Source organism: Nothobranchius furzeri, chromosome 5 (genome assembly GCF_043380555.1).
Source record: "Nothobranchius furzeri strain GRZ-AD chromosome 5, NfurGRZ-RIMD1, whole genome shotgun sequence".
Classification (NCBI taxonomy): domain Eukaryota; kingdom Metazoa; phylum Chordata; class Actinopteri; order Cyprinodontiformes; family Nothobranchiidae; genus Nothobranchius; species Nothobranchius furzeri.
In genome coordinates this window covers 38,495,887-38,618,127 of record NC_091745.1, presented here as the reverse complement: position 1 = coordinate 38,618,127, position 122,241 = coordinate 38,495,887, and the positions used below count along the sequence as shown (strand labels likewise).

At 43.2% G+C, this 122,241-nt stretch overlaps 8 protein-coding genes and 1 long non-coding RNA gene across 13 annotated transcripts in view; 3 read left to right on the top strand and 6 right to left on the bottom strand.

The window, feature by feature from the left end:
- Positions 1-26,475, top strand: part of zgc:66448 (uncharacterized) — a 53,926-nt gene extending 27,451 nt beyond the window's left edge. The window contains exon 2 of the mRNA XM_015948960.3: positions 22,056-26,475. Within this exon, the coding sequence (XP_015804446.3) occupies positions 22,056-25,600 (3,545 nt within the window). The 3' untranslated portion in view covers positions 25,601-26,475. The remainder of the gene's footprint in view (positions 1-22,055) is intronic.
- A 9,077-nt stretch (positions 26,476-35,552) lies between these two features.
- Positions 35,553-56,756, top strand: si:dkey-34d22.1 (discoidin, CUB and LCCL domain-containing protein 1). The gene is made up of 15 exons (XM_015948962.3): positions 35,553-35,733; positions 39,105-39,326; positions 41,749-41,886; positions 48,496-48,547; positions 48,643-48,715; positions 48,804-48,937; positions 49,024-49,061; positions 49,363-49,554; positions 49,712-49,824; positions 51,252-51,426; positions 51,510-51,590; positions 51,683-51,773; positions 52,018-52,055; positions 52,131-52,238; positions 55,586-56,756. Exons 1-15 carry the CDS (start codon positions 35,631-35,633, stop codon positions 56,026-56,028), a joined length of 2,001 nt encoding a protein of 666 aa, XP_015804448.3. The 5' UTR covers positions 35,553-35,630; the 3' UTR covers positions 56,029-56,756.
- si:ch211-79k12.2 (oocyte zinc finger protein XlCOF22) lies at positions 56,271-59,223 on the bottom strand. The gene is made up of 3 exons (XM_015948963.3): positions 59,022-59,223; positions 58,649-58,874; positions 56,271-58,570 (listed from the first exon to the last, which is right to left on the bottom strand). Exons 2-3 carry the CDS (start codon positions 58,848-58,850, stop codon positions 57,126-57,128), a joined length of 1,647 nt encoding a protein of 548 aa, XP_015804449.3. The 5' UTR covers positions 58,851-58,874; positions 59,022-59,223; the 3' UTR covers positions 56,271-57,125.
- A 3,229-nt stretch (positions 59,224-62,452) lies between these two features.
- wu:fe05a04 (zinc finger imprinted 3) lies at positions 62,453-69,169 on the bottom strand. Of its 2 annotated transcripts, none has more exons than XM_015948964.3 (4): positions 69,021-69,169; positions 68,254-68,735; positions 65,029-65,990; positions 62,453-63,890 (listed from the first exon to the last, which is right to left on the bottom strand). In XM_015948964.3, exons 2-4 carry the CDS (start codon positions 68,579-68,581, stop codon positions 63,099-63,101), a joined length of 2,082 nt encoding a protein of 693 aa, XP_015804450.1. In that variant the 5' UTR covers positions 68,582-68,735; positions 69,021-69,169; the 3' UTR covers positions 62,453-63,098. The 2 variants fall into 2 exon arrangements, with proteins under 2 accessions (XP_015804450.1, XP_015804451.1); XM_015948965.3 differs by having other exon boundaries at positions 68,254-68,702; positions 69,021-69,164.
- A 734-nt stretch (positions 69,170-69,903) lies between these two features.
- On the bottom strand, positions 69,904-78,461 carry znf576.2 (zinc finger protein 576, tandem duplicate 2). 2 transcript variants are annotated; one of them, XM_015948967.3, is made up of 5 exons: positions 78,309-78,461; positions 77,459-77,643; positions 77,265-77,380; positions 71,646-71,789; positions 69,904-71,561 (listed from the first exon to the last, which is right to left on the bottom strand). In XM_015948967.3, the coding sequence occupies exons 2-5, from the start codon at positions 77,601-77,603 to the stop codon at positions 70,737-70,739; spliced, it is 1,230 nt and encodes a 409-aa protein (XP_015804453.1). In that variant the 5' UTR covers positions 77,604-77,643; positions 78,309-78,461; the 3' UTR covers positions 69,904-70,736. The 2 variants fall into 2 exon arrangements, with proteins under 2 accessions (XP_015804453.1, XP_015804454.1); XM_015948968.3 differs by having other exon boundaries at positions 78,240-78,320.
- Positions 78,462-79,041: 580 nt separating this feature from the next.
- znf576.1 (zinc finger protein 576, tandem duplicate 1) lies at positions 79,042-96,173 on the bottom strand. Of its 3 annotated transcripts, none has more exons than XM_070551680.1 (10): positions 96,040-96,173; positions 89,360-89,844; positions 88,116-88,628; positions 84,253-87,674; positions 83,905-84,166; positions 82,381-82,566; positions 82,201-82,296; positions 81,941-82,124; positions 81,540-81,747; positions 79,042-81,436 (listed from the first exon to the last, which is right to left on the bottom strand). In XM_070551680.1, exons 2-10 carry the CDS (start codon positions 89,802-89,804, stop codon positions 80,183-80,185), a joined length of 6,570 nt encoding a protein of 2,189 aa, XP_070407781.1. In that variant the 5' UTR covers positions 89,805-89,844; positions 96,040-96,173; the 3' UTR covers positions 79,042-80,182. The 3 variants fall into 3 exon arrangements, with proteins under 3 accessions (XP_070407781.1, XP_015804455.3, XP_054596328.2); XM_015948969.3 differs by lacking the exon at positions 96,040-96,173 and adding an exon at positions 90,288-90,406; XM_054740353.2 differs by lacking the exon at positions 96,040-96,173 and adding an exon at positions 90,288-90,406 and having other exon boundaries at positions 88,116-88,625.
- Positions 91,062-93,412, bottom strand: LOC139070183 (zinc finger protein 418-like). The gene is made up of 2 exons (XM_070551919.1): positions 93,394-93,412; positions 91,062-92,293 (listed from the first exon to the last, which is right to left on the bottom strand). The coding sequence occupies exons 1-2, from the start codon at positions 93,410-93,412 to the stop codon at positions 91,062-91,064; spliced, it is 1,251 nt and encodes a 416-aa protein (XP_070408020.1).
- On the bottom strand, positions 92,713-100,094 carry si:ch211-261d7.6 (zinc finger protein 99). The gene is made up of 2 exons (XM_015948970.3): positions 99,619-100,094; positions 92,713-97,605 (listed from the first exon to the last, which is right to left on the bottom strand). The coding sequence occupies exons 1-2, from the start codon at positions 99,704-99,706 to the stop codon at positions 93,725-93,727; spliced, it is 3,969 nt and encodes a 1,322-aa protein (XP_015804456.3). The 5' UTR covers positions 99,707-100,094; the 3' UTR covers positions 92,713-93,724.
- On the top strand, positions 100,009-106,647 carry LOC129163308 (uncharacterized). Its single transcript, XR_011520715.1, has 3 exons — positions 100,009-100,124; positions 102,484-102,643; positions 106,380-106,647. It is a non-coding gene; the product is annotated as an uncharacterized lncRNA (long non-coding RNA).
- The last annotated feature ends 15,594 nt before the right edge of the window (positions 106,648-122,241 follow it).

Sequence of the window (122,241 nt, the reverse complement as noted above, 5' to 3'; positions counted from 1 at the left end):
CAGATTTGAGTTTTCTGCTATTTAGAATTAGTTTTCTTGATTCTTCACTTACTTTTTGTGCTTTTTTGCTTCTTTGTGCTTTTTGCTTTCACATCTTTCACTACATTCAGCTCATTTAACAGTTTAGCTTAGTTTCAGCTTACTTCAGCTATTCAACAACTTCAGCAATCAGTTACCAAATTTAGCATATACTGCTAATTTCACAGTTCAGCTGAATGTAAAAATTAAACTGTTAAACTAGTCCTACTGAAATAACAGGTGTTTACACATTTTAGCTGTCCAATTTTTTTAAACAGTGTTCACAGATTTGAGTTTTCTGCTATTTAGGATTAGTTTTCTTGATTCTTCACTTACTTTTTGTGCTTTTTTGCTTCTTTGTGCTTTTTGCTTTCACATCTTTCACTACATTCAGCTCATTTAACAGTTTAGCTTAGTTTCAGCTTACTTCAGCTATTCAACAACTTCAGCAATCAGTTAGCAAATTTAGCATATACTGCTAATTTCACAGTTCAGCTAAATGTAAAGATTAAACTGTTAAACTTGTCCAACTGATATAACAGGTGTTTAGACATTTAAGCTGTCCAGATTTTTATACAATGTTCACAGATTAAAGTTTTTTTTTCTTGCTATTTAGCATTATTTTTCTCTATTCTTCACTTACTTTTTTTGCTTTATTTGCTTGTTGGTGCTTTTTGCTTCTACATCTTTCAAGACATTGAGCTCATTTGGACAGTTTTGCTTTGTTTCAGCTTCAGTTAAGCTGTTCAGCAGCTTCAGCTTACAGTTTCAGCTATCCAGCATTCAAACAGCATTTGTGCAATAAATGCAATTTTTCTAGTTCTTCTGCTTCTTCTTCTTATTCTGCTTCCGTACACTTTTTGAACCTCTTCTTCTCCTTCAAATTTTGAGCTATTTCAACAATTTTATATCAAAATGTTCAGCGCGTTAAGCTCTTTCCGGCTATTACTTTTGGCATTGATATCTTTCAAATTTTTCGAGTTATTAAGCTTTTTCTGCTAAAAAATTTCCCATTGAAATGAATGGGATTGGTCAATTTTCAGCAAATTCCTATCACTTTTTTGACCTCAAACTCTATAGGATTCCTTTTAACTTAGAGACTTCATTCAAAGTTTAACAAACTCACAAGACTTTCCCGTTTAATATATTAAAGAGGCTTTTTGATATCTTTTACGGTTTTTCTAAAATCGCAGGTAGAAGTTGAGGTACGACTTGACATTTTCAGAAAAATTCACAAAAGTTATAATGGGGAAAGATAGGAGCAGTGACCCTCCCTTGCTCCATTTCCGGCGTTGTACCGAGAGAACCTTAGGTCCGATTGAAATGAGACACGCGCTGGCTTACAGCTAACGAATATACCTTCGTTTTGAGCTATAATTCATGACTAAACTCCAAACATTGTGGTCGTACAGTTCATTTGTTTGAGAAAATTCTCATTTAAAAAAATGTCTCTGCTCACTCTAACTTTAGAATTCCTCACTGTAACTTTTCAACTTCACATCTTCTGTGAACAGCTCTTTACTAACCCCAGACCGTTTGGACTACCAAAACAAGTTATAACTCAAAAAGTAGGAATTTTTGTCAGCTTTTCAGAATGGGTTTAATTTTATCTGTAAGTGTTACCGTTCTTTCGCTACAAGCCTCAGAAGGAGGAGAGACCCAGCTTTTCTCTCATTGAAATCCATGTTAAAGGATCAGAGATTTTCTCCTCAAAACGGCTTCAGACAGCTAAAAGTTTATCGTCATAGCTTCTAGACAATTCATGGTAGGCGCAAAAAAATCGGCACAGATGATCATCAAAGTCCTCTGCCACTCACGCTTTTTGAATTTTTCAAATCGGTACAGTACTTTTCGAATGGTGATGAGAAGTTTGACAGGTACAATTTCACTTCTGAAGGACAGATTTCAAGGGTTCTCTCGTTAACAGGAGCATAGGAGGAAATCCCATGGCGAACGGGGGAAAGCGTCCCTCCCTCACACAAAGTTGCCCCCCCCCCCCCCACACACACAAAAGTTATTGTAAATGTATAAATGCTATCAGTAAACCTGTATTGTCTTCTAAAACCACAACGTAAAAGTTAGTCTGCAAATACAAAACAATGTGTTTTTAATTGTTGAGAAATTATAGTCCACCCCCCCCCCCCCCAATTCCTCAAGTGTGTACGGTCGGTCCACACGCGCTGTTTCCAACGGGCGGGGCTGCCGGCTTTGCCTCGCTCACAGCTTCACAGCAGCCCGCAGGCTCACAGGAAGCGGGAATCAAAAAGCCAGCGGTTTCCAGCAGTAAGTCAATTATCTCACGCTTGTTCTACAAACTTAAATATGTATGTCAAATGTGGTCAAAAATGATGCAGGAAGATGAGAGACACAGAACAGGAAAATAGCTCAATAAAAACAAGAAAACAAAACAAAGTGTTGAAAAGTAAAATGTAGGTAGATTTATCTCCACTACACACATGTAATATTTATACTTTTGATACAATTCAGATCACCTTCAAAACTCAATCACACACCCAGGGCCGTTCCAAGACATTTTGGGGGCCAAGGCAAAATGACCCCCCCACCCCCACCCCACTCCACCCACACACACACACAAAATAACATACAAGAGAATTAAAGAGAATTTCAGGTGAAGCGCTTGCACATACTGTGTTATTGTGTGGTTTGTTCTGTGTGTAGAAACATGTTCAATTTGATTGACCGTCAGAAGGTGGGAAAGTGCCCCGCTCCTACCCAGCCCCCTGAATAGTTGAGAGAGGTCAATCATCTTCTGGCTAAATGGAATTACACACCCACACATGTGAGACATCAAATTGATCAGCTAGGCCTAAGGAATCCATCCATCCATCCAACCAACCAACACACCAAACAACCATCCATCCATCCATCCAACCAACCAACACACCAACCAACCAACCAGCTCTATACACTTAAAACTCTATACACTTACAACTAGCAGCATAGCTGACATTTTAACACTAGTCAGAAGGCAGGAACCGCCCCCTCCTCCTTCATTGCTCTCTCATTGGCTGAGAGTTTTCAATCGTCTTCTGCCTAAAAGGAAATGTGCACCCACAGATGGTACATCAATTCAACCTGCTTGGTCCCAGGAGTCTTGTATTAACTTGATATTGTGCTCTGCATTTCCATGGCAACGTGCTTAGCAACAATATTTAACAACATTTTAGACACAACTGTATCAACATACTTTAATATAGAAATGTTATTCAAAGTTTAAATGACTCATGTGTTATTGTACATAGCTTTATTAATGCAGACTTCTGTCATCTGTTACCATGGCAACACATGGAACTACAAATCACTTTAACCAAGTCTCATAGGAATGAATATAAAAGAAGAATATTGAGCCATTAACAGACTCCTGTTTTTGAATTGTTTGTACTTAAAACTAGAAATAAGTTCAATTTCATTGACCGTCAGAAGGTGGGAAAGTGCCCCGCTCCCTCCCAGCTCCCTTATTGGTTGAGAGAGGTCAATCATCTTCTGGCTAGATGGAATTACACACCCACGCATGTGACACATCAAATTGATCGGCTTGGCCAAAGGAATCCATCCATCTACATATAAATCCATACATGCTTCTATCTATCCATCCATCCATCCATCCAATAAACCATCTAACATCCATCCAGCAATCCATCCGTTATTTCATTCATCCAACTCTTCATCCATCCCATATCAAATCTGAACATATGTTCATCTATCAGTTTCACATATCAGCAAATATTTCTAAATTCACAGTCCAGCCAATTGTAAAAATGTACCCGTTAAACTGTTCTCATTCAAAGGCCAGCTGTTTAACATTTCACATTTTGAGTTTTTGATAAATGTTCAAAGATTACAATTGTCTGCTGTTTAGCATTTTGATCCATTCTTCGCCTATATTCTGAACTACATTACGCTTGTTGGTGATTTTTGCTTCTACATCTTTAAATACATTCAGCTCATTTTGACCGTTCTGCTTTGTTTCAGCTTCAGCTCAGCTGTTCGGCAGCTTCAGCTTACAGTTTCAGCTGTCCAGCATTCAAACAGCATTTGTGCAACGAATGCAATTTTTCTAGTTTTATATTATGTTGATTCCAAACAGAGTGACAAAATAATTAAAACATCAATTAATAAGAAAAACAACTCTTTTGTCATTTTTACTATTTATTTATTTATTTTTAGAGATGTTTTTATGAACTCTTTCATTGAAATCTAGTCAGACTCCTTGTTTTCTCTGTCCATGAAGTCTGGCCTCCTGCTTCTGACACCGTCTTTGTGCCAAAGCATTACAGCCTCATTTGGGTCACAGTCCTTGATCTCTGGAGAACACAGCTGCACCATGAGAATATCTGAAAGTGTGTCAGGGCTGGGGTTGTCACGGTAACCGGTGTAGCAGTAAACCCCCGTAAAAAAGTTGACAATAAATAATAACAGTCTTGTTTTAAAAAAAAAATATTATCTCGGTGGATTACCATGGCTGCGGTGTAGGCGCAGTGACCCTTACCATCCACCGTATCATCTGCTGAAGTTGCTGGCGGCACATGCGCACTTTGTTGTTTACTACCAAAACTTTCTTTAAGCTAAAGCTGAAATAACGGCAGGAGGAGACGGCAGCACTCGGGACATTTATTATCCCTCAAAGAAGACAAAGTCGGAAGTATGGGCATTTTTTGGATATTTGAAGAATGCCGAGGGACAGCTGTCTGTGAAAGGCAGCAACGCTACGTGGCCATCATAATGCAGCCTTTGTCTCACGACTCCGCCATCTCCAGTTCACCACTTTTCACAAAATCTTCTGGTTGCCACTGGTCCTGGTGGTTTTTCTTCCAGTTCGATAAGTTTTCTTTTGGAAGGCTGGCTGACTCCAGTTAAAAACCGCCACATTTCACCGCTAGTTTTAACACGAAGCTAACTGCTAACTTCATAAACTGAATGGGATAGGTGGAAATGACTTTGGATGTGGCGTTCACGTTTCGCGTACGTTTGTGTACGTTGCATGCAGGCGGGAGGAGTATCAGAAATCCATGGAAGATGACTGATAAACATAACTAATTTGGTGCAAACATTTACTCGCCAGGTGGCAGGTAGAGATAAAAAATTTACTCGTCAAATGGAGCAATTTGCTCGCATTTGGCGAGTGTTAATTTCGGACCCTGCATGCAAAACTTAAACACACAAAACACACAGAATAATAATGAAAACATATGACAAACACAGTAAACTAAATAAAGATAAATGCTTTTAACCCTGTGGGCGTGCTGGTGGTTGTTGCAGTAGCCGGGCGTCCGACGCCCAACATCTAATTAAAACAAACCAATACGGGCGAAACAGATCAATACAGATGAAACAGCAGTGATGCAGCCCTCTGGGCACACCACCAGCTCTGGAGATGGAATTGGTCGTGGCAGGACAGCGAGATGGAGCAGCAGAGGGGCCGGTGTACCGCCGCCGACGTTCAGCTGATCTCGGTGGAGCGCTGCAGGCAAAGCCTCATGACAAAGTGGCTCTTAAGCTAACCACCCGGTCAGCCACACTGCAAACAAACAAAACTGGCATGGTCCCCCTGGATTAGCACAACCCTCCCCAAGCAGAGGCGAGGACTTAAGGTCGTTGCGCCGCTGGATCAAATCAGCCTCATACGGCTGACACAACCACATGGGCAGTGAGCTGACAAGGAGTACCTGGATGCAGTGTTAACCCCATAACGTTATGCGCAGCTCCATTCTGCGATTGCACGCTACAAACAAATTAAGATGGAGAAATGAGCATGAGCGAACGCCGCACAGGCAACACAGGAGGGTCTGTACTTACGATCGCAGCTTGCAGTTGGAGTCTCTCAGTACCCCAGCACCTGAAGTGCCATACCAAAGCTGTCGTGCTGGAAGAGCATACACCTGCCTTTTATTGGATGGCTCACCCTGCCCTTCAATCAGCCTAATGTGAGCCACCTGGCTCTGTACTGGGATGGGACCAAACAAGATCTGTCTGTCCCATCACATTCAGTTTGCTAAGTTAGCTAGTAGCTACATTGGTTCATGTGTTTCAACTGTAACAGCCCCACCCTCAGCTCCACCTCTTTTCCCATTTTTGGATTGTCGGGGCGTGACAAAAAAACAAATTAAAGCTACATTAATGGGCTCGACACACGGGAGGCGACATCGCCTCTCCTCCATTCATTTTCAATGAGACATGCGCGACAAAGCGATAATTGCGGGTCTCTCTCCTACCAAGCGAAACGCGAAAAACGTGCGTGTGAAAGTTTGCACTCGTGCACGTGTCGTGCACGGACGACCCAGCGACGCGATCCCAGAAAGTTCAAACATTTTCAACTTTTCATCGCTGTCGCTCGGATGAGGACCAATCAACGGAGGTTTCATTCCCTGACCAATGAGCGGACAGGATGCTCCGCACATCTCAGAGCAAACATGAAGGAGAAGTTGATTATTATTATGTTTTATATAGTAAAATCAGAAGTAAGAGTTCACATAACTCTAGCAGCACCTTGTGAAACATCATATCTACCACTTTATTAACTCTGAACCGCTTAAATAACCTTAATTCCCTCCAACCTGACACAGCCAAACAAAACAACGGAAGTTTCGATTTCGCCATGGAACAGAATGCGTAGACGGCTTTGCCGCTGGCCGCTACCGCAGATCGTCTCCCGTGTGACAGGTAATAAAAGCGACAGCGACGAATTTCGCTTATCGCGGTCGTTTGCCGCCTCCCGTGTGTCGAGCCCACAATGCTTACTTTTGATTATGATTGGGGTAGCAGTAGCTCAACAGGTTGAGCGGGTTGTCCAGTAATCAGAAGGTTGCAGTTTCGATCCCGGCTCCGGACAGAGAGTTCTGCTGTTATGTCCTTGGGCAAGATGCTTAACCTCCTTGCCTGCTGGTGGTGGTCGGAGGGACCGGTGGCGCCTGTACTCGGCAGCCTCGCCTCTGTCAGTGCGCCCCGGGGCAGCTGTGGCTACATCGTAGCTCATCACCATCAGTGTGTGAATGTGTGTGTGAATGGATGAATGATACACTGTAGTGTAAAGCGCTTTGGAGTCCTTACTCTGAGAGGCGCTATACAAGTGCGGGTCATTTAACATTGTTTCCTGTAGATTTTTGTGAAGCTCCTATTCAAGTGTTCCCCTTAGTTCTCATGTTGACAGTTACACTAAATACGAGATAGCCTTTCAGTTATACTAAGGCTTCACTTTGTAATGAGTTAATTTACATGTTATTTAATAAGCCATAAGACATAGGATTCCATAGGAAATATGAAATCAACCTTACGGATCTGTGGGTACTGGTTAACCAGAAGATTGGAACTTTTTATTGCAGGGATTAGATAACAGCTTCGTATTCACTCAGAGACAACAGAAGAGAGAGTCAAGTTTAAAAATAGGGCTGTCGCGGTAACCGCAAGAAGAAAATATCGCGATATTAAGAAACCCACCGCGCTGCATGATGTGCCACCGCCATTACCGCACTTGATTAAATCTCGCGACAGCGCATGCTGAGAGGTAAAGTCCGCGCTGATCGAGGAGATAGTACACATGGAAGATGGAGGGAGCGGTGTCAGTGCGTCAGCTGCAGCCCAGCCAGAGACCTTGGAGCAGGCAGTGCTGCCACCAGCGGCAACGAAAAAAACGCTTGGAGACCTGCTGAAGTCACGGACAAGGACGTCTTCTGCAACCGTCCCGAAGAGAGTTAGAGCCAAGTACCTGCAGGAGGAACCCATTGACCCTAATGAAAACCCTCTGACATGGCGGCGCAACAACCATAAGAGATTTCCATTGCTCTCCAAAGTCGCACGTAAGTACATGTGTATTTGCGCAACAAGCGCACCATCCGAGAGGGTTTTTAGTGTCGCTGGAAATGTTGTCACCCCTCTCAGATCCTCTCTCAAACCGCATAAGGTTAACATGCTGGTTTTCCTTGCGCGTAACAAGGACATGACCGAGTTATAAATCACAGTTATTCTTGTGTGTGAAAGTGAAATGACAGTGCCTGGGACATCTCATTTTGTATACTTTATTTTAAACCACAAAACAAAACGGGCACTTTTTTAATTTCTGTTAGATGTTGCAGCCAAATTTGCATTTCAAAGTTAAACCTCCTGAATGTTGTTTTTAAGTTCAGTCAGAAAATGCCGTTACTGCCCTTTGATCTGCATTCAATAAAGTGTTAAATATGGCCATGTATTTTTTCTAACATTTTTTAAATGTGTAAGCACAACGTTTCAAAGGAAATATTGCCATGAGTTTAGTAATTAACAAACAAATTAGCTAAATACATAAATAAAAACGGGGTGCAATAATATCGCATACCGCAATATTGAACTGCCCTGACTCACCGCAGGGGGAATTCCTCAACCGCGACAGCCCTATTTAAAAGTTTAAAGAATTTATTACTAAACAAATTAAACTAGACTAACTTTAACACTAAATGTATGGTGTAACTAAGGTGGATGAGACGGAAAATGGTGTAATGTGGAATGTTACTCAGAACCAGCAAATCCGAAGAAGCGATTAGTTCTGATGGGAAATGAAGGTGATGTCTTCGCGCTAAGCTTTGGTTAGGAGATTCATAAACACATTCGACGACATTTCGCTGGCCTACGTACCCTTTTGGAAGTCCCCGTTAGATCAGGAATGTCGAGGTCCAGCTGGACCCTCTCTGGAACCGAAGCCGGGAGGAAAAGCAGCGGTTGCCGACCAGACCAGTCTTTGAGATACTTCCGGGTCACAACAGTTTTGTTGGCATCTAGCGAGACCCAAACCTGGGTCGTGATGGTTCAGCTTTTATTCTGAAAGGAACCATTGCAGCAGTTGGAACAGCAACACATTTTAATCCAGCTTGTCGTTGGTTCTTTTGGCTGAAGAGGAAAGTTACGGATTGGCCACTCCGACAACTTCTCAAGAACGCTTTGAACTGAGAGAGAGTCCTTTCTTCATTCTTCTCTTGAGCTGGAAAGAAGCAGTTTATAAACAAATGCATGAGACCTTGAGGCCATATCTCATGCAGACTAGTTCTGTGTCAGAGGAGAGGGGGAAAATGACTTTTGGTGGAAAATGGTCATTTCATTCTGTTACAACTTCATGTCAATAACAAGCCTGCTGAACTGCATTTTCTAATGCTAGATACACAAAGTTTAAAAGTTTTTTACGGCCCCCAGCTCGTCTAGGAGATGATGTTAAAGGGGGCGTAAAGAAATATATGTGAAATACCGGACAAACCAAGATTTACTCTCTTAGAGGAGTTTATTAACTAAAAAACACTGCTTTATGCAGGCAAAGACAGAAAGATTACAAAACCAAAAGGACATCCACACTGGGGAATTACTAATACTAAACAGAAGGATCCTCCAATACTGGGTAAATAACAATAATATTAATAAACACAAAACGCCGGTACTAAATCGGGAAAAAGGAAGGAATTTGATGAACACAAAAAGCTCCACCAAAAGGGTGAGCTGGACTCTTTAACGAGTATTCTAACGAAGACAAAAATCGAGCTCTAAACTAGGAAGTGTACCACACAGGTAATCAAAACGAAGACTCTATGGTCTGTGTTACTAGGAGGGAAAAAGAGGAACACTCGTTTTAACACAAGGCCTCTGCTAAGCTTCCCTCCCCGAATGACAAAGGGAGCTGCCTTTTATAGGAAGCTCCCTGATTGAAGGATTAGCAACACCTGGCTCAGCTGGAGCCAGGAGAACAGGAGGAGCGCTGAGGCCATCTTGTGGCCACAAAACAGACAGCGTCTGTAACACCCTCCCCCTCAAAACAACAACTAAAAATTATTTTTGTTGTTGCCACTAAAACAAGAGCGCTCCCACTAACTAACTAGAAAAAACAGCTAACTAACTAACTAAAATCCCTGGATCTCGGAAGGCGGGCTGATTAAACACTTAAAATCACGCTGCGCTGATCCTCAGCGCTGCGGAGTGTTCCCGAGATGGTAGCTTTCGCTACCAACACTAGCCTTAAAGGAGATCCTTACAGCTAAACAAAACAAAATTTCTACTAGAGAGCCTCAATCTGTGTGGCATCGGGATAGCGCGTCAGCTATCATGTTGTCCGCTCCCTTCTTGTGGCGGACTTCGATGTTGAACTCCTGGAGGAGGAGAGCCCATCTCAGACGTTGATTGGCGTGGGGGAAGGTCAGCGGGTTGTGATCTAAGAAAACAACTGTGGTGAAATGGTTGCAGACATACACATGAAAATGTTGCAGGGACCAAATTAAAACCAGGGTTTCCTTTTGCGTTGCGTTGGGACTGAACTTCCTAGAGAAGTAGCAGACGGGGTGATCAGGTCCGTTAGCATCCTCTTGTGGAAGAACAGCTCCTGTTCCGGCGTCAGAGGTGTCAACCTTTATTTTAAATGGCCGGGACAGATCAGGAGCAGCCAGGAACGGTGCACAACACAAGATTTCTAAGAAAGAGTAAAACCTGGTGACAGACTGGGGTTCAAGAAAAAGGAAGGTTAGTGACAGGAGTAGAATTGCCAGCAGCGAGTGTAAAATAAGGCCGGAGAGTTTGTCCGTTTTCTGAGCTTTTACTAAAACATCATGACTTATAGGGAGGTTCACAGAAATCTGAGGCTTCGTAACAGCAGTGGTATCTGTAACGGAGTTGTCGTCTGACAGAAAAGGATGCAACACAGAATCACGGAGGGTTATCTCCGGATCCTTTTTAGTTTGCGCTCTAGTCAGCACACAAGCAGGCAGAGGGCCTGCACTATCATGAACTTCGGGTTCTAAAATGAGTTCAGGCAGAGGTACGACCAAACCTCCAGCAGCATCGTTCCCTAAAATCAAATCAACTCCCTTTGTAGGAAGTTCATCCAACACACCAACCAGAAAATCACCCGCGACTAAGGGGCAGGTCAGTTTAATGTGGTGCATTTCGGCCGAGATAGCTCCCATCTCGATACCTTGTAGCATCACCGAATAGCTGGCTTGGCTATTTTCAGAAAACGGCAACAAGCTTCTTTTTATTAAAGTCAGGGAAGCTCCTGTATCTCTCAAAATAACAACTTTTGAGTCGGATTCAGAACCCGGAAGAGAGACAAAACCCTCTGAAAGGAATGGCTTAAAACAGGGACTGGGCTTTTCAGCGTTAGTTTTGTCACAGCAAGCTATTTCAGTTCGGTCCTTATTTGGGGAACTTCCGGTTCTACGGTTCTTCAGTTTCAAGGAATAACAATCACGGATGACGTGGCCACGTTTATGGCAGTAAAAACACTCTGGTTTTTCAGAATTTGAGGGCGGAGTTACTCTTACATTAGGTCTGAATGCACGGTTCGCGTCAGTACGAATCTCTCTGACCCGGTGAGTGAGGGAGAACTCATCGGCGAGGAGAGCAGCCTCAGAGAAAGAATTCACTTTCTGCTCATTTAAATAGAGAACCAGTTTTTCAGGAAGATGTCGCTTGAACTCTTCTATCAGGATGAGCTCCTTTAGATCAGCCAATGAGGAAATATGCGAAGCAGAACACCATTTCTCAAACAACACAGACTTTAAGTGAGCATACTCAACATACGACTGATTTACCTGTGGTTTCTCGAATCTGAACCGTTGCCTGTAGGCTTCAGGAACAAGTTCATAAACCGTGAGCACTGTTGAATTTACCTTGTCGTAATCTGCACCGTCTGTTGGAGACAGAGCGGATACCACCTAAAGGGCCTTACCTGTTAACTTGCAAGTCAAGAGGAGAGGCCAGACCTCGCGAGGCCACTGCAGCGTCGCAGCGATCCGCTCAAAGGCAAGGAAGTAGCCGTCCACTTCTGTCTCCCGGAACTCCCTGATTGAAGGATTAGCAACACCTGGCTCAGCTGGAGCCAGGAGAACAGGAGGAGCGCTGAGGCCATCTTGTGGCCACAAAACAGACAGCGTCTGTAACAAAGTTAATTTTATGAAGTTGTAGGGTTAATGAACTACACATCTAGGAATTAAAGGCTGTTGCTATCAGCTTATGTTTTAATTCCTAAGAAGATCAAACATATTGATGAATGAAATTTACATGCATACATATATATATATATATATATATATATATATATATATATATATATATATATATATATATAAATTCATACACCAACTTGCTTGGTCAATGTTAATCAAAAGATTATATTTATTTTTAAAGATTTAATTTAATAGCAAAAGTTATTTGTTAATTCAGAATATCTAAAGACCTTAGCTTGTTCAGTGATCAATATACACCGACTCTGTGTTTATTTCAAGAAAGAGTCAAGTTTAAAAAGGTTAAGAAATTTATTACTAAACAATTTGAACATGACAATTTAAAAGACAATTTATAAAAGCTTGGGTATTAAAGAGACTTTGGTATTAAAGAGACTTTGGTATTACAAAGCAACCCTGTGTTTGGATGAATCTAAGGTGAAGTGTGTTTGTTTGCGGGTGAGGGCATGTATCAGAACGTGTATCTTAAAGAGAGGACGCACGCGTTCTGGGTGGAGAAAGAATTTGGTTTTGTCAATAAGCTAAGTTGTTCTTATTAAAGAGCATTCAGACGCAATCTGAGTTCTACCTCACCGTCAGGCAACCCTCGTCGTGGATCCGGAGGTCAGGGGAGGATGTTGAACAGCCTCAGGGTACTGGGTCCGGTAGGGAAGACCGATGGTACAGACTTCTCCGGTCCTAGAGGCACACAGGTGGAATTGGTTTGTGTCTGCAGATTCTTAAGGAATCTCGTAGCATCAGCTTGTTCTGCAGGTGTCGTTTGTTGTGTTGGGAGTAATTCCTGCCAGCGTGACAGAAATTGCTTGTTTGGTTAAAGAGCGTTGGGCGGCCGTCCCAACCTTCTCTAGAACTCACTCACAACTGACGAGAGTTCTGTTTTAAAAGATGGCTATTATCATTTCTAACGAATCAGGTTTTGACATGTAGAAGGAAGATTTAACAAACCCCAGAAACACGCCTCCCTGAAGATAGGAAGTTCTGGTGTTATGGGACAAGATCATGTGAGTGCAGTTACCTTTAACTTAGTTACTGTGACCTGTGTGAGCTGACTAAGTGCACATGATTCTTGTCATAGTTAAACATTACTGATTATCATAAATAATTATTAACCAAAGAATAATTCATTTCAATAATTAAACACAGTTATAATGAACCTTGATGATTAGCAGTAAAAAGAGTTTATTTAAATAATTTTTTTTTCTTGAAATGCCCTCTTGTTGTGGATGGAATAGCAGTCAGATAAGCAGACAGCTGCACAGATTAAAGGAGTGGTAGCAGACTGTAAGTCTCCTGTGAAGGACTCTATTGCAGATTGGAGTCGTAGCCAGGGCAAGGTGACCCAGGCTGTGTATCTGACCTGTGAGTCTTAAAACCATGCCATTACGTGGCGTTACATCTCCCCCCTTACAAGGTCATGGTGGTCAGTAGAAACCACCTGGCATTGTACAATCCTAGAGGCCCGAAGGACTCCATCAAGGAATGGCAGATGTTAAGTCCCAGTTGAAGGCAGAAGGAGTGAGGAAGCATTCCCCACGCCGGTGAAAAGTCACGGATCATATCCTTAGGAAGCGGTTAATTCAACAATCTGTAGATTATTTGTATATCCTTGTGAAGGGAGCAATTCCAACAATAATTGATCATTTGTAATTCCTTGAAGGGATTATGTAAAAAAGGATAAATGAGCTGTGTTCCCACACAGCGTAGACCGCAGGTAGGAAGAAGGCAGATGAAAAGGAGGCCGGATCAGGTCCCAGGCGAACTGTAGACGACTCATCATCACGGCAGGACCACAGGACGTCCAGACCCAACGAACCGGAGCTCCAGGCAGCATCAGGCAGCGAAGCATAGAGGTCCACTCGGGTAGCGAAGACCAATGGCGAAGCTCAGGAGAAGACTAGAGCGGACACAAGCACACGTGAGAGTAGACAAACGAAGAATGCGTCTGATGCAAATCAACAAACAAAAATAAACCTACCCCTACATGTACCTAAATATACTATGTGGAGCAGAGTATGTGAAAAGAGTCCAGGTGAAATGAATGGATGCCATACACTACGAGTACTGGAAAAAGGTGATGCAAAAAGAATAAAATCAACAAAAACCCTAAACTATATGTATGGGGAATCAACGTTTCTGAGCAAAATGTCATCAAAAGAGAAGGGCAAAATGGCTGTAGGCCCTAACTTGTAAAATCATAAAGAAATAAGCTGTAATTTAATAATGTAGAAACATATGAATGAATGTGTCTTAAAATAGGTAGTAATAAAGGATAAAAACACTATAATGTAAATCAGTGTCGTTAGTAATTAAACCTATATGTGACTCTATCACAGTAGGAAACAATGATTAGTAAATAACTGAAGCATAAAAATGAACTTAAATCAGTTATCAAAAAGATTAAACTTCAAAAGTTATCATAATCACTAGGATTTGAAAAATAAAGAAAAATGGAATTTGGATCAACATAACAGGTAGTGGAGTTACACACTTTGAACTGTTATGAACTTAAATAATATAATTATGGAAAACCACAGCATGACCACAACCAAGATCAACCAAGTCTGCATGATATGTTTAGACATGAAATCTATTCACGCACCCACATACACCCAACAGAACTTATGTGACCTGAATCAGAGAACCCAGCGAGAGCAGACGGAAGTTCACCCTTTGGTGTGTTCTTGCTGTGTTGAGTTTCAAATTCCATCTTTCAGTTCTTTTTAAAATACAGAAAGGTTTATTTACCTGCAACGTTTCGTTTGCGGCTGCAAACATCATCAGGCTGACGCCGATGGTGGCGTCACTTCCTTTGTTTATCCGCGGGCAGCAGAGGACATTGTCGCCCTCTGCTGCCCGCTCTCCCCTCTCCGATGACGCAGTCCCATGCGCGATCCAACGAGTAAACTCTATTGTCTCTGTTCATGGTCCCACATCCACGTCTCCTTATCTCTATGGCTTCTTTTATCCATCTTCTGTATTTCTGTTGTTCGGTGTTTATGATCCTTGTGTTGTCCCAGTCCATTATATGGTTTTCTCTTGTGCAGTGATCTGTTACGGCTGACTTCTTTATTGTGCTTTCTGCTTCTTCTTTTGCTGCTCTTGCGTGTTTTCGACTTGCCTCTGGGCAACAAACAAAGGAAAACAACAAACAACAACAGAAAGAAAAAAACAACCAAAGCAAAGAACCAGAAAGACACGAACCAAAACCAGTGATAACCTTACCATACATCAGAGGCATAACAGAAAAAAAAGAGCAACAATGAAAAAACACAACATAAACACACCAACAAAACCATACACAACAGTTAGAAAGAGACTAGTACACCCAAAAGACAAGATACCAGCTGGACTTAAATGTGGAGTCGTTTACGAAATCCCGTGCAAACTCTGCAATAAAACATACGTAGGAGAAACCGGACGCCAACTCAACACACGAACAATAGAACATAGAAAGGAGTGTGAGAAAGAGGCAACATAGGCAAGAGGCATTTTCTCCACGTCTTCGGTATAGAAACAAATAGTAATGCAAATTATTATAAAACTTCACAATACAGTATGTAAAACATATTTTCATTAACTCCTCCCACCTGTAAAATACGATCAAATCGAAACTTGACCTCCCCTTCTTGACTGACAAGAGGGGGAGGGTGGCTGAATAAACCATGTGAACAGTTATTTGATATTTGATTTATTTTAGGAAATGGAAGCTTTTAAATTTAATCTTTTTAAATAGAAAAGTTTTTTTTAGTAAAACATCTAAAGATTTTGACAATTTTCTAAGCTCTTCATATCAATAGTACCTAAGGTCAATTCAAGAATACATATATGTTGATTTGATTTGAGCCAACAATAGGGGGTGCTATAAACAGGAAGAATGTATGCTGTCAAAATGGCTTAATGGATGTGCATGAAAATTTGTGGATGTTTTCATTATACAGCCTTAAGGCAGTATATCAATATGGTAATGATTGATTAGATTGGGCGTGGTTTATGATCATGTAATATTTCAAATTTGAAACATTTCCTAAAAATCCTTATTTGCATGTAGAAGGCTCAAGTTCTTAGGTTGTGTTAACTACAAACTAATGAGATAAAACAATGAAATGTGCAGATCCATGAAGAAGTTTGCTCTTTCTATTTACGAAAGTGTTTTTTTAGGATAGCAATTGTAGCGCAAATTCCATTAAACTTAAACTTAATGGAATATGTTTTTATTTTATTTATGATTTATTTGTTTCGGTCAGTGTAATTTCAAATCTCAATTTATTTTTATTGAAAAAAAAAACATTTAATTTAGACACAATAAAATTACAAAATATGATTGTAGATTACCTCAAGATGATCAAAGAAAATTTTGGAAATTTGTTGATAAAGAATACATTTTCTATTAATTGAATAAACATCATCCGTAATTATTGAAATGGCAGTTCTTGATCAAGGTCACACACATTTTTGCTTAGCTGGATTTTTTTTTACTATATTGCAAATAACACAAAACTTGGTTTTGTCACCACTCCATCATTTTTTGCTGAAACAATTTGAGACTTTGAATATATGACATGTGGACAAATATAACTAAATGTGAAGAAATACCAGAACTATTTAAATTTTTTAGGGGTGGACAATATATCAGCATCAATATTGGTATCGGCCTTTGTTAGTAATTTTTTAACGTATCGGTATTAACAACCAATATTTTTTCCATCTTGTCTCCATTTGTTTATCTGTTTCAGAGGGTGAGGGGAGTGATGTGTAATTATTTAGTCATGTGACAGTAATTGTAATCATCTCAGAAGTGTAAAAGTGTGTGGTGCGTGCACATCGTCGTTGTCTTCCTCCGCTTATCCGGGTCCGGGTCGCGGGGGCAGCATCCCAACTAGGGAGCTCCAGACCATCCTCTCCCCGGCCACCTCCACCAGCTCCTCCGGCAGGATCCCAAGGCGTTCTCGGACCAGATTGGAGATGTAACTTCTCCAAGGTGTCCTGGGTCGACCCGGGGGCCTCCTGCCGGCAGGACATGCCCGAAACACCTCCCCAGGGAGGCGTCCAGGATGCATTCCGTCCAGATGCCCAAACCACCTCAACTGACTCCTTTTGATCCGGAGGAGCAGCAGTTCTACTCAGAGTCCCTCCCGAATGTCCGAGCTCCTCACCCTATCTCTAAGGCTGAGCCCGGCCACCCTACGGAGGAAACTCATTTCGGCCGCTTGTATCCGTGATCTCGTTCTTTCGGTCATTACCCAAAGCTCATGACCATAGGTGAGGATTGGGACGTAGATCGACCGGTAAATTGAGAGCCTGGCTTTCTGGCTCAGCTCCAGAGTCCGAAATGAACACTCGCCACTCTCCAAATGCGAGCAAATTGCTCCATTTGGCGAGTAAATTTTTGAGCTCTATCTGCCACATAGCGAGTAAATGTTAGCACCAAATTAGTTATGTTTATCAGTCATCTTCCATGGATTTCTGATACTCCTCCCACCTGCATGCAACGTACACAAACGTACGCGAAACGTGAACGCCGCATCCAACGTCATTTCCACCTATCCCATTCAATCAGTTAGCTTCGTGTTAAAACTAGCGGTGAAATGTGGCGGTTTTTAACTGGAGTCAGCCAGCCTTCCAAAAGAAAACTCGTCAAACTGGAAGAAAAACCACCAGGACCAGTGGCAACCATAAGATTTTGTGAAAAGTGGCGAACTGGAGATGGTGGAGTCGTGAGACAATGGCTACATTATGATGGCCACGTAGCGTTGCTGCCTTTCACAGACACTTTTTCTGCACGTGCTTTAAACAGGATAGCCGTCTTCTATCAACTGTCCCTCAGCATTCTTCAAATATCCAAAAAATGCCCATACTTCGTTCTTTGTCATCTTTGAGGGATAATAAATGTCCCGAGTGCCGTCTCCTCTGGCCATTATTTCAACTTTAGCTCAAAGAAAATTTTGGTCGTAAACAACAAACTGCACATGTGCCGCCGGCAACTTCAGCAGATGATACGGTGGCTGGTAAGGGTCACCGCGCCTACATCGCAGCCATGGTAATCCACCGAGATAATATTTTTTTTAAAAAAACAAGACAGTTATTATTATTGTCAACTTTTTTACCGGGGTTTACTGCTACACCTGTTACCGTGACAACCCCAGCCCTGACACACTTTCAGATATTCTCATGGTGCAGCTGTGTTCTCCAGAGATCGAGGACTAGGACCCAAATGAGGCTGTAATGCTTTGGCACAAAGACGGTGTCAGAAGCAGGAGGCCAGACTTCATGGACAGAGAAAACAAGGAGTCTGACTAGATTTCAATGAAAGAGTTCATAAAAACATCTCTAAAAATAAATAAATAAATAGTAAAAATGACAAAAGAGTTGTTTTTCTTATTAATTGATGTTTTAATTTTTTTGTCACTCTGTTTGGAATCAACATAATATAGAATAACATGCTTTAGGTAGATCTAAATCATTTAGAATTTTGGCCGGTAAAAAATATGCTTGGCCGGTAGATTTTCATCATCTACCAGCCAACTTGGCCGGTGAGTAAAAAATTTAATTTCGGACCCTGCTCAGCTCCCTCTTCATCACAACAGATCGGCTCAGTGTCCGCAGCACTGCAGATGCTGAACCAATCCGCCTGTCGATCTCCCGATCCCTCCTACCCTCACTCTTGAACAAGACTCCGAGATACTTAAACTCCTCCACTTGAGGTAGGACCTCTCTCCCGACCCGGAGTTGGCAAGCCACCCTTTTCCGGTCGAGAACCATGGTCTCAGATTTGGAGGTGCTGACTGTGTGAACATAATAATGTAAATTCAGCTTTAATAATTTTCATTTTGTACAAAATTTCTGATTTTAGAAGTATTGTCAGTATATCGGTATCGGCAAAAATTGGTTATCGCTATAATCACCTATTCAGACATGTTCACAGTCTTAAGTTATGCACATATTGTATAGCTTTTATTTCTATTTACAGACTCCAGATAGCAGCTCCTGCAGTGGTAGGAACCTCAACGATGCCTCGCATGGCTGTGGACTCGATGAATCAACATAAGTCAATAGCAGAAATGTTCGCGCTAGACATTTTTGTCATTTTGACCTACAGAATTAAAAAAAAGGTTGTTATCATTTCTTCCCGTCATTTTCATTTCTCAATAATGAATCAAATTTTACAATTCCATTTTCATTCATTTGTCATAAATATTTAGTCTAAAAAAGCTGACCAGTGTGTCCAGCAACATATTAATGTTACAATTAAACAATTTCACCTAAAGTAGGAACATTTCTCCTGCTGTGTTCTGGTTCTGCTGCTGGGCTGTGACCCACAGGCGCCCTCCGAGCTGCTCTCACACCTCAGCGCGCTGATGGTGAGCTGCAGTGATCATGGTGTCCACGTCTGAAATAGCCTAATGCTCAGATGTTCTGATGGGAGTCTTTTCTTGATCCTTGATCTGTAGCGCTGCCCCAATTCTTGGTGTCTCACAGGGCTCGTCAGATAAAAGATAAAAAGGTCATCAACACTGATGTAGAATCACATCAATAAACCAAACATAGTGAGATCAGGAGAGGTGACGTTTGGTTATCACTCATACATTTTATAGTTTTCCTAAGGTGCGCCGCCACTACATCGCCCCTACCAGGCGTTGGCTTACATGCGCCGCCCCTACGTTGCCGTGGGTCTTAAATCCGCTCTATGGAAAATACTATTGATAGTGCAGATGTTCACACAGCGACGTCACCTTCAGCTGCGCCTTCTCCAGAGTCTGGTTAGGCTTAGTCGTGGCAGCAATCACTCTATTGGATAGCAAGGACGCCGATTAGAAGCGCTCGTCGTTCCACAGCGCTTTGCAACGCATCGTCGCACTTCCGCGTCTGGTGTGTTCTGGGTGTTAACTCCACAATCTTTCAATATTAAATGATGGAACTGGATTGTAATAAGGATTAAGATGTTAGCCGTGCCTATCTACTTAATGAAATATTTACATATGGGGGTGCAATAGGGTCAAAATATTTTTCCTGAGTGTTTATTTCATTGTGCAGGCTGAAGCGAGCCGACAGGACTCCGGCAGAAGAACGTGTGGGAGGGGCGGGCCACATGGAAAGTGGCGAAGGCAGGAGCGGGGCTGGGTGGGGTTCGTGCGCTTGCTGGGAACCATTTGATAACTGCTTGCAGTTCTAGTTTACTTGTTATTTTTAAATTTGGTCAGTCACTCTTGAGTTAAAGATGCAGACTGAAAGTGAAATAATGTACTCCTATTTCCTGCATTAGCTTCTGATAGAATATAGATGGCAAACAATGCTCTGCTCAGAAAAGCCTGACAGATCTACGCCATGCTGTCGGTTATCATTCATGGATTTACTCATCTTGGTTCGTGATGGGAAAAGCTGTTGGCGTCCAGGAAAGAGCAGAGGATGTCTCAACTAGTGGAAGCTAACTGTTAGCATTATCAACTAGAACTCCTTAAGGCTTGTGTTATTTGTGGAGATAAAACATCAGCGTTGCAAAGCAAAGAGTCGCATTGCTGTTAGCCAATCAGAGGCTAGATGTCCAGATGTCAGGAAATAAGACTCGAAATCCTGCCGTCTGCTGTCACTTTCTCCTTCGGCTGACTTCTGTGTCCTCAAAAAGGAGCACCTGAGTTCTTTTTCACCTTGTAACAACTTACAAGGCCTTCAGTCCTAGCAGAGACCACTGCTGATTTGGCCAGGAGGTCTTCCTGTTAAAAAAGAGTGTACCTTTCCCTGCTGCTACATGCTTGCTTAGTGACACCAGTCAGTGACTCAGTGCAGTCTGCTGGGTACCTTTTATTGGAAACTCATAGGAATTGGAAACAAATTGGCATAATGAACCAAACTCAATTGGAACGTTTGATTTTGCGAAATGATTTGGCACTAAATAAATAAACTGAATCTTCAAACAACAGTTCCTGATATTTGGACATCTCGCCTCAGATTGTATAACAGTAACACAACTGTACCATTAACCCTGTTTGCTATGCAACGTGGATGTTTTATCTCCATAAATAACACAAGCCTGGAGAAGTTCTGCCATGTTGTGGAGTTGCTAATGCTAACGGTTAGCTTCTATTGGTGTAGATGTTTTATGCTCTCTCCTGGACGCTAAACCAATAACAGCCTTCACCGTCACGAGCCAATATGGGTAAGTCAAAGAAACAGTTTGACATAGCACGGTCAGGGTTTTCAAATTCTAGTGTTTCACCGTCTATTTTCTATCAAAAGCTAACGTAGGAAATAGTTGTTTGACACCATTTTCACATTCAGCCTGCATGTTAAACTCATAGTGACCAGTCATTAAAAAAAATTTTGAAAAATTGTTTCTCAGTGAAGGACCTCTTTAACATCTAGGATTTTACAGGTTGCATCTGTCTGCCCAACTTATTTTCTTTGGTTCTCCAGGACAAAAGTTAGGTGCACCAAAGTTTGTGACTCACGTTCTTTACTTGAGATAAAAATAGCATGACTTGATCTGTAAACAGCATGAGGTGAACAATGACGGCGAACTTGAACATTCCGCTCAGTCTCTGGCTTTTTGTCAGACTCTGAACAGGCAGGAAGCTCTGGGACAACTAGTGACTCCACCTTGTAGCCAATCGGTGACCAACAGTCACTGGCATCGTACTTTCTGGCATGGTCCACACCAGGAACCACGAGCGTATACTGAAAAGTTGAGGGAAAATACTGAACTGTGTTGTTGGAAAAGGCTGTCAAACCGAGCCACACCCATCCAAGTCACTCTGTATTGCTGTTGGAAAACCCACATTGCTGTTAAGGTTTTTTATGAAATAACAAATTACATTACAATCAAAAGTAGATTAACTATGTCATCTAAGGGTTTCAAAATGCTAATTATTAGGGCCATGGCTAAATATTGATTGCTGCTTGGGTTTTTCAAAAAGTCTCTTAAGCCACATAATACATAACCTGATAAAGTCACAGCAGTTTTAGATGGGATGGCAGTTTAGGTCAGACTTTCTTTTTGCCGTCCACGGGTTGATATACTTTGCTGAGTTATTACTGTCGTCTGCTTTTCCTCTCTAGATCTCTCTAACGTTTCCGAGACCCCTGAAAAGGTGAAGCCGGACAGGGCTTTCGAGGACGATGCAGAAAAGTCTGTTGACACCAAAAATTCTCACTCTGATGAGAGCTGCAAAGAGAAGTCACAAGTACAGGATCTGGGAGGTGAAGTTGACCTTATGGAGGAGATGATCGAAGATGATGATGAGGATGACGGGGACGAGGAGGAAACTGATCCCACAGCTAAACAAAAAACGTTTTGTCTGGTGTGCAAGGACTGTGGGAAGAGCTTCAAACGCCGTGAGATGTACAACCTTCACCGCCACTTTCATGCACACGAGGATGAGTTCACGCCCCTCACTTGTAAAGAATGTGGCCTTACCTTCCAGCAACGAAGCAGCTTCATTAAACACAGAAATGAACACAGAGAAAAGGAGGAGAGGCTCATGACTCCAAAGATGGAGAGCCACACAACGGAGGAGGGCAGATATCAGTGTGCAGAATGTGAGAAAATTTTTCCCACAGTTGGTAAGCTGAGGGACCACGGATGCTGTAATCTAGCAGAAAAGCCTTATCACTGCACCCTGTGCCGGCAGGATTTCCAGTTTAAAGTGTCTATCAGTAAGCACATGATGACCCATTCCCAGGAGGGCATGTTTAAATGTCAAGAGTGCACTCTAACCTTCCGAACCGCCATGGCTCTGCGCTTCCATCAGAAATCCCACACCGGCCTCAAGCCCTATGAATGCCCCGAGTGTGGCATGGTTTTTAAGCACTACTCCGTGATGGAAGATCACCGGCGAAAACATGTAGACAAAAGCCGTTCTCACCTCTGCACCATCTGTGGCAAGGCTTTCAAGTACAGCAGCCTCCTTCATCAGCATCAATACCTGCACACGGGCCAGAAACCCTTCTGCTGCCCCGAATGTGGCAAAAAGTTTGCTTTTGCCCAGAACATGAAGGCGCACTGCCGTCAGCATAGGCTGCGGGAAACCAACTCACTCAGCGAGCCGCCTAGCAAACCAGCCACTGAGGACGCCAAAGGGCCAGGGAAGGAGAACACGAGCACAGCCGAGGAACCAAAACGCACTTTTACTTGCCCTCTCTGTCCCCAAACATTTCCATCAGCAGCAAACTTGAGAGCTCACATGCTCATCCACGAGGCAGAGTATGAGAAGATGGAGAGAAAACCTCAATCTCCAAAAGAACTAAACAAGACCTGGGACAAAGGACATGCATGTCCACACTGTCCTAGTGTTTACCGAGAGGAATCCAGTTTAAATCTACATCTGTTGAATTTTCACAAGTCACCTAAAAAATATTTGGAAAGGCTGTCGGCAAAACCTAAGAATGATTTTGCACCGTTAAGCAGTGATGATATGCAGGAGAAGTGGAAGAGCGAAGAGACAAGTATTAAGTCATACAAGTGTTCGGAGTGTGGAAAATCGTTCCGCCACCGCTCGGTGTTAGAGCTGCACATGCGCATACATTCCAAGGACAAACCGTACCAGTGTAAAGTGTGTGGCAAGGGATTTAGGTTCGGTAGCTACTTGCAGCAACATTTAATCATCCACACAGGCGAGAAGCCATACAAATGTCCTGATTGTGGGAAGGACTTTGCTTTCCTCCAGAATATGAGGACACACCAGAGGCTGCACCAGGAAAAGCCGTTCCGCTGCACCAGCTGCCGAAAAGGCTACAGCGATGAAACCCAGCTCCAGCAGCACATGTTGTCGCATAATGGTGACAAACCTCACAAGTGTGACCTGTGCGACAAGAGCTTTGGGTTGGCCTATCTGCTTCGTGATCACATGAACACACACACTGGAGAGAGGCCTCATCGCTGCGACCAGTGTAACAAAACCTTTTCCTGGTTCAGCAGCCTGCTGGTTCACCAGAAGATCCACACACGCAAGAAGCAGTTGTACAGCCCACACAATTCCATCCCTGTGAGCACTGGGGTGAGGGGCGGTGAGAAGAGAGAGGGGGGGCTCACATGGAGCTTGTCTAGACCCTTAGGAGGCTCGGGCATGAGTACTCAGCAGCCTCTGTACCCACTCTCTCCACAGAAAGATGCAGACATACACAGAAAGCCACTACACCCACAATCTTCCATGCTCCAGTCTCACATGAATTTACAAAGCAGGCAGCAGGGTGAGCAGTGGCCATCTGAGCCACAACCTCAGCCTGTGCAGTGGAAAGTGGATGGTGGAGAGGTGATGCCCGTCCCAACCCCACAGCAGCAACATGGAGCTCCACAAACTCCGTTTGACTGCCCAACACAGCCTCAGCAGCACCATCAGAGAAGTCCAGGCTGGGCAGAAATCCCTCTGTTAACACAGTCTGGCTCTGTGACAGTTCAGACCTCAGACTCACATATGAATGAGAATAAATCTTCTGCTGGCAGTTCTCAAATGCCAAAAAAATCCAGTCCGTCAGCAGTGAGCGAGATGGTGCAGCAAAGGCCGCAAAAGCCTACCTGGAATAGCACGCCCGCATCTCTAGCGCTCGCCTCAACAAGCGCTGCGCAGCATGATTTCTCTGTTCCTTCCACCTTTATGGACGGGGCGGCACTGTGGAGCGTCCGTCCCGCTCCACTAGTAAACTCGCAGAGCTCTCTGAACAAGCTTGGACAGGAACTGCAGCTGCCAAGGTGGCAAAGTGCTATAGTGCCATCACAAAAGGAGCCGCCCACGCCCACTAACAAAGAAGAGAGACCATGGGATGTGAGCAGTTCTCAAGTAATTTCTTCGACTGTTATGCAGCCAGAGAAGCCATGGAACAGCTGTGAGCCTCAAAAGCTATGGGCTTCAGGCTTAGCTGGTGTATCCTCCTCAGCTCAAATAAACCAAAGCAATGCTATGCCAATTTCTACTCCGGTCTCTCATGGAGTCACTAATACCTTGTGGGATATTCACACACCTCCAAGTATTCCAAAGACTATTAACTCGACTGAGAAACTGGTAAACAGCCAAGATTTCCACCTGCAGCAGAAGCAGGTGTCTCCTGCCTGGGGCAACATGCAGACAGCCACGCAGAAGGTTCCCATCTCCATCCAGTATGAAACTCATCGTTTTGGACAGGCGATGGGAACTCCAGTATGGGGCTTCCAAAATAATCCAGTAAGTTCTCAGACGCTGCTCAGCTCTCAGCTCAAAACAAGCGGTGGACAAGAGCTTCAGCAACAACCAATGGTAACTGGCACTCAAATCATCATAAATCAGCCTTCTCCCTTTTTCTCACCTCCACTTGCTCCGCTCCCCCCTCCTCTCGGCATGCCAGGCCCTCACCCTCTTCATTCTGTTGCGGTAGGTACAGTAGGTGCACTTTCAAGACCCCCACACCCAAATATTTTCTTCACACCGCAGGCGGTCATGAGTGAGAGGCCACGCATGCCGCAGACCCTGCCCCTACCTCAGTTCCCCCCGCAGACTGAACCACACAAACTTGGATCCCGCTTGCCTTTTGCCCCAGAACGGCTTCTCCAGTGCATGATATGTAGGTGCTCTTTTTCTCGGGAGCTGGATCTACAAATGCATTACTTGCAACATGCACAAGGGGAGATGTGATGTTTCCACACTAGTAACAAAAACATAGTTATCTTTTTATTATCGTTCTTGGGTAGAACCTCATTTATCTGTCACTTTGTTGTGCGGTTGTACCATGTGAGTGGAAGGGCATCAACCTGATGGAGTTTGCACATTTGACTTAAACACTTATATGACTGTGCAGTATGTTTGAAACAGACATACGTATGGTTAGACTGGTCCTTTACATACATTTCAGTTGTGTGGATTGTGTTAGGCGTGCCGATTAATGAGGTTCTACTGGCTACATTTCATTTATTGCCAATGTCACTTAGATTTAGAGATTATTAGTTCTTTTTGAAGTCCTGTTCATTTGTCTTGAACCATTTGTACTGTGTTCCTTCATGTACAGTATATACTGTGTGCCTTTCATAAGTACAGTCTGCATGTCTGCTGTTTTGGTATTCTAGGCCCTAGTTTTTGCTTAAGGTAGACTAAACAACGTGACCTCACCCCCACAAATGCAGAGCAGAAATGTTAATAGCATACAACGTTAAACTGTAACTTTTTCCTTTTGGAGGGGCGATGGGATTTATTGTTCTCAGTGTTTTGATTATTCATTGTTTAGTTTTTTTATCAGAACATTCGTCTTAGAGCTGATCACATACAAGTATGTTCCTCTTAAAAGTACTGCCGCTGGCAGGGTCCAGACATCTCACTGGTCAAGTTTGTTTCTGTGTTAATTCAGTCAGGAAAAGAGCATCAACATGTTATAATGCATAAAGCTTTTTTCTTCCTGAGTTTTCTGTAAATTGAATTTCTCGAATCTCAACTGATTGCTGATTTATTCATACTTGGCACCACTACACAGTTTATGACGCTGTTGTTAATTTTGTAATAAACAAAACTTGGATTTATGTTTTGTCAGTAATATTTTGTTACATAAAGGTGGTGATATTGCTGTGGACACATATTCCACCGTGTGTTCCTTAACAGGATGGAGTCTACTGAAGAAGTGAGATACATTTTTTGAGAACTTAAAAATGTTTTTATGCATAATATAGATTTCTACCATTTGAGTTACAAAATAGGGTCTTACCTGCCTGACCCCCTTTTGTAACTGAAAATTGTTTATTACACTCTTGTTAAACTAATATATATATATATATATATATATATATATATATATATATATATATAATCAACAGCTGTTTACTTCCCTCCGTTAAAAACCATGACTGCGCCAATGTTTTTTTTTATTATTAATAGTAATAATGCATTTTATTTAACAACGCCTTTCAGGACACCCAAGGACACATTATTATTAAATAAAACCTGCCTTTGATTATAATACTGTGCAGTGCAATATTTCACAAAGTGCCTTATTCACTACTACTACTACTACTACTACTAGCTACTGTGTGAAGTGCCTTGAGACGACGACTTGTCGTGATTTGGTGCTATATAAATAAACTTGATTTGAATTGACATCGAATGACATCTAAAGTTTTATTAAATGTACAATAATGTACTAGTACACTGTAATATATTTTTTAAATATATTTTGTATAACTTCACAATATTTTATTCTAAATAAAAAGTCTGTGTGTAAAAAGACATTAAAGCGGCTTAAAGTTACACTGGAGATACTTAAGCGAGTACAGATTAACAAAATTAACTGCATCACACATCTCACCACCGGTCTCAGTTCACCTTTTGGACCTCTTGTCACAGGCAGTTGACAAGAGGACACAAGAATGAAATCATGGACCATTCACAGAAACTCCTAAAGTACAAACATGTTTTACAGCTGCACATTTTACTACCGACTATCCAGGAGAAGCCACCCCATGGTCTTCCAAAGATTCACAAGTAACACCACTCAGACCCATAGCAGCATCGTCTCGCTACAAAACATCTGTCCACCATCCTATCCTGGATGGAAAGACCCAACATCTCATACAGAATTTGAGGAAATTCCCCCAGGGGAAACCAAATGAGGTGTATGTGCATGTTCGTTGAGGTGGTGTTCTTAGTTATTGCTTTGTTCAGTGTTGCAAAGGTGGAGTTGTATATTTCATATTTCCAACAGCAGTTAATGAAGGGGAGATGGGGAGTTGATCGCCTTCAGTCGCTGTATCCTGAAACTGCACTTTTGTTCATTTGAGCAATTTAGAAGAAATTATTTAGCCTCCTTATCTTAATGAAGCTTTTAAAACGTGTTAATCTGTTTTTAATCTTTTTGGGAATATAAATTTTATAGAGCAGGAGGATTTGAAGGAGAAGATGGAACTGGATTAATAAAGATAAAATGCTTCCTTGTTTCCTTGAAGTAATGGGAAATCTGCGCCCTCTGCTGGCAATAAACAGCAGCATTATATTTCCAACAGCTGAAAGGAAGATGGGGAATTGATGTCCTTTGGTGGCTAATATGCTGTAACTGCACTCTTTTATTTTTATTTTAGCAATTTAGAAAAGAATATTTTAGCCTCCTTGTCTTAATGAAGCTTTACATTTTTTTTATCTTTTTAGTAAACATTTGGGAATTATATCTGAAGGAGAAAGAGGATTTGAAGGAGAATATGCAATTTGTTTAATAAAGTTAAAAGACTTCCTTAGTAGAAACACTTTCTAAATTCCTCCAAACACTTTTTTTTTCAAAACTTTATTGAACAAGGTAATAAGTATACAAACAAATTGTATACAAAATTGAACAAAGATGAAACATATGCCAGGGGGTGCACTACAGAAATGTTACACACATCCAAATAAATTATAGGTGGTGCAAATAGTTATAGTTTTTAAAGCTTTTTCGTTTAGTGATCCACTAATCAATTTTATGTAAGATAGAGTGTCACTATAATAGTGCTTGAAATTAGGTTTTTGGTTACTATACTTGCATTTGTGGGGATAGAATTTCCTCCAAACTCTTGTTTCATTGAAAGAATGGGAAATTTGTGCCCTCTGCTGGTAATAAACAAAACAGCACTATGTTTTTCAACAGGCGGGAAGGGAAGATGGAGTTTCTGCCCTCTGGTGGCTGCCTGTTGTAACTGCACTTTTTTATTATTTTTATTTTAGCCATTTAGAATAGAATAGTTTAGCCTCCTTGTTTTAACGAAGCTTTAAGAAAAATCTCTTTTTTTGTAAACATTTTGGGAATCATATTATGAAGGAGAAGGAGGAGGTGGTACGCTGGAGCCACAGTGAGGGACAAACACAGACTGCAGCGCATTGTGCGCTCTGCTGAGAAGGTGATTGGCTGCAGCCTTCCATCTCTCCAGGACCTGTACGTCTCCAGAACTCGTGGGCGTGCAGGTCGGATAGCAGCTGACCCTTCTCACCCGGGTCACAGACTTTTTGAGCCGCTTCCCTCGGGCAGGAGGTTACGGTCCATCCGGACCAGAACCTCTCGCCATAAGAACAGCTTCTTTCCACACAACCATGCTCGTCTTCGGTACTTGACATAACGTCACGTTATCGGCCATATTACCTTTACCTGCCATTTTTTATAGCAAAGTTTTATGCTAGTTTATTATATTTTATTCTACTTTATTCTACTCTATTCTATTTTTTAATTATATTATTCATGTTATATGTAGCACGTTAGTACCGAAGCAAGTTCCTAGTTTGTGAATCGTTTGTTCACTAACAATGGCAATAAACCTTTTCTGATTCTGATTCTGAATTGAAGGTGTAATGATTTGTAGGTGGTTCCTTTTAATAAGTTGTCAATAGACTATCCAGGGATTCCCAAAGTGTGGTGCACACTGCCGCTAGGGGGTGCACGAGGTGAAAAGTGTCATGGCTGCGGAGCTCAGAGAAGTCTGTCATATGTCACCATTAGCGTAGCCAGAAACTCATTTGTGGGTGGGCCTAAGGAAAAGTAAGTGGGCACAATAAATGTAATTGAAAACAAGTATATTTTTGCGCGTGTGTCCTCCACATGTACCCTAGCTTCATAATAACAATGCGCCTAGCTTCAGCGCTCTGGCCTGCGCACACCGATATGTTCCGTATTTGATAATTTTTAACGGTGTTGGAGAAATCTGAAGGTGGTGAGTCATTCTGGCAGATTGTAATTAACACCCTGTGTCATGCAGGTGTTCTGACCATAGGAGTCATTTTAGCCGGGGACATGTCCCCGGCAAAATTTGTGATTGGCAGCATTTCAAAAAATGAGTTGCTTTTTTTTACCAGCTCAGATCGTAAACCTCATAGACTGTACATACTGGACAAAACAATTCCATAGGCTCCAATAAAACGTTTTTTGTCTATAATGGGAGGTGGCCACCACCGCCATTTTGACCGTGTCACAGGTTCCGTCCAGCCCAGACAATTCCATAAAAGGGAAGAGAGGAGGAGCTGAGGGTGGGGCTGTAAGGCTGGGCTCGAGTGACGACACCCAGGCGAACTAGCTACGAGCTAACCTGAAGCTAACCCTGGCTAACCCAAAGCTAAAGCAGAGGTGGGAGCCGAGCTAACGGATGTAGCCACCTAGCTTCAACCCAACTGGAACTAACTGGAACACCCATCGACCTGAACCTCACACGGAGTTTAGGTGGAGGTTTTCGGAGCCTGTTCGTGAAAAGTACCTGGATTAAAAAAGTATTAAATCTGTAAGTTTATAATTTATTTCCGTAATGAAAACATTTTGCTTTGAGCAAGTTTTCAGTACCGTGTTTTCCGGGCTATCGCCCCTGAGTCGCACCAGCCATTAAATGTATCATGAAGAAGAGAAAATATATTTAAGTCGTATTTTGGGGGGACATTTTATTATTTTTCTTACAAAATCTGAGACCAAGCGTTTCACATTGCAAGACAAGCACCGGCGGTAACCATAACAGAATGAACAACCGCGCGCCACGGGTCGGAGTCGGCCCGCAGCAGTGCGGTGTAGCCTACATATTTTGTTATATAAGTTGCTCCGGAGTATAAGTAGCAGGACCAGCCAGATTATGTAAAATAGTGCGAGTTATAGTCTGGAAAATACGGCAGTTATTAGTATTCGAGCTAAATTAGCGGCCTAAATACATTTAATATATTTCCAAAACGTAATACTTGTTTGTATCTTGTACAGCCAACTAGCCTTTATTCTGGACTCAGTACAATTCAAAAGTAAAGAGACATTATACAGATGAAGTAAGCACCAGATAACTTACTGGAAGACACGGAATTATCATGAGAACCAGAACAAGAGAGCCTAATAACAGTCATGTGAAAATAACAGTTAAAAAGTATGTATGTGTAATAGAAATAAAAATATATTAGAATTAGTGTAACTCACTGTGTTCCAAACAATAAATCAGCCATAGCTGATTAGTAAATATGACATGAGGTCTGGGAGTTTTTAAGTTTCATTCTTTTATTACATTTTTTTCTTAGATCTGTTTAAAGGTCACCATGGCAGCCTTAAGTTACTAAGCTATCGCGTCATACCCGTGCACGCGCATTGGGTCCACAGCGCGCGTGTGAACGGGACTCGCGAGCGAAAATATACATGGCGAGAGGTCATTTGTGCACTGAGAGGGAGCAAACTGTGTCTGTGAGCGCACAAGGATGTGCACAAGTGACAAACCTGCGTGCGCGCGTTGTCAACGAGCACACGGCAGAGGAAAACGTGTGCGCGCGGCAGCCTCTGTGCGCGCTCGGCAGCCTCTCTGCGCGCTCGGTTTCTGACTCCTGCTCGCTCGGCTGTAAGGGCTTTTGGCACTCTGGAGGCGTGGCCTGTGGCAGATCTTGTCTGTCCTCTGATTGGTTAGTTCACCCCGCACTTTACCCTCTATCTATATAAAAAAGTCTGATGTTCAGTAGTTGCTGGCATAGCTCAGCTGGGAGAGCGGGTGACTCTCGTCCCGGATGATCCAGGTTTGAGTCCGGGCAAGGAAAATGTAATAGATGTCATGTTAATTTTTCTTAATTTCAGGTATTTTACAGTTGTGACCGTTCAACTGTCATTAAACGTCCGAATGTTTGCTGGGCAGTGTTTTAAAAAGTGCACATAAGCTAGATGGTTTTAACCATATAAAATTACATTTTTTGTGATACTGGAAAAATACATACTGAAATAAAATTACTGATTGAAAACTTTATGACTGTGGTTGTACAATATATGACTCACTAATACACTGCAAACTCCCTTAGAGTGGGGCTTCCAGAGAGAGAGAGAGAGAGAGAGAAAAGTTCTTGCCTCATTAATGAATTGTTTATTTTTTTCAGTATTTAATTGACAAATTATCCTTTCAAATAATTAATTGATGAGTTACATAATTGTCCATTTCATAAAGAAACTGCATATCAAGCTTTCATTCAGATGACCTTCAACAGTGCTGCACCCTGCTGAGGGACATCCGAGTAAAACCTTGAGATGGCCATTTTCTGTTCACTAACTTGCTTTAGTAAATCCTTACTTTTGTTAAATAAATCAGTTGTTGAACCCCCACTCCTCTGTTTGGTCTCCTTTCTTATTACAGCCCACCACTTCCAGTCTGGGTTGTAACAATCTGCAGAGATTTCTGAGTATCTCCTCCTTTACACAGATCCTCACTGAGCCATGTACTGTGAACAAATAGTTTCTCCATGATATTATCCAGCAAGGTCCCGTTTTTGTCAAAACAAGGGTGAGGTAATGAAAAAATAGAAATATTTCATTAAATTAACATTTAAATTATTTATATGCATCATTAAAATAAAAAAACATGTTTTGAAATATATAAAGTGCACCAAACTTGACTCAGTCCATTCAACAATTCTAAATGGACAATTATGTAACTCATCAATTAATTATTTGAAAGGATAATTTGTCAATTAAATACTGAAAAAAATAAACAATTCATTAATGAGGCAAGAACCTCTCTCTCTCTCTCTCTCTCTCTCTCTCTCTCTCTCTCTCTCTCTCTCTCTCTCTCTCTCTCTCTCTCTCTCTCTCTCTCTCTCTCTCTCTCTCTCTCTCTCTCTCTCTCTCTCTCTCTCTCTCTCTCTCTCTCTCTCTCTCTCTCTCTCTCTCTCTCTCTCTCTCTCTCTCTCTCTCTCTCTCTCTCTCTCTCTCTCTCTCTCTCTCTCTCTCTCTCTCTCTCTCTCTCTCTCTCTCTCTCTCTCTCTGTGGAAGCCCCACTCTAAGGGAGTTTGCAGTGTATTAGTGAGTCATATATTGTACAACCACAGTCATAAAGTTTTCAATCAGTAGTTTTATTTCAGTATGTATTTTTCCAGTATCACAAAAAATGTAATTTTATATGGTTAAAACCATCTAGCTTATGTGCACTTTTTAAAACACTGCCCAGCAAACATTCGGACGTTTAATGACAGTTGAACGGTCACAACTGTAAAATACCTGAAATTAAGAAAAATTAACATGCCATCTACTATATTTTCCTTGCCCGGACTCGAACCTGGATCATCCAGGGCGAGAGTCACCCGCTCTCCCAGCTGAGCTATGCCAGCAACTACTGAACATCAGACTTTTTTATATAGATAGAGGGTAAAGTGCGGGGTGAACTAACCAATCAGAGGACAGACAAGATCTGCCACAGGCCACGCCTCCAGAGTGCCAAAAGTCCTTACAGCCGAGCGAGCAGGAGTCAGAAACCGAGCGCGCAGAGAGGCTGCCGAGCGCGCACAGAGGCTGCCGCGCGCGCACGTTTTCCTCTGCCGTGTGCTCGTTGACAACGCGCGCACGCAGGTTTGTCACTTGTGCACATCCTTGTGCGCTCACAGACACAGTTTGCTCCCTCTCAGTGCACAAATGACCTCTCGTATATTTTCGCTCGCGAGTCCCGTTCACACGCGCGCGAGTCCCGTTCACACGCGCGCTGCCATGTATATTTGCGCTCGCGAGTCCCGTTCACACGCGCGCTGTGGACCCAATGCGCGTGTGAACGGGTTGTGGCACGCTTTAAACGCCATATATTTTTCAACTAGCTTGGTAGATGCGTGCTGTTTCTGAAGATGTTTCATCAGATTAGAATTGCTGGTCTTTGATGTAGATAGAGTTTTCGAACCTCCACAGAGAGTACAGTTCACCACAATATTCTTGTCTTTTACCGACAGAAAGGAAAAATAATGAGCATACTTCCACGAGAGAAATCCTGCTCCCGGACTATCTTCATCTGCCGCCATAGTTCTAGCCTCCGTGCGTTACATCACAGCGTCACCTGCGCTTTTACGTCCACCACGGAAACGTAACCTTTTTTTTTTCTTTTTCGGAAACGTAACTTTGTTTACTGGCATGTCGGTGGTCGGTGTACAATTCTTTTCAATAAAGTTTGTTTAAAAAAAGTCCAACACGGAAACTGCGGTCCGTAGCTTGGCACGTAAGGTACCGAATAACGAGCCTATTTAAATCCCAGCAACGATAAACGTGTTCCTGATTTCGGCAAACTAACTAGTTACCGTGGACGTTACCACAATAATAACGTAGTTACTGTAACGCGTTATTTAATAACGTGTTAGTCCCAACACTGATTATAACTGCCAAAATGTTTACTAAAAAGATTACAAATTTTTAAAGCTTCATTAAGACAAGGAGGCTGAAATATTCTATTCTAAATGGCTAAAATGAAAAAAAGTGCAGTTAAAGAATACAATCACCGGAGGGCAGCAACTCCCGATTTTCCCTTCATTGGCGGTTGTTGGAATTGCCAGGGGAGTGCGCAAAATTCTTTTAAGGAAAAAAAACACATCATTTATAAAAATTTAGATAAAAGTGTTTCTTCCAAGAAAGTATTTTAACTTTATTAATCCAGATCCATCTTCTCCTTCAAATCCCCTTTTTTCCTCAACAACATTAACATTCCCAAAAGGTTTAAAAGAAAGATAAAGATTTTTTTAAAAGCTTCAATAAGATAAGCAGGCTAAAATATCTTCTTCTAAATGGCAAAAATGAACAAAAGTGTAGTTTCAGGATACAACAACTCCCATTTTCCATTTCCTGCTGCTGGAAATCTAGCTCTGTTCTGTTTATTGCCAGCAGAGAGCGCAGATTTCTCATTCTTTCAATGGAACAAGTCAGTGTTTGGACTAAGGAAGTCTTTTATCTTTATTATTATCTTTATTATTCTAGATTTATCTTCTTTTAAATCCTCCTCTTTCTCTTTCATTCCCAAAATGTTTGCCAGATAGATAAAGATTTTTTTAAACTTCATTAAATCCTCATGCTAGAATCGCTTCTGTGTAAAACGACAAATTGATTTGTGAAAACAGTGCTTTCTTTCTTTTCACATGTGTGGGGTTTACACTGTATAAATGTACAAAATGTAGACATTTATCTTCCCTGGCTCTGCAACTCGTTCGGTGCTCAGCACCCCTAAACCCTCCAGGGCCTCAAAGAGGAACTTGGGAACACCTGGAGAGTGAAGGCATAGGTGGTACCCGTGGTCATCGGGGCAGTAACCCTCAAATTAGAGGAGTGGCTAATGCAGTTCCCAGGAAAAACACCAGACATCTCAGTCCAGAAAAGTGCAGTTCTAGGGACAGCTAAGATACTGTGCAGAGCCCACAAGTTCACAGGCCACTGGTAGAGGACCAAAGCTTGGAAAGATGAGACCACCCGCGGAGGGTGAGATGTGAACATTTTCATTTATTTTAAACCAGCCTGAATCACTGGAAGCGAAATACACAAGATAACAGTTTGCTGCACATCTATGTATTGTTGTAACCTAATTTTCACCACTAGATAGACAGATGTCAAGTTTAGCATTTAATCTGAGCACTATGTGTGAGTTTGTTGACGGACCAAAACAAAAATACATTTTACTGTGTTTCCCTTCCTAACTTTGGCTTTTGAAATAATACATCTCTGCTTTTCCGTACATTACTTTGCTAAAAAGCCAGTTGACGAAACAGTCATCAATGTTCCCTTTGCTGGTCTGAGATCGGCTCTTAACTGTGCCTAAACCCACCCCCATCAGCGAATGGAATCCTTGGGATAGTTTGGTTGACAGTTGCCAGCACCAATAGAAAGACGAGTTTAGGCCTCGTGGCCAATAGCAAACACCCAGTACTTTTATTGAAGCCAGAACTCGAAGCCATCGAAGTATGCACCTTAGTAGTTTGGCCCACAGAGCTGGAAATCATGCTCGGAAAATGCAGAAACATTCGGCATGAAGTAAAGAGTTTTATCTCCGGGTTTTGGATAACTGTTAGCGTTTGTTCCGTTGGTATTTACGGCCAAAAAGGTAAAAGAAAGTTGTTTTTCTCTCTTCTGTTACAGACGTGACGTGAGACTGGATTTCAAACATCTTGCTAGCTCAAAGCAGCTAAAAACAGATTAATAGCATCATTAAATATACATATGTAGTGTGTTTGCACACTACATATAACACAACTATAAATGATTAGTTTAAAATATTTTGAAACTTTAGTATATTTTGAAACGGTTAATATTTTAGTCAGCGTCTTAAAAACTTACTCGCTATATTAACATTTTTACATCAAAACTAACATGATAAATTGGTATTAAGCAGCCTTTAGGTTTATGTTGTTACAACGTAATGTTCAACAAAAATTGTGTTGTTTCATAATTCATGTGAATGTTTGCTTATTTCCAGGTTGATTTGCAGCATTTTATATTGTAGGTATAAAGGTAGATGTCATACATACACTTTACTCACTCGTGTCCGTCTGCTGGTATGTTTTCTACAGCTGTATTTTTACAAACTGTGTGGAGTCCGCCATGAATCAGTGACCACACTGACAGAAAAGAAAATAATTACCTTGTTGACTCTTGACTCCTAACAGACAACCATACCACAAATCTTTTTGTTGTTTTTGTCTGTCTGAGACTTTGGTTTCCACACATCTGAAGATGGTTAAGTTTAGGGTTTATTTTAAACTCCTAATCTTTTTTCTCAAACTTTGTAAGTACCCTGTCTTTGGTGAGCGACTGTTTTCTTTAACACAACCTGGTGGGGATGTGAGATTATGTAGTGACAGGTAGCCCAGGTGAGCATCCTGTCTGCTAGTGTGGACCTGCAAAGACCTGCCAGCTAAACCTCAGCAGAAAAACATTCCTGCTGTGCTCCTAAATTACATTCCACTGTGGTGCTGTTGAATTCAGTTTGGTGAGAGCTAGATCCTCCTGAACTTATCAGAACAAGCAGAAATTGAAACTCAAACCAGACCAGACCTTGCTGGTGAAAGAGTTCAGTGAGCAGGAGACAATCACCAGTCACCCAGAACTCTGTGGCCTCTCACCAAAAAGTGACAGACCCATAGCAACTGTACCTTGCTGTGGTATTCCCATAGAATCCTTTAGGGATTAAGGGGGGTCCGAAACATTCAGAGCTTTATGGAATTTGGAGCTGAAGAATTGTCGGGAAGTAGGGACTGCTGTGATGCAGGATGTGTGACAAAGGGAGAGCGGAGGGTTATCTGGAGGTTTCCACCTCAACACAAACAACACTGGAGTCTTATATGGAAGACATGGATGAGGGGTAATGCTTAGACTTGGACTGACCCTTGTGTCTTTCTCAACTTTTGACCATTCTTGGATGTGTGGTCTCCTGAGATTTTTGGGGAAGTGCAGATAAGCTCACGGCGCAAACCACTTCTGGAATTGACTCATTTATTTTCCGTGACAAACATGTTTATTAGACTTTCTAAATATTTGAGTTTTCTGCTCCGGTTAAAAGTGTTATAAACCAGTGTTTAAATCACAGCACTCATGAGTCACAGGATGTAGTGAATCAACAATTCAGATAGTTTTTTTTTCCAATAAAACACCCTTCCTGCGTCTTATCCAGTATACATCGCATGATTTGTATAAAATCATAAGAGATAACGTTTCAGGATATTCTAAAGACTTTACCCAGCAGCAGTTGTTGTCATCACTGAGTTATGATTATAAACGTGCCCGGGTCTGCAGGACATATTCAGATGAGACTTGTTATACCTTTTGCCCTTAAACAATGCCTTCACAAAGCTTTTAATATGTAATAAATGTAAAAGTTAAAACTGTGATGACTAAACCGTCTGCAGTGAAGAGCTCCTCACAGCTGTTTTAAGAAATAAGGAATGCAAGTTTCACCCTATCTACATTCACATAAAAAATACACCTGTGCAGCACACCGTGCAGCTAAAAATACAGAAAGTAACAGGGGCGTGTATTGGCAAGAATGTGGGCGATATTTATACATATCACAATATGGGGGGGGGGGATGATTTATCATGATGCAATAATCCAGATGGTATTTTCAATTTTTAAGACTGATTAATTGGACAATTCAAGCCAGGAGCTTCCCAAACACAGCCAGTGTTATTTCAAGATCTTGTTCCGATAGAATAGAGGCGGTAAAAACTGCTGCCACCTAGCAGTTGGAATTTGAATTACACCACACAAAAATACAAGAAATATTTGCATGTGAATTCCCAATGAAAATCAATACACTGTTTTTAGATGTCGGTTCAGTGTCATAATTATGTAACACCTGGCCTGGCTCATCTGTGAATATTCTAGCTTTTTCAAGTTTATTTAATCCAATCCATCCATTATCGTCTGCTTATCCAGGGTCAGGTTGTGTAGGTAGGGTGGCAGCCTAATCAGTGAGGCCCAGACTTCCCTCACCCCAGCCACATGGGCCAGCTCCTAGGGGGAATCCCAAGGTGTTCCCTGGTCAGATGAGAAACATAGTCCCTCCGGCATGTCCTGGGTCTTCCTTTAGGTCTTCTCTCGGTTGGACGTGCCCAGAAAACCTCACCAGGGAGGCGTCCTGGAGGCATCCTAACCAAAAGTGTCCTTCTCTCAATCCAATCCAATTTTATTTGTAGAGCACATTTAAAACAGCATGACAGCTGACTAAAGTTCTGAATAGGGCCCGACCAATATGCTTTTTTTGGGACCGATACAGATATAAAACTTTTAACAAAGGCCGATAGCCGATATAATGGCCGATAAATCTCCCTCACAAAAATAAGAAAAGAAATAAAAATAAAAATTTTCTTAAGCTGTTACAGTTTTCTCATTTAGTATTCAAGTCTTATTTTTTTCCTTCCACTGAATTTTCTACTCCTTTTGTACCCTAAGAAACTATGGCATTTTTTTGTTGTCCAAGGAGTGGAGCCACACAACATGAGTTCATAAAGCTGTGCCATCTGCTGGATAGGTAGCGCAATATCGGCCGTCTTTTTGACCGTTAGCCGATAGTGTTGATGGCCCCAATATCGGTCGGCTGATATATCGGTCGGGCCCTAGTTTTGAACAAATAAAACAGCATGACTAAAAACATCAAAGATTAATTAAAACGCAGTAGCACCAGGTACCTACAAACAAAAACACCAAATACCTTAAAACATGAGACATGATACAAATAAAAGGTTAATATCCAGAAATGTGAAAACTAGAGGACAACTGTAAAATAACAGAGACATACCCACATCTACAGCATTACCTGCCAAAAGCCATTCTGAAGAAGTGGGATTTTAAACCAGATTTAAAACATGCAAGTGCGTTAATTAAAATTTAACCTGATGTGTACTAAATATTTATGTTTTTGTACTAGCCTTTTGGTTTTTCTGACATCGTTTTTGTATTTTACATGTATGTCATTAGGCAACAGCTGTGGGCACACAGTACTGGGAGCAGAATCTGGCACGTTGGCCTCTCAAAACTACCCAGGTACCTACCCCAGTAACTCCAGGTGTGAATGGAGGCTTCGTGTGCCAGAGGGGCGGACGCTGCGGCTGCTGTTTGGTGACTTTGACATCGAGAGCAGTCCGGGCTGTGGAAATGGTTCTGTTACGATCACAGACAGGGCTGGCAACGTCGTTATGGGTAAGCTCATGAGTGGGTTTTCTGTACAGGACGCCTGAAACTGCTGCCAGTATACTTTTATTATACCCCATGCCACTATTAAAATGTAAAGTGTATTGGAATGTTTACTATGTGAAGTGCCTTGAGACGACTCTTGTCGTGATTTGGCGCTATATAAAAATAAATAAATAAAAATAAAAATGATCTCAGCCAAGGTTGCACACAAAGGAGATGCCATTCAGCTGACACACTGGCTGAAGAGACGAAACCTATGAGGCAACAGTCTCATTTTCCTGTCAAGCTGCATCAGGTCATGTCTTGAGGCCATAGATATTTGACTGCACATCAAAATGAATATTTGGAAATATTAAGGAGACAGATATGTTCTGCTGAGCTGCTGTTGGATCCATGAAAGGTGATTGTTTTTATTGTTTCTTCAGGTCTTTATTCTTTCAAGTCAAATTTACAAGTTAGCCCTTCTGTCACCATTTGTACTGATGTGTATGTGTAGTCAGTTAATCTGTTATATCTGAGGAATAGTCGTTATTCAACATTTATCTGTAATCAAAAACAAGTGATGCAGTCAAAGTCATTCTTACAAATATTATAAATACACAAATAAATTAGAATAATATCTCAAAACATCTCTACAATTTTGCTCATGGTTCTTTCTGAAGAGATCCTTCCAGCTGCCATTACGCCATGTAGTGGGCAAATTCAGTGTGTGATTAGAGTTTTGTGTGTTTATGATAATCAGTGTCTCATAGAGCCCTTTTCAAGAATATTTAGAAGGTGTAGCATCTATAAAGGAATATTTATATTTTACCTCCTGCGTAAAAGTCATACATCATTTATTATCTTACTTTTGAAGATAGGGATGCAACTTTCCTAACCGATATGATACCGATGCTTGGATCAGAGTACTCGCTGATAACCATTACTGATACCGATACTTCTACCACACAAATGCTATGAATTGGAATACAGGTTTTCTCTTTTTCTCTGCTTTCAACAGGAAAAGACTGTGAGGTAGATAAAAACAAAAATATATTAATAGAAATGATCACAAAACTAAAATATTAGGTGAACAGAAATGACAAGTTACAGTGAAGACACTTTCAGGCAATTGCATTGGTATTGGTTAACTTTTACATCTAGTTTAAGATGTTCTCTAAACAGCCTTCCTTCAGAGAAATGGAGCTGAAGTCCTACAAAGCTAATGAGCTAATGGCTAGTCAGATTACAGTTGAGACTTTTGACCTTAACACATCAGAGTTGCTGAAAGATCTCTTTAGGAATACCAAACTGTCAAATTGGGACGATGGTGGCAGAGGTGTTAAGTGCCCATCTCATAGCTAGAGGGTTGTGGGATTGAGCCTCACTCAGTCTGTTGCAGGCATTGTGCCCTGGGGCAAGACACTTAACCCACCTTAAGCCTGATTCATGCTTCTGCATCTGCGGCAGTGCGGAGACACGCAACGCCATTATCCGTCCTTGCGGGCCTGCTGGAAAGCTCCGCAAGTACGTACGGAGTCGAGCGCTCTTTTCTAAACATCTGTCTGTCGAGACGGAAAACGCAAGCTTGTGATTGGTCAGAACACTGCTGTCTTCTACACCGCCGCCATTGCTCCCTCAAAAACATAAAGAAAGCCGAGAATAACTAGCGGCAGACACGGGGAAGCTTGAAGAATACCTCGTGAAAAAACTCTAAAAATATGAACGTTTAATTCCCCGTGACTGGAGGAGTGAAAAGATGCGCAGCAGACATTTTATTTGTGGACGGAAATGACAGGAAACGTGGGTTTAGAGGTGGCGAGCGCATGAAGAGGTGGAGGATGAGAGACATATTTGTCCGTGTTAAAAAGTCTCTTTTATACAAAAAACACAATATAAACACACTATCTTGGACCGATACATGACAGGATACCACAGAACAGCGCTACGCCCTCTGCTGTCCTGGTGGGGAATTGCTTTGCAACACTCTCCAGGAGACGGAGAAGTATGAGGGCAAAATGTCTCCATCCGTGTGTGCGTGTCTCTCCCTGTTGGAGCTGACGGAGAAGCATGAATCAGGCTTTACCTGTTGGTGGTGGTCGGAGGGACCAGAGGCAACGCTGCTCGGCAGCCTCACTGCCGTCAGTGCGCCCCGGGGCAGCTGTCGCTACAGTGTAGCTCATCATCACCAGTGTGTGAATGGGTGAATGACTGCATTTGTTGTGAAGCGCCTTGGGGGGTTGTAGATCCCTAGAAGGTGCTATATAAATACAGGCCATTTACCATTAAAACATTTTGAGTGGTTTGTTCAAACAACTCAGATGCGTTTAAACTGGTTTTATACCAGTAGAAAAAGTGTGGAATTGGTACAGAATTGCACATCAGATTCCTAAGAGCCAGATATCTCCATGTTGGTGATGAATGTGTAAACTGAGTGTGTTGTTTGCAGGTCCTGTGTGTGGGAAGCTGAACACAGCACAGAAGAATTTGACTATTGAAAGTAATGAAGTGACGGTGAGGTTTTCCTCCGGCCCACATCACTCTGGGCGGGGCTTTCTACTCTCATACGCTACAGACAAGCACCCAGGTATGTTTAATCCTCTCCTGGTTCAGTCACACTGCTCAATCTTTTGTAATTCTTCTGAATGCAGAGTGTTTTAATAAAACTTAGAGGTCTCCCATGTAGCAGACCTGGGTTCAAAATAGGGCTGCAGCTATCGAATATTTTTGTAATCGAGTACTCTATCGAATCTTTTATTGATTACTCGAGTACTTTAATAAATGACCCTTTTGTGTTTGTAAACCATTATATCAAATAGCATGTTATAAAATATGAAAGACCTCTTAAAACGAGCATGCAATTGCCAGTTATTCTTCAAGTTTTATTCAAAATTAGTTTTCAAAACTTCAGCACTTCAACTTTACTTCACAGTAAATAAACGCCTGTGCAAAAAATAAATACACAACCTGAGCCGATTTTCCCCTCGCGCAGGAATCTACTAGCCTGGCAAGCCAGACAAAAACTAGGAGGATAACTGTTGAAGTAGCGCTGCGAGCAGCTGCGGCCCAAACAGAACCAGAACCGCTCACGGCGCATGTGCAAACATGGCTCGCCAGCTGTTTCCCTATTAACACACGTCCGTTTTAATTTCTACACTTTTTTTTCTCACACTGACAAGGATTGTCGAGAAAGCATGTTTGCTGTGGTTATGTCAAATTATACTGATCACAAAACATTTATTTACTTTCTTTCGTTTTCCTCCTCAACTCATAAATACCTGTGTCCTCCTGCAGCAATCCCGAGGGACAACAGACATCAATAACAACACAGTAAAATGTCCGACGTGTTGTAAAAACTTCTATTTTTAGCACATTTTAGGTCCGACGTGTTGCTAGCAGACCCACCGTGTGAGCTGAAACTGAGTGCTACAAATGAAAAAGTCACACAGTGTCTGCAGAATATATAGAAATACAGGCTAAAATGCATTATCTTGTAGAGGCTCCGAGTCCGCTTGCAGAAGTGACATTTACATGTGGATGTTTCCTGGTCAGGTGCTGCAGCATGGAGGATGTGGTGTTGTGGTAGGCTAAATCCATTTTACAGTATTTACACTGGACTACGTTTTCCGCCTTGGTCCCACACCTTTGGCATTTTCTGTCTTTTTCGCACTCCACCGGGGTCCACGTTGTCCGCTGTGGCTTAAGAGAAAGTTACGTTACATTCGCTACTCACGTGTGCATTCAGTGCAGTGTGTATGTGCGTCACTTATTTCGGTCCGGGTGAAACATGACCCGGGGCGATTGCAAAGCCATGAATTAATTAAACATGAATTAAACAAAGCCTCGAGGCAGAGACTTTGACTCGAGGCTTTTTGTACTGTGGTCACCAACCTGGGGGTGAAGTTGGATGTAGAGCTCACACTGGACACCCAGGTCAATGGAACAGTCAGATCCTGCTACTTCCATCTCAGGAGAATAGCTAGGATTAAGCCGTTTCTTTCACGCAAACATCTGGAAACTGTCATCCACTCCTTCATTTCCACCAGTCTGGACTACTGTAACTCATTTTATGGCGGCATCAAGCAGGCCTCCATAGCGAAACTGCAGAAGGTCCAAAATGCGGCAGCCAGGTTACTGACTGGTACCAGGAGATCTGAACACATCACGCCCGTCTTGGCATCCCTACACTGGCTTCCAGTCTCTTTTAGAATTTTGTTTAAAGTTCTGGTGTTTGTTTTTAAATGTTTACATGAGTTGGCTCCACGTTATCTGGCGGATCTGATCCATCCTTATGTGCCCGCAAGGAACCTTCGGTCAGCTCAACAAGGACTGTTAGTCGTTCCGAAACACAGACTACAATCCCGAGGGGGTCGTGCTTTCTCGGTGCTGGGGCCGAGGCTCTGGAATGAGCTACCTGCATGGGTTAAACAGGCCAGGACGCTCGGCAAGTTTAAGAGCCAGCTGAAAACACACTTTTATTCTTTAGCTTTTATTCAGGAAGAGTCCCGTTAACTGTTGGCTTGGCACTTTTTGCTGCCCCACCTAGATTTTATCTGCATGTTTTTGCTGGTTTTAAATGGTTTTAAATGTTTTTATTTTTTATTTTATTTATTTATTTTCTTAATGCTTATTTCTGCTGTGCAGCGCTTTGTTTGGTCCTTGGGCCATGTGAAGGCGCTATATAAATAAAGTTTTAGTTAGTTAGAGTTATTCAAGGTACTCGAGGAATAGTTTCAGCCCTACTTCAAAACCCATCTGGGCTATAATATATGCTAAGTTCAAGCATTCATATTAGATCAGACTTTGCAAGATAAACCACATCTAACTATTCTCATTACCACCTTCTCAGTGGCCTCGTGCAGGGGTTCCCACATTTCTTTCCAAGAAAAGCCAGGACCCCCGTCCCCAACTCTTACATGCATACACACATTAAATGTGATCATTTACAAAATTTATACAGACATACAGAGTTATAAGTTCTATGTAGAGTTCGGGTTATACTGTAGGGTGTGTTATTGGGATTTTATAAATGTAGTCTTTACAAATAAAATATTGCTGACATACTGTTGGGTATTTTTATAATTGTACCTTTTTGAGGCCTAAAAGATGCCCATTTTGTGTTATTAACACATCATGAATCTCTGTGTTTGCCAACTACTGTGGCTGTTCATGAAAGGTTGAGCAAGGATGTTGATTGTAAGAAACCTCTGTACCTCTGTAACCTGAGAAGGCCCGCCTTCTCCTCCATCCATTGTGAATAAAGCCCCTGACGAACTGGGAACACACGGGAGTGATGTGGGGAAGCCTCAGAGGAGGTTTCTCTGCGTTAACTCTCCATATTTTGGGGACTCAGGGTAAAATGTCTTCCTTATTGTCATGTGTGTTTATTTCAGGTTCCAGGGTTATGGAGATTAAATATTACCTAACATTCTGGTCTCCTGATGGAGATGATGCGGGTATGCAGAGCTGGTGAGGTGAAGGCTTTGAGGCTGGAGCAGAATGGGGGCTGGTTGGTTGAGTCCAGCTTCTCGCATGTTGATTCGCGCACATGGACATTATAAATAATCAAGATTTACTCTCTCTCTCCGGGTGTGTCGTCCTTTAAGGTAATATGGGATAATCTAAAATTACCTATCACATACAACCTCAGCAAGACAAAACTGTGGTGACCACCCTTTACTTTGTGGTGGCCCCAACCCTCAATTTGGGAGCCACTGGCCTAGTGGTCGAGTGTCCGCCCTGGGACTGGGAGATTGGGGTTCAAATCCCAGTCGGGTCATACCAAAGACCTTAAAAATGGGACCCAATGCCTCTCCGCTTGACACTCAGCTTTAAAAAGGGGTTGGATTTGGGGGTTAAACCATCACATAGTTCCTGAGTGCAGCCACAGCTGCAGCTCACTATTCCCCTCAGGGATGGGTCAAATGCGGAGATGAAGTTCACCAGTGTGATGGTGACTAATGGGATTTTAAATTTAACATTAGTTACATCCCAATATTTTTATATTACCACTTGTTGTTCCTGTAGAATCCAACATACCTCAGCTTCACTCGTGCATGAGTAATCGCTACATGTGTGCTAATTTACAAGTTTACTCTGGTGTTATGATAATACGGGCGTCTCTGTTAATTATTATCCTGCTGTATGTCTGACTCACTGCTTGCTGGCCTCCGTCCTCTGTCGCTGTCTCGGCTCCGGCATGTTTGCTCAGAAACTCTTTCTCACAGGCTGAATGGAGTCTGTCACTTAGGGGGAGCTGATGTGCTCCAGACTGTTAACTGCTCACACGCCCGCCTCCAGCTTCACTGTAATGCTTCTCAACACAAAACAAAGCACATCTTCATTTCTTTACATTTTACTTTCAGTGGTTTTCTTTGAAATTTTTTTAGAACATTTCTTAAAGTTTTGTGAAGGTTTATAATGAGTTATTTTACTTTGGCTGCTTCTTCACTCGTTTTCAGTCTAAGCTCTGGTCATTTTAGATGTTTTCTTTGGTTTCTTTACTTTTTTTTATCCATGATTTATTCGGGTATGAAATGCTGCTAAAGTCAGGCACAAACAACCTACAAATAACCTATTTAAACTTCATCTTTAGGCTCTTGTAGTTGTCAGCAGCTTGTTTGTTCCTATTTTAGTTGATTCTGAAAGATAAAAAAATAAAAGCATGAAATAGGATTTTAGCTCTAACAAGGTGATTCCCAAAGAGATGTTAGCTGAAAATGTAATGAAAAACTCTCAGGTCCTATTGATTCTCATACCAGTTTGTTGTTGATAAGGTTTTACTTTTACATCTGAATATTCTTTGTGTTTCTTTCTGCTCACTTTAGTGTGCACAAATATGACTTCTGAGCAGAAAATACATGAGAAAACTTTACATTTGTTTGAGAAAGGCTGAAGATTCTAATCTTTTTAAATGAATATGAGAATGTTTGGCTCTTTAGAAGGAGAATGTAAAGAAATAATATGTGATTTAGGACTTTTCCACAGGACACGATAGGGCTGAATTGTTTTAGGAAAAGATTGAACTGTTATTTGGGATTTCAGTACATTCTTCACCATGTACAGTAACGTTTACAAACATGACAGGAAATGACACACCATTAAAACTTATTACTCTTAATACTGCAAGGAGGAAAACTAAAGGTAAGAATTCCTTTTAAATGTACCGTAAATCCTCTAATATTAGCCTGTATTTAATTAACTGCCGGGTATCATATTTTGGCCGGTGTCGGAGTCGGCGGAGGTGAATAATGGCCGGTTTTTTATTGTGGCCGGGTGGAATGTGGTAACAAGCAAGTACGGGGGGCGGTTGTGTCATCCGTCTCACTTTTGATTTGCCAGTGATAGACCACGAGGGTAACTTTAACCGTGCAGAGATGAAGAGGAGGTGAAAATTTGATATCAAGTTCAAAGAGAACGTGCTGATTATGCTGCAGAACACTCTGGGGAGCAGTAGCAGGGGTTGTATGAACTAGTCACTAGTCGACTTCACCGCTCTATAGTGACTTTTTATGCCTGTCATCGACTAGTCGCTGTCACGTGATAATGACCGGCAAGATGCAGTCCTCGGAAAAGACAGCAGGTGATGATCTCGTGTGCGTCGGGAGGCAACGCGCTGTGCCAGAGCGTCGGTACTGACACCCGCCGTAAAACGGACATTTAACCAAATTGTGACCAATTTAACCTTCCCCTCACCCCATCCTAACCTTAACCAGCTTGCGCATGCAAAGCTCTGATTGTTGACACGCTCCAGAAATCTGCATCCTGAGCACGGCCACAGTAACATTATCAAATCAGGTGTCGCCACCTCAAAAACAAAGCTAACACGCAATCGTTCATGTCGGCTCATTTCCTTTTATGTTTTCTGTCTTTTATTCTTTTATTTGTGCCTGATGCATTTCGCTGCTGTGGATCGGGGCGCATCACCTGTTTTGTCCTCGGTGACGCACCTAACTGATGTGGCCGGCGAGCACTCCGCTGTTTTTGCGGTCGGTAGATCTTTTAGAACTGCAGTTCAAAGGTAACTCATAAGGTGAATACATATGAACCCAGGTAGCAGTTTCTCTTTAGGATTGAGAGGAGAAGCAGGACGATAATAAACAGGCAGGACAGAAAAATAGTCAAATAAAAACAAGTTAGTTTTTGTACCTGGTGGTTGCAACAGACACCATTGAAGGCAATCAGAAGTGAGGAACAGAAAATGAAATAATTATTTTAATGTTTAGAGCAGCAGGAACTCCGAGAGGCTGCAGGCGCATCAGTGAGTTTGCGGCCGCTGCGCAGGGGGAGGGGGGAGATGGCTGAAGCAGGAACTACCGTTGTTAAAAGAAATGTGTTTAACTTTGAAAACGTGGGCGCAATATTAATTGTCAAAAACTCCAGCGAACCATTAGTTCATTTTGCTCAAATAGAAATAGAGGCCTGCCTCAAATACTGGTCCTCCTTCCAATAAAGGCCTGGAGCTTGATGAGCTTGAGTCAAATACAGGCCCGGGCCTGTATTAGAGGATTTACGGTATTTATTAGGGGAAAAAAACTTACATGCAGAGTCTTCCCTGCATTTTTTTACTGAGGTGGCTGTCTGGTCGTTGTTCAGGGTGACCTGAATGTTTTTCTCACAAAAACACGTCTCTGACACCAAACACAGGCGGTAGATGGTTCAACCTTAGTCTTACATTTAGAAAATCCCTAAACGATGTGTTTTCTGAGTAGCTCTAAACTCTAGTTCAGAAAGACAAATGAGCTCATCCTTCTCTTTCTCTCTCTCTCTCTGTGTGTGTGTGTGTGTGTGTGTGTGTGTGTGTGTGTGTGTGTGTGTGTGTGTGTGTGTGTGTGTGTGTGCGTGTGCGTGTGCGTGTGCGTGTGTGCGTGCGTGTGCGTGCATGTGCGCGTGTGTGTGCGTATGTGTGTCACAGTTTCCTGTTTTTCTGCATCGTTTTTTTATAAAATCCAGCGGTGTCTGGAGCTAAGGCCTTGCACTGACACAAACCATCGTCTGTTTACTGTGATCACTTCTGTTGTGCTGGTCAGACTTGTGAACTATGACTAAGGGACAGCAACAAAGAGTTCAGTCATCTTAACAGAGATGGCTGCCCATCTCCTAAGATAGCAGCGTTGGAACATACCAGGGTGTGTGTGTGTGTGCTGCATTTTGTAAGCCTCAGACTATTAATTGAAGCTTCTTTTTGTGTTTTCAGATTTCATCACATGTTTACAAAGAGGCTCTCATTTTAGCTTGCAGCATTTGAGGCAAGTAGCTAATGTGTGAATCTAAAACCAATTTAATTGAAGGCTGTGTGTGTTTTTCATGTTTTATTTATTTATTTGTTTGTTTTTGCTGCTAGTGTGTACTGCCCGGCTGGATGCAAGAATGTCACAGGAGACGTTTGGGGGAACTCTGAACAAGGTTACAGAGATGTGAGAACAGCGTTCCTAATCCTTTCCTTTGTGTTCTTTTTTCACTTTGGTTGAATAAATGTTTGCTGACATCTTCTCTCTGCTACAGACTTCAGTCTTGTGCAAGTCTGCTGTTCACGCTGGAGCCACGTCCGATACCTCGGGAGGTCGGGTCACCGTGGATCGAGGGAGGAGTCTGACTCTCTACGAATCGGCCTTTTCCAATGGAATCCTGTCAAAAATGTTGGTTTTCTGTGTGTTGAGACGAGAGGTCGGATCAAGGTTTAGAACAATGCCTCTTTGACCTTGCATTGCTTCTCCGTTGACAGGGGATCGCTATCTGAGAAGAAGCTGCTGTTCAGCCAAGGTACGAGCCAGCAGCGACATTCAGAACCACTCGCTGCAAAATTCTCCTACAGGAAATGGCACTCTTGCACGTTCTAGCTGCTTCGCCTTGAGCAGCACGTTATTTACATTCCCGCAGTTTGTTTCTCACGATAGGCAGCAGTGTTTTTATGATTAAGAAATGAGGGGGGTTGTGACGCCATATGCACCCCCAACATGTCATCCTCTTTATTAATGTAACTCAGGGGGTGACTTGTGTTTATAAAACACACAAACACAATGAGCTGCCTTCATCTGGTGACCCCCCCTCTGTCCCTGAACAGAGTGTAACAACATCCTGCGTGTCTCTGGTCTCAATGCCTCATCTTACTGGGATAAAACCAGTCAAGAGCACCCAATGTCCTCGTCCTCCAGAAGCGTGGAGTCCAGCCACGGCTTCCTACTCTGGACCGCAGACACTAATGACCCGAACCCTTGGGTGGAGCTGGAACTAGCAGAAAGGAGCATGATCACAGGTAAGGAATATTAGAAGTACTTTATTGCAGAGAATTGGCTGGTTTTTGTTAGTTTTTTTTTTAATTTTTTGTTTTATTTAATTTTAAATGGTGTAAAAATGCATTTTTTAATGACGATCCAAGAAAAACATAAAAGATTTGAACTTTTTCCCCTCAGGGTTAATAACAATGGGCTCCATTGAGAACTACATAGAATCCTGCAGTCTGTATTTCAGCAAGGACGGGAAAACCTGGAAGCTGTACAGAGATCCTCAGAGCAAAGAGAAGAAGGTTGGTGTTATCCTAAATTTGTTTCAGACACAAAATGTTTCAGTTAAAGGTGCAGTAGATGCTTTTCAGCAACATTTTTTGCCACATTGCTTGAAATTCTCTTCACTTACTGATTAAATGTTGTGTCTGAAATTTATGATTTTAATCACTTCTGAACATATAATCCTGTAAAAACTTCGTCCAATCGCCGTGACCGTCCTGTTAATGACTGGACCCTAATCTGTCCACCAAATGGCGCCTCAGATCATCAGATCACCCTACAAAACACACGTTCTCAGCTCTGAGCAGCTGAACAGGAAGTGAAGCCTAGTATCGTTGTGTTTACAAATCTCACTTAAGGAGTTGTTGTACGTGTTCTGTTCAGAATCTGGTTCTGTTCTTGGTGGGAAACGTTTAGGTGACAGACCTTCTGTCTGCAAAGGCAGAGCTGTCTGTCAGTTTGTTGCCTTGGCAACACACGTGTGTGTGTGTGTGTGTGTGTGTGTGTGTGTGTGTGTGTGTGTGTGTGTGTGTGTGTGTGTGTGTGTGTGTGTGTGTGTGTGTGTGTGTGTCATACCAGCTGCCTCTCTTGGGTGTTTAAAGTTAAAGTTCCATTAGTTATCACACACTCGTGAGATTCATCTCCACATCCCACAGGGATGGGTTGAGCTGCAGCTGTGGCCACACTCGGGAACTTCTGGTGGTTTAACCCCCCAATCCAATTCCTTAATGCTGAATGTCAAGCACGGGGGCAATACCAAGTCTTTGGTATGACCAAACCGGGATTTGATCGCTGATATCCCAGTCCCAGGGCACTCTATCACTAGGCCACTGAGAAGGTTACACTGCATAAGTGGAGTGTAATTTACTCCATAAAGACAGGGACTTCCACACGAATGTCCTAATACCGTAAATGCATCAGATTTTAGCTATCAGCTGATTTCCTTCTGGTCAGGTAGCAACAGTTTTTACAACAAAACACCTAAAAAGCAAGCTGTTGCTAAATCAAAGGGCTGCTGCAGGATTACAGTGTTGTCCTTCAGCTTTACAGTCTCTGTGCAACGTGTGTGCAGGAAGGTTCCTACTGCTTTTCTGCCAAGCTTAACTTAACAGTGTTGAGGTTCGTAAAATGTGAAGTTTTGGAGATGAGCGCTGTTTTTAAAACGCAGTAATCGAATGTGGTCTTGTGTGCATTTAGATGAGCTGTGAGTGCTTCAGTTCTGTAAGATGAGGCCATTCAGGAAGCTGTCAGTGATGGATTAGAAACAGAAACAGGCATCAAAAGGGCTAAAAGATGCTTTTAATCTCACTGGATGTTATTTCCGAATGAACAACTAGATTATTTTCGGAAGGCTGACCCTGTAGCAGATGAGGACAAACAGGTGCTGCTGAGTAGAAGTACCTTTTACGTCTTTATGAATCTTTATTATGATCTTTATTGCTTGTAGGTATTTCAGGCAAACGCAGATGGGCACCTCAGGGTGCTCAACAGCTTGTTTCCTGTTGCGATTGCTCGTTTTGTTCGGCTTCAGCCACTGAGCTGGCATGGGAGAGCTGCGACCCGGGTCCGGGTTCTGGGCTGTCCTGCTTCCAAGGCCACACCAAGATCGCGGACGTTTGGAGGTGAGCATTTACTTTTTATTTCGAGGAAACATCACCTGTGTGCATCATCAGGTTAGAGGTAAGCCTTTTCTGTCCATGTTTAGCCGAGTCGTCGTCCTTCAACATCAGCTTGGACACTCAGACTCCCTCCCCCACAGAAGACTCCCTGTTGGTGAAAACACAAAGTACGTGCTCATTTCATTACCATAACAAACATGTGTGTGTTTGATCAGATAAAACAATAACGTACTCCTTCTACACACCTCCCCTTGTGCAGGCACCAGTCAGCCAGTGATGGTGGCCGTGGGGGTGGTGCTGGGACTAGTGATGTGTGGGAGTTTACTGGCTGTGGTCTGGTGGAAACGAAGGTACGGCTGTCATCAGAGAGTCTCTCTTCCACAGACTTCTAACATGAGGCTGGGACCTTTATTTTTTAAGATCATTTAACAGAGTTAAAAACCCACCCTGTGAACAGATATGTACCATCACCTCCCACGTCTGAAAACACAACTTTAAACATGGGGCCGGGTTTACAGCAGAAAGAACCGGATTAACCTGAGCAGATAAAAATGGTTTTGTTTGTAAATGAATGTTGTTTCTTCTGTTATGCAGGAAAAAAGTCTCACATATGAAGAAATCTTTACCCACAGGCAAGCAAAGCGCCTCAATGTTTGGTTTCTTTTTAAATGTTACCACAAAAATATTGACTGGGTTTGTTTTTATAGGCTGTCAGAATTTTAAAGCTAAAGGTCTCTCCTGTCCACAACCGGAGCTGATCTGCTACCCTCTGCAGAGGAACGTCCACGATGCTCTACCCGCACCCCCCCTCAACGGTGAGGATCCACCAGTTTCAGTTTGTTGTCTCCCCGTCTCCTCTGGTCCGTTTCTGAGTCCAGTGGTCCATCTGAGCACACATACACACATTCTCTGTATAAACATGCCTTTCTCAAGTCCACTGAGTCTTTCTGAAAGAGGCCCTTTAATTGGAGCTCGATTGATTTAGCTGATTGGGGTCTTGTTGAATATCACACCGTGACATTTGAACATTTTAGAGTATTAGTGTAATGTTTCCTGTTTGTAGTGCCTCCTGTTAAGTGCCCATTTCTTTCAATATTTCAGCTTTATAATAAATATTTGGATACACATTTCGTTATGTTCCAGTCATTAGTATTTATAGTATTGTAAAGAAAGAAAACTGTCATTTAAATAGCACCGCAAGATAAAAAATCATGAGGTGCTTCACAAGAACAAAAAAAAATTTAGGTATAAAAAAAATTTCTAAAATTTCTTTTTTAATGTTTAAAATGAGGAAAAAATATAAATTGTGATTTTAAAAAAACGTAAGGAAAGTGACAGAGAAATTATTAGGAAAGAGGGAAATCAGTGGATCAAAGAAAGTAAAATGTCTTCCTCATGAAATAAAACAAGTTGCCGACGTTGCCAGAATTCACACTGCTGGATTTATAACATTGTATAATAAAAAAGCGTTTCACTTTACATCGGAGCCGATATAGATAAAAAAAATGCTGGATCCCTATTAGTTGTCATTGCTAGCGGGGTCACCAGGTTCAGGTGATTGCCCCGGACCATCAGCACCGGTTCCCTTCAGGGTTGCGTTCTCTCCCCTCTGCTCTTCTCCCTGTACACCAACAGCTACACTTCCAACCATGAGTCTGTGAAGCTTTTCAAGACTGCAGACTACACCACCATCATTTGGCTCAACTTGGACGGGAATGAGTCTGCCTACAGAATGAAGGTCGAACGGCTGGTGTCCTGGTGCAGCCACAACAACCTGGTGCTAAACTCCCAGAAGACAGTGGAGGTTTCTGTGGACTTGAGGAAGCACACAGCCCCACTCCCATCACGATGGTGGACTCATGTTACTTCCTGGGCACCACTATCACCCAAGACCTCAAGTGGGAACCCACCGTCACCTCCGTCATAAAAAAAAAGCCCAGCAGAGGATGTACATCCTGAGGCGGCTGAAGAAATTCAACCTGCCAGCACAGTCGATGAGGCAGTTCTACATCACAGTAATAGAGTCCATCCTTACCTCTTCAATCACCATGTGGTATACTGGAGTTACTACCAGGGACAAGTAGAAGCTGCATCTTGTACGCTCAGCTGAGAAGGTCATTGGCTGCAAACTCCCCTCCAAACAGGACCTGTACATCTCCAGAACATTGAGGTGTGCAGGTCAGATAACAACTCACTAGTGTCACCCTGGACAGTCTTTTTGACTCGCTCCCATCAGGCAGGAGGCTCAGATCCATTTATTCCCCTCTGCTGTTGGACTCATGCATGACAATCCTAGGGCTGCCCACTCCAGTTGCTTGGTTTCAGTCACATGACCCTGTGTTGTGTTTGTACTTTAACTGATTCCTGCTCTGATCAGTACCTACACTGTCTTGTATATAGTTGCCATTTCTCTAATTATATTATTATTTTATCATGATTATATTCTTACTTCCTATATTTACTGTAAGGAAAATGAGAGGTTCTTACATTTTATTTTATAAGCTATAAGGCGTGGGATTCCATAGGAAATATGAAATCCGCCTTACGGATCGAGGGTTATTTAAACCAGAAGATGGGATCTTTTTATTGCAGAGATTATGTAACCGTTATGTATTCACTCAGAGACAACAGAATAGGGTTAGTTTCAGAAACGCATGAGACACCATCAAGTCGGGTCTACCTGCCTTGTGGAAGTCCTTGGTAGATCAGGAATGCCGAGGCCCAGCGGACCCTCTCTGGAAACCGAGCTGGTAGAAGAAGCTGCGGTTCCGACCAGACCCGTCTCGAGTTACCTCCGGCACACGACACTTTTATTGGCGTCTGTTCAGACCCAGCCTGGGTCGGTGGAGCTTTTATTCTGAAAGGAGCTGTTGTTGCCGCTGGTTGTTATAGCGACTGGATTTTTCAGCTAGTCGTGGTTCTTTCTGTTGAAGAGTTAAAGGTCGGATTGGCCACTCCGACGCTTGCTCTGGAACGCTTTCGAACTGCGTTAGAGCTGACGTGGCGTAGTTTTATACCTCGGATGTTATGGTTTATTGTCGAATGAAAATTACCAAACACTGTCAGAAGCACGCCTCCGTCAGATCTGTAAGATTCTGATTGGATCAGTGAAAGGAATGTGTCGTGTCCTTTTAACACGACGTGAAATGAGTCCTGTTGGAATCCTTAAAGTCACAGTACTTATTATTTCTGTAGGATCATAATAAAGTAATTAATATTTTGATTTCACAGGTCGGTCACATCTTATTGACTAACACTTTGATGGATTAGCTTTATTAAAATAGAGTTCTTTGATTAATTAAAAGAAAAGAGTTCGTTCTTCTGTCTTCATTGCTGGAACGTAAACAGTTTAGAAGCGAATGCATGACCTTGAGGCTGTTTCATGCACTCTGGCACTGTGTCAAAAGGGAACAGTTGTTAAAGGATAGAACTGGCTCCTTCATCACGTTACATTACTTATCTCTATTTTTATCATTCTTTTTGCACCAAGTACCACAGCAATTTCCTATGGTTGTGATTTCTCAAACATGGCAATAAAACCCTTCTGATTCTGTCCGTTGTATCAGGAGAGGTGGTTCTGAGGGGTGTAGATGGCTGATGTTTGTGGATGGACAAATGTTTTTCCAGAAATTTGAGATTTCAACAAAAAAAAAAAAAGACCAGAAAATCTACTGATATGCACTGCACCATAGGTGGGGAAAAAATCACGGTATGCTGAGTGGTCAAAATTAGAAGTGGCTATACTGCGTACCAGCCCACTTAAAGCACTGGTTGGATCATTTCCCCATTTGTGACATCACAATCGGGGACTTTTTGAAATTGCTTGATTTAAGCACATCATTTCTAAACCCAAACACTGACAGAAAACATGTTTGTAGTGTTTGTATAGGCAGTAGAGACTCACGTGTCAGCATAAAAAAGCAAAAGGTGAGTTTTGCATAATGTCCCCTTTAACTCCAGTTCTTCATTTGATCCTGCCTTCATCTAGAGAAGTCTTCAGTTATTTGTTTAGTTTGATTAAATCAGAGGGTTATGTAAAGGTTTGTCTGTAAGCTACTTAAGTACTTATGTCACCCACTATAGTATTCAGTATCGTTAAAATATCGTGGAATTTAAACAGTTTAACCATCAACTTTGTGGTGTTGCTTTTTTCTCTCTCCAGACTACGCCGCTCCTGTTCTTACAGCTGGTGGAAAAAAGGTGGGATCAACATTTAGACCTTCCTCGGATGAGGGCTACACGACCCCCTTTACTACCATCCACTACGACACACCTGGCAGCCTTCCAGAGTATGCAGAGCCTCTTCCACCTGAGCCGGAGTACGCCACGCCATTCAGTGAGCTGCCCGCTGAGCCCAAACCACCGACATTAACAGGAATCATTCACAGCGATGCACTCAGACCTCATGTTCCTGCAGCCTCCACCATTTCCATGACTACACCCAGCCAGAGTCCGTATGACTGCCCGTCCCACAGGGTGCTGTTCAATGGCTACTGCACTCCTGCTCTGCACTGCAGTGGCCCCCAGTTAGTCACAGAGGTCTATGCAGAACCCAAACCAAGTGACTCTTTACTACAGAAGCACACATACGAGGAGCCGTTGTGAGCCCAAGAACTTAAGATGTGGAATCAGCAGCACCCACTGAGCCTAAATAAGTGAGGGCCAGAGTGATCCCACATACCTGTGACCTCCCCAGAGCTTCTTTGGACCCATCATCTGTGGATTTTACTCAAAACGCAGAAGTCCTAAGAGCTATATGGACCTAAGCATTTCCTTCCAGGAGGTAGATTCTGGATGCTCGTGTAAAACACAGGCCTGATTGTGTTTGAGTCTTTTTACTGATAAAACATTAAAAACACAAGTTGCACTTTCTGAAAACACGAACAGAAACGTTAAAACATTCATGCAAAACTGTGGATTGAATGTTACTTGTCACAAAACTGTAAAGTATTCACATCATTAGTTTTAACACAGCTTAAAAATGTTTGTGTTTATGATTATACTTACAGATAACTACTAGGTGGAGCCTGTGAGCTTCAGGAGTCTAACAATTACTGTAATGATCCTCGTGGACGTCCTGTAACTTTATTAATTCAGTTTAAAACTCCTTGAAATTTATTTAGACAGAGTAATGGTGTTATAAGGTTAGACAGAATTCCTCAGAGAAATCAAATCTTCATAAACTTTAAGTGATGGAAATCACATGCTTGCTAGGATTATACAAAACTTCACAAAAACATTTAAGGTTTGGTTAAATTAACTTTAAATGATGGTCCATGCTTAAAACTTTATTCTTTTAGGTGTAAATGTTGAATAAACTTGAATCTTAGGCATTTGCTCCGACTGATTATTCTTTGTAAAAAAAAAAAAAAAAACCACATAATTTATAATAAAATGTTTGTTTGAAGGTTTTTAGATGCTTCATTGACATAATGAGCTGAAATAAATAAATACCCAATGTAAGGTTCCAGGAAAACATTTCAAGTGCTGGAATCAGGTTTCAGCAAAGGCATGTGAAGTCTGTAAAAGAGTTTTTGTGAAATTATGGTTGTCCTCATTTCTATGAGTAAACATTAAATACAGAAATGGCATTAGATTTGGAACCAGTGTCAAACCAGAATCAATTTCTGTCACTCAAATTGATGTTAGTGGAAATACGTGAATATTTCTCCTGTGGTTTTGCAACATAAAACATTTTCCTCTCATTGGTTTTGATTGGGAACCTCCTCTTGCCTCCCCTCATGTGAGTAGTGTACCAGGGTCTGGTGGCTGTTCCTGGACGGTGCGTCTTTAAAACGCAGTCCGCAGTCCTCACAGGTGTACAGAAGTTCCTCTCTGTGGCTCTCGGCTCCTACCTGTGATGTGCTCCTATTTTCAACGAGCCGAGAGGAGCCTTGATCAGCAAGTACAAGATCAGAAGACCTGAGAGAACTTGGAGCTTCGCGCGAGTCACTTTCCAAGCTGTTAAGCATATTGATCCCCACACTGGGCCGAGACAAACGTCTCGGACGACCAGGAGAGCAGCTCTCAGCTCTTCCCTCCCCATCATGTTCGAGAGTCAAACCGTGGACGGTACGATAATGGAAACGAATGCCGGAGCGGTTGGAGAAGCCCTTCTCACAGAGGCTGCAGGTGAAGGGCCTCTCTCCGGTGTGGATGCGGGTGTGAATCTTTAGAGCACCAGATTGTGTGAAACACTTCCCACACTGGTCACAGCTGTAGGGTTTCTCTCCTGTGTGGATCCTCTGGTGAGCACGGACCCCTGCCAAGTGGGGAAACCCCCTGCCACAGAATCCGCACGAATATGGCCTTTCGCCTGTGTGAATCCTCCTGTGAATCTTCAGCGCTCCTGACTGGCTGAAACATTTCCCACAGTCCGTGCAGGAATAGGGCCGGGCACCAGTGTGCACATTGAGGTGTATACGGAGGTTGCTGTGTGAGTTGAAGGACCTGCCGCACTCTGTGCAGAGAAAGCCAGGCGATTTGTGGGCATGCTCAGAGCGCTGGTGCAGCAGCAGCTGTGACGGTCTGGAGAACGAGGCTGTGCAGTGCATGCATGGATGCAACGACGACAGGTTCCTGCTCCTCTCCTCTCGATGCTGCGGTTGTCTGTGCTGGTGCTGGCATACCTGAGGACACACAGGGATGGAGCACTGGCATGACAAGCAGGGTATTGGTGCAGGCAGCTGTGCCGAGTGGGCAATCTGAGGACAGGGAACGCACGAAGTTAAGGGGCAGTGGTGGTGATGGAAATGATGATGGGTGTGAGAAAAAGGCGAGTCTGTGACTTGTTGGTTGAGGAGCTGGGTGCAAGTCTGAAAGCTTCTGTGGCAGCACAAGCAGGGAAACACGGACGGATGAGACAAAGAGCCAGAGGATGCCCTTAAAGAAGGATTGTCGGAGTTCTGGTTCTGAGTACGCCTGTCGGGATCCTCTATTTGAGGCCGACTTGACTCCTGCTCGGATGTGCTGCTGCAGCTGGTGGTATCTGGGGCAGACACGCTGTGCCTCAGATCCTCGGGCTGGCATGAAGCTTTTAAGTACTGTGATGTCGACAAAAACTGTCGAGCCCTCAAAGTTTCAAAGGCCGGAGTGTGGCTTGAGAACGGACCGCCGGAACAGGTGCAGGCGTGACGCACATCTAAACCTGCAACACAAACAGAGAATTCAGGCACTGACTGTTCAGAAACAGTAAAGTTAGCTGAAGCGTCTCCCGATCCTCCACCTTCTCTGTCCTCTCTCCTCTGGGATGTCCCAGGCTGGACAGGTCTGTTTTCGTGTCTCTTGTCCTGGACGGATCCAAGTGTTTGGAGAGGTTGGAGTGAGGGCGATTTGAGCCCCAAACCAGGAGCCACTCCCCACGGTGAGTTCGGCTGGTTCTTGGAGAGATTTCCAGATGTGAGGAGCTCACCGATGAACTGATGCATCTCCACTCAGGAGCCCTGGACATGCTAAGAGGAGTACAGACAGAATAAAACATCAAATCATAAGGAAATGACTGAGTTGAGCTGAAACCAGCACATCTTAACAAAAATGGCCGAAAACCAGGGGGTTTTATCATGTTTGAAACGAGAGAAACATGGCCGTCGCCTACTCACCTTAATGTCGCTGTTTTTGCCTTTGTCCATAAATTCTAACAAGAGCTGGAGCGGGTCACTTCTCCGGTTCACAGCTTTAAGTTGCACCCTTTCAATTCTCAACAATAAAGTCAACTAAATAAAGAAATAAATAAGCGCACGAGCTTGTCATGATTAAATCACGACTGACCCTTTAAAAACATCCGGCCACGTGATATTGTACTTCTGGGGGGTTAAGGTCACGTGACAAAATCTGCACAAAAGCTCCATTTGTTATAATAAAGAATATCAAAAATTAAAAATGTTTTACTCAGAATACGTAATGTATTAAAAACTGAAAGGCAAAAAATGCGTTTTGTAGTTTTTGTTTTAATTGTTCAAGAAAAAAATAAAAGAAAATAATTCTGAATAAGAAATTACCTAAATTTATCTAATTGAAAAATACATTTGGTTCCTCAAAGAGCTGAATCTGACACGAAGACTTGTCAGGTTTTGATGCAGACATAAAGTTTATGTGTTTATGCAAAGCTAGTAGGTAGCCAGAAGTTTATGACGGCGCCGTTTGTGAAACAAGAGTCACATCTGGTCTTTTTGGCCTGGTGGGACTCCAGAGGCAGCTGATGGGTACAGGTCGATACGTGTTCCCCCTCGAGATCTGTTTCTTTTGCACCCAGCTGCAAGTTGAAACGACCCAATCACAAAAAATAACCCTCACCCTAACATAGGGTGACCATATTTCCATTTCCAAAAAAGAGGACAGGGGATCTGTGCCTATGACGTCACACTATGGCAACGCCACACAAACCACGTTGGGACCCATTTTTTGTAAGAACTAAATTAATATCAGATTCTGCCAATAAAAGGGCTCTAAAACAATTCATATGTAAATATTTTGCATATTTATTGCAAAATCTTATTTTCCTGCTTTAGTGCTGCAACAAGGTTTTATTAATAATAAATTATTATACCTTTTGTTTTACTACAGCATCGGTAAGCTTCCTGTGCACAGATTATTAAGGATGCTTGTTTCAGCTGTGAGATTAGACGATAGGATCAATGAAAACATAAGTTGTCACACACTCCATGGAAACTTTCAGAGAATCCACAAATAGTGGCTTTCAAATGGTTTTGTTACTTTCTGCAAGTTTAGAAAAGAAGCAGATGAGACAGCATGTCTGATAATTTAGTTTTTCATCTGATAATATTAGAACATGTCAGTAATGTCTGAGGGGCTTTTATAAACACTGTATAACTAACACTACTGGAGAGGGCATGAATTACACAGAGGCTTCTGGGGAGCCCAGTTAGAGGGGTAGGGGGTGTTCTGTTTTGCCTTGGCCCCCAAAATGCCTTGAGATGGCCCTGGGTGTGTGACTGAGTTTTGAAGGTGATCTGAATTGTATCAGATGTATAAATATGACATAGCAACTTATGGCTTACAGGTAAAAACGTGTAGTGGAGATAAATCTGCCGACATTTGACTTTTCAACACTTGTTTTGTTTTCTTGTTTTTATTTAACTATTTTCCTGTCCTGTCTGTCTCTCAACTTCCTGCGTCTCCCCTAAAGTCTCCAGAAAAACTGCTGCCTGGATTCTTACTTTTTCACCTCATCAGTAGTTACTTTTGAGCAGATCAAAGGGATCTCCTGACCGCAAAGCGGAGAGCGCGTTTCGATCATCGACATATATACGGTTTCGATGCTGCGTCAGTGAGGTGAAATCACTGCAGCACACGATGAGCTCCGCAGTAGCAGAGCGCTTCAGGCACAAATAAGACAGATAATAGAGAATATGAGCGGGCATGAACGATCGTGTGTTAATTATAGTTTTTTGGTTGCACCACTTTGAGAATGGACCGTGCGCTGGACGCAGCTGTCTGGAGCGCACCAACGATCAGCTCTCTGCCGCTCTCCGCTCAAAAGAACCCCCGGTACACTGAGAGTCCATAAATGATGTAATTTAGGTAGAAACGTTTTTTTTCCGGCTCTCCCTGGATGTGTAGGATATCCAGCTCCCCCACAATTTGATCCCTGCTCCTGGATGAAAAACCGGACATTTTCATCAATACAAGAAAGCCGCCCGGACGCCCCCGACAGAGAGTGAAAAGTGGACATGTCCGAGGAAAAGAGGACGCATGATCACCCGACCCTAACCCTAACCACCCTGGCACCAAAAATGTATGTTTTGCATAAATATAATTTTTGAAAATATTATGTGTGGCACAATTTGTATGTTTGTTTCAGGGTTATGGTTATGGTTCAAACTCACAGCTTGGTGCAAAAGAAACAGATCTCGAGGGGGGAACACATATCGACCGTTGATCTACGTTCCTACTACCCTCACCTATGGTCACGACGAGCTTTGGGTAGGGACCGAAAGAATGAGCTCACAGATACAAGTGACTGAATTGAGTTTTCTCGCCTTAGAGATAGGGTGAGAAGCTTGGATCATCCGGGAGGGGCTCAGAGTAGACTTGCTGTTCCTCCACGTTGAGAGGAGTCAGTTGAGGTGGCTTGGGCATCTAGTTCGGATGCCTCTTGGAAGCCTGCCTCCCTGGTGAGGTTTTCCAGGCACGTCCAACTAGGAGAAGACCTACAGGCAGACCCAGACTGTCTCTTGGCTGGCCAGCAAACGCCTTAGGGTTCCCCCATAGGAGCTGGCTGAAGTGGCTGGGGAGAGGGAAGTGCCCATGTGACCCTACCGCTGATAAACGGCCGAAAATGGATGGATGGACGTTTGTGAAACGACTGCAGCTCTGAGGAATTTTGTACTTTGACAGGAAAGCTGGATGGCTGTTTGAAAAGGCAAAACTAATTTTGCACTTCGTGTTTTCTCGAGTGGTGAATAATGATTTTGTTAGAGATATTCACCTGGAGGTCATTTTGCACGGCTCCTCCTGTTTCCTCCTTGCACAAAGGCATAGGCAGTGGTCCTGAAGCTGGGTTGTTGCCCTCCTCCACATTTCCTGATGTAGTGGCCTGTCTTCTGCTCTGGACACTATAGACAGCAAACCTAGCCACAGCTCACGTTGATGTGCCATCCTGGATGAGCTGCACCACCTGAGGCACTTGTGTGAGTTATAGACCCAGTCTCATGCTACCACTGGTGTGATAGCATTGCTAGCATTCAAGTGTGACCAAAACATCAGTCAGGAATCAGAGGAACTGAGAAGTGGTCTGTGGTCACCAGTTGCAAAACCACAAACACCACTGGGGATCTCTTACTAAATGACTATAATTCAGCATGTGAGCTTGATTGTCAATCAGTGTTGCTTCCCAAGTTTGATTTCACGGAAGTGTCATCGCCCTGGAGATACAATGTGTGGTTTAAGTGGTCCCTTTATTTTTTAGCAGTGGTTTTTTTCTGTAGTCTGAAAAGCAAGTTTTCTAACTACTATGAAAACTAGAAGAGCATCTTTATTTTGCCCATCATAAAAAATGTACTCAGGGATCTCAGGTCAGGAAAACAAAACTTTTATTTCCCTTCAAAAAACATCCAAATGTAGCTTCAACATACAAGGGCCAAAGAACAAATCCCCAGTTTAAATAACGCCTGAAACCACTTAAAAACAGCTAAGGATTTGAACCCCTTAAACAAATATAAAGTAGTGATGACAAACTGAGGAATGGGAAAGCTGAGGCTAATCCAGCACAACACGACATCGCTCTACAAGCCAGTCCCTGAAGACAGATGAAAAAAACTAAAAAAAAAAGAGGAATGTTTAAAATGAGTGAAAAAGATTCAGGTAATGACTCTTAATTTATTGCTAAGAAGAGACAAAACATCACGACACGTTCAGTGTATAGTCACGCCTGTGGCAGAGGCTGGATGAATAGCAGGAATCACGATCTTCCTAACAAATTGTAAAGTGATGTATTCTTATATTTTGTTTTGTGTCACAGGTCAGGAGGACACAACACTCGTGAGCCTTGTTTGTGTCCCATCAGTGCGATGTTTAGTTATTGCGACTACATTGTGCTTCCTTTGTCGTTTTTCTGTTTCATCGTTTCAGACCATGTCAAGCTTTAAATGTTTGTTTAGGTCTTTATTTCCATCTCTGATCCACAGGGGGTCAGCAAGCTGCAAACGGGCAGCCCTTTATGAGCGTTGTTGGTTCAGGGTCGGTTCTGTCTGGGCGCTGAGAGCCGAGAACATCGCTGGTTCCGTTTTAAAGCACCTCATTTCACCACTTCCATGCCCTTTACCTTCGTGTTTGTCGCTACAGCCAGCCTGCCCTGAGATTTCCAACTCCATCGGCTCCGTTTTAACTGCCAGGAGAGGAGCGTTCGACTCTGCAGCTGCAGGAGACTCGCACTTCTTAGACAAATCCAACGGAACTTCTGAATCCTCTAGAAAGCCTGTTAGCAGTTCAAAGGGGGAGTTTAGTGGAACTCCAACAGTAGCATTCGCCCCTAGCAGTTCGCTAGTGGAGGCCTGAGGCAGAGCCTGCACCGCGGTGAGCGGTAGAGACTGCTGGACGGCAGACGGGAGTGGTAATTCACCATTTGGACAGACAGGAACAAACAAAACAAGATTGACGGCAGGAGGCGACTTTTCATCCAGAGTTAGAGTCCATAACCCGTCTGATGACGAGGAACAAGCAGACATGCCATCTGTTCGAGACCCGGGGCTGCAGGAATCCCTGCCAGGTGCAGCAGGGCTGGTTGAAACAGGATCAGAAACAGTGACTGTGTCGGAGGAGCTCGTTGACTCTGGTCTAGGCGTTATTGGGAGGGTTTTCTTCGGTGGAGGGTTCTTGAAGGCTCTGCGCTTCTTCGGAACAGAAACAGCGACTGTGTCGGAGGAGCTCGTTGACTCCGGTTTAGGCTCTGTTGGGAGGATTTTCTGCACCGGAGAGTTCTTGGGGGCTTGGCGCTTCTTCGGAACACTCTGAAACGACAAAGAAAAGTTAGACCTACTACTAAAACACAACTAAATGCGACAGACAGAACACTAGTGGTAAATATGCCCGACTCAATTTAGTAAGTGTCAGTATTAATTAAATGTAAAGAAAATGTAATTTGGCTGAACTATGCTTTAAATCTAATGTGTACATTTACGGGCACCGGTTTGTGTAAACAGCTGAGGAGGAACCCGGACACTGAAATGTAAATGCTGATGTTCATCTGAGCACTTTGTGTACTAAAACCTAAAGGTGATCGGGGGAGTAAAGAATCTGGTTGTTCAGTTAAGATGAGTCAATATTTAAAACTGCTTTAGCAAATTTACAGAACAAGCTAGGTTTTAAATGTAAACGCTGTCACAGAGCCCTCAACCCTGCCCTCGGGTATCTTCCCTGGGACGCTTCTATCAGAACCAGAACCCTGCATTCCAAGAGGAAACGAGATGGAGTTAAACACCAGTCGCTGTTTTCTAGGTCCAAACGTCTTTTGTTGTATGCGACTTAAAATGGTGTTTTTGTATTTTGGGACTCTGGTAGTTTGTCCCAAAGTTGAAGTGATAGCAGCCGGCTGTTTCTCCTTCTCTGATATTGGGCGGAGAACCTCTCACACCGATGGTGTTCTGTTGATATGTGAGTGTGTAATGAATGGAGGACCCTGTGAAGTAAGGAATTGCTGCAGATCGGCGAGACCGACAACTAGATGGTCCGATGGTTGCTTTCAACCCGAAACGTGATGTAGGTGGAGGTTCTGGGACAAATGCGAGTGAACCATTCTTCTTTTTTTTTTTTTAGCTCCACAATATATTTATAGCTATACTACGAAAGAATGATGTTAAGAGACAGAAAACTTTGCTTTAAGCTAATTTGTTATCCAAATTTGCCATTGTAGCTTTAAAAGGCAAACTTTGAACAGATGCAGATAAATTTAAAACAAAAAATAAAAACATTGTAAATAAAAGGGACCAGTTGAATCAAAATGGCCAGATGAACAAAGTGTGTGTATTTAGTGCGGCATCTATTTGATCTTTTGCAACGCTGCTTCCAAAGTTCCACGAACAAACGAACAAACAAACAAACAAACAAACATTCTGTTTCTGTTGACTCAAGCCAACGTCCTGCACTTACCTCAGACTGAGGCGTCTTCCCGCAGGTTTTCAGGTGGCTGTCATAGTTTTGCTGGTAGGGGAAGCCCAGCCCACAGCGCTGACAGAAGCAGGGTGACTGGCCAGCATGACCCCCCATGTGGGACATCAACAGCAGGGCTGAGCGAAACCCCTTCCCACACTCAGCACACTTCAGCACCCTCTGGTGAGCGCCGGCGTGCTTCTTCAGCTCCTCTGAGGTTTCAAATCTCTGGCCGCACTCCAGACATCGGATCTCGTTGGGTTTCTGATGGAGCTCCTGGTTGCCCCAGCAGCCCGTGTCCTTTTTGTGCTGCTGGAAGTCCTCCTGGCTCAGAAACTCCCTCAGACACGCCACGCAGTGGATGCGTTCGGGCTCACACTTGTGCTGGCGATAGAGCTTGGCCAGCCGGAAGTGGCAGCGGCAGCGTAAGCAGGTGTACGGCAGCAGGCCCAGGTGGGAGAAGCTGTGCTTCAACAGAGCGTTCTTCTCGGCGAATGTCTGCGAGCAGTCCGTGCACTTAAAAGTGCGCAGGCACCGCTTCTTGTGGCGAGCCAGGGACTTCTCAGAGCGGAAGCTGCGTTCGCACTGCTCACATGCTAAACGCATGCACTCACGTAACAGCACATGGTTTTGGCAGTCTTTCAGGCTGGTAAACACCCGCTTGCACAAGTCACACTCATAGAACACATCCTCCTGGTGGGCTCTGGACAGGTGATGCGTCAGCTGCTCCTGTGAGCTGAACTGCAGCAGACAGATGCGACACCAGACCCGCTTGACCTTGACCTTGGCGTGAGTGCGAAGGTGGACTCGGTAGTTGTAGGTCTGACAGAAACGCTTCCCACATTCGGCGCAGCAGTAAGGGCGTGTCCCTGTGTGCATGTTCATGTGGTCCTGGAGCTTGAACTTGGAGGACAGATGGAGATCACAGACGCTGCACTGGTAGTCACCTGAAATACTCGGTTCTGGAGAGAAAAAGAGGAAGGAGAGACAGTTGATGAGTAGAACATTATTTATCAACATATTTTTAATACATTTGCAGCGGCCTATAGAAGGTATAAATGCTTTGCAAGTCACTCTCTAGGGGAAAAAACTCTGGTGCGCCTGCATCAGGAACTAGAAGTGAGCCAGATCAGAGTGGAGCTTCAGACAGCACGACTTCGAGTTTTATTTCCTGATATTTGAACATTTTGCCTCTGATTGGATGACAGCAACATGACTCCACCACTGACTACACAAATAACACAAGCCTAGAGACGTTCTCAGCGGTCTCCTGGACATTAAACCAACAGCAGTCTTCCGTGTCGTGAGTCGAGATGGGTGATTCCATGAATGTTAAGTGACAGCATGAAGTAGATCTGTCAGGCTTTCAAATCTTAAGAGTTTCACCCTCTATTTTCTCTCAGAAGCTAATGCAAGAGATAAGTGTAGGAGACTATTTTCATGTTCAGCCTGCATGAAAAACTCAAGAGTGACCCATTATATTCAGAAATAATCATTAAATTAGCATATGAATTATATATAATTTATACACTCCTTTAAATTTAATAGGTTAACATTTTTGCCTGCTGATTTCTGATCTTAATGGTCAACTTCACTGAAAAAACATTTTTAATGATTATTTCTGAATATAATGGGTCACTCTTGAGTTTTTCATGCAGGCTGAACATGAAAATAATTTATATATAAATCAAATAATAAATATTAGTGATACACCAACATGACATTTTTGGGCTGATACCGACATTAATATCACTGTTATGGCCGATGACTGATATTTGTTCATAGCAATATACTAACATTAATGTTTCTAAAATCAACACATTTTGTATACAATGAAAATTATTAAAGCTTAATTAACATTCTTTTGCACACACACACACACACACACACACACACACACACACACACACACACACACACACACACACACACACACTTATGCTTCTGAGATGATTACAATCACTGTCAAATGAGTAAATAAATACACATCTCCCCCACCCTCTGAAACAGATAAACAAATAGAAACAAGACGGAAAAAATATCGGTTGTTGATATCGGCCCAGTTTTATTAATCGGACCGATACCGATATGCTAAAAAAAATGACTCATCGGCCGATACAGATATTGATAGATTGTGCATTCTTAATATATATAAAATAAGGGGTGGGACTAGATTAAAAATTTATCTAAATAATTAAAGGCTTTGTAATTAATTAATCTTGATTAATTGCATTTTAATCATTCAAGATATTTAGCCTCAAAGCAATTTTTTACCCAAAAATAATGAGGCAGAGAATCAAACAATAGACATTATTATTACTATAAACTCAAGCTCTTAGTCTGTAAAAATGCTTTATCCAATATTTTAATTATTGAAAATGCTTGGGAGAGAATCACATGAAGCTCTACGTTTGGCCTATGAAAAACTTTAACAACACAACTCTTTAGTCGGTCTTCCTAAGAAACAATTTCTTTAATATCAAATCAATTTAAATTTGGTTAAATTCCTCATATGTGAGATTTTCTAATGCTAACATCCAAAAACTCCAATGAGTAAATGACACTAAAGAGCAGGATATTGGTCTTAAAGACACTTTTAATCATTGCAGGTCTGGACATCGATGTGGGACAGCAACCATCGAAATGTCTCGTCTTCCATCTAGCTGGTCTGACTTTTGAAGAACTGATTGTGTTCACAGAAACGGTTTAAATCAGAAACACATCAGATGTGGATGTTGCTCCACTGTGGTGAACCGATCAGATCCAGAACACCACACACTAACATGGTTAGAACAGAGCTTCTAATCTAAAAACTTCAAGGATGTTCTTGTAATCAAAAAGCTGATGAAATCATCTCAGCCTTACAGATACAGCTGGTGTTATTTTATCAAACCTAATATTATAAATGTTTGTTGATACTAAATTTTACTCTAATCTGTTCAGGATGTTCAGCTTTTAGAAGTATTGTTCCTTAGAAATAATTATGTGTTTTATGTTCTGAATTGTCCTTAAGAAGAAAATATTTGCATCATTATTTATTCACCTAAATGTGTTCAGATTAGTAAAAGTTTAGTAAAAGTTAATAGCTTAAGTAGCTCAATATACAAAATGAGGATTTATTCTACAATCCCAAAAACAGAACCATTCACTTCAGTTCACTGCATTTATTTGACCCTTTCTCTAAAGACACAGGAGTTGCACCAAACACCAACTGTGAAGTCTTACCGTTGCTGAGCTCTTCCTCATCCTCCTCATCTTCCTCCTCATCGTCACATATCTCAGAAACATCACTGTCATCTGACTCATCCTCCATGCCCCTCTGCACCTGTGCGGACTGCTTCCGTGTGTCCTCTCCTGCTCTCCGTCCATCAGTAACCAGCTCAGGAGGTCCTGATATTGTCCTGCTGATGTTCTCGTCACCATCCTGACTTCCCGAACGACTCATCCGTCTGCTGGATGATGTCTGGGTTTGATGGGGGTGTAAGGGTTTCTTTGCTGCCCCTGCTTCCTGTCCATGTCTCACCTGTCGTCTCCGCTCGTGAGGGTCTGACATTGAAGGAGGACAGGTGGAGGCTGACTTATCTGATACTCCGTGTCCAGATGAATTTTCTGTAGGCGGGATGTCTGGAAATCCCAGTTCAGTCAGCTGGATGTAGTATCCACAGCGGGCATAACTGATGAGATGGACATGAGACTAATTAAACAACCTACGGAGGAAAACAAGAATTTAAACAATGTATAAATCACCTAACCTTAAGGTGACACCAACAGTGTAAATAACAACACACACTGTTCTCCTACTTGTGGCTGTTTAATCTTGATTTCATAGAGAAGAAAATATCATGTGGCAAACCCCAAACCACACCGCTCCCGCTGGCTCTTCGCTCACCTGGCAGGAGGTGGTTGGCGGGGTTTTACACCCTTAATGTTTGCTTTAATTATCTCATGAACAAAAACATTAATGCGTAGCACAAAAGCAGATAAATACTTACAAACGCGGCTAAGCGAAACACAAGCAATCAGACGAGGACATTGGATTCCTTCAAAAACTGAGATCGATTTTCTAACAAGATAACAAAGGGAAACAAATGAAGCATCGGGAGGATTGAGCGTCTCTGTTGGCTCAGAGCGCCCCTAACGCACCGGGGTGGTACTACAGCTAAAATCAACAGCTCTTTAAAACGGTTCCCTCTGTTGTCCTGTTTTGAAACATTTTTGTTCTTGAATATATAAATCCTAGGATTTAAAACTGTATATAAACCCACTAAACATTTAATATCGAGTATGGTTATAAGTGAGGTTACTCATTTCATTTGCAGCGAGCCCAAGTCACGCCCATCTACTTCCGGACCATGCGTCCCCGGAAAAAAGAAAAAAAATCAACGGGGCTAAAAGAGCTATTTTTAAATCCGCTTTGCCTTACGCCCTGGATCGCACATAGGTTGTACTTCATTTTAAATGAAAAGTAATGTTTTTTGACCACGCCAGTCACGTAGAGATTTGTCAGCTTGTAAAAGCTCGTAATTAGCATGACTACACACCAGTCCATATCTGTCCGTTGTTTTGCATTTTCTGTACTTAAGTTTTGATCGGTAGAGCTATAATGTGACTTCATCTATATTCCTTTTGCTATGAGAGCTCATTTATGGGACAATAAAGGTTTATTCTAGTAAAACTTTAAAAATGTGAAGATCTTCTCATGGTTCATCAACAATCATGCTAATAACAGCGTAATAAAAAAGTATTGCGTTTATATTTTGAACGTATTTTAAATTTAAAGGACATCCTCATTTATTTCATTGCAGTAAAGTCAAAATAACATCAGTTTAATTTGTCTTATGTCATGTTGTGCTCATATGGTAACAAAAAAGAAACTTTGTTCAGCAGCCTCCTCAAGGAAGGCATGATTTATTACATGTCCGCAGTGGGAAGAGAAACAATCTAGGAAGTGGAATACATATTATAGTTTCTAAAGGAACTCCGATGCTTTAAAGAGTCTTTATAGAAATGCTAAAATGTCAAATATGACCTGAACAGAAATACAAAAATAAAGAAGTAATTTTTAGCAAAGAAAAAAAAATTCTGAATTATTGTGGATATTTTCTGCCCACAAGCCAACTCCTCCACATTAAATCTGGAGTATTTGGCCCAAATACATTTTTTTTTTACATTTCACTAAGCAGAACTAAAAACTTTCTTGTTGAAATTTAATTTAGAAAGTAAGATAAAATGATGGTATTAATTGTAGAACAGAAACTGTACATAACACGTTTCTTTTGACAAACAGCCTAAATATTTCAACATAGTATCTCTACAAGGCATCTAGTTTGTTCAGTGTGTTCGTGTCCAATCTGTTACAGGACTAAATGAAACCACAAAGATAGCGAATCAACTCAAAACACCAAATAATATAATCACACATAATTCACACTAAAAACTCAAAACATTAAAAAAAAAATTGAATCAAGACCGTTTTTACAAATAATCTACGTCTTGTAATTGAAGGGATTGACAGTCTTTGTCCAAAATGTGTTCTCATGATCAAACTTGGCTTTAAACTCGACTACCTGCTAAAATTCGATTTTCAGAAGTGTCTGGAACATCATTTGACTGAGAAATCTTCCAACGTTAAAAGAAAAACAAAAGGAAAAACTTGTGATTAAAAATATTAAAAAGCTCAAACTTTCTGCAGTGTCCTCACATCCTAATTATCTTTTTGCATTTTCTGGTTTTTCCTCCGGGTGACCTTTCTGGTGAGCTTTCAAGGTGCGCTCACGGCCAAAGCTCTTCCCACAGGTCGGACAGGAGAAGCGACCGGTGGCGTGAGCGCGAGACATGTGGGCATCCAGCTGCTCAGGACGAGCGAAGCTCTCTTCACATTCCTCACAGGGATGGGCTTTCCGTGGGGTGTGTTTCTCCTTCTTGTGAGCACGGAGCTGAACCAAGCCGGGAAACGTGAGGTCACAGTCGGGACAGGGGTGCTGACGAGGAGGAGTGGCCTCTGCTTTAGGTTTCTTCTCTTTCCCTTGACCTGCAGCATCGTCCTCTGCACTCTTTGTCTCATCAGTTTCTGATTTGGGGGCTGCTTTAGGAGGACGGCCGCGCTTTGCTACTCCAGTTGCTTTCCCCTTTTCCTCCGCTGGAGTTGCTGCTGACTCTGACGCGCTGCTAGCAGTCACGGTTTCTTCTGCCTCATCCTTTTTCCGTTTCCCCTTCTTATCTCCTGCTGCTGGCTCCTCGGCTTTAGCAGGTCGCCCACGCTTCTTGACTGGCGAAGTGCTGCCGTTGCACTGCTGCCCATCCGGGTAATTCTCCTGGTGCTCCAGCAGCTCTGCTACAGCCTCAAACCCCTGCCCGCACTTCTTACAGTGATGGGTTTTTGGAACTTCCTCCACCTGTCCCACGGTGTCTTCTGGGCGCGAATGCTGGGTGAGGCGATGAGCCCGCAGCAGTCCCGGACTACGGAAGACTGCATTGCAATCTTTACACACCAGCTGTCTCTCTGGACATACCTGTCTCCTGTGGGTTGTGAGCTGCGTAAAAAATAATAAACACCCCACTCAGACTCAAACAGATTGTAAGGGTATGGCTGTTTTATTAAGTTAAAATATTCTCACCTCAGAAAACGTTTTGAAGCTCTCCTTGCAGTGAACACATTTAAAGGGCTTGTCGTCCTTGCTGTGTGTCGGCTGGTGCTGTGTTAGTTCCTCTGATGAATGAAATGTGCGATCACACACGTAGCATGTAAACAGCGTGTTTCCCTGTTTGGATGGAGCATAGAAACACAAATGAAAGAAAAACAAAAATAACAGAGATCTAAATTATTTACAAAGTTTATTTTAACCCAAAAGTGGACTACAAACTTTCATTCATATCAACGATTTTAATTGGATGCGTACAAATTGGTAATCTGTACCTTCGGTTTTGTGGGCTTGAGGTGGACATACTACAGCATATTTTAATTTTTAAGAAACAATTTTTTTATATTAAAAATATATATCAATATAAGTCTGCAGGCTGACTAAAATGGCTCGGTAGTAAACTCATTATGACTCGATCACATGATCGGAAATCAAGCCCAATCACGTGGGCTCCAAAGGATCGAAATCAGGTGGAAAAGATTGGATTTAACCTCATAAATAACAAACATGATCTTCTAAATTCATCCTAAATTAAGAGATTTTCAAACAGAATAATAAAGGCTTAGTTTTGGTTTCCGCAAGTTCCTCTACATCAACATTTCACACTATTTATGGTAGACAGGGAACTCACGACATCGTAACATGTATCCGTTAGCTAGAAGGCTAACACAGAGCTAACGTGTCTCCTGAGGGCAGGGGTTAAAGTGTCTGAAGGTGGGTGTTATAATAAACGAAACAGCAGAGGCAGTACAACAGTCACTTGTAATGTGTGCATATTGGGCATTTGAAGTGGTGGAAAATACAGAGCTGCATAATACATGGCCATCAAGACTATTCCCTTCAGACATCGTCAAAGCAGTTAACTGGTCTCCATTAAGTCCCAGTTTGCCCCCGACCATCCCAGGTCACTGTGGAAACTTGGACAAAAGCTTTTTCAAATATGAGCAACTGTGCTACTTTTAATAAGGGAGTCTGCATCAGCGGACACTCAAAATCAAATGAGTCAGACTCTTCAGGAGCAAAAATATTTGACCAGAACATCCCTAATATTCTTCCTTATAAATGCTGCTTTAGAATCAAGAAGTGGATACCGGTTCATTTAGTGGCTGCCAGATAAGCCCTAATAATTAAAATTAAGGTAGTGAGGTTTTACAGCAGGTTTTCACTACTCTCCTCTCAGCGGGCCAATAGGGCTGCAACTAACGACTATTTTAATAGTTGACTAGTCATCGACTATTGAAACAATTAGTCGACTGATTGGATAATTATTAAATTTATCTTAAATTTAGCATGAGATTGATTTAATTATGTGAAAAATGATAATAAACACAAGTAGGGCTGAAACGATTCCTCGAGTACCTCGAATAACTCGAGTACAAAAAATCCTCGAGTCAAAGTCTCTGCCTCAAGGCTTCGTTTAATTCATGTTTTATTAATTCATGGCTTTGCAATCGCCCCGGGTCATGTTTCACCCGGACCGAAATAAGTGACGCACATACACACTGCACTGAATGCACACGTGAGTAGCGAATGTAACGTAACTTTCTCTTAAGCCACAGCGGACAACGTGGACCCCGGTGGAGTGCGAAAAAGACAGAAAATGCCAAAGGTGTGGGACCAAGGCGGAAAACGTAGTCCAGTGTAAATACTGTAAAATGGATTTAGCCTACCACAACACCACATCCTCCATGCTGCAGCACCTGACCAGGAAACATCCACATGTAAATGTCACTTCTGCAAGCGGACTCGGAGCCTCTACAAGATAATGCATTTTAGCCTGTATTTCTATATATTCTGCGGACACTGTGCGACTTTTTCATTTGTAGCACTCAGTTTCAGCTCACACTGTACATCTGGTAGCAACACGTCGGACTTAAAATGTGCTAAAAATAGTTTTTACAACACGTCAGACTTTTTACTGTGTTGTTATTGATGTCTGTTGTCCCTTGGGATTGCTGCTGGAGGACACGGGTATTTATGAGTGACGGAGGAAAACGAAAGAAAGTAAATAAATGTTTTGTGATCAGTATAATTTGACATAACCACGGCAAACATGCTTTCTCGACAATCCTTGTCAGTGTGAGAGAAAAAAAAGTGTAGAAATTAAAACGGACGTGTGTTAATAGGGAAACAGCTGGCGAGCCATGTTTGCACATGCGCCGTGAGCGGTTCTGGTGCTGTTTGGGCCGCAGCTGCTCGCATTTGTTTACTGTAAAGTTGAAGTGCTGAAGTTTTGAAAACTAATTTTGAATAAAACTTGAAGAATAACTGGCAATTGCATGCTCATTTTAAGAGGTCTTTCATATTTTATAACATGCTATTTGATATAGTGGTTTACAAACGCAAAAGGGGAATTTATTAGAGTACTCGATTACAAAAATATTCGATAGCTGCAGCCCTAAACACAAGAAAGATGGGTACTTCAATGGAAAATGCATATTTTATTGAACTTTGCTGCTGACTCATACTAACAGTAAATAAAATGCCCTGTCTAACACCAATTAGGCACAGTGCCCAGTCAGTATAGACATAAATGCATAAATAAAATTAAAATACTTTTGTCAGGCACAGTCGGGCCTAACATTAAATCTCTCGTTTAAAAAATGTACATCCAAAACAAAACGTATTGGCTCTTGTGTTATTTCAATCTTACCAAGGTGAGTCAGACTGTTTCATTCAACTGTCCGACGTGCTTTCTCTTTAAGTGTTCATGCATCACTGAGGTGCTGCCGTGATCCGCAAGGACTGCTTTGAAAATAATGCAGGCCATCTTTTTATTCGCCAAATCCAGGCTAGAATGCTCCCAAACTTTTGATGTTTTGGTACGCGCAGCTAAAGTTAAAGTCCCATTAGTTGTGTCACACACACAGGTGTGTGTGCGAAATTTGTTCTCCGCATTTGACCCATCCCCTGGGGGAGCGGTGAGCTGCAGACACAGCCGAGCTCGGGAACCATTTGGTGGTTTAACCTCCCAATCCAACCCCTTAATGCTGAGTGTCAAGCAGGGAGGCATTGGGTCCCATTTTTTCAAAGTCCTTGGTATGACCCGACCAGGAATCGAACCGTTATATCCCAGTCTCAGGGCGGACACTCTACCACTAGGCCACTGAGCTAGCTGCTGTGTTGGACGCCGCCATTTCTGTTAGTTACACTCAGTCACCAGTGAAGCTACTGCGCAAGTGCGACTCTCTGCAGAGATTATAATGAAGCAAGATGCCTCACTTGGTTGGAAAAAACACGTCTGGCGACAACGTCGACAATTTCTATTGTCGATATTTGTCGACAACGTCGATGAATCGTTGCAACCCTATGGGCTAAACATCAAAACATGTGTGATTCATTGAACATCTTAGGTGTGTTCTTGCTGTGTCGTATTTTTAATTCCATGCTGTAGTTCTTTTTTAAAACACAGAACAGTTTTGTTACCTGTTTTCCTGCAACGTTTCGTTTGCGGCTGCAAACTTCCTCAGGCTGACGCTGATCAGCAGCCGCAAACAAAACGTTGCAGGAAAACAGGTAACAAAACTGTTCTGTTTTAAAAAAGAACTACAGCATAGAATGTGTGATTCATTCTACACTAGGTAGGAAAATTATGATCTTATTAATCTTATAGGGCATTGATTAGCTCACTAGTTAAAGAGACTGTTGGGTTTTTTAAAATACTTTAGTTTGGACACAATAATCTAGGAAGTGCAAATCTTTAAATCTGTTCAACTTGATTAAACCTGCAGCCCAAAGATGTGTGCACAGTTTGACAGAATGACTGAATTAATTCTTACAGGCTAAATGTTACAGACCCCTGCTGGGCTCTGTAACATCCCATTTCACAAACACACTATTTTCTCTTTACTTCTGAGGGATGTGCACTTTCGCCCTTCAGCAGGGTTCTATAATTTCTGGAAAACAACAGTTTACTACAGTATTTAATTTAATAAACTTAATTAGGACTGGGCATCGTTTAATTTTGAACGATTCCGATTCCAATTCCTGGTTTTGATTCTGGTTCCAATCGATTCCCGATTCAGATTCTTTCAAGACGTGACATGTTTTAAATGAGCCAGCTAACCACAGGTCCTACTTGATGAAATAATCTTAACTTCAACATGAATTTTAATTCTATGAACAAAAACATCACCATCTAGACAAAAACATGTTTTGGAGACAAAAAGAAAAAGACTTGCAGCACAACCAGTGTGTTTGTTTCTGACCAAAACCAAAGTCTGGAAGAAGCCTCTGGGATGAGAGGCTAAATGTCTCCAACATATCCAGAAACGTCCAGCTGTTTTCAGCTAAAACTCTCAGGATGATCATGTCCAGGATGACTGAGAACTACGCCTCCATGCTGCAGCAGCATTCAGTCACAAACAGGAAGTAAAACTTAAATGCAGCTGCTGTCAGTAACAATCTGAACAGATTTAGTTCAAAAAGGAAATTAAAATGTTCACAACTTTGTGTGTGATTTATTATTATAATTATTTATTGTGGCAGAAACTGGTGTGGTCCACCACAGAGAAAGTTGCTCTAGCATGATGACTTTAATTATTCTACAGGTTATTGTTCAGCCTTCTGACGCTCACTCACTCACACACACACACACACACACACACACACACACACACACACACACACACACACACACACACACACACACACACACACGAGTGTTGGTGAGCGGCTGCGTCTGACTGCTGACGCTCCGTGTGTGTTTTTATTTCTGCAGTGAGACAAACTCACCTCACACCGTCCAGAGTTTGTTCTGTAAAGCTTCTATTAAATCCACCGTGTTGACATATTTTAAAAACTTTCCTCTATGCTGCAGGAATTCAAGTTTACATTACGGAATAGAAGTTCGACAGACGCATTTGTTTATATTTGGCCGCTGCGTGCCGGGTGGGGGATTCGGTGCTGCACACAGACAGCTGGTGTGATCAGCTCTGAAATGCGTTGATCACAATTTGCAAATCACGTTTATTTTTCCACAGAGATTGGCTGCGGATTCCTCTTCCGTCAGCATACCAGGAATCAAAACTAGGAATCAAAATAAAAACTGAACGATTCCGGGAAACACTAACAGTTGGAACCGGTTCCAATCGATGCTCGATGCCCAACCCTACTTAATATAGTGTGAGTTTTCAGACCACATGTGAAACACTTAATTCACAGAAGAGCAGCCCAAGATTTACAGGAAGATTTTTGGGCTCCTTAATAATATTGAATGTTTTGTTGAAGGGAAACTTTTTCAGTATATTTTTGTAAAAAAATAAAATAAAATTTTTAATTGCTAAGTCCTCCATATAATTAAACACATTTTACATAATAAAAATGTTGTTAAATGTGTACTAGAAACAACTTGATGAGTAAACCTGTCAAACATTTCTAACTTCAATATAGACCAAAAATAACACAGATTATGATTTTTTCCAATAATTCAGTTGTTTGGTGCATGAAAAAAAGAAAATATCTGTTCTTTACAATAAAATGCCTGTACAATTTATGACAGGAAATAGCTGCGTTTAAGAAAATAAAGTAGCTTGGACAAAATAAATAAATGGAAAAACTGAGCTCATAAAATCAGCTATTAACTAAGAAATTCACCTGCTGAAGCTGTTGTTTGTACTCTTCCCGGTGGCTCTTCTTCATGTGCCTCTCCTTTGCTTTGGCGTTGCAGAATGTGATGAAGCACTGGAAACACTGCAGGTTCTCATGCTGGTCTGAGGGGTAACAAGACGTGGTTATGGTTAGGCTAATTTATGAGATGCGGTTCAAGTCATTAGTAATGAATTCCTTACAGGGTTGAACAGTGGTTGTCGGAGGTCCATTCAGAATGAGGGGTTTGTACGGCTCTGCTGGCTTTTCGGGGGGAGCTTGTGGAGGTGGATCAGGCAATCCCCGTCCCATCACTATCTCCTCTACATTCAAAATCTCAGAATCCATCTTGTGATGCTGTCTGTTCTGCTACAAGATGAACTCGTTCCTAAATAAGGTACGAAAAGACAAACAATCGATAAACAAAGGATTAAATAAACAAAAAACACCTGCCTGCTTAACAGCGGGAAACACAACCTAATCCTAGTAACAAATAATTTACAATTGACAATAATCTAACAAATACGTTACGTTAAATTGATGTGGATAACTACAGCAAACAAACAACTTTGATTAGCTTCTCATGTGTATGACTCAAGGTTTGATTACAAATTTAACCTGGACATTCACTCAAGTTTTGCATCAAGCTAGCGTTCACCATAAGGCCGCTGGTTAAGCTAACTAGCTGCATGCAAGCATATTAGTGCCCGATATAAAAAAAACTGTAAGAGACTTTAACATATGTAACTATTAAAATTAAAAATGTTATTTATCAGCTACAATCGCTTTAAAATCTTGTGTTTACATGTGGTTAACGCTTATAACAAAGTGCCAGGCTAGTGGAGCGGGTTAGCTAGCTAACTAGTTAGCGCAAACAACACTCGTCATTCAACAAGCCCCGCAGGCTTCGTGCCTTCTCACACGCTAAGTTTAATCTAGCCATTAAGGACGTATACGCATTTATTTTAAATAAAACTGACGCACAAACGGAATCCTTTAGAAACTCATTGCAGTGAATACAATGAGACAAACAAAAATACAAGAAGCCGTTACCTCTACACGCTCTTTGAAGGTAGTTTGACTGTGTAGACTCTAGACGTACAACAAATAGACAGTGCATATCCGATGTGTCTTCTGTGATCGGTCCTGTTAAAATGGCTGCTCGGAGTGTGTTGTTCGAATTTGTTTTTGACAAACGTTCAACAATCTTCAACAACCAAATACAGTTATGCTAAAGTTTTCAGTCATTCATGAAAAAAATACATTTCTATCAGAAATAACCTCTATCAAAATCAACTCAAACGGTTTTCTTACGATTAGCCTATGGAAAAAAGGCGTTTTGTATAATATGGGTTTTGTTAGTATATCATTTTAAACATAATTAAAGATGGCAGATAAAAGACTGCTTTTTGGACCGCAGTTTCAGCTTCTGTAAATTGCAACTCTATGGCCGATCCGTCACGTGACCCAAAACAACTCAAATGCAGATTTACGGCGATAATATGAAACTGAAAATATTTACAACTCAATAAATTTTAAACTTGTATAACGCAAAAATATTTTAAAATAATTCTTACATGTTAATTTGGTTTGACATAGGATTTTAGAATTGTGTAATAAATTACATTAATATATAGTTATAGAATGTTTAAATCCTTTTTGTCAGTATTTTATTTTTTTACATTTACATGATGCAAGCGCACACATGTAGATGGTTAAAACACATTGCTGCTAATTACATTCATCATTTTCTTAGTGCAATTACTTCTAAAGAAACAAAACAATGTCTTCCTCCTAATGTTTTTATTCTCTTCTGAAATCAAAATAAATAATGTTGCAAAATTTGATCAAGTCAAAATAAATGTAAAAATCAACACGAATGATTTACAGCACAGTGCATGGCTCATCATTGCAGATTTCCTTCTGAGAATATACATTGAGGAACATAAGTATTTGAACACCTTGTGATTTTGCAAGTTCTCCCACTTATGGGCCATTCCCATCTGTACCGGGTCGGCCCGGGCCGGGTAGCCCCAGTCAGCCCCAGCCTGGCCCGGTTGATTCCACACATCCTTGTCTTAAGCCCATGTGCTCTAATGGAAGGTGTGAATTTGCTGTCAGCAGTGGGTGTGTTGGCCCTGGTCGGCCTGAAGCAGACCCCCTCGAGAAGAGGGCTGAGAATGAGCCTTATGGGCCATTCCCATCAGTACCGGGTCGGCCCGGGCCGGGTAGCGTAAGTTGTTTACATATCTGGGTGGCCTGGTATTTTTCCGGGCCAACCAAGGCTCATTCTCAGCCCTCTTCTCGAGGGGGTCTGCTTCAGGCCGACCAGGGCCAACACACCCACTGCTGACAGCAAATTCACACCTTCCATTAGAGCAAGCCTCTGATTGGTGGGTAGAATCAGCCCACATGGGCTTAAGACAAGGATGTGTGGAATCAACCGGGCCAGGCCGGGGCCGACTGGGGCTACCCGGCCCGGGCCGACCCTGTACAGATGGGAATGGCCCATTAGTTGGCCCGGAAAAATACCAGGCCACCCAGATATGTAAACAACCTACGCTACCTGGCCCGGGCCAACCCGGTACAGATGGGAATGGCCCAATAGAAATCATTCTGTCTCTCACAGTGGGAATGCACCTACTATGTGAATTTCAGACCCCTCCATGATTTCTAAGTGGGAGAAGTTGCAAAATCGCAAGGTGTTCAAATACTTTTGTTCCTCACTGTATACGTTTACAGTTGACTTTAAAAAGCCACCCCATCAAGATCATTTATCTTAAGCTGCATCACAGTTATACAAAGGAATGACACTGTCAGTGATGGGCATCATGGAGAAGGTCTAAGGACAGAGGAATTGGGTTAAGATACACATATTCTAAATTTGCAATCAAAACATTCTAAAGTACAATGTAAAGACAGTGTTACTACTCTTTTCCCAAGGTCCCTTGACTGTGAAAATTCAAAAAGCAGTTGTGGTTACGCGAGATACAAAGAAAGACGCAACACTTAAGGCAGAGTACTCGCGACATTCTCTGACAGTCTCCAAAACGGCACTTGCCCCCTTCCCCCTCACTGAGTTGCTCGGGCCAGTGGCCAGAACTGTCATACCGTGTGGCTGCATCAGGCAAAGGACTCTCCTCCACCAGGACTGGATTGGGAGTTTCACATGCTTTATGAGACTTCTCTGATGGAGGCTGAGGGGGGACTGAGTCATGAGTGTCCGAAGAGCTGGAGTGGATTAGAGCCTTGGACACCTCCAGCCTGAAAGCCATGAAGGTCAAAGCTGCGGAAGCTGCTCTGTGGTTCTGTCGGTACAGGAGCCAGGAGTTCACTAAAGCTGCATCTGTGAGGTACCACAGCACCGCCAGGGGCCAGCAGGTTGGAGAAGAAGCCGTCAGAGGAGTGGAGTAAAGACCTTGCAAATTCCTGCTGAGGCGAGCTAACGTCTGAGCCTTTTCAAAGCTGTTGATGAGAGCAGCCATGTTCCTGTGTTCATTCCCAGCAGTGGAAAGTAAGAAGCCACAGTGAGATCTGCGCAACATCAACTTCCCATTAGAGCTCACAAACTCATCCCCGATTTGTCCTCGTGGCCCTCCCACCTTGCCTGCTCCATGAACCCCAGCAGCTAGAAGGCGCTCCAGCATAGATGGAGTTGAGAGCTCCTGCTTACAAAGGAAAATCATGCTGCCTCTAGGCACCATTTTTTCTACTGCATCTTCTTTGTCTGAGAGATCCACTTTGAGATCCACGTGTGTGAGAAATCCTCCAAGCCCAGTTAAAGTAGTGCACTGAAGAGATGGACTGTTACCGTGAATCTTCCCCATGAGAGGAAGCGAGTACTGGTCAACAGCGTAATCACCTTGCCTTCTGAGCCACTGGCATCCTGCGTTAAAACGACACAGTAAAGGCTGAACTTTCCATAAAGGATCCCTCTGCTTTTGTAAACGGTTCGAGATGTCGCCTTCATGCTGCCCATCTTGACTCTGAGAAGTAACACTTTGATCACTCAAGCATGTTTTCCCATGCTGTTGACTTTTAGGACAACTGCTGGTTAGATCATCTCTCGGAGATGTTAGCTTTAACATGCGAGACAGATCAAGGAATCGGGTCAAAGACATGGCTTCAGAGATTAGCAGCACCTTAGTCGGGTCATCCCAGTAGAGCCTTGGACTGGGAAACTGAAAACAAACGACAGACCAAATGATTCATACATTTTGTGGTTTTGCCTCCAACTGCAAACCATGAAATAATGTAAGAAGTCAAACAAGCCCAGAAACAAACCTTCAAAGTTCCCATGGCAATGTGAATTCCAACAAAGCATGCAACCTCTCTGTATGTGACTGGATTCAGGATATTGGGTAGTTTATTGGTGGATGCAGCAATTTTAACCCAAGTGTCCCAACCAAAGTATTGATAGAAGTAGTCAATGGGTTCTCTTGTTCTGTTTTCAGCACTTGGAGATTGTTGCTGGTCCGCGGAAGTTGGTAAACTATGACAAAAAAAAATTAAGAATGCTTCATTCTTCAGCTGCTTTTATCATCCTGAACAACTTTGTATAGAAACAACTAACGAGATCCAGCATCATTCATGCAAAATATGACAGAGCTATTGAGTTTTAATTGGACACTTAATAAATATCATTTCTGGTCAAGAGTTAAAAGCAAGAAAAAGTTTCACTATACTTTGTAGATATTTGATTTGGATGTTCGCTGCTCATTTGGTTCTGGTTGAAGAAGTCCAAAATTTCTGCTTCCTGGTCGAGCTGCGGCTCTGATAATTCAAACCCATTCGTGTCTTCATCATCAGAGTTCTGGAGGAGGAAGTCCCAAAGTTCTGGTGGAGACTGCCCATCAGAGTCTGATGCAGCTGAAAGATCAGTAAACATCTTTATTGGAATAATTTTAAAATGTTACTCAGATAGTTACAAACTGTGAAAACAAACCTTGTCCTTCAGTAACGTCCCCTGATCCTGGATCAGACAGGGGACCTCCGACTATGGTTTCCTGACTACTGTTTGGTGGAGATGGTCTTTTTTCATCTGTTTCATCATAATCAATGTTAACACAGAGATTTACTCCTATTATCTTTATCACAGAGATAGCTAAGGCAGCTAGATACTCACATGGTTCACAATCTGCAGTTTGATTCAAGTTACTGGACCGATCTGGGGTAGAGCTCCCTCTGCTGGCCCGAAAAGAACCCAGCAGGACTTCCCTCTCCTCCTCCTTCACTGGAAAGAAGATGCACTGGTTGGAGTTCAACTCCGGGGTGAGACGGCAGCTGCTTGTGGTTTCCATGCTCTCGATCACTGAAAAACAATTCCAAACCCACAACTCATCTTCTAGAAGAAATCATCAACATAGTGTAGGGCTGCTCCATTATGGCAAAAATAATAATCACGATTATGGTGACTGAAATTGAGATCTCGATTATTTAAGACGGTTTTTCAATTAATGTTGATTTTATTGCTCAGGGTACAATCAGGACAAAAATAAATAAGAAACAAGATGATCACTAAAGTAACTCCTCCTAGTAAAAAAAAGACCAATATACTCAGTCTATGACCCAAGGGCTATAGACCTTGGTTTAACTCATTTAAGTCTAACCAGTACATACCCAAATACCAACATCTTGCAGATACTGACAGCAAGAATTATGCAGTGGCATTTATAACAAATAAACGCAAATAAATTGATGATCACAACATTTTGCATAATATGTATTTAGTCTTGTCAAGGCGCAGTAGGAGAGAGCACTAGCACCCTGTCCTCAGAGAGATTAGTTATTATTTATCAGCGTGAGGAACTTATTTCTATTTCTACCTTATTTATAAACTATTTATTTACAGGTCCATCGGTTAATGTAATAATTGTCCCAACCACAGCTGCACCCCCCACCCCCCAACCCGGTCTCTGCAATCGGGGCTAGCTGAACGTGTGTTTAGCATGCCGCACGCGCACATTTAGCCGTTTTTAGCGGCTCGGGAGCCCACAGGTGCGGTGTGTGTCACTCACTCTGGTTAATCCAACAGGAAGCCGGCTCTGAGAGCCGTTTCTATAGCGACTGATACATCACTACATCATTCCCTTTCCTAATGTCCTGAAGGACGGTCCGGAGCGCAGGCGGAGTGTTTAGCTAACCTGCAGGAAATGTCAACGACAGTTATCCAGAAAGTAGCTAAGGGTTACCAGAGATGTTTCTCAGGTGTTCGCTAGGTACTTTTAAGATTTAAAAAGTCAAGAAGGGGGTCTGAAAAGTTGTTAGAAATAGCAACAAAGTCGCTAAGTTGGCAACACTGTGAGGAGCGCTTCATTTGCATCTCGGGGCAGCGCAAGTGGGAGGAGCAAATAATCGGCTTGTTTTTATAATCGTTCAAAACTCAGATTGTAATTGGGATTAAAATTTGATTAACTGAGCAGCCCTAACATAGTGTACACTTTCCACATCATTACCAACACTTTTAATGTTTCTCTTAGATATGTAAACATTTTTATCTCAAGGAGAAGGAGATGCATTTATACATCATTTAGTTTTGAATTAAAAGGGAAAACTCAAAAGGAAATTCCAGCCTCTGAATCTAAAACCGCTGTCTGTTTTATGTTAAGGAAAAATCATGGAAAAATAATGCAGGCTCTTTGAAACTTACATGGAACATCTGCGTTCTCATTTCCAGCGGGTTCCAGGTTCCATCTCATGTGTCTGCCGCCCTGAGGACAGTTCAGCAGGGATCGGCTTTCCTCTTTCACCAGAACACTTCTTATGGATCGGTGATGCTCTGGTTGGACAATGTTGCTCTGTAGATTTTGACAGGTGGGCATAACCAGAAAGGGCTGCAAGTTGCTCTCTTCAACTTTGATGTCTGGATCTTCAAGAACCTGTACCTCGTTCTCAGCAAAGCTGTCAGAAGTCTGGGAAAGAAAGAAGCGTTTCAATATTCCCAATATAAAATTCTGTTAGGTGACCTTTTTTAAAAGGGTAAAAAGCATCATCTTACACGTCTTTGGTCGCTCCTTTCTGTCATTAAACACATGCCCTTGTCAGAAGCTCCTTGTTGCCTTGATGTAAGAAACCTCTCCAAGATGTTTCCAGGAGACTGGTCACTCTCCCTCTCGTGTTCCTCTCCTTTCATCACCTCATCAACACTAGTGCTAAGAGACTCCAGCTCAAACACAACAGGCTTTTCAGGAAACTCTTCTATTCTAACAGGAGTATAAGGCAAAGATGGAACAGGAGTAGATTTCAAGGCATTAAGGTTACTGTTCTGCGTCCCCATCCCAGAGTTAGCCGTTTCTAAATCTGAGGAAGGACAATGCTTTTCAAAGACTACCTGACAATCATCCTGTTCATTCTCTGATTCCACATCTCTGGGTTTATCTTCAGCTGAACTTGTGTTTGATGTCCCGTCTCTTCTTTGATGACCTCTGGTAGAAACTCCCTGTCCTACCTCCTTTTTCTTCTGGACCAATGTTTCTTCCTCCTCTTCTTTAACCTCTACTTCACGAGTGGAACATGACACTGTTTGAGAGGTCAGACAACTTTCTGGTGTTTCATGATTAACTTGCCCAGGATGTTCAGCTGGACTGCTGTCTTCATTTGATTCATTTTGGTTGACCCCTTCTGGATGAGAAACAGGATCATCTCTCTCATTTTGCTCCCCAACAGTGACTAAATCTACCTCTAGAAGTAAATCCTCCTTAACATCTTCCTCTGTGGTACCCTGCATTTCAAATTCTGAGATGAGGTTCTCAGCAGAATTGTCTTCTTGTTTGTCTCTACCTGATCCCAAAGGTTCTCCTGTTTTTGAACCTTTTGTGTGAATGGAAGCAGAAAAAGGGGTTTCAGGTGTAGGATTTGGTTGAGTGTCCTTACTTTTAATTTCATTGAATGGTGACTGAACTTCCAGGCGTAGATGAGACTGATCATTCATCCCAATTTTACCCCCACTCCCATCTTCATAGGTAGCCATTTCAGTATCTGTAGGAGGAACTGGTAAAGATGGTGATGGGATTAAAGCTGGAAAGGAAACGCTTCGCTCTCTATCCTCCAATGCCGTTTCAGGCTCAGTATCCCAGTCCGTAGGAGCACTCATCACCCTGACAATCTTATCGTGGCCTTGAGGAAGCTGGTACAGATCTAGTGTGGAGACACCCTCAAATATGTTCCCGTTGGTGTAAGTGAGACGGGGACTTTCTACAATATGTGCAGAGGTCTTGTGCTTCTGAAATGACGAAACTTCACTAAAACTTTCCCCACAGTCTTTACACTCTAAGGCACGCTTGGAAGTGATCACCCCTTCAGTCTCCACATTTGAGGATGACTTGCGCTTTCTGGTGGTCTTTGGCTTGGTTGGTACAGTCTGAGGCTGATTGGAAACCTTTTTTGATGACAGCAGGGAAAGTGCCTTCTGGTTCTTCTTGGATCGTCCTCCTTTTTTCTTACCTTCTGCAGTAAAGTTATCTGAGGGCTTTTTTGCACGAGACACTTTTTGGGAGCTTTGAGGTGACGTTTCTGGGGTCTGGCTTGATGCCTTTGAAGGATCTAACTTATAGACTTTGAGTTGGGGCTGCTTGTGACCTTTTAGTAAAAGCAGAGAGTCTTGATTCACATTTGATCCAGGTTCCTCTGATTTTCCTACTTGTTCTTTTGCAAGGTTTTTCTTTCCCTTTCCAGTCTTTTTGCTCTTGGGCTGATCTTTTCGCAGGAGTTTTACTTGTTTTTTCTTTTTAAACATCGGTGAGGACACAGTTTTGTGTTCACTTGTGTTTGCTGTACTTTCCTTAGCTACTTTCTGCTTTTTCATTTTATTCTTACTTGGACTGTCTTTGATTTGTTGTGCCTGTTGAGCCGGACTTGAAGATTTTACTTCCCTTCCTGTTAACACATTCCCTTCCTTCTTCTCCTTTTTCCCCGTTGCTTTCTTTTTCTGGGTTTGTACTTTCTTCTTTGAGAGTTTCTTTGGTGATGTTTTAACTTTTGTCAAATCTTGTTGTATTGGCTGATTTTGTGGTGGTGTCTTCGGTTTCTTGCTTTTCTTGTCCTTGTTTTGTGGACCAAATTTAACAACTATATGAGACTTTTTTGGTCTTTGGCGTTTGGCAGGTTTAGCATCAAACTGATAGTCATCATTGTATATGGAGCTAACTAAGTCGTGCATGTACCCTTGGAAAAAAAATGTCCTGGCAGGCTTTCTTTTCCGTACTTTCACCAACTCTTGAGCTGACATCACATTTATGGGTAACTCTGTGTTCTGAGGAGCCTCTTTAGTCTCCGATTCCAGTAGTTCACCTTCTTTAGCAGATGGGTCTTTTTCTTCTGATTGATTCTTGCTTTTCACAGGCAATTTTTCCAAAAGATGCTGTTTTTCACAATCCTGTGACTTCTTATCCTGCTCAGGCCCTTGATCTATACCTACTACTTCCATATGTGAATCTTCTTTGATAGTTTCAGATTTACTTGGAACTTGTACGTATGGTAAGCTCAAGCAAGAAGAAAGCTCTTTTTGCTCAGAGTGTTGAAACGTCTTTTCTAAATCATCAGTGGGCATACATGATGGGGCCGTCAGGATGGTCTCAAGCTCATCTACTGCAGACTGACATGCAGTCTGATCAGGAGGGCCTTGGTCAGCATTGAGCACAAAAGTTGAGGTTGTTATCTCACTTTGTGGTTTAGTTTGGAACTGTTCTGGTTCCTCGGTCAGCATCAAAGCAGGGGTGAGCTCTAAAATGACAGTTTGCTCAAGGTTTTGATTGAGATCATCTACTTCATTCTGACACACTATGGGTTCAGCATGAGTAGTAGTCTCAGGTTGTTTGGGGATCTGGTGTAACACTTCACCCTGAGGTCTCTCAGTTTGCTCAGTCTCAACGAGTGTGAGTTCTATATTTTCACCAACTGTTAAATGAGAGCCCAGATCTGAAAAGGAAGGATTTTCTAGGTGCCCATCTGGAGTAATAGGTTCCAGGATGATCGTTTGCTCCATTGGGTCAACTGAAGGGTCCAGGTCTGCTCTGTTGGACTCGGTCTCTTTCAGTCCAATAAAATCTATCTGTGGTGGACTGAGGTTTAAATTAGCCAATTCTGCTGGTTCTGATGGATGATGTATTTCCAGTGGAGGGGCATGTGGGGGGACCTGTCCCAAAATAACAACTTGATTTACTTTCTGCACATTTCCCAATGATTCAATGAGTTTTCGAATCTGCTCCGTGTCAATGTTGGCATCAACTTTTTGCAGAAGTCCATTGGGCTCTACTTGGAGCATTGACGGTTGAGAAATAGATATTGGCGTTATAATGGGTGCACCGTGCTTCAACCGTTGCTCATCTACGAAGGCTGGAAGTTTGTGTATATTTGTTACGTGCAGGTTCCGTGTCTTGGAAGTCTTGAAAACCTTCCTGCAGTGAGGGCATGGATAGATTGCTGTGGAAGTATCAAAAGATAAAAAAGGTGGGGATGTTATGAACAATTTAAAGGTGTAAATTCTGTAAGACGATGAATTAAAAATAATTAATTATTTTTCTTGATACAGGAAGACATTCAGGCTAAACATTAGCAGATACCCCATCATTCTAGGGCTTTGCTTTAAGTCATGAGATACTGCTGGTGTTTACCATCTTAGTTTCACAAATAAACGAGCTCACACTCAGTTATTTATCAGCTCTCAAACCAAAAAAGCCTAAATTAAGAACATTTTTATTATTACATTATTTTTTTCAAACAATTTGATAAACAGGGAGAGGCCTTTTCTTGAGGGGTGAAATTTTTTAACCCTATTTCATGCATACAGTAACAGTAATAACTAGAGGATATGTTGTCCTGTCCAGATATGAATAAATAAATAGTAGTTGTCATTTTTCTCACCATCGCTTTTCTTTTTTTGTGCTTTGGGTCGAACCTCTGCGCTAGTTTCTTCAGCTCCCTCTGGTAAGTGTGACACCATGTGCTGCTGCAGAGCTTTACCCATGACAAACCTCTTTCCACACTCCTTGCAAACATACGGCTTGTCTCCTGTGTGCTTGCGCTGGTGATACTTCAATAGGGTCAGTGTTTTGCAGGTCTTACCACATTCAGTGCAGGCATAACCATCCTCACCAAAATGAACCTTCTTGTGAACTGTGAGTTCTGACAACTTCTTGAAGGACAGACTGCAGATAGGACATTTAAAGGGTTTCTTCTCTGTGTGGGCCTTCTGGTGGACCATGAGCTCTGTGGAGTTTGGGAAATGGCGGTCACAAACATAACAGGCAAAAAAAGAATTCCTCAGTATGCATTGTTCATATTCTGCTGGGTGGCTCAGCTTCAGGTGGCGCTCTTTGCTCTTGTGGTCACTGAAGATGATGTGGCACTCAATACACTGCAAGGACAGCTGAGCTGCTGCAGGAGAACAAGACAAGAGTGGGAGTGGAGAAGTTTTACAAAGATTTTTGCGGGATAACAAAAACTGTTTGACTTTTTTCTTTGCAGAGGAAAATAGAAAGCTAAAATCCTTTACAAATCGGTGTATTTTGGTATTATTATTCCCCACAGCTGTTTGGAATGAGAATTGTAAGATTCAAGATTAACAACTAAAACTGAGATTTCACATGCCTTCTTACTTAAAGAGCAAGTCACCTCCTACCAGAGTATTACTCCACTCACACTACCTGTTTGAAAAATGCAACAAATGCTGTTGCCTAGCAGACCGAGAAGGCGGAGCCGCTAACAAATACACACATGCAGGCTCAACGACATTGTGACATCATATGGTACCAGCTAACATTCTAGGGTACCTCTTAGCCAATAGCGATGGCAGATTTAAATTCAACTGCAGTGCAGATTTTTTACCTGACAACGGCACAACACTGACAGTTTTAGGCAGGAAATTTAAATTTTAACTCAAATGCACTAAAGTGCAAAACTACTAACTACATGTGTCTGCAGCATGATCAGACACTCATTTATATAGTTTATCAGAAAAAAAAAAGAGTTGATTTAGGGGTGACTTGCTCTTGGGTGTCCTGAAAGGCGCTTTGAAATAAAATGTATTATTATTTAAATTCCTGGTTTAAGAATAGTATCAGTGAATTGTAATTATAACCAGTCATTTCACAGTGTCAAATACTCACATGTGAGAGGCATAACCAGCGGCTTAGACATGTCCATCTTCAGAGGATCCACCATGGCCTTCTTAGAAAGAACAAATTTTTTACCCTGACCAACACCTTTATCCGGCTTCTTCATTAGTTGCCTATCATCACACCCAGGGTTTGTTTTGACATTGGGTCCTGGTTCTGTTGGTGCATCCAGCTTTGAGGTTGTGTCCCTGGACTCAGCCTGGGACTTTACTCCAGGCTCACCTTCCACTGGTGGAATGACCCCCATGCCAGTAGGTGGCTCAGCTGTTCGGCTTGTTTCTGGTGTTGCTTTGGTTTCAGCAGTGGCATATGGTCTTTTCTCCTCCTGTGGATCTGGTTCACTCTGCACAGGCTCAGCCTCGGTGTCCTGCAATTTTTCTGTGGCTGATGTGACTGGAGGGTTTGTCTCAGGGTGCTCCTGGAGTAGATTCTGCATGGTTCTTTGCTTCACGGGCTTTCACCGGTTTCAGCAAAATCTACACAAACACACATTACATAGTTTTACTTGGCAGAAATACAAATAGCAAAGGCGTGCATTTTAAACATTTTAAAGGCAGTAAAAAGCAGCCATCTACAATACGAGGTCTGGGACAGTGCTTAACATTTGAATGACAATAGCTAGAGGGATGGGCAGCTGCTGAAGGCTGGTTTAATTTTGACATATCAGAATCCTACAAAGCTATATTTTAATGTTTTTTTTAACCGTTTTACTAAATCCGTAAAAGAAATCCACAGAAAACAACTGCCTGGTTAGCTTAATTCACTATTTGGCTTAAAATCAGGGCGCAAATCTCCGCATTTCTGATCTGTTTCGACGCAAACAATGCGACATATCTTTCCAGTTAGCGACTGTTTCTACAGAGACGCAGAGGAGTGTATGAAGAAGTGAGAGGGAGCAGATAAGAGAAAAAACGGTTACCTGGCTCGACTAGTCCGCCCAAACATCTACGCGTCGCGTTGTTCTCACAAAGCCATCACGGAGACGCTGCAGACTCAGTGACGTCACGTTTGACAAAAGAAACGCGCAAGAGATCTTGGGATTTGTATTTTTATCAACATCCTGACCAAAAATGGAATTTTTTCACAATTACTCTAATAAAATACGACTTAAACATAAACAAATTAGCAAATGCTAGATAAATGTACTTGCGGATAAAAACTGATTAAAAAAATATAAACTACAATAATTTACTACTTAAAAGGAAATCTCTCTTACAGATTTCTTCTGTTTCCATTTGCTTGCAATGACAGTCAGATTAACATAATCTTACAAAATACAAAAGTTTTTTAATATGGAAAAAGTTATACTTTTTATATTGCACATATACTTGTAGAGGTTGTAAAAGTAATTTCATTTCCTTTTTTTATCAAATGATGAAATACAAACTAAAAAAAATAATGAAAAATATTTTAATTGTTATTTCATTTTACAAGCAGAAAGATTTCATTTAGTTTTGGACATCTATTTTCCCACCATCTTCTCCTAGGGTTTTAACACACTTCACAAAAAAATAAAATAAAATAAAATAAAAATAAACATTATACCTCACAGCACATAATTTTGATATCTATTGAGCTTAAAAAAATAAACAAGCTTACAGAACAGTGTTACAATAAAGACAAACATGATCTTTTATTCAAAGCTAAAATTCTGAAAAACAGATAACTTGGCTTTTCTGAGAAGAAACTTTCCTCAGGATTTCTCCTCCTGTGGGAACGGCACTTCCCCTGTGGCATGTTTTATATAATGCAAGTGTAACTCTGTAATTTCATCAAAGCCCATATCACACTCAATGCATTCCCATTCCATGTACTTGTGCTCTCTGAGGGCCTTCTTGCCCAGCTCCCACCCTTCCGGTGACTGCGTGGATTCTGAACATGGATCAGTCCAGCCAGGAGAACTGAAAAATTTTAAGCAATGCACAGGCTCGCCACAATCTGACTCCTCAGAGTATTCAAGTTCTCCACATTTACCATCTTCTAATGAGCTCTCACCCGCACTCGACTGTGGTTCTTTCACTTTTTTGATTTCTTCTGTTTTTAAACCCACTTCTCCCTCATCTGGCTCTTTTTTAATTTCTGCACTCCCAAAATTTTGAATGCTTGCGTCAGAGGCAGAGATCTTTAGAGGTTTTTTTCTGACGTGCCACATCTGGTGCGCATTGTATCTTCGAACATTTCGGAAAATCTTGGCACAGTACTTGCACTGATAGGTTTTGAGGCGAACCTTTGGGCTCGTGGGTTCATCGGCACTCCTGTCATCGCCGTCTTGCCTCAGACTGTGGTTCTGCAGGTGTTTGTCTAGCGCCACTTCATCCAAAAAGCCTCGAGCGCAGCTCAAACACCAAAAACGCTTCAGATTATGGAGCTCAACGTGATCTGTCCACGACTTTACAGATGTGAAGCTTTTGTTACACTGATTACACCTGGCCAACATTGAATCAGCCACCCTACGTGACCTGTGAACTTTCAGGTGACTGATGAGCCGTGTTCGCCTGATAAATGACATTCCGCAATCTGGACACTCATAACTACGCAAGCCGGCATCATTCCCAGAATGTCTCCCGTCATCTTTTGGGGATGGCTTATCGTGCAGCTTTAGGTGTTTCTGGTATGAAACCAGGTACATGTATGACTTCCCACAAACCTGGCAGGTGTGACCCTGTCGAGATTTTTTCTGCATTAAGTCTACTGGAAGATCTTGTGCTGACTCTGGAGGCTCTGTTTGGGCCGAACTGCTTGTGTCCTCCCCGCCTGCCACACCGCTCATAGCTTCCTCTAGGTTTTCTTCTGCTGCAGGCCTCCTGCCATCTCCCAGCTGGGCTTCCTCCTCTTCCAGAGCATGCTGGTGTAGGTGAGTCGCATAGGCATCCAAGTCGGTACACATCAGTCCACAGTCCTTACATGTAATAATGGAGTTGAAGGCTACAAAGAAAAACAAAAAACAGGTATCTGATAAGCATTTTATTAAAAAAAAAAAAAAACTGTCACATTGTGATTGCATTTTAATTTAAAGACATTTCTATTCAAATGAAACGATAATGCTTCAAAATTTAAGATTTATAAACAAACTCTGGCGCAAATATGAGAAGCTGGAATAGTTGGATCATTTTTAAGTCTGAAACCAAAAAAAGTTCAACTCATAAATATGAATCAGAAACAATTGAACCCCAAGACAAAAGTTACATTAAAATATTCGTATTTCCTGACTGGCATCAAAGCTGTATGTGCCGTTCCCAAAGGCATTTTATTAGACATCAACAATGTCTAATAAAAACAAGATTCAAAATTAAATGTTGCCACTGAAATCATATTAGTTATTTTTCTTTGAAGTTCACCAAACCTGTACTTGTGATAGTTTAATTTAAAGTCTGCAACTCCAATAATTATATTTTACAGGACATAAAAATGTTTTACGTTATGCTATGAATTAATATTACATTATTTGCAATAAAATTGGAGACACTGTAAAAAACGATCTCAACAAACATATAAAGATTCAACTCAAAAATTGTAAACCGGAGGCTAAATTAATGACTTGACCCATTAAAACACATTTTAAAGGATTTTTATCTGTTTCTGAAAGCAGTTAAACAAGAAGTCAAATGACATGTTGGTCATCGGAAAGAAAACAACAAATATTTCATCTCATCAACAGTCTACAATAGGAACATAAACACTAATTTAGTTGCCACAACAAATAAATACAAAAGGTGTAGAACACTATAAAGTAAAACAAGAGCTTACCAACCAGTTAATGCAAAACAACTTTTACTTCAAGTTTCTATGCAACGAACGATCAGTGTGTTTAGTACGTGCATCATATCAACATATTTAACATTCTGTAGATCATATACAGTAGTAGTCTCTGCCAACACAGTCCTCAGCAATAATAAATAACGTGCATTTTTAAAGTGGAAACATTCTTTTCATCAATGGTTTGTAATCTTTTTATTATTTGATAAAATAATCTGATCTCCCAAGGGCTTAAAAAGCGGATCTTCATTCATTCAAACAGATCAAACGGTGGCTCAGATCCGTCATTTAGAACTGATTCACCGATAGGTTAGAATTTATTATTCACACAGATTCTGGTCCAGTGTCATGTCAGAAAACATGAAAACAACTATATTTTCTCTAAACTCACTACATATGGCAATACGAATTAAATAAAAAGTAAAAAGGTCATCTGACGAGATAGCAGCAGGGGTGTCACTCTGGCCTCAGATACAATCGTTCCTGTGGATGACCAAAGAACTGAAAGAGTTTTAGTAAAATGAGCAGCAGATTGAGACGATGCTTTTGTATTTTTGGGAATTTGTTGATCGAAGAAAGGCTTAGGCCGTGATGCTGGCACTAATGCTCGCTCTGTGACTGGCTGGATGAACTAAGGGGAGGTTGGTTTGTGGTAATACATGAGTTGGGGGAGTTGGGTTTAAAAGGCTTTGAGATCAAAGCAGCACTGAGCCTGAAGCGCACCTCGTTGGGAAGACGACAGCGCACCTCATCATGCCAAGTGAGGTGCTGCTGAAGCTGAATCTCCGTCCAAAAGCCGTGGCAGCATAGGGCACAGCAGTGAGGCCGGCTTTTCGCCTTTTTCTTATGGTATGCCAGCTGCTTCTCTGTTTGGAAAGCTTTGCCGCATTTGTCGCACTTGAACAGGTATTTGGGTGGGTGCTCAGACACGCGGCTGAGAGGAGGAGGAGCCTCTGCTGTGGCATCAGGAGTTTTAATCTCCAGTTTAGACTCTTGCTTGAGCACTGAACAGACTTTCTTATGGTCAAGGAACATAGCTGTAGAGCTGCACTGCTTTCCACAGTCCAGGCAGGAGATGTGCTTCACAGGTTGGGGGTCAACATCGATGTTCTTCTGTCCTTGGTCAACAGAGCTGTTTTTATCAGTGACAGAATCCTCAGTCTTGTTAACTTCACTGCTAGAGTCAGAGGGCTCTGTTTCCACAGTTAGAACAGGCTGGGTTTCGCTGTTTGAATGGGCCTGCCATTTATGAGCACGCAGTCCTCTGAGTTTTGCGAAAGTCATGAAGCAGAGGGGGCACACATGACCTTGGGACTTCACAGCCGTTGACAAGACTTTGTTTCCACTGAGGCTACTAGCATCAATGTATCCTGGGTTGTAATCAGAAGCCAGATGTGAAACGTTCTCAAAAGTCTCGTTACAGATTGGACTCGAGGACTGCTCTGGTGTGCCGTTTCTCTTAACACTTGAGTGGGATCCTGGCTCAGGTTCGGTTTGACACTGGGGGTTAAAGATTTGGTGACGCTGGAGAACGCGGTGGTTGAAAAACACTTTTTCACATTTCTTGCACTGAAAAGATCTTTCCTCAGTTTTGTAACCAGACGATTTTAAGTCCTCTTCCTTAATGGAGGACAGTGAACACTTCTTTTCTCTGTGCCATCGCCTGTGGGAGCCAAGGGCTGATTTGGTCATGAACTGCCTCCCGCAATCAGAGCAGTGAATCTGTCCTTTACCGGCCTCCTCTTTTTTAGCCTCCTCAATCATCAGAGGTAGACCAATATTTGATTTTGCCACAGATTTAACACCTTCAACATGAATTCTTTTGTGTAAATTCAAAGCTCCCGCTGCAGCAAAGCTTTTGTCACATGTTTTGCATTTGTATTTCAAATGCAATGATTTTGGACTTTTAATGCAACTATCTTTGTGCTCATCCTCATTCTTTACATCTGTCTGTTCATTTATTTGGTCTGAAGGTCCAGCCCTCACACCAGCCTCATGGTCTTTTTTAATGCAAAGTTTCTGGTGAACTCTTAGGGACAACTTGTTGTTAAAATGTGCAAGGCATGTTGGGCACTGCAGATCTTTTGCATTTGCTGTGGACTGTGGAGAGTTCCTGGACTCGTAACCATGGCTCTTCATGTGAAACTGCAGCGCTTTGCCCCGTGAAAACAGCTTCCCACAGTCGGGACAACTGTACGTGTTTTTCTTCAACTGCTCCACCTGATGCTGAAAAGACTTGACCGGTGGAGGGAGCAGCTGGTCACTGTGAACAACCTCATGTCTAAGGAGGCTGGAAAAAAGGCGGAACGACCGGTTGCAGATTTCACATTTGTGATTTCCATTTTCATGTTTGCGCATGTGCAACGTCATGATCCCTTTGTGGCGGAACTTTCTGCCACACACCGGACATGCAACTTTAACGCCGGAGCGCGAGCGCCCATTAGCAACGTGCAAAGATCCCGATAGGCCCTTTCTGAGCCTCAAATCATTGCACTCCACCTGATTTTGCTTGTGATGTGAATAAGCCCCTAAAGACCAGAAACCCTTTCCACACGGTTCACAATGATAGATCTTTGGGCCTAGCAGGGTTTTCTTTGGATTATATTCTTTCTTACTGACGGAAATATTTTCTGTCGTCTGAGAAGTGCAGGTTGTCAAATGGGTAAGCAAGCTGGCTGCATGCAGGAAAGACATCATGCATTCTGGACACTTTAGTTCTTTTGCTTTGGGATGATGCAACTGATGTGAGACTAAAGCAGACAAATGAGGGAAAACATCACCACACTCATTGCAGGTAAATGTTTTCTTTTGTAAACCATCAGCCTGTTTGTACAAATGATTGCTTGAACTTGGATCATCATTAATTTGTACTTCATTATAACTAGTTTCACATGTGTAAACTGCCACTGACTGACCTTGAGCTTGCTGTCGCCTCATGCGAATGCCATGCCACATTCTGTGAACGCGCAGAGATGCGGGATTGTTAAACCAACGGTAGCAATCTGGACAGTCGTGTCTTTCCTCTGGACCTTTGTTCCCATCTTCACTCTTCATCATGGAGCACTGCTTGCCAGATTGGTCCAAGTCAATCTGTACTATTTTCAAGTCCATTCTTGGTATTGACCTGGGACTATCGGGGTTAGTTTCATTGTCTGAGTAATCTGTAACATCCTGATCTGATTCACACAGCAGCTCAAGATCAGGCTTTGCATCTTCAGATCCCTCATCTTCAGACTCACTGTCACTGGCACTGATCACCTGAACATTAAAGTCTCCAGGTTCATAGCTCTCCACGTCTTCATAAGCCTCATTTACATCCAGTTCTTCCACCACACAAGTGGCTGGAACACATTCAGACTTCACTTTAACTTCCAGAGAAGCCCCAGAATGCTCCATCTCTTTGCATCCACTTTCTTGAAGTAGCAAAGTCGAGTCTGTCTGGTCACTCTTCTCCGTTTCTCTGAAGGCATTTGTATGCTGCAGCTGATGAGAGTGAAGAGCTGAAGCCCTGGAAAACTTCAGTCCACAGGGTTTGCATTCAAACGCCTTCTTCTGGACCTGACACACCTGATGATGGAAAGACTTGGCTGGGGTTGTGTCGCTGTGAGCTGTGCGCATGTGTCTGTAGTAGAAAGTTAAAGTCTTGAACACTTTTCCACATTCCTCGCACGGGAACCTCTTGGTTGAGTTGGTGGGATTAGAATGGCTTCGCTGATGACTAAAAAGGGCAATATGGCTGTTGAAACCCTTCTTGCACTCACTGCAGTAAAATTCATTAGAATTCTTTTTTGCTTTTTGCTTAGTTTTTTCTTGAGCACACTGACAGTTGTGACTGAATCGCTGATGAGTTTTTAGGCGAGACACTGTAGAAAAAGCTTTTCCACATATGCACTTAAAACTCTTTTCCAAATCATCTTCTGGATGACTTTCACTGGACTTTGTTTCCACTTCTGATTCTCCAGTTTTAAGCAAGTCTTCACAACTCTTGCTCTTTGACTTTACCAGCTTTTCTTCATGGCAACGTCTATGGGCATCCAGAGCTGAAGCACGAGAATAATTTCTTCCACATGATTCACATTGAAAGGATTTTTTTTTTAATTGTTCAAGATTATGAAAAAGTGATTTAGAGGGCTGTTTGTGTGCGCGTACATGGTTAAGAAGATGTCCAATGCTGGTGTAAGATTTCCCACAATCTGAGCATTTATAGTTCTGCTGCCTTTTCAGTCCAGAATTAACAAACTCGGAGTTCTGAGCCATTTGATTGTGGTTCTTCATGTGCAAGTGCAGTTCGCTCATCTCAATAAAAGACAACGAACAAAGGGTACAGAAATAAGTTGTTTCATCGTCTTTTTCTGCAGCAGGTTGACCATCTGACTGGTTGTCCGAGTACATGTTTTGTTGATGGTGATTATGTTGCTCCTCGCAGAATGCTTCCTCACTGAAGGCTGCTCCATAATCGCGACAGCAGAAAACCCCAACCCCTAGAAATAGAAATGGAAAAATAGGAGGTCAAAGAGACTCCTGCTTCTAAAAAAAGATAGAAAAAAAGAAAAGGTCACAGATCACAAGTTTACAATGAATCTTTATTTTTAAAACTTCACAAACGAACCACAATAAAATAAAACAAAAACAAAGAACTGCACAGGGCTAACACGTAGCTAAATTGCTTGATATTTTCAAACCATAGAAAAAAAGTTTAATGAAAGGAATGTTACTTAACTGATGAGTCGTTTGTGTACGCAAACAATGATTTTATACAAATCAAATGAAGACAGTTGCTACAGATGTCATAAACCAGCTCAGCAAAAGTTTATTAACAGTATTAAAGCTGCAATCTCAAATCGGCTAAACAAGCTAGCTTAAAACATTTTTTTCATGTCTCTGTTCTAACATAATATAGCTAGAACTATATTGAGGAGAAAAAAAATGAAGTGGTTCTCTCGTATTTGACTAAAAACCTCAGCCAATAACACAGCTTGGTCCGAAACAAACTATTGGATAATACGGTCTGCCTCACAGAAATGCCAAACTTCCCTGGGTCATCCACTCTTGATGCGCTCAAGCATTTAAAACCAGAGCACCACTGGTGTGAGAGGTTCTCTGCTCAGTAATATCACAGAAGGAGAAACAGCCTCCTGCTACCACTTCCAATTTAGGACAACCTACTAGAGTCCCAAAAGGAAAAACACCATTTGTGGTCGAAGAAAACAAAACACGTTTGGACCTAGAAAACTGTGCCAGGTGTTTTGCGCCCTCTCGTTTACACTGGTAACGCACGGTTTCCGGTAACCAGCGGACGTGGCCCAGGGGTGAGAGCCAATAGGAACAGTTCCGTGATCGTGTTTAAAAGCTAGCACGTTTTGCAGATTTGCTATTGCAGCTGTAAGTATGGTTAAAAGCAGGTTTGCTGTAGTTTTATTACCTATTAACAAAATATAACCCATATATTTCTATTTTTAAACAGCAAATCATTTGTTAGCTGCTTCTCTAAGGATTTTCTACTGACTCCACTTTTGTCCAGTGCTCACATTAACAGTTATATAGTATCCGATAAAGGCTCTTTATTAGTTTCCTATGGATCATTAGCCACCAACCAAATACATTTTAGGACCTTTGGCAGTCAAACGCTGCCTCACTGAGATGTAAAAAATAAAGTGACCTTTTGCTTTATTTATCAACTCCACATTAAAAGCTCCCGTCATGAATTATATCACCCAAAAAATACATCCTTTCCTATGTAGTACCATTACTCTGATCGATTACTGAAACACAATCAACATTGATCAAATTAAATTGATAGTCAATGTAAATGTTAGTCAAATTGTTTTAGATGGTTGAATCAGGACTGAGCACATCTCAACTTGAGCAATAAGTCAAGCTTTTTGAAAATCTGTTAACTAAAGCTTTTGATGCCGATTGTCTTGTTTTTTATTTTTTACTATTTATACCCAATTATTTTCAGAGGGCTGTTTTGATTTTAGAACAGTTGTGAAAACATTTATGGAGCCTCTAAAACCCAGGGGCTCAAACTGTATCATGGCAATACACAGCATTAAAACTAAGCAAGGTTGCAACATTAGGAAAATACCTCCAGAAAAGACTTGGAATAAGAATTCAATCCAAGACAAACCTTAACCCTGCTCAAACACCCATAACATTACATTTGGTTTAACAATGAGGTCAACATGTCGTCTTTAACCATGTGAATTTTAACAAATGTAGGCAAGTTTAACTTAAATCTACTAAATGCGTCTTTTCAACATGCATATGCTCTTGTTTTCGAGATTCATTTGAACAAGACAAAAATGTTAGTTAACTTAATGAGGAGGTTTGCCATATGTGGACACTTCATTTTGATCGTTAGTGTTGGTAAGTATCAGTAAATTTTAGAAGTTACATACGTTCATGCTCCAATGTGCTGATTAATAAATGATCAGATGTGTGTGAACGCTTCAGTGCTGCGCCGGGCTAATGTGGAGTTTGTGGATGCCTACCCTCAGCGTAGTCCTCTGTGGATGGATTGTTACGGAAACCCTTATCATCGCCGTGCTCTCTAACCGTTGCAGCAGAAGATCCTTCCATCTTGGCGTGGTTACTTGCTAGTCTGTGTTAGCCTCACTCTCGCAGGACAGCTCCACTGCTGTTTTAATTCACCTTCGCGTATGGATATATAGCCGTCTGAGACGGTGCGAATAAAGTAGAACACAAATAAGCGCCTGTTAATCCAATCTACTGGTGCGTAAACATGTATAACTCAAACACATATGCTATTGCGCGCACCGATGGACAAAACAATTAACTACATATCACATGCGCAGTAGACCCATTGACGTCGAGGCGGAAGTTTGCTCTTCTTCTGTTGCGTTTTTTGGGTTGTCTTTCTACATTCAACTTCCTCAGTAGAAATGAATGCTAATGGGGGCGAATGGAGACCCATCTAAAATGGCGGCCGGCCGCTACGGCAGCTCCAACGGACAGCGCCAGTCCACGAGGCGTCTATGTATGTATGTATATATGTCTGGTGTAACAACTGTGTAATGTTTCTGGAAGTATGCACCAAGTTTCAGGTTCTTCACAAAAGATGTTTATTGTGTTCCTTCTCCAGCTGTACATCATCATCTCATCAACGCTCACCTCTACCCTTAAATAGATTATCTAATACTGTCCCCTTGTGGGCAGAGCCACCATAGGTATCACTACAAACTGGTGTACGATCCAATTGAAAACAGATCACGTGGGATTACTAGTGACTTTTCTAGCCTATCTAATAGGATTTTATATTAAAAATTTGTTTTATTTATCTTGGGCTGCCACCTTACTGTGGTGGAGGGGTTTGAGTTTCCAATCAATCAATCAATCAATCAATCAATCAATCAATCAATCAATCAATCAATCAATCAATCAATCAATCAATCAATCAATCAATCAATCAATCGTAGTATCTGCTTTAAATAATTCATCTGTATATAAGAGACTATCTTACAATATCATACAATTTTATAATAACTGCAGCTTAAAAAGAATCATCCTTATTCATTTTGAGCCTCAAAGAAGAAATGCCACCTTAGAGGTTGTGGAGCGACAGCTGTAATCAAATCACATCAAATCAGATTTTCTTTAAAAAGCGCTTTTCAAGCAAAGTGCAACTCAAAGTGCTTTACAGAATTAAAATGACCCCAAATTCCCATAACTGTTTAAAAACATCAACAGACATATGCACACACACGCACGCACGCACGCACGCACGCACGCGCGCGCGCACGCACGCACGCACGCACACACACACACACACACACACACACACACACACACACACACACACACACACACACACACTAACGTCAGTACAAATTTATATTCGGCTGAGTCCAGATGAGCCAAGTAAGGTAAGACAAGGAAACACCATCAGAGTTGCCGTCTGCCCCGGCAGCATCAGGTCTTTTACACAGCAACTACGTCAGAGCGCTCAGAGGAGGGAGAGCATAGACCTCCACCTCCACTCAAACACCTGTAGAGCGCCCAGGAAGCAACAGTAAACCACCACCCCTGGGGCAGAGGGCCCCTACAGAGAAAACACTGGATTAAAATGAGTAACAATATGAAAATAAAAGAGTTAATATGAATGACAAAAGTAAGAAAATAATTAACAAAATAATGTGGACAGTAAAATAATAATATTAAATAATGAAAACAATGCTAAAATATAATCATATACAGCATGCAAAGTAAGCAATTAAATATAATCATGTAAAACGAGAAATAAAACTATAATAAATAATTAGATAAAAGCTAACCTAAATAGGTGGGTCTTCAGCCTGGACTTAAAAACATGAACGTTCTCTGCAGCCCTGAGGTCCTCTGGCAGCTCGTTCCAGAGGAGGGCCGTAAAACTGGAAAGACGACTCGCCGTGAGTGTGTGTCCTGACTTTAGGGATGGCCAGGAGACACCTGCCAGAGGAGCGCAGAGGCCGTGAGGGTTCATATGATAAAAGCAGTTCTGAGAGATAAAAAAGGCCCCAGACCAGTAAGACATTGAGTAAGACAGTGAGCGGAGAACATGCTTTGGTTGGCCACTAGAATATTTCAGCTCAACCAGCAGCTCAGTAATGCGCACACGGCGAGTTTTTACCCCCTGTGAGGCGGAAAATATCAACTGGTCAGATATTCACCTCAGCGTCTCGTGATGCGGAAAACTCAGTGAAAATCAGGCGCACATGGCGAGGTATCTGCTGAGCAAGCGGTCATTCGAGGCCGTTTGCTCAGCAGATGGCCCTCATGTGTGGCAGGCTTTAAGGCACTGAGAAAAATCAACAATCACTGCAAAGAATTCAGGCAGCTTTCATTAGCGTAACGCTGGCACACACTGAAGCCATCTCACTTTATTCGTAAATGAGAGCACAAAGCAACAGAATGAACAGGAGTAGGGCTGGGCGATATGGCCTAAAATCAATATCACCATATATTGAAGATCTCACCTCGATAACGATAAGTAGACGATAACTACAGGAATGCGCAGCAACAATATTTGTCCACTAGATGGGGCTGTCTCATGTATTACATTGACAAAAATTTTACATGACTCAAGGTGCTACAGCTTCTTAAAGGGACATAAATGTGGCCAACTTACACATTTTTTCATTTTTTCATTATCAAATTTATTGACATGGGAAAAATTATCTGGATGAGAGACAAGAACTTGGATAACGATAAATCTCTGACATGTTGCCCAGCCCTAAACAGGAGTCTATCAGACTGCATTTATTGTTATTTACATGACAATCTACTGAAATAAAAATGGCCACAGTCAGAGTTTTAGTTCAAATGTGATTAGTGTATGATCTCCCTTTTATTTTTGTAAGGATGATACCAATGAGCCGGACCTCAGGGATGCAGCAGTTGTCCTCCTGACAACCATCACCGATGATGCAGAGAGTCCAGTTACGTACGACCCAGTGAGAATCTGTTATCCTAGAGGGTGATGTGATTGTCAACCTCTCCAGGCTTCCTGATGCCTTCCTGGTAATGTTCGGCCTCATCTATGCCTTACACCTAGATTATCCGAAGGGACTGACCAACACATTTGAGTTCACGCAGAAAATCTTACTTGGTCTTGATGAGTCTAAACTGTCACCCACGCTGCAGAGTCAAAAATGACCTGATGTTACATGTGTAACTCAAAATCTGAAAGAGTGGTGGATTCAGATGGCTCACTCTGTTAGAGCACTGTCCACATCCACAATGTAATTTACTATTTGTCTGCTCTTTAATTGTTGATGTTAAAGTAACACACCACCGTTTGGGCAAATATGTTCATTTTCCACTTCTCCTTGAGTTAACCCTCCCACTGTCCTAATGGGTAGGACCCCGCGAGGAAAGTTGACCATTGAGCAGGGTTGATGGTTCATCCTTTGGGTCCACGTGACAGGGGTGAGGAGTGAGCACCACCTCACCCCTGTCACGTGGACCTCAAGGGATAAACCATCAACCCTGCTCAATGGTCAACTTTCCTCGCGGGGTCACCCATAAAGACAGTGGGAGGAACAGTTGAGTTTTACCTTTTCTCTGTTCGTCCAGCCGTTCTGAGTCTGGCAACTCTCATTTGAGGCTTTAGTTTAGCGTGAATAATTGAATCGGATTAGCCCATTAGCATCTAACGCTAATAGGCTAATCCGATTCAATACTCAACTGGTTTTCTGCCAAATGGCATAAAGTACTCACTGTCTTACTTGATAGTGGTTAGTGTAATTCATATTTTGTTAATGTTGAATTGATGTGCATCCTGATGTTGCTTTAAACCACCTACTCAAAGAAACACTACACACTGCTGTTGTCCAGTTTTCAAAAGTGTGCGTTTGTAATTGTGTCACGCCCTGTCCTGTCTACTCTTAGGTTTTGTCTGTTCTCCGTTAATTGCTCCCACCTGCCTCTTGTTTCCCAATCACCATAGCTCCCGCTCCTCTTGTATTTAAACCCCTTCTGTTCTGTGTTCCCTGTCGTGTCATTGTTTCAGTGTTCCAGCGTGTGTTTCTAATAAACCTTTGTGAAACAGACTCACCTGTTCGCCTTGTTCCTCCCCGCGTTTGGATCCTCATCTGATGACCGCTCCACTCACCAGGCACGCACGTTCGTGACAGAATGACACGACCCCCTGAAGGGTCCAGCGGGGAGATCCTCCCATGGAAGTATTTATTCCAGTTCTTCTCCGCCGACTATCGACCGGCTTCTCCTTCCCCAGCTCCAGCTCCGCCTCGCCGCAGACGGCGTCCCCGACCTTCTGCCTCGGCGTTCCTCGCCGCCCTTCCGGAACCGGACGGGACGTTGGAGGGAGAGATGCTCCGGGATCGCTCCAGCTTCGAGGGCACGAGGCTGGCTTTCTGCTCCCCCGGGGTTGGTCCACGGCGTGGGGAGAGACGCCGGAATCCACCGCAGCCCTGCGCTTCAGGACGGAGCTGCGAGCCCACCGCTGGCCGTGCTTGGCGAGCCAGTTCGGACACGCCCCCGGTCAGACCAGCTGTCCCGGCTCCGGCCGAATCGGCGTCTGCAGGAGGAGGAGCTGCGCTCGCAGCCCTGTGGGCGGAGCACGCCAGTCTACAGGTTGAAACAGCCCAGGTTCGTCAGACCATCGAACTCCAAGTCCTCCAGCTAGATGATCTGCTCGCTGAACTCCGCGGGCTCCAGCTGGACGATCTGCTCGCTGGGCTCCAGCTGGACCACCTGCTCGCTGAGCTCCAGCTGGACGAACTGTTCGCGGCTCCGGCTGAACCAGCTGTCCCGCCTCCGGTCCACTCGGCTCCTCTGTCATCTGTGGGAGGTGGAGCCACACCCACAGTCCAGCCAACTGAACTGGCCAGTCAACGGGCTGAGCTGGTCCGGCTTCAACAGAGCGCCCATTCTAATCAGCTCCGACTCGACGCTCTGCGCTCCCTGTCTTCAGCACTAGCACTGCTCGTTCACTCAAGGCCTGTTCCAGGGGGGGTCCAGAAGCAGATGGTGCAGGCCCAGAAGCAGACGTTACCAGCCCAGAGGTCAGCGGTTCGGGGACCGGCGGTCCAGAAGCCAGAGGCCCAGAAGCAGACAATGCGGGCCCAGAAGCAGACGGTACCAGCCCAGAAGCAGATGGGTCCGGTGCAGGCCCAGAAGCAGACGTTACCAGCCCAGAGATCGGCGGATCGGGGACCGGCGGTCCAGAAGCCAGAGGACCAGAAGCGGATGAAAGTCAACACCGCCTCCATTCCAAGGGTCGACGCCTCCATTCCAAGGGTCGACGCCTCCATTCCAAGGGTCGACGCCTCCATTCCAAGGGTCGACGCCTCCATTCCAAGGGTCGACGCCTCCATTCCAAGGGTCGACGCCTCCACTCCTGAAGTCGGCTCGTCCGATGACGTCGCCGCCTCCACTCCTGAAGTCGGCTCGTCCGATGACGTCGCCGCCTCCACTCCTGAAGTCGGCTCGTCCGATGACGTCGCCGCCTCCACTCCTGAAGTCGGCTCGTCCGATGACGTCGCCGCCTCCACTCCTGAAGTCGGCTCGTCCGATGACGTCGCCGCCTCCACTCCTGAAGTCGGCTCGTCCGATGACGTCGCCGCCTCCACTCCTGAAGTCGGCTCGTCCGATGACGTCGCGTCTGGTCTGACGTCTCCTCCGTGTCCGGTTCTGATGGTGACTCTGAAGTACGCTCCGGTCCAGCCTGCAGGGACTTTGTCGCCGGTCCTGCCTGTGTCCCCGGCCCAGCCTGCAGGGCTCCTCTACCGCAGGCGCCGCCCTCCCAGGGCCCGTCGCCTCCTCTTCTGCCCCAGGCGCAGGCCCCCAAGGGTCCGTCCCCATCTCCTCATCTGCCCCTGGCACAGGCCTCCAAGGGCCTGTCCTCGCCTCCTCATCTGCCCCAGGCGCCGGCCTCCAAGGGACTGTCGCCTCCTCATCTGCCCCAGACGCAGGCCCCCTAGGGTTCGTCCTCGTCTCCTCATCTGCCCCAGGCGCCGGCCTCCAAGGGCCCGTCGCCTCCTCATCTGCAGCAGGCGCCGACCTCCAAGGGCCCGTCGCCTCCTCATCTGCAGCAGGCGCAGGCCTCCTGACTCTGCTGATCCCTGCCGCCTCTCCTGTGGTCCCTCGGTTCCTCTGGGCCCTCCCTCCGGGTCCCTCTCCTCCCGCCCTGCTCCTTGTTCCTGTGGGCGTCTGGGATCCGCCCTTTGAGGGGGGGGTACTGTCACGCCCTGTCCTGTCTACTCTTAGGTTTTGTCTGTTCTCCGTTAATTGCTCCCACCTGCCTCTTGTTTCCCAATCACCATAGCTCCCGCTCCTCTTGTATTTAAACCCCTTCTGTTCTGTGTTCCCTGTCGTGTCATTGTTTCAGTGTTCCAGCGTGTGACTCTAATAAATCAATGTTAGAAGTTCTCACCTGCCTGCCTGTTTTCCTCCCCGCGTGTGGATCCTTGCCTCACCTCAGCTCACCTCGCCACACGCTCGTGACAAATTGTTTCTTTCAAATTTTGTTTTATTTTCTGTTTGAGTTGGCTTAATCAGTAACTTTAATTTGATCATAATTTGAAAATATATTTAATATAAACTCCAAATATTTAAGTTTATTTATGTTCTGATATACTCAAATATCTGAGTTTATAAACTCAGAAAATATGAGGCAACTGATTGCCTTACATTTTTTGAGTTCTGCCTACTTATTCAGTGTATGAACTGTAAAGATTTTGGGGTGTTCACCTAACAGTTCAAGTGTTCATTTTTTTGCTTTGTGTGTTCACAGGGCATGCTCAGTTGAAGTTTCCATCTCTGCGCGTTCAAGATGTAAGAAAAATAATACGAAAGAAATGCAACAATGAAAACTTCAAAAAGGCATCAACAACCAAGCAAGTGGATCCATAAAATTGACTGATTTTTTTAAAGGCATTTTTAAAAAGTCTTTCAAAATGGACAGAATTAACGTGTTAAACATGTTCAGAACAGTTTGCGTTCTCATCTTTGATTAATCCTGGTAAACAGGTCTGTTTTTGTTCTGTTCTAATTCTCTCAGTTTAATAAATTTAAACAAAATGACTTAGCTATTTTATTTACTTTTTTTCTCTGCATAAAGACGAAGTATCAGTAAATAGTGGAACTTAAATGTATTGGTAGTAAGCAAATAGCAGATGTTAAATGTTACTTGCAGTATGTGTTTATAGAAAAAATAGAGATACTAAAATGTACTAAAAGAATACTACGTCAAGTTTACTGTAAAGTGTACTTTCAAAACTGTAAGTATACTCAATTATATAAGAAGTACACTACAAGTAAACATATATTATTACTTTAAGTATAATTTTAAGTATACAATCAAAGAGAAAAGTATACTCAATTATTTCAGAAGTACACTGCAAGTAAACTTATAATGTTACTTAAAGTTTATTTTTAAGTATACTTTCAAGGGCAAAAGTTTACTCAATTTTATTAGAAGTAAACTTATACTGTTACTTTTAAGTATACTTTCAAGGAGAAAGGTATACTCAATTATATCTGAAGTACTCTATAAGTAAACTTATATTGTTACTTAAAGTATAGTATGCATTCAAGAAGAAAAGTATACTCAATTGTATGAAAAGTAAACTTATATTGTTACTTTAAGTATACTTTCAAGGATAAAAGTATACTTAATTATATCAGAAGTACACTCCAAGTACACTTGTGATGTTACTTTAAGTATACTTTCAAAGAGAAAAGTATACTCAATTATATCAGAAGTACACTACAAATAAACTTAAATTATTACTGTGAAGTATACTTGTAGTATACTTCAAGTATACATTTAGTGGCCCAATTTAGACCCAAGGAGTATACTTCTAAGTAAACTTTAAGAACAAGTATGCAAATAAACTTATGCACACTTAAGTATACTTGAAATTAGATACTTAAAGTATACTTCTTTTTCGTAAGGGTTTCAGAAACTGTAAAGTTTTTGCAATGCTATACTAATGTTACTGCAAAGTAATATTAACCTTAAGATAACGTTCCAGAATCATTATGCTGATGTTCAAGCGTTGTTTTGCTAACCTTAAGATAACGTTCCAGATACATTATGCCGATGTTCCAGCAATGTTTTGCTAACCTTGAGATAACGTTTCAGAAACATTAATCTACTGTTCCATTATTGTTTTGCCAACCTTATGATAACATTCCAGAAACATTATGCTGATGTTCAAGCGTTGTTTTGCTAACCTTAAGATAACGTTCCAGATACATTATGCCGATGTTCCAGCAATGTTTTGCTAACCTTAAGATAACGTTCCAGAAACATTTTTCTAGCCTTTAGATAATGTTCCGGTAATGTCAGGCGAACGTTTTAGCAATGTTTTGCTAATGTTGCAACAATGTTTTTCCAAACATTAACAAAATGTTCTGGTAACATTGTAGCAAGTTTGCAGCCATGTTATGAAAATATTCCGGGAACGTTATGCTAATAATCAAATAACGTTTTGTCACGAACTCATCCCGCTGACTTCTGTCCCATCATTCCTTCCACCAAAGTGGCGGCTGACGTCATCACGCCGACACTACTTAAGGAAGTGCCGGCGTTTCATTCATCACTCAGTCATCGTTCTCACCAGACTTTGTATCGAGTCTCCAGGCTTACCAGCACTCTAACCCTCCATCCAAACCCTCAGGAGATAACCACGCTGGTTATTTCCTTCACTTCGCGTCTGGGCAACAGATCCTCTCAGTCACGCTTCAGATCTGCCAACGAACCTGACAGGATGACTGAGACCCAAGTTGACCCAGCGGAGTTTGCGCGTCTGCGTGTTGAAGTGGCTCAACAGCGCGCAACCTTGGATCAGCATACGGCAGAAATGAACCAGCTCCGTGCCGTAGCTGATCGCCAAGCCACAAAAATTGAGTCTCTCACCGAGCTAGTTCTCCAGCTGTCCACCGCTCTGCAACGACAGACCACAGCCGTCACCAACAGGATGGAACCACGCCTCAGCCTTCCAGAGAAGTGGGACGGATCCAGAGGATCCCCGGAGGGCATGCTGGCGACCCTGGCCATGACTTTCAAGTGCCAGCCGGCTCGCTACCCCACATCCTGCTCTCGTGTTGCCCTACTGACCTCACTGCTGAGGGGTCGAGCAGGTGAATGGGCGGCGGCTCTTTACAATCAGAAATCTCCTGCCTGCAATGACTATGAGACTTTTGTAAAGGAGATGAAAAAGACTTTTGTGCACCCCAGCAGCGAGGTCTCGGACGAGACTCGGCTGCTTCAGCTCCGTCAGGGCTCCCAGACGGCGGGTCAGTACACCTCTCGCTTCCGGACGACAGCCGCTCGGTTGAGGTGGGATGACGCCCTAAAGGCCATTTACCTGGAGGGATTGTCACCGAGAATCCGGGAGGGCATGATCGGGCACGAGGCCCCAACCTCCCTGGACCTGGCAGTGGATCTGGCTCTCCAACTGGACCGCTGCATCCTGAACCGGCCGAGCACCATGTCAGCCCCCGTACACACCAGGACGTCACCCCGCCGGCCGGCTCACCAACCGATGGAGGAGCCAATGCAGCTTGGACATCTTCCCCCTGAGGAACGGGCACGGCGCTATCAGGAGGGAAGATGCGCTTACTGTGGGGATTTGGGTCACCATCGTGGCACATGCCCAAAACGACCGGGAAACGGTCCCTCCGGGTCGGAGTAGGGGCTGTCCCGCCCGGAGTCTCCACTTTTCCGGCTCCACACCAAACCACTCTCCCGGTCTCCCTCCACCTAGACCAAGGCCCGACCAGACTGGAGGCACTTTTAGACACTGGGGCTGCGGAGTGTTTTATCGATCACGGACTGGTTACTCGGCTCAAGGTACCCCTCACCGCCCTCGACTGACCCATTCCCGTGACCTCTGTGGACGGCCGGGCCATCATGCCGTACCCTCTCACCCACCGAACCCAGGGTCTCCACATGACTATTGACCAACACCTGGAGACCCTCCACTTCCTGGTCATCCAGGCGCCAGCTACACCTCTCATCCTGGGTCATTCCTGGTTCTGCCGCCATGAGCCTCACATCTCCTGGTCCACCAGTAAGGTCCTGGCCTGGGGCACGGGTTGCCATAACCACTGGGGCTCCCCTGCACCTCGGACTGGAGCAGCCCCTCCCACAGACGTAGACCTGACACTCGTCCTTCCTCAATACCACGACCTCGCTCAGGTCTTCGCTAAAGAACCCACTACCAGGTTACCTCCTCATCGACCCTACGACCTGGAGATCAGGCTCCAGCCCGGCAAACCCCCCCAGCCCCCGCCCCCCCCCCCCCCCCCCCCCCCGGGGTCGCCTGTTCTCCCTCTCTCTGGCGGAGACCCGGGCAATGGACAATTATATAAATGATGCCCTCCAGAAGGGATTCATCCGTCCCTCAACATTCCCCGGGGCCGCGGGGTTTTTCTTTGTAAAGAAGAAGGAGGGAGATCTCCGGCCCTGTATAGCCTATCGAGGGTTAAATAAAATAACGATCCGGGACCGTCACCCTCTCCCTCTCATGGGCACCGCTCTGGACGCCATCACACAAGCCGCTGTGTTTACTAAACTGGATCTGCGCAGCGCTTACAACCTCATCCGTATTAAGGAGGGTGAGGAGTGGAAGACCGCCTTTATCACGCCCACTGGCCACTATGAATATCTGGTGATGCCTTTTGGCCTCTGCAACAGCCCCGCCGTCTTCCAGCGGTTCATTACAGATGTGCTGAGAGACATGTTGGGCCGCTGGGTCTTTGTTTATCTAGATGACATCCTCATCTACTCCCGCACGGCCGAAGAGCACACCTGGCATGTTCGAGCTGTTCTGTCCCGCCTCCTGGACCATGGACTTTACTGCAAACTGGAGAAGTGTGTGTTTCACCAGGAGTCCACCTCCTTCCTGGGTTTTACCATCTCCTCCCGGGGCCTGAAGATGGACCCCCAGAAGGTTCAGGCAGTAGCTCTGTGGCCTCTACCCACGACCCTGAAGCAGCTGCAAAGCTTCCTGGGTTTCTCGAATGCAACTTCACTTCCCTCGCAGCGCCACTGACCTCACTCACCAAAACCACCAATCAGCCTCACCCTTTTCGCCTTACTCCAGAGGCTGTCCGTGCTTTCCATGAGCTGGTCGGACGTTTCACTAACGAACCCATCCTCCTCCACCCGGATCAGACTCGGCCCTTCGTCGTGGAGGTGGACGCCTCTGATGTGGGAGCGGGGGCCGTTCTCTCGCAACGGGGTCCAGACTCTAAGCTCCACCCATGTGCCTACTTCTCCCGGAATTTTCCCCCACACAGCAGAACAATGGGGTCGGCGACAGAGAGCTGCTGGCTATAAAATGGGTGCTGGAGGAATGGAGGCAGTGGTTCCTGAGGACCACCGATCCCTTTCTGATCTGGACCGACCACCAGAATCTCATTCATCTTCAGTCTGCCCGCCAACTCAACCCTCGTCAGGCTCGGTGGGCCCTCTTTTTCGAGCCGTACCACTTCCATATCGCCTACCGGCCCGGCTCCAAGAACCTCAAGGCGGACGCTCTCTCTCGGCGTTTCGCACCAGATGCTGGCCCCCCGGAGCCTCGGACCATTCTACCGACTCAACGCTTCCTGGCCTCCCTCCAATGGCCGTTGGAGCAGTCCATACGGGCAGCACTTCCTGGCGATCCGGCGCCGCCGGAGACCCCACCGAACCGTCTCTACGTTCCCGCCTCCTGCCGACAAGAGGCACTCACGTGGGGGCATTGTTCACGGCTCGCGGGACATCAAGGACAAGCCCGTACCCTCCAGTTCCTCCGTCGGGCTCTCTGGTGGCCGTCCGCGAGTTCACTGCGGCATGTGATGTGTGTGTTCGCTCCAAGTCCTCCAACCGACCCGGCGCTGGAGAGTTACGGCCTCTCCCTGTGCCCAAGCGGCCGTGGTCACACATCGGGCTGGATTTTGTCACAGGCTGGCGGGGGTCGACCACCTGGACACCATATTGACTATCACGGACCGTTTCTCCAAGGCCGTGCACTTAGTGGCCCTGGCCAGCCTCCCCACTGCCAAGAGGACGGCCGAACTGCTCCTAGAACAGGTGGTGCGGCTCCACGGTTTCCCTCAGGACGTGGTTTCCGACAGAGGACCCCAGTTCGTCTCACGCTTCTGGAAAGCGTTCTGTCGCCTGGTCGGTGCTTCCACCAGCCTGTCCTCTGGGTACCACCCACAGACAAACGGTCAGACGGAGAGAGCTAACCAGCAGCTTGGACGCTACCTGCGCTACTTCGCTTCGTCCCAGCCGACCACCTGGCCCCGCTTTCTCCTGTGGGCGGAGCTGTTACACAACCTCCAGACCTCCTCCGCCATGAGTCTGTCTCCCTTCGAGACCTGTTACGGGTACCAGCCTCCTCTGTTTGACCATCAGGTGCCTGAGGTGGAGGTCCCTGCTGCCCAGGCGCTGGTCCGCCGCTGTCGGCTCGCCTGGATCCGGGCCCGTGCGGCCATCACCCGGGCCAACACGGAGTATGCCCGTCAGCATCGCCGCCGCCACCGGCCTGGCCCCGTCTTCCGGTCTGGCGACCAGGTGTGGCTCTCCTCCGCTAACCTGAGGATGCCGGCTGGCTCCCGGAAGCTCACTCCTCGCTTCCTGGGTCCGTTCCCTGTCCTCAGGGTCATCAATCCAGTCACCTACCGTCTGCGCCTCCCGGCTACTCTCCGGATCCACCCGGTCTTTCACGTCTCCCAGCTGAAGCTGGTGGTCTCCTCTCCTTTCCACTCTCCGCCGGCTCGGGTACCTCCGCCCCGCGGGGTTGAGGCGGATCGCACCTACACGGTCCGCAGGATTCTGGACGCTCGCCGCCGGGGACGAGGTTGGCAGTACCTCGTGGACTGGGAGGGGTACAGGCCTGAGGAACGCTCTTGGGAGCCCACGAGCTCGTTTGTCGACCCTACCCCGCTGACTGACTTCTGGGCCCGCCATCCTGGGACTTCGGGAGCCGTCCCTAGAGGGGGGGGGGGGGGGGGTCCTGTCACGAACTCATCCCACTGACTTCTGTCCCATCATTCCTGCCACCAACGTGGCGGCTGACGTCATCACGCCGACACTACTTAAGGAAGTGCCGGCGTTTCATTCATCACTCAGTCATCGTTCTCACCAGACTTTGTATCGAGTCTCCAGGCTTACCAGCCCTCTAACCCTCCATCCAAACCCTCAGGAGATAACCACGCTGGTGGTTTTATTATGTGAAGTGCCTTGAGACGACTCTTGTCGTGATTTGGCGCTATATAAATAAACTTGAATCGAATTGAATTGAATTATTTCCTTCACTCCGCATCTGGGCAACAGATCCTCTCAGTCACGCTTCAGATCTGCCAACGAACCTGACACGTTTCAGTAACCTTATGCTAACTTTCCAGTAATGTTATGCTATTGTTCTGTTAATGTCATGCTAACCGTAAAATAACATTCAAACAACTTTAAGCAAACATTTCCAGCAATGTTTTTGTAACGTTAACACACCATTCCAGTAACATTAAAAAAACTGGACATTTCTACGTTTTTACAACATTCAAAATAAACATTCCCATAACGTTCTTACAACAATTTTTTGTTAGCTGGGAAGGAGCCAATCTTTTGAACGGCTCTTTGAGGTAAATGACCGACAAATGAATGGCTCCCATGAAAGAGCCGGAAATCCCATCACTAATTGGCAAGTGCATTGTGTGTTGAGTGGTAGTCGAAGGCAGCGACCTTGGCGGTCTGATTCTCAGCTACAAAAGCTAGCTTTTGGTACGTGGAATGTCATCTCTTTGGTGGGCAAAGAGCCAGAGTTGGTGAGTGAGTTTGAGAGGCTAGATACAGTTGGATTCACAGCAACGCATGGCTCTGTCCCCGGAACCAGTTTCCTCAAGGGGGTTGGTGTCATGTTCTGTGTCCCCTTGGTCCCCAGCCCCCTCCTGCTCTCCCTCAGGTTCTCGTCATGTGTCTTCTTGTGTTCCCCGGCTCCCTCTAGGCTTTCCTCATGTTTTCCTCCTAGTCACTCCTGTGTAATTCCCATTTGTTTTGCATTAGTCCTCCTCACCCCTCTAGTTAACAGTTGTTTATTTCTGCACTTAGTTCTAGGTTTAGTTATTTATTGTTTTTATAGGTTATGTTATCTTACCCTCTGCTTGGTTTTGCCTTCCCATTTAGTAAATTGATTTCACCTGTCCTCCCTCTAGGCCTCACTCCTTACACCTGTCACCTGTTCCCCTGATTGCTTCCCTCTGTGTTAAAAGCCTGTCTTGTCCTTCAGTGTTTGTTGGGTCATTGTCGTATGTAGGGCTGCAACTATCGAATATGTTTGTAATCGAGTACTCTATCGAATCTTTTATCGATTAATCGAGTACTCTAATACACAGTGTCTGCAAAATATATAGAAATACAGGCTAAAATGCATTATCTTGTAGAGGCTCAGAGTCCGCTTGCAGAAGTGACATTTACATGTGGATGTTTCCTGGTCAGGTTGGTGTTGTGGTAGGCTAAATCCATTTTATAGTATTTACACTGGACTACATTTTCCGCCTTGGTCCCACACCTTTGACATTTTCTGTCTTTTTCGCACTCCACCGGGGTCCACGTTGTCCGCCATGGCTTAAGGGAACGTTAAGTTACATTCGCTACTCGCGTGTGCATTCAGTGCAGTGTGTATGTGTGTCACGTATTTCGGTCTGGGTGAAACATGACCCCAGGCGATGGCAAAGCCATGAATTAATCAAACATGAATTAAACGAAGCCTCAAGGCAGAGAATTTGACCCGAGGACTTTTTGGACTTGAATTATTTGAGGTACTCGAGAAATCGTTTCAGCCCTAGTCGTATGTGTTGCATTGTTCCTTCCCCTCTCGATTCTCTCCGAGTCTGTGCTCATGTGTGAGCTTTTGTTTGGTTTTGAACATTCAGTGAGTTTTTTTGAGATTTCATCTTATTTTCTGTGCTTTGGATTTTGGCATATCCTCCTTTAATAAAGGAATTATTTTCTTTAAACTACTCCTGCCTTGAGTCGTTCTGGTGTTCTGCGTTTTTGGGTTCAACCTCCTACACTCAACGTGACAGCTGGATTTTCTACCACTCTGGAGCTGCTCCCACTGAGAGGTGCCGAGCAGGGGTGGGCGTACTTGTCTCACCCCATCTTGGGGCCTGTATGTTGGGGTTTACCTCAGTGAACGAGAGGGAAGCCTCCCTCTGCCTATGTGTGGGGGGGGGGGGACAGGTCCTGACTTTGGTTTGTGCTTATGCACCAAACTGCAGCTCAGACTACCCACCCTTTTTGGAGTCCTTGGAGTGGGTGCTGGAGAGCACTCCTTCAAGTGACTCTCTCATTCTACTGGGGGACTTTAACGCTCATGTGGGCAACAACAGTGAGACCTGGAGAAGTGTGGTTGGGAGTGTGGCAAGGTGGATAAACGAGGGCCCGGGCGGGATTCGATCCCCAGGCTCCCGGGTGAGAGTCATACGCTCTAACCATTCAGCCAAAGGGACATCCCCTTGGCCAAGTAGCCAGGGCGCATGATCAATTGGGACATTGTGACAGGACACTCACACTGTCACAGGAGGAATGGCTCCCCCTTATCTGAATCTGAGCAGTGTTTTGTTACTGGACTTCTATGCACATCATCGATTGTCCATAACGAACACCATGTTCAAGCATAAAGATGTCCATATGCGCACTTGGCACCAGGATACCTTAGGCCGCAGTTTGATGAACAACTTTGTTGTTGTTTCATTTGATCTGCGGACGCATTTTTTAGACACTCGGGTGAAGAGAGGGATGGAGTAGTCAACTGACCACTACCTGGTGGTAAGTTGGCTTTGATGGTTGGGGAGGAAGCCAGTCAGACCTGGCATGCCTAAACACATTGTGAGGGTCTGGTGGGAACTTCTGGCAGAGTCTGCTGTCAGAAGGGGCTTCAGTACCCACCTCCGACAGAATTTCGAACACGTCCTGAGGTAAGCGGGGGACATTGAGTCCAAGTAGGCCATATTCCGTTCCTCCCTTTTAGAGGCAGCTGACTGGAGCTGCGGCTGCAGGTTTGTCGATGCCTGTTGAGGTGGCAACCCACTGGTAGACACCAGCAATTAGGGATGCTGTCAAGCTGAAGAAAGAGTCCTGTCGGGTCTTTTTGGCCAGTGTGACTCTGTGAGCCTAGAGCCCCACGACTGTTGTTAATTTAGGTACGGAGAGTGATCACGCTAGATCAAACAATGGGCTGAGACAATGTCTTCCTCCAAACTTGAGAGTTTATTTACACACAATGCATAAAACACATTCTTCTATGTAAAAAAAGGAACAATACAGTTAAAAACCGCGGAGGGGACAAATGACACCTGCTGCTGGAGGAGGGAGGAAAAACAACCAGGGCTGTGTAACATGCATTTACTTAATACACACGGCAATCATCATGCAAACAAGAAAAAGAATAAAAACATGCACTATTATCCACACCAACTGGTAATACGGTTGAGCCTTCTCACGTATGCGGCCCTCCATAGCCAACATTCTAGTCGTCACAGACCCCCTTTCTAAAAATGACTCACAATGAAAACAGTAGGAGTTTCATAAAAGGAAAAATAACTTCATAACAAAATAATCAACTGAACAAAAACAGCAGTGCCCGCACTTTCTGTTAAAAGGAAGGAAATAATTATTAAACTGCCGATTTCCTTCCTTTTCAATTAATCAGCATACGCTTACCTGTTATTCAGTTCAATTCTATTCAAAGATACTTTATTAATCCCAGAAGGAAATTAGAGTTTCTGTACACACAATTCTGAGGCCTAGTCCACACGTAGCCGTTTAAAAAAAAAAACGAATATCCGCCCCTCCAAAAACTTGCATCCACACCACCTCGTTTTAAAAAAAAAAATCTGTCCACACGTACCCAGATAAATACGTTGTTAAGGACATGCCAGACCTGTAGGCGGCAGTACTTCCCCCGTTCTTAACCTCGTCCTTCGTCTGTGGTCTTCCGCAAGGAGCAGTAATTCTGCTTGCAAAAACAAACAAGCAAAAAGCGCTTGGACAATTGATAAAGCAAGCGCAGCTCTGAGGGCATCCATGCTGTCGGCTAGCGTAAACACAGGTCGCACACGTGATGTCAGCATTTTTTTGTCGCGGAAAGTGACGTTGCGGACCTTAAAACTCCGGTTTTGTCTGTCCACACGCAGACACCCAAAACGGAGAAAACGCAGATCTTCACTTTGGCCGGAGTTTTTAAAAAGATCCGTTTTCGTGTGAAAAAACTCTGTTTTCGTGTGGATGACAGGCCAAAACGTAGAAAAATATGTACGTTTTGGCAGATCCCCGGCTACGTGTGGACAGGGCCTGAGATCAGACATACATACATAGGCATAGACACATGACAAGAATTGGTGACTGTGGTCATTCGCAACCCTGAGTCATGCTACCTTAATAGAGATCAGAGGGTTTACATGAGGATTGGGTCAGGTGGAGGAAAAAAAGGCACTTCAGAGTTACCCTCCACAGGGAGGGCAGCTTTGCTATGCAAAAAACACCTCAGACAGAAATGCAACAGACTTCAGACATTACACAACATAAGTGTCCACTAGGTGGGGAGGTAGAGTTGGGGACTCTCCACATGTCAGTGCATGCAGCCGCGATAAGCAGCGCTCGTCACCTCAGTCTGGACAGGGAAGGGAGGTCGTTGGGTTTAGAGGGCAGAGTGACTCCTGGAACAATTCAGCGGCCTTCACAGCTTACAGTCCTGCCCAGGCTGGGATAGGGAGACAGAGTTGCCATGGCGACGGCAGCATTCCACATATCTTCTGGGGGTGGGGGGGGGGGGGGGTATTCATTTCAGCTTCACAGGCTCAAGGGCACCAGATTCAGATAAGAACTTATTTTGGGGCCAGACAGAGATAATTTCCTCTCTGTCTTAAAGTTCCGTTGATCTGCAACCCCTCTGAATCCAATAATGGCGTAATTAATCTATCCCAATCCGTGCTGATTCGTCCACTCGCTCCTTGATCGCATCTATCTTTTGTGCCAATGCATAAATCTCAGCCAAAGTTCCAAGCTTACAACTCATCTCGACAATTATATGAGTTTGTGCATTCACAGCACGGTATAACCCATCCCTGAGCTCGGGGAAAGAGCCAATATTCCTCAACAGCTCGTTAATTTTCCAGTAAGCCAGGTAACCGCTCAGGCCAAAAATCAGGAAACCTGACACCAACACCACGAATATCCAGACGTCTTCAGAATCCTCTACAGACAGTTGAGATAAGCAAATCAGGTTCCACTGTTTCCAGGAGTCCATGATATGTCCAGCTGGCTCTGTCCCAGAGGGGCATCCGGGAGCCCCTTCTCCTGTTCTCATCGTTGAAAAAATGTTGTCAATCGCGTTAAGAGACCAACTGACCAGGTCCATTTTAGTAATTTCAGTTTCCAGTTTTCCAGAAAAAATGCAGAAGCGCCGTACACCCAGAGACAGACCAAGAGCCTTGGGATAAGATAGGGAGGAGAGGAGGAAAAACGCGTCTGTACTCTCCAAGAGCCGGAAGCAGATAGGGCACATCCACACCACTGATCCTACAGTGCATTTACACACACACACACACACACACACACACACACACACACACACACACACACACACACACACACACACACACACACACACACACACACACACACACACACACACACACACACACACACACACACACACACACACACACACACACACACACACCAATTAAAATAATGCTGACAGCGTGGACTAGCAGGTGATGGTTTATGTATTTAAATGATGATCAGACTGCTGTAAAATGTAATCTCCATCCACATCCAGACAGAAATATCCTCTGTTCTTTCTCTGTTTGCTCTGCTCTTGTCTGGGCTGATGTAGCTGACGGTGCGCGCGGCGCGCCTAACTAGCGGCTGGTGCACATTTTACGCATTTGGAGAGATGGGCTGGAAGCTTTGCTTTTACTGGAAGATGGTCCACTTAACGCACGGGTGTAGACTACATATTAATGACAAATGAATGAAAATTAAACTGGGAGTTTTTACTTCATATTTTAGAAATTAAATGACGGGGGAACATTTATGACGTCTTTTTAAACTAAATTTTCTAGCGCGACCTGCCTGCTTCACTAAGACACTGCTTATTAAGGTCCGTCCAAAATTACCGTGGCCCACCCAAAAATTTAAACCTGGTGCCGCGCCAGTTATAAACCTCTGCAAATTGTTGTTCTTCACTTTATCAAACTCAGACTTTGTACAGCTAATGTCAAGATGTAAAATTACAGTTTTTCTCAGTCGCTTTGGTGCGTTTCTCAGATCAGAATTAAAATTCTCATAACTATTAGTTCAACCTCCACAACATTTAGTCTTTTGTGCACATCATAATAGCAATTTCTCCTTTCTCTGAACAAACTGCAAATGATTTTGGACATGTATCAGTTGCTTTCATACATTTCTCTGCTGTTTTTTGACATTTCCATTTGCTTGTGTCATGTCAGGCAAAATTAATTATACTTATGGATGCTGAATAGTCGTTCTCAATAAAACTAATAGTCTTACTTTCATTGCTTGAGTCATTACACACAAAATTGTTGAACTAGTTATCAAATGTCAAATATCAGTCATCTGTCAAGCAAATTCTATACCTTTCTTCATCATTTTATTCTGGAAATGTCTCCTAAATTGAACAATTGATCACAGGTGAATTTCATCTGTCACTCATGAGGAGGTGTAATCCAATAGAGGAGTTTTTCTCTGCCTGGAGGTGGAAAGTTTACAGTACTGTATGACCAACATCCACATAAGCAAATGGCCCTGCTAGCAGCCATGGATGCAGCATGTGACAACATCACAGCAGAGTCCTGCAGAGGATGGATTCGCCACTCCAGGAGATACTTTCCTCGCTGCATTGCGAGGGATGACATCCGTTGTGATGTAGATGAAAATATGTGGCCAGACAAACAGGAACGTCTGGATGTGCCAGAATGATTTACTGTACCTGTATGTTACAGTACTGTGCAATACTGTATGTACTGTTATACATGTACTGTATATTGTTCACATTTGTGCACAGCTCTACCAAAAGGGTGATTTTTTGTTTACATGTATTCTACAGTAAACAAGTGACTGTAGCATACTTTTCTTTTGCACAATGCTGTAGAATTACAAACACTTCTATACAGTAAAAATGTAAAACGTACGTATTCAGTGTCTCAGTTACTCCCAAAACTCCCATAACATCTACAGTAACTTTACTGCACATTTCAAATGGCTGTACAAGTAGGGCATAGTACTGTCTTGAGCATTTTCTGGTGTCACCAAATATTCTTGCAATGGAAAACACTGAAATTATAAACCGTCATAGTGAAAACATGACAAAGCCATTTGACTATCTTGTTCATAAAGATGGTGTCAAGACATTTCATTTTGATGGCACTGACAGTTTCATTGACATGAATACTTGCTTTTGAGGAATGGATTATCAATTTTGAGCATGTGACGTGCTTTTGCAGGCTATCCACTAGGTTTTGCAGTATGCACTAATTGTTTTGAGAAATGAACTAACTGCTGTGCAAATGTTAATAGTGTTCTGAGAAACGCACCAAAGCGACTGAGAAAAACTGTATTAATTCAGTCGAGCTCTTCCGTCCCTCCCTCTCCTGCTCTCCTGGAAACCCGACATCAGCTGTCAGAAGCGGGAGGTGAAGAAGGAGATGAGGCAACCAGAGTGAGTGTGACGTAAAGAAACCAGACTGGTGTGGAGGTGAACAAAACAGAAGGAAAAGTGTGGGTGTTGAATCTCCCACGGGTGCGACGCCCATGCGAGCGACCGGTACCGGCTGCTGTCATGTTGTGAGCAGCGCTCTGCAGTCTGAGGGTAGGCCCCACCCACAACGCTGCAGCCGCTGTGGCTCCCAGTGTTTTCTTTACTGTGGGAAATGGGTAATAATGGCTCTTTGATGGGAACAGGTTGCCGACCCCTGGTATAAGATCTGAGCTGGTAAAACAAAAATCCTCATCAGCAGGCTTTTTTGAAAGTGGGGGGGACACAGCTGCCAATCACAAATTTTGCCGGGGACATGTCCCTGGCGTCCCCGGTTAAAATGACGCCTATGCACTGAGGGCTCCTGTGAGGGGCAGTCCTGAAGTTTGGGGTAGCAGGTCCTTTGATACAGGCTGTTTGTTCCATGTATGAATGGTGTCAGAGCTTGGTCCACATTGCCAGCAGTAAGTTGAGCTTGTTTCCGGTGAGAGTTGGACTCAGCCTTTTATCGCTGATTCTGTTCATAACTTTTATGGACAGGATAGGCACAGCCAAGGTGGGATCAGTTTTGGTGGCCCAAGGATCAGGTCTCTGCTTCTAGCAGATGATGTGATCCTGTTGGCTTCATCAGACATTGATCTCCAGCTTTCAATGGAGCGGGTCACAGCTTGCTTTTATGAACGACTTTTGGAAATACAGTGCTGTTTTGTTTATTGTTAGCAGAAGATGCAGATTTCCCATTCTTTTGAGGAAAAAAACTTTGTTTAGAAGAATTTATATGAAAGTATTTCTTCCAAAAACTTATTTTACCGTTATTAATCCAGATTAATCTTTTACTTCAAATCCTCCTCCTTCTCTTTCACAATATTATAATTCCTAAAAATGTTACCAAAAACTTAAGATTTTTATAAAGCTTCATTAAGACAAGGAGGCTAAAATATTCTATTCTTAAAGGCTAAATGAAAACAAAGTGCAGTTACAACATACAGCCACCGGAGGGCAGCAACTTCCCGTCTTCCCTTAATTGCTTGCAGCTGTATGAAAGCTAGTGCTTTTCTGTTTATCGCCAGCAGAGGGCGCATATGTTTGGACGAAATTAGCTAAAGTCTTTTTACTAAGGAAGTCTTTAACCTTTATTAATCCAGATTCATCATCTCATTTAAATCTTCGTCTTTTTCCTCCCCATTATTCATATTCCAAAAGGTTTACTTTTATAAACTGCTGTTGGAAATGTTGTGCTTTTGTGCTGTTTTGTTTATTGCCAGCAAAAAGCGCATATTTCACATTCTTTCATGGAAACAAAACCTTGTTAGGAAGAAATTAGATACATCGTTTCTTCTAGGAAATATTTTACCTTTATTAATCAAGTTTCATCTTCTCTTTCAAATCCTTCTCCTTCATAATGTTATACTTCCTAAAATGTTTACAAAAGAGATTAAAAAAATTTCAAAGCTTAATTAAGACATGAGGCTAAAGTATTTGTTCTGCAGCTAAAATGAAAAAAAACAAAAAACAAAAACAAAGCAGTTACACAACGCAGCCACCGAAAGGCAGCATTTACCCATCTTCCCTTCATTGACTGATGTTGGAAATGTAGTGCTGTTATGTGTATCGCCAGCATAGGGTGGAAATGTTCCAATATAAAAAAAAATTAATTTTGTTCAGAAGAATTTAGATGAAAGTGTTTCTTCCCAGAATATATTTTACCTTTATTAATCCAGTTTTAGCTTATCCTCCTTCTCCTTCATAATATTATAATTCCTAAAATGTTTACTAAAAAAATTAAGATTTTTTAAAGCTTCATTAAGACAAGGATGCTAAAATATTCTATTCTTTATGGCTAAAATGAAACAACGTGCAGTTACAATATACAGCCAC

Excerpts from the sequence above, each read along its gene's own strand:
- si:dkey-34d22.1 (XM_015948962.3), top strand. The coding sequence starts at position 35,631 with ATGCTCGGAAAATGCAGAAACATTCGGCATGAAGTAAAGAGTTTTATC. Across the intron at positions 51,427-51,509 it reads AAGATCGCGGACGTTTGGAG|CCGAGTCGTCGTCCTTCAAC; the intron begins GTGAGCATTTAC and ends GTCCATGTTTAG. Across the intron at positions 52,239-55,585 it reads ACCCGCACCCCCCCTCAACG|ACTACGCCGCTCCTGTTCTT; the intron begins GTGAGGATCCAC and ends TTCTCTCTCCAG.
- si:ch211-79k12.2 (XM_015948963.3), bottom strand. The coding sequence starts at position 58,850 with ATGCATCAGTTCATCGGTGAGCTCCTCACATCTGGAAATCTCTCCAAG. Across the intron at positions 58,571-58,648 it reads GAGGAGAGAGGACAGAGAAG|GTTTAGATGTGCGTCACGCC; the intron begins GTGGAGGATCGG and ends TTTGTGTTGCAG.
- wu:fe05a04 (XM_015948964.3), bottom strand. The coding sequence starts at position 68,581 with ATGTCAGACCCTCACGAGCGGAGACGACAGGTGAGACATGGACAGGAA. Across the intron at positions 65,991-68,253 it reads TGAGGAAGAGCTCAGCAACG|AACCGAGTATTTCAGGTGAC; the intron begins GTAAGACTTCAC and ends TTTTCTCTCCAG. Across the intron at positions 63,891-65,028 it reads GGAAGACGCCTCAGTCTGAG|AGTGTTCCGAAGAAGCGCCA; the intron begins GTAAGTGCAGGA and ends TTGTCGTTTCAG.
- znf576.2 (XM_015948967.3), bottom strand. The coding sequence starts at position 77,603 with ATGGATTCTGAGATTTTGAATGTAGAGGAGATAGTGATGGGACGGGGA. Across the intron at positions 71,790-77,264 it reads ACAAACAACAGCTTCAGCAG|GGAAACACGCTGTTTACATG; the intron begins GTGAATTTCTTA and ends CCATCCAAACAG. Across the intron at positions 71,562-71,645 it reads GCTTCAAAACGTTTTCTGAG|CTCACAACCCACAGGAGACA; the intron begins GTGAGAATATTT and ends TTTTTTACGCAG.
- znf576.1 (XM_070551680.1), bottom strand. The coding sequence starts at position 89,804 with ATGCAGAATCTACTCCAGGAGCACCCTGAGACAAACCCTCCAGTCACA. Across the intron at positions 82,125-82,200 it reads GGACGTTACTGAAGGACAAG|CTGCATCAGACTCTGATGGG; the intron begins GTTTGTTTTCAC and ends CTGATCTTTCAG. Across the intron at positions 81,437-81,539 it reads TTGCCATGGGAACTTTGAAG|TTTCCCAGTCCAAGGCTCTA; the intron begins GTTTGTTTCTGG and ends GTTTGTTTTCAG.
- si:ch211-261d7.6 (XM_015948970.3), bottom strand. The coding sequence starts at position 99,706 with ATGGAAGGATCTTCTGCTGCAACGGTTAGAGAGCACGGCGATGATAAG. Across the intron at positions 97,606-99,618 it reads CACAGAGGACTACGCTGAGG|GGGTTGGGGTTTTCTGCTGT; the intron begins GTAGGCATCCAC and ends TTCTATTTCTAG.